Source organism: Protopterus annectens, chromosome 16.part0, assembly GCF_019279795.1.
Source record: "Protopterus annectens isolate FY-2018-M chromosome 16.part0, PAN1.0, whole genome shotgun sequence".
Lineage (NCBI taxonomy): Eukaryota > Metazoa > Chordata > Ceratodontiformes > Protopteridae > Protopterus > Protopterus annectens.
The window spans coordinates 214,398,991-214,543,169 of NC_056750.1; the positions used below are offsets into that span (position 1 = coordinate 214,398,991).

The following is a 144,179-nucleotide window of genomic DNA, read 5'->3' on the forward strand; positions in this document are numbered from 1 at the left end:
AGTATTTAGTTTGCAATCATCAGTAAACTTGGCCAACCACACTTCTGGGATATTAGCTTGGATGTCTTCAGATTAAATGCCAAATAGGAGTGGGTCCAGAAAGTATCCTTATGGTATCCCACAAGTTAGAAATTTACTTTCTGAAAGGGAATCAGCAACTTTCACAATTTGAGATCTGTTGGATAGCCAATTTGCAATCCAATGGACACTGTATGGGTTTACCTTAAGTTTGTCTAATTTTTCAATACCAGGATGACAGTTTCAAAAGCCTTAGCCAGGTCAAGATAAACAGTGTGCACACAATGACCACTGTCCACATCCCCCAGAACCTTTTTCAAAGATGCTTACTAGGGTCAGGAGACAGGACTTACCCTTCACAAAACCAAACTAATTGGAATTTAGATCAGTGAAGTTGTCTATGCCTGCATAAATGATTCCTGCTGTGACACATTTCATGGCTTTGTGTCTAAGGCTGGTGAGGCTAATGGATCTATAATTACCCAGGTTTGTAGAGAGGCCATCCTTGTGTAGGGGAGTTACAGTGGTTATTCTCAAGGCATCAGCATCAATCCTTATAGACAGTCTGAAGATGAACAATTTCTGTAGAGGCTCAGATAGTATATATTTGACACTGATGAGAATGCAGCTTGTTAGGTTGTCCATTCTCATGGAACTGGCTCACTAATAGAACACACTCAGTCAAAACAGGGGAAGACACCTCTAGTAGCAAGGGAAGTGGCATACCCCAAGGATTGGTCTTGGGGCCTCTACTGTTTGGGATATACTTTTCTGAGGTGAAAGCCAAAACCAGTGGTCTGTGGCTGACCAAGTTTGCAAACTGGGCACTGTCATACATTCCCCTAGTGATGTGAACATTCTCCAAGAGGGCCTTAACCAAACCTAATGACTGGTGCCAGAAGCATGGCCTCAAACTGAATACCAAGAAATACATCATTATCCCCTTTGGGGAAAATGGTGTTCTCACTATTTATCACATTAATAACAATGTACTATGCATACAATCAGTCATGAGGGACTTGGGCACCCAGGTTGATAGCAGCCCGACTTTTGACCACCATGTTGCCTCCATTGTACGGAAGGCTTTCTACATGGCTCACCTCATAAGTAAGGGTATTTCAACAAGGAGGTCATAACATCCTTATACTCCTCCCTTATCAGATCCATTATCAAGTACAATGCCCCCTTCGGCATGTACCTTGCCAAGCACATGCAGCAGTTGTTCAAACCACAGAGTTCCTGACCAGAACAATCCAGGATCTCAAACACCTATCCTATACAGATAGGCTATAAGCCCTGTCCCTCTACTCATTCTTGTACAGACTGCTCAGAGGTGACCTGTGTCTGGCATACGAGGCCTTCTCAGACTCAGCCTTGATGGAGTTGCTGCATATCCGTAAGTCAAACTCCACTCGAGCAACCCGCATGCAAGGTCTCAACTTGGTCTGTGACATTAATAGAATTTGTTGGCGGGATAGATTTGTGTCCCAACAACTCCGCCATATGTGGAATAGACTTCTGCTCCATGTCAAACAGAGTGCCTCACTAGCCCACTTTAAGAGGAACCTGGATGACTGGATGGAAAACAGAAAATATACCCCTGGGATCCCACCTGTGTCCCTGCTGGACAGGGAAAACAGGTGCTGATTTTGTGGGAAGATGGGTGAAATTCTTGGCTAGGCTTATAAGGGCCTCCAAGACAATAACCTAGTATCATCCTATGAACCTAAGTATTAATTTTAGCCTTCAGCAGAGATTCTAAGACTTGTTCCAATGTGATTTCAGGGGAAACTAAATTCTCCAGGATAGTGGGGCAAAATGTGGGGAGGAGGGGTAAAGTTAGCATTCAGTTTGTCTGCTAATATATTAGCTATAGCTTTGGTGTCAGAATGGGTGATATTATTATGGATGAGCTCAGAGCGTAGTCAGATATTATTTCTAAATTTTCTGACATAACTGAAGAAAGATTTGTAGTTTCCTTTGAAATCTATAGCAACCTTATGTTCATACTCTGCTTTACATTTTCTAATAATGTTTTTAAGTGTCTTGCTAGCAGGTCTCAATGTAGTCTTGAGGTAGGAGTTGAGGATTTCTTAAAACTGCTCATTGTTTTCCTTTTTTTGTTGTACAGTTTATTAATAGGGGAATTTCCCTACTGAGGTATGCAGCTTTTCAGGTGCTGGTAAAAATTGGGTGAATGTGGCAGTCCAATTGCAAGTGATTACCAGGAATTTAGCATGGGTATTATACAAGCTGGAGTAGGGTTCCCTTGGAGAGGTCTCTAAAGATGGTCCTGTTTGGCAGTAGGGTAGTACCACTAGGCCTGACAGAAAATATGACCGATCTGTGGCAATAACCAGGTATGAAGAGATGTGGGGTGGAATGAAGGCAGAAGCTAGGAAGATAAGGACAAGGACATTAGGACGTCTAGAAGGTGGTTTTACCATTTGCTCCAGTACACTGGTACGAACGAAACCTACGAAACTAAGAAATGCTGAGCATATTTGTTTAGATTTGTCTTACTGAAAGATTAATGTAATTTACGTAAGCCACTAAAAAATTACCGAGATTGTGCACATAGCTCTCAGCCTTCCATCGCCAAAATGAGGAACACTCGCCTTCATAATGTGGAACAAATGGGCAAAATGTGGAACACATACTAATGGCTTACTAACAACTTTAACTAGGAAGGTCATAGGATGGTTAAAATATGCTGGTTTTAGTTATAAAGAAGATCCTTTAATGAATTAACATGAATAATTTCAATTTACCTTGGATTTCACTTTAAAAAAATTCCTAACTGAATGTGTGACAGACTCTTTCAATGTGGAACTTTGAGGAATTTCGAGGAACATGAACTTTTTAAGACCCTAAATGAGGTACGTTCTTCGTAATGAGGTACACTTGAGAGGTATGCGTGTTGGTTATCGTGGTACTATGCTAAGTTCAACATTTTTTTTTCTTTTTTTTTCTGTAGGTAGTGGGAGTAAAAAAACATTTAAAAACAAAATAAAATAAATTATAAACGTTACAAAAAGTAGTTGGATCCGGAAACTAATAAGCTGTATCTTCAGCAATAGAATATTTACATCTCTTGCTCCCACCCCTCATAACCAACTCTACTAAATGCCCTTAAATATCATAATCTACCTTATTCACCTTCTATGTGTGTTCATTAATCTGCATTTATGTTTTTGTATTCTGTTCCTTCAATTGCTTGTACCAATGCTTTTACTGTCTAAATTATGATGTCATTATGTTTTGCTACTTCAATGTATATAGAAATTACTATCAACTGTTAATGTATATCTATTTTCTGTTTTGGAGCTTTTCTCCCCAGGACTCCATTGAAAACGGGTTCTTCAAGGCCCAATGGACTATCCTGGTAAACCAACTGCAATAAATAATAAATAAATAAATAAAATTTACTGTTAAGATGTATACCAGCGAGGTAAACCGCTTAACAGACTAAAATGTATGATGATACTTTTAAACAAATATAAACATTGTATAAAGGAATCTAGTTTGTATAAATGAATCTAGAATGTCTTTGCATTGTACCTATTTAAAATTTGAGGTACGTTATTATTATAGAATTAAAATGTAAACGTAACTATGAGACTCTTTAGTGTATAATTATGGTTGCCACCTTTTCAAATACCCAAAGTGGGACATTTTGGTCCAAACGTCAGATTTTCCCCAGGCAAAATATACCCACGGCCAGTTCAAAGGACGTAACTTCACTTTTTGCCTAAATAAAAGTTTATTCTTGTAGCATTTTAGTAGTTTATTCTGTTTCTTATAACATTTAGGTGTTTCAGATACAGAATAACTGTTTTATGCAACTATTACATAAAATATAGGAAATATGTTAGCCTCAAAATCTCAGAGGACATTTGCCATTTTTTCGATTTCTTTGCAGGACGCAACTGCCCAAAGATGGACTGTCCCTTGCAAAGTATACAGGTGGTAACCCTATGTATAATAGCTACTCTTTACGTACGGATTAATTTCCATAATGTCCTTAAATCCTAACTCGAGTTTTGAACCCAAGTCAGTGAATATTTTAAGAAACTCGGCCTAACCAATCAGGGAAAGGAACCTGTTGTAGACCCGCAGTCTACGGTGCATTTAAAGCGTCAGGGATAAAAAGTTCCGACACTGTTTTAGTTGTTGAGAGTGTTTTGTGGATCGTGTAGTTTTTTTGTTGCTGTGGAGGTTAGTAGATACTTTTGTTAATAACCCCCCCCCCCCCCTTTCACGGATTTTGTGTAAGGTAATAAATGTGTGCCTTCTGCTGAGGTAGTTGTGGTAGGTTAATATGGGGACTTGAAATATGCTTCTAATACCGACTTTCATAGGCTTTTGGTGGGTATTTTGGGTGGTTTAAACACTGAAGTTAGAATGACCCGGCCCTTTCCCACTCTGAGCTGTGGGCGAGGCTTTACTTTTTGTCGGGCACTTGGTTGCTTAATTTGTAGGACTGCAGAGGGATGATTGGTTCTTTATCAATGGCTATATTAATTTATACATTCCAGCTGTCTAGATCTTCAACTCATGTTTGTTCATAAAATTGTTTTCTGGCAAATTATTGGCAACTTGTTGAAGATTGAAGCTAGAAAACAAAAATTTGAATTTTAGACTTTATACCCTTCAGAAAATTCGCACAAATGCAAAACCTGTTCTCTCAACGTTTTAAGTTTGTAAGAGTAATATTTAAAATGTGCCCCTATTTTTGGTCTTTGTCTCCCCCTCCCGTCCCGTAATTATGGTATTAATGTAGGTAGAGGTAGAGGTCACGCTTTTTCTATCATTGTAGTAGGAAAGTTATTTTCTGGTTTAATTGCTTGTTGTAGTTTGATTTCTAGTGCTCTCTCGTTAGTGGTTTGGATAGGGTTTTAACATCAGCCTTGTTTGTAATAGCTGAGGGGAAATCGTTAACTTCAAAGAAGTTTACACTTGTGAGGGAATAAATACAATTAACGCTTTTAAAGTGGTGATGTTCCCCTTTGAAAGTTAAGTGGGGAATGTCGCTGTACTACAGGGTTCTAGGTTAAATATCGTAGGGTGAGGGGTTCCCTTATTGTAAGGGATATCATGCTTGATGTGCGGGGGTCTAGCAGTCTTCACGATACGAGTTACATGCTGGGTATGCCTTCCGTTTTTTTATCTTGGAAACAGTTTTGATGTTTTCTTTAGAATGTTGTTTTTTTTTTTTTAAACTTCTGATATAAATGTGTGAATTTTTTTCTGAGTAGGTTTAAAAAAGATTTCTTATGACTAGAGTAACCTTCTGTTTTTGACTAACCTCTTGTAAAAACTCCATCTCTGTTTAGGTAGATGTTTTACGCTAGTTAAATAACCGCACTGTAAGCACAATATTTTCACTATCCAGAGTGCGTATCTTCTGCTTCCGGAATAGTCAGTGTAGTTTTCCTCACTGTATACCTCGTTGGTGCTAGGGTTGCCACCTTTTCAAATGCCCAAAGTGGGACAATTGTGGTATAAACATCAGATTTTGCAGGCCAAAACATACCCACGACCAGTACAAAGGACAGAACTTCACTTTTTTTTGCCTAAATAAAAGCTTATTCTTGTAGAATTTTAGTTGCTTATTCTATTTCTGATAACATTTAGGTGTTTTAGATACAGAATAACTGTTTTATGCAACTATTGCATAAAATATAGGAAATAATTTTGCCCAAAATCTCAGGACATCAGCCATTTTTACAATATTTTTGCAGGACACAACTGCCCAAAGAGGGACTGTCCCTCGCAAAGTGGGACAGGTGGTAACCCTAGTTGGTGCTAAATGACATTTTAACTTAAATTGTCTTTTACTTGCATTTGTTTGCCAGTAACATCCGTTTTGCAATTGTTTTAACATGAAGCTTTGTGTATAATTTTACTTATATTGTTAATTTCCTACTGTTGGCTTGTGTTACCCTGTTAAAATTATTGTAGCCTCTCGTGTACTTTTTCATATGCCTCAAAGGAGCTTTTCTCCTGCAGCCTCCTTAGTGGTTATAGAAAGTAAAAGCAATAGGTCTTAAGTTACTGAGGTAGTAAATGTTAACTTTCAAGATTTATGAAACTGTCTATTAAATAAGATCAGTGGTTTGATGCTTAATGACTCTCCATGCAAAGACATGACTAAACAGTAAGTGTCTGTTTTCAGACTTTTACTGATTATGCATCTAGGGATGCTTGTAATTATGGGAAGTGGGGGCTGGAGGGGTGGATGATGTATTTTCTGATTTTACTTTTTAAAAAGCTGCAGGAAGTGGAAAATGGATCTGGTATAGTTATCTCTTGCCACAGTCTAGCTTCCTTGAGTGGTAAGGTGGGGTAGTAAAAAAGCTAACTTTTTGTGCTGTTCGCTTGTCACTTTAGCGAACACTAGGAATATGTAACATGTATGAAGGAAAGTCATAGCAAATCATTCATGGAACCTCAACAAAAGTCCAAACACTTGGTCTTAATTCTAAGTGAATGAAATTGTGATCTTAGGCTAAAGCATTGCAAGTTCCTCAACTTTGTTGTCGCAGTGCATTATCGGTAAATAGCTTTCCAAGAAAACAAGGTTGCGTCAGCATGTTTTCATCCATGAGAGCATGTTTGCAGTGTTCTGCTATTTTAGTCTTGCAGTTTAGTTGGCAGCCGCAGGACATTGTGATATTTGAAATGACCATACTTTAATCAAGATGCTCATCTCCCCTAGGGATGTTAAAATGCCTTGGTGTTAGCAAGACCTTACTTGTAGGATCATATGAGGTTACTAGGCTATTGGCCCTTAAGACCATGGTTCTGGCAATAGTAGTTTGTCTGAGGCCTTTTTGTAGGATATCTACGTCTGCTTGAGAATCAATAACTGCTCCCAGTTTGCAGTCCTCAGCGAACTTGGTCAACCAGAGTCCTTTGTTGGCCTGAACTTCAGAGTGAATACCAAACAGGAGTGGATCCAGGACAGATCCCTATGGGACTCCACTTGTAATTGCCTGGTAGTCTGATTTGGGAGTCCACTGCTTTCACTGTGTGGGTTCTGTCCCCGAGACAGTTGGCAAACCCATCTTATGATGTAGGGGTTAGTCTGTCAATGATCCCTGAGTGGAGGATGGCGTCAGAGGCTTTGGCCAGATTGAGGTAGGCTGTATGGACTACCTTGTCTTCATCGACTGCTCTGACCTATTTGAAGAAGTCTTAGGTTGAGCAGACATTATCTTCCCTTCACAAACCTAAACTGTGAGGGGACCAGGGTTTGAAGGTCTCCTATATCCTTATTTATGAGGTCCATAGAAATGTGCTCCATGGCCTTGCAAATCAGGCTGGTCGGGCTGATGGTGCAGTAGTTTCCTGGGTCAGTTGCCCCCCCCCCCCCATGTGTGGAGTGGAATGACTGTAGCGGTGTGCCATTTGGTGTGAATAAAGCCTGAAGTGAGGCTGTGGTTTAACAGGGCATTTGGGTGTGGTGCCAGTTCCCTTTGTAACTTGTGTAGAACACAGCCAGGTATATTATCCGGTCCCATGGAAGCTGTATTTTTGGCTTTGAATAGTGTGGCTTCTACCTGTGCAGCTGTGATATTGGGATTTGGCATTCCTCTGGTATTGGGATGGGCCCTTTAGGGGGGTGAAGTTTGTACTAAACCTGTCTGCCATGATATTGGCAGTATCTGTTGGTTCAGTATAATTGGTGCCATTGTGCAGTAGCTCAAAGCACCTCTGCATATTGTTATGCAGATTCTTGACATAACTAAAGGATGCCTTGTGGTTATCTTTAGCATCTGTTGCAATTTAGTGTTCATAGCTAGCTTTGGAGGATTTGATGAGGATCTCAGTTTTTTGCTGGGACTTGCAAGGGAATTTTTCCAGTCTTGGGACTTTGCCCTTTTCTGCAACAGTTTTTTTCCTCCTGTTGTGTTTAATGGCAGGGGACCACCACATTGGCTTTACTGTTTTGCAGGGCAGTATCTTGGTTTTGTTTGCTATGGCCTGATCATTGCACTTGTATAAATGCTCACAGTGCCTTGGTGTACAGTGGCCATACATCCTTTCCCCATTTGCATGGATGACTGAGTTTGACACTTCTGTCTTTGGAAACTCAGAATTGTCTTTCGAGGATTTTCACTGTGGTTTCCCTCATGGGGGTGAGGGTAGGAGTTGAATATCAACTGTGATTAATTTTGGAGTAGTTGATTACTGGTGTAGAGTAGCGGTCCCCATGTTTGTAATGACCAGGTCAAGAATGTTTCTACCTCTGGAAGGGATGAGAGTGAATTGGTCCAGGGTGTTGGAATTAATGAATTCCAGAAATCATTGGGCAAATGAGTTGGAAGAGGAGTAATTTTCCCAGCTAATGGGGATTAGCTGGTCTCCCGGTATAAGGGTATTGGGTTGAACCTTAATGCTTTCCAGGGTGTTCAGGAATGGAGGGTGGGAGTCTTGGGACACTGTGGGGGATCTATAGCAGGCTATAACTTAGATTGCAGTTTTATCCAGTGTTGTACCTGTAGTATCGCTGCATTATGTTGGGCAACCAGTCAAAGTATGTATATCCTTTATGAAGATGGGATATACCACCTTTGGGGCTTCGGTCCAGGTTTTAGGGGCCGAAAGATGTGATATGCACTGTAGCTTGGTAGTGCTGGGTTGCTCTGTGGAACCTTGAACCAGGTCTCTGTTACTACACAGAGGTCTATGTTCTCCAGTTTGAGTGACTCAAGTGCATTTTGAGGTTTAGGCTTGTAGTGTTGAGTAGCATAACACTAGGGTTACATTTGCTTGCAGTTGGCATGGTGGTAAATTTGTCTTCAGGGCATTGCTTAATAAAGGCACTATAGGGGTGGCAAGAGCCTTTGCCAGTATCTGGAATCTGAGGGGGTGACATGCAGGCAATCTATGGCAAAGCATTGAGGGCTGTCATCTCAGGCTTCCAGATAACTGGATCCCCTTTGAATGACACCAGAAAGTTAGCCAATTGTTGAAGTCAGTCATTTTCACCTTGTACTGTGGTATAATTCTAGATGACATTAGTATGCTACTCAGGGCTGGGGGTCATACCTGCCTGGGCTAAAAGATCTGAGAGCTCCTCCATGTCTCTTCACTTAGTTCAGGGAGGTGCATCTTGGGTCATTCACACCAACATGGACAATGACCGTCATATTTGTACTTGTGGAGTGACTAAGTGTGTGCATTGTATGGCGAATCCTGGTACTTGATATGCTGACTATAATTTTCTCCTTATGAGTGGGGATGTCAGTGTGCCTTGCTTTTGAGTCACCTATGATTAGTGCATTGGGTAGACTGTTTTGCCATAGCAGCTTAGGTGGAGTGGCACACATTTTGTGTTCCGTGTCTTGGGGGTTGTGTTTGGGTGAGATGGTTACTTGCATTTCTGCCTCTGAGGTCTTTGGGCTGATTTTTATTGAGCCTGTGCAAAAAGTGGGTGTTTTGTGTTACTATGCAAGAGATGTGGTGGTGTGATCTGTATTCTGAAGTGTGATGTGTGTGTTAACCACCTCCTCTTGGACTGGCTAGCCCAGTCTTGGTTTGAGGGAGCGTGACCTCTAGTTTGGCTATATACGTGCATCTCTCAAGTGGATGTGTTTGGAGGTAGGAGAGGGTTGTCTGTGTACATGTAGCGATTGCTACATTGCCTCGGGATGCCCAGGTTCACTAGGTTAATAGGAGAAAGCATAGAGAACTAACTTTTAGACATGCCTGGGTAGGTGCTTAGTTAAATGCTGGAGGAGTTTTGCTTCCTTAAGTACTGAAGCTGTTTTTTGTTAATGCTGCTAGCACTTGGTATGCTTACAGTGACAACTGCAAGAGGTTCTGAGCAAGTGCTGGGTTTCGAGGTCTGACTGAGTGCTCAGAGATGAAAGCTAGCAAGATCTAAGGGGAAAATTTTGAAGAGCAGACATTAAGGCACCAGTAATAGTTTACCCTAGCTTAGTGGCACTGCGCAACATGCAAACATGGGTTTTTAAGTCAAAGTTGAAAGGGATAGAAACAGCCCAAAATGGCCAATAAAATACAATTCCTGAGCTGGAAACCACTCATCTAGTGCTAGATAGGCTGCTCAGAGCTTGCCATTCCTACCAATGAGCAGAAAGACTTCATCTCTGCAAGGTCTGGACAACGTGGAACACAAATAGTCCTGAAATCAGCAAATCTGAGATCTGGACTATTCTAATTTGAGAAAAAGGTGCGAAATGAGCAAGTAGATAAGATTTTTTTTTTTGTTACAGAAACAAATACAGTAAATGCAGTAGTAAAATTCCCTTATAAGGCTCTAAAAGGCTAGTGTGTAGGCTGTAACAGTAAATACAGTTGAAAAAAAAGTATAGTAGGCAAAATCAGCAGAACAGTTAAATACCAAAGCTTGTAAAACTACTTAAGTGCAGCAAGCAAAAACGGGTACTTGTAATCAGTCTCTCTCCTTTTTTTGAGGGGAGGATTAAGTCTTTCTCCTTTCTGCTGCTATAGAATGTATGTCTATTCAAAACAGTTTGCTATAAGACCTACTGAGGACCAGATAAAATGCCTTTGTGGGTTAGATTGTGGTTCTACGGCCAGCTGTTGGGACACTCCTGCACTAAGGCAAGTTTCTGGCATGACTGTTAGCTGAATGCTGATTGGCCAGAGGGCATGTCCATTAAATGGAAGAGGCAGTAAGTGGTTTGTATGGAACTACATATGTTTTCTCTTCAATTCCAAGTTTATATTTGATGGACAACATGCCTGTTATTCCTGAGTTCTTTCCAGAACTAAGATTTCACTGTTGTCAAAGTTTGACACTTGGTTACCAGACAGATTGCTGAACATTTTACAGTGTTGCCAAACAAATCATCTAAAACATTGGATAGAAAAATAAACCAATGGTCACCCCCCCCCCCAGTTGACAAGAGCTAGTGATGTCTCCTCTAAGAATGTTTCATGGTTCTACTGCATGCATTTCCAGAATCAATGTTTCTGGATTTTACACTAGCTGGAAGTAGCTTTTTTTTTTTTTTTTTTTTTTTTTTTTTTTTTTGGGGGGGGGTGGAGCAATGACAGTTTACTTGGGAGCAATGACAGTTTACTTGGGCCTTTACCTTTGTAAAAGGAATAAATATTAAAAGTATCTATAAGGCTAATCTAGGGCTGCAGTAAGTATTCATTCCATTTAAATAAAACCTTTATAGCACTAAAGATCATACATGCTTGTCATTGGCAGCACCATGCATTTGGTTCCTTTTTACAGAGAAGGTCTGGATTAAGAGTAGGCTGGAGTCCAGAGCCATTTAATCATGGTGAGAATGTTAATCTTCCCCTCAAAAAAAAAAAAAAAAAAAGGCTACACACTGCGCAAGGATTTGCCCATTATTTGTAAATGGGGCTTGCTGTAACCTAGCCAGGGAACTAGGATTATGCAAGATAAAAATTACTTGTGGGCAAAAGAACTGCTGCCTCTTGGTGCTTAATGCACACAACCTTTGGCCAATCAGCTTTCAACTAGCACTTTAGATGAATAACTGTCAGGTCTTCAAACTGCCTATGATAGGAGCAGCCAAATTCCTTTAATAAATGGTCTTTCTGGGCTAGTGCAGCAGTTGATAATGGGGATGTATTCAAGTTGGTCGTGGGACAGTGAATGAAAACAAGTAACTAAGCTGTTAACTGCAAGTTAATGAGCTCTTCTACCATACCCCAAAACCCCACTTGCAGTTATCTTTGTTGATGGGTTATGAGGTAGAAGGAAATCCTCGCTTAGTTATAATATGCTGCACAGTTTGAGATGTGCACTCTTGGAAACAAATGTGAAAGAAACGTGCTGTTTGTGTTTCCTAGGGGAAAGCTTTTTTTCCAGCTCTAAGCTTTGAGGTGCCTTTGGGTCGTATGATTGTTCTCCCCCCCCCCCCCCCCCACAAGTGTCACTGGACTAGTGGCATAAGTAGAGCAAAACATGTCATTGGTCACAAAGTAGCCACTGTCAAATTTGTAACACTTATGAATGCTGAAAACCTTAATTTGAAGTATCCAAGCTGAATGATTAGGATTCATAGAATTACATATAATTGTTCAAGAGCCAACTACTTTTTGAAGTAAGCAAAGTTTCTGTAATGGCATTAATGAAGGTCCGCTTTAGTTTCATGGAGTAACTCTTGCTTAAGGTTCTTGGAAATGTGATAGCCAGAACATGCATAATGTTGCACACTATGAAAATTGCAGTTCTGAAGTGACCAACAACTCTCTTGGTTGGTGTTGGCTTCCTTCTAACAAAACTCTAAACATGTTGACCATGTGTTGGTGGAATAAAGCCCTGACTGCAGAATAGTTCTGGGGAAGGGAATGGGGGGGGTGGGTGGGTTGTGTAAACTGATCTTCTGGTGGAAAACTACTGCTAAGCCCATTGGGGATAAGGGCAGGGCCTGTTTGGGATGGATCAGGTGACCTACTGGGGAGTAAATTGGAAAAGTTGGAGTGACTTTCTTGGCTTATAGACTTGAACTAAGCTACCACCAGGGTTTTCTCAAGCTTTGCCATACAACCAAATCCAGTTTTGTTAGAGTTCCTTAGATGCCTATAGGGTAGGGTACATTAAGGAGGTAGCTGGGGCTTATGGTAGTGGGGGGGGGGAAGGGGGCAGACCATTGTATGAGAAATAAATTCATCCTTTATCAGTGTCATTTGAATAGGGTCAGGGATGAATACTGCTTTTGTAGATGGGAGAGCTTATTCCATAGTGTGGGGATCCCTTGAGAGACCTCAGTCTCTCCAGCATGATGTTCTTATCTCGCAGGCAGAGTTTAGGTCCTTGGATCTAGCATTTCTGGTGTTGGTTTGTGGATGTGCAAGAGAAGATCAAAGTTGGATCTGAGGATGCTTTGTCAGGCATACATTCCCTCTAACCTGCAGGAGACTACATAGAGGGCCTTAATGCAGTCTGTGTAGGACTGAGTATTCATACACTGGCTTCTCCTGGTGGAGAACCTTTGAGGGCATTCCAGCTGTTGCAAGTGCCCAAGTACATGCCAAAGGGGGTATTGTACTCTGGGTCTGATAAGGGTGAGTAGAGTGGTACTACAACTTGGACCTGGATGCCATCCTCTATGGGTTGGATGAGTGACTCTTACTATCTTGGCTAGCTTGGTCTAAGGCCATATTATGGTCTAGATATTCCCAGATTCCCAACTATCTGGTCAAGTGTTGTGGGGAGTGGGCATGTTATTGATGGAATTCTAGAAGTGGCTTGGGTGGATGACTTCCCAAAGGGCATAATAATTCATTTCATGTTGAGTTTTAGTTCATGGCTTTGGTATCAGTCGTGTTAAACCGTCTTGTATGATGTTGGTGTTGTGTGGGAGGAATCTAATGGCTCTCAATATCTGTAAACTTGGTGAGCCAGAGGCTTTTGACATTGGACTGTGTGGAGACCTAGCACTGCTCCAGCAATCGAGGAGCCTCAATACCCACCATTTCCACTAGTGGGGGAAGTACACTGGGAGGATAACTGGTACATGCACATTATTTCCAGATTCAGCTCTCTGAATCAAGTGCAGTTTCCATTAAGATTAGAAAATCTTCTCCATATCCCCAATAACACTCACCACTGGCATAGAGTTGAGATCTCAGCTGTGGCCAAGACCTCTGCACCCTCTGTCCAGCCAGTGCTTCATGTCCCTGCCCAAGTAGCTCTCTACCTCTGAAGCTTTATTTACACACGCGCACACGCACACTTGGTAAGTTCACAGGTTTACTAGCTATGCTCCATTTTGTCCAGACTATAAGGTAGTTATAACTGCCACCAGCCAACTCCTTATCAGCTACTTTAAGGCCCTTAAAGGGTGGTCCAGTCTTTCTGTATAAGACAAGTGGTAGTTGGACCAAGAGCAAGGCTATTGAGTGGATATCAGTGTCACTAAAATGTGTAAGTACTCAACTTGAATATCTCTAGACAGGTCAGTTGCAATGAGGCTTATTTAATAATAAAAGGACAGGAAAATATAAAGCTTATGTTCAGCGACAGAATTCAAAACCACAGGAAATATTTAAAGCCTTGCAGGACCATCTCAAAGAAGAGTATCTAGACTAAGCATTGCTGTATTCCTGACTATATCCAAGAGAATTGTACTGTTCCCTAGAAACTTTATCAGAGCAGGGCAGATGTGGTGAATGATTCTTGTCCGGTCAAGAGAATACAGAATGTCCTGTCTCTAAGACTTATATTTATATTACTGCTGGGGTAGCTTGCAGAATGAGACTTGTCATTTGACTCTCTCCCAGGTGAACCCCCAACTGGAATCTGGTAGTATTTAACATCTCCCTGTGAAAATACATAGACCTCAAAAATTCTGGCAGGTTCTGAAGTCCTAAAACTATTGCATTCCTCCATTTCAAGACTAGTAATTGTCACCCTAAGGATGGTGCAGAAAGCTCCCCCTAAGGATGGTGCAGAAAGCTCCCTAGTACAGACATTGTTTCCAGCCTAGTCTATAAAATTTAACGGGCTATTTTTCTGAAGTTAACCTGTATTCCAGTTTCCTTGTTTAAAAAAATATACATTTAAAACAGTTACAATAGTGCATGTACATTTCTGTCCTAGCATGGCACACTTGTTACATTTTAAGCACAAGCAATTTATAAAACTGTTTTAACACACTTCTGTACAGACCTGGTTTCTATACACAAGCATCTTGTATAGATCATGTTGGTCACAAATGACATATAATTTGCAAAATTCCAGATAGCTGTATCTTCTTTCATGAGTCCCACTACTGAGAAGTAGATGCCAAATGAGCACATAATGGAGCACTGGGGTAGTTGGTCCACTGGGGATCGGTCTACTGGTGGTCTTGCTGATCCTGATTTTGTCCTCTACAATCCAGCAGTTATGTAGGCATTTATTCTAGTTATGAGAGTGTCAACCATACCTGAGTGGGGTATTGAGTGCTTCTGCCAGGAAGTAATAAGCCGTAATTACTCCTTCACCATAGCTTAGTGACCTCTCGTCAGACTTTCTCTTAACCAAACAAAATTGGTTTTGGTCCAGTGTCTCTACTTTGCCAAGATCTTCATTTCCATTATTTGTTCATGGCATTGTGTAACCCACTTGTCAGACTGATGGGTTGTTTGGGTCACACTTATGAAGAGGGGATGAACATTGCTCCCTTTACCTGGCATGTAATCTGTTTTGAGACTGAAGTGCCTCAAGTTGCTGTGCTAGGTAATGCTTTAGGCTATTTTGGTGGCAACCTGGGATTTTCAGGGCTCATTGAAGTAATGTTTTTGACCTTGGTTGGTGCTGCTGGGACCCAATCCCTGTTGGGGTGTATATACTAGAAGGGATTTCACAGGGGGTAGTGGGGTGAAGTAACTAATCAGCCAGTAGGTTAGCAGTCACCCTGTTCGGTGAAGGCTTTACCATCTCGTCACCAGTTCTGCATATTGCTGAGTGAGCTTCCTGACATAACTGAAAGCCTTGTGATCATCCTTAGCCTGGGAGGCTTTGTAATTGGCATTATTGGACTTTTAGACCTTTAGTGTTTTTTTTAGTAAGTCTGAGCTCAGTTGCCTTTCTGATTTTTTAGTAATTTTCTTTTACTCTAAGGTAAGAATTCAGTCGGTGGGGTTTGCTTTTTGTGTTGGATCCGGGCTGGCTCCTGGTAGGTATGGCAACTTCACTGCAGCCATTTGTGTGAATTCAGACAGACTGAATAGGATGTAGTTTTCTTTAGAGTAGTTAATTTTTTCTGAGTTTAGTTGTGTGCTGGGTTAACTTTTTTTATTTTGAGAGGCTGCTTTGTGGACTCTCCTCACCCAGTAAGAAGTGTGCAATGCTTTCTCCTCTGAATGTTGGGTCCGATGAGTCCGATGAGTTTGATCCTGCTGGAGTGAGATCTGGTCCAGGGCAATTTTGTCCAAGAAATGAACCTGTGAGTTGAGGCAGTGTAGATTTTTCCAGTCTAGAGGTAGTTACTCTCCCATGAACAGGGTATTTTGAGTGGTGAGCACCTCTAGTAGGCCTAAGTTAAGAGCTAATGTCATGGATCAGAGGGTGACCTCTAGTTGGCCAGGACATGGTAATGAGACTAACTTGTACAAACACCAGGGCATCATCCTGTTTGACCAATGTGGTGTTTGTTGCTAATGTAGAGTAACAGCATGTAAATTGTAAGCTTTAGGCTTCTAGCATTGCGCAGCAACACTTAAGGGTTTTTTTGGTATGTTGGTAGCTTTCTTACTAACATCTTTCCTTTTTAAAGGAACACGCTCTAAGGGGGTAGATAAATTTTAGCCGATAACCAAAAGCCAGGTGTGATAGATGCACACCCACCTTGGGGAAAACAATGTGGTCTGTAAACAATGCCCTTTCATACGGAGATTTGATCCTTCTGGAGTGACGCCAAAACTTTTTTTGTATTGTGGCATCATCCTTGAAGGCAGAATGCTACTCTATGCAAGGCATGTACCTGTCTGAGATGCATTCAGAGCTCTATAATGTCTTCATATAGCTCATTGAGGTAAATCTCTGGTTATTTACACCCATATGGACCGATAGTCATTGGTATCTGTGGTGCAGTGACTGATGTGCAGCTTAGCACCAGATAGGCAACTATCATCTTGTCTAGCCTGGTGAGAAGGGCATTTCTATTTTATAACTATACCCAGTACACTTGTCTTGGGGGGGGGGGGGGGGAGTGTTTGCCTTGTGGGCTTTGTGTGGGAATCACTGGATGTAGGCCAGTGTGTGATGTTAGGTGCAGCTTTTGGGGAGTGTTGAAGTCTGAGTATAGGTTTTTGTCTGACTGCTTAGGAAGCCTTGAGTTTTGAAATGAAATGCATTTCCTTTAAATATCTTTCCATAAGGCCCATGTAGTGAGCTTGTTTTTAGCCTTGTTAGCAATATTTGTCTCGTATGTACATCTCTTAAATACTGTTTAAAAAGCTCAACAGGTTGTTGGGAGTACATGGGACAATAGCAACATTGACTCAGGATGCCCACATCTACTGTCATGAAATTACATATCCATGTGCTTGCCATGAAGGAAAAAACCTGCTAGAGAACAGGGCCGGATGCACTAGTCTCTCTCCAAATTACAGAAGTTCTCGGTATGGATAATTAGGCAGAGGCATGATTGACATCCTGCAATTTCATTCAGCCAATTTTCAACCCAGTGGTGTGCAAATTCCCCAGTGCTTAAAAGCAGTAAGTTAACATGGCTGGAATCGCTTGGAAGAGTAGCCTTAAGTAATTTCAGAATCTGCAGTGTCACACTTGTGGATGCCATATTGGACACTTGTAAGATGTTGCTGTGCCTGTGGGTCTGTACCTTTTTATTGCACTAGGTCCACAAAGATTGCTTGTAAAACAATAGATCTGGGAAGTAAAATAAAGCTGACATTCATTCTCTTCCTTTAACGTCACAACCAATGTCCATATGGGTATAAATAACCATTGGTCAACTTGGAGCACTCCTGCTCTACATTGCATGGGGGGGGATAAGTGTTAAGCATCCTACAGGAGTTCTCTTGTATTATGTCATGTATTTGTGAATGTTCAAAAACCTTTACTAATTGTAATTTTAAATGGATGATGCTCTGTTTTGAAGCAAAACCCTTGTCAGTTTGTCTTGGATAAATCTGGCTTAGTGTAATTTGTCAATGACCAGTAGGTGTGGAAAATAGTATTTAAGATTTTTTGTGGGGAGGGCAGACTCAAACCTATTGCTCTCATTGCATCTTTCACCCTATACACACACTTCTAATTTTTGTAATTCAAGTTTTAAATGGGTTTAATGTAAAAGCCTACTATGTGTAGCAGTATTCTGACCTTTAACAAAACTAAGCAGACTTAAGTTTTCATTGTAAGCAAAATGTGTTCTCAGAAGGGGGGGTGTATCATTCTGTGTTCTTATAAGGGGGGTGTATTATGTAGTAAATTGAAATAAAAAATCAATTTGATTGCAACCGTCCTTGCATGCCAAAGGTGGTAGCTCAAAAATAGTTTTGGCTATGGCATTATTCTAATCTCTGTTCATGTAGGGCCTTAATGAGGATAGTAAGAAATAAGTAACTTGTATCCCAGTGTAACACTAACACTGAAGGGTTTTATCCTACAGCTTTGTGGTTTCATTAAATGGTCACAGCATTGTGAAGTACTGCTTTTCTTTTTGTTGCAGTTGTCTTTTGCTTCACTTCACTGTTTTTCACTTGTTACTTTGTTTAGCGATGTCACAGACACCTTGTTGTATCATTTTGTAACTAACTTATTCACCTGATTGAGGAGTAAGATGTACCTGTCACTGTCCTGATTTCACAATGTTTTTTTTTTTTTAAAAAGTTTTAATTTGCTGGTAAGTCATTCTCTATTTTAGTATTCATTCAAATCTAGAAATCTTTCATGGTTTATTGTGCAAGCAGATTCAAAACTTGTTCCATTAACTGAGTAGTAAATGAAAAAGGTTTCCAACTTTGAGCCTTTATTTTTACTGTTTTAGCTTTGCCCAGGATTCTTGAGCAAAGAAGCTGAGTTGTATCTGTTGCCCTGGCAGCATTTATAAAACTCACTGAAAGTCATCCATGAAAATCAGAGGAATCTGCTATTAAAATCCAAAATATCTAGAGGTAGATCATTCTGAGCTTTTGAGCTCTAGTGCTTGCGTTTCTTGTTTTTGAAAGACTATCGCACCCTTATTTTGGATAAAACTTGTTTGAACCCCCCCCAATCAGCTTTTGCAGGGCACATACACGAAGATTGGGTAGGAGGGCCTGTAGCCATGGGTATTGCAGGTGCCTAAAGCTTGCAGAATTTATCAAAGTCCAGGGCATTGCCATTGGTAAAACATGCTGTGCCAGCAGAACCAGCTGGAAGTTTGCTAAAGAATTTTGTAATTTTAGTATAAACTGACTTGTAAAGACAATTGTTACAAATGATGCATCTTTAACACAAGCAGACTTAAATAAAACAGTGGGTCCAGTTGGACAGATACATTTGTATCACTGTACTGTTGGAACTGACCCCACTGAGAACAAACCTGCTAGCTGATGGGTTTGGTGAAAATGTCACTCTCTTATCCCCTCCTAACTTGACATCAAACCCTCCCCCAAACTTCCCCACATTGCATATCTGAAGAGCTGGTCCTCCAAGCCTTGTCAAAGGCAAAGAACACTACCTCTGTATGGGACAAGATGACATCCCAGGGTGTTTTCTAAACAAGCTAAAACACTTTAAAAACATGAACTAGCATCACCACTAAATACCCTTTTCAATCCTAGCCTAACCACAGCCTTTTCTCCTGTGAAAATGGAGAATTGCTGCAGTTATTCCCCTCCACAAAGGTGGCCTAGCAACAGACCTGGGGAATTGGACCCATAAGCCTGACCAGCCTCATCTGTAAGGCCATGGAAAGTATCATTATGGAAGTCATAAATAAAGGCATAGGTGAACCAATTCAGCTTCGTGAAGAGCAGATTCCACCTGTTAAATCTGGTGGATTTCTTTTGAAAGTGACCAAGGCAATTGAGGGCAAATCTATGCACACAAACATACCTTAACTTGGCACAAGCTTTTTGACACCGTCCCACACTTGGGCATTACTCATTAAACTTGGCAAACTGAATGTATACCCCTTTACAAGATGGGTTGCCAACTGCCTCAAACTGGATACAGTATCAGTGGGGGTCTGCACATCAATGAGCAGACCTGTTACCAACAGGGTGCCACATGCCACAGGGGTTGGTGCTGGGCCCCTTGCTGTTTGGTATATAATTCTCAGAGGTTTAGGGTTTGTGGCTGACCAAGTTTGCAGACTACTGCAAACTAGGTGCAATCATTGAATCCCCAAATGATGTCTATATACTCTAGGATGGTCTCTCACAGACAAAGGACTGGTGTATTATTCAGTCTCAAACTGAATTCAAAACAATGAATCCTTCCCTTCGGCACAATGTTCCATAACACTTGCATCTATAATAATGTCTACTGTTGTAAGGAAAGCTTTCCACATAGCCCACTTGATTAGTAAAGGCATTGCCCTAAGCAAAAGTTATAACCCCCTATACTCACTTATCCAGCCCATAATTGAGTTTAAATCCATTTGGTATGTACTGTACTAAGATCTACAGCAATTGGAGATGCTTCAGGTTTCTAACAAAGATAAAGGGCCTGCAGCATACTCCTTACATGAATAGACTAAAATCTTTCCCTGTACACCATCATATAGACTTGTGAGACTTGTGCCTGAGCAAACAAAGACCCAAACGTAATGAACTTGCTGCATATCTCTAAATCAAATGGGTCTAGGGCTGCCTGTTCCAGGAACTTGCATTTGCCCCTCCTGCATGTCCTATCCATTTCCCAGCAACTGCCATGCCTCTTGAACAGGCTAATAATTTATGTGAAATAACACCTCTGACTCTTGCAAGAGAAACCTGGATGAGTGGATGGGGCACTAAATTCTTACAAGGATAGTGCCCACAACCTTCATGGATATGGGCAGTTATTGTTAAATGTAATCTTGGGTGTTTACTAGTAACTTTATGGTATTACACTGGGTTGAATGGCTAGGCTTAAAATGACTGGGTTAATAGCTTAGTAATAGCATCCGATGTTAAAAGGATGCTGGAAGGGAATGTTTAGGCTTTTATAACCTTAAGAAAAATAGCCAGAAATTAAATGACTATGTTTAGGCCATATGTCTTAAGGCCTGAATGCAGCCAGAGATGCAATGTCTGGGAAAGGTCTGGGCTGTTGTCCTTGAGTTAATTGCTACCTTGGGGTGCCAGAGAATGGTTAGTCTCCTCAGGATGAAAGTATTGGAATTGTTTCAGTCTCCAGATGCCTTGGCAAAGTCCAAGGGGTGTATTGAAATATCTGTGCTAGATCTTGATTCAGCCTGTAGTCAGAGGGGGGTAGTGTGGGAAGTGCAGAATCAGGTGACCAGATGTGATGTCATTCTATAGCCAGCACTGAAATTGTATTTGGATATTGGTGAGAGGAGAGACCCTCGGCACTGTCTTGAATCTGACAACAAAAACACTCCCACTTCATCTTGTCTTGCTTTTGTAAGTAACTTAACTAGGGAAAAGTAATATTTTTCTGTATCTGTCTGAATCTTTCCAGCTGTCTCAATTTCCTGTGACTTGAAACTCAAATATTTAGTATTTTCAGGTTTTCTATTTTAAATATATTTCCAGTTTGGGGAAATCCACTGGGCCAAGGGAGAAAAGCTCCAACAATAAAATACAAGTAAAATAAAGAGAAAAATCTGCAGATGTGAGTACAAATGTATAAAAAGTAGAGTATTCTCAAAATTGTTTTGAGGCAGTTGTAAGATGTATCTAATCATTGTGGCTGGTCTTGGGAGCAATTTGAGTAACTGCATTTATTTGGTGGCACTGGCTTCATGCTCCTGAAAGTCTTGCCACTTAGTATTATTTGTACATGTCTTAATTTTGCTAGGAGTAATTGGGTACCCTGGTAAGACCCTGAAAGTGGAGGGCATGGCAGAGCTGGTAAAATCTGTGCTGGCCTTTCCCAGGTGTTTGTGGAAGTCAAATCGTAGTGTCAGCTATTTGGAGCAGGGACACGGTGACTGCACTGGTTTTGCAGAAAGAAATGTGGGCTTAGAGGAAGTCTAGCCTCCCAGGTCTGGAGTGTGCTGCCTGTGTGCTTTTAATGGAAGTTGTGCTTTTGTGCAGAGAGCTGCATCTGAAAATGGTGCACATCTTCTAAGCGAGTGTTCCCCTCTGGTGTCAATGGTGAGGATTGAGGCTTGTTGATTTACTAGTCCAGAGGAGGGATGTCATGCAATAAAATTATAAAGCCTGCTTGACAAACCATTGTTACTATACCCAGCAATCTTTGAATTGTGTTGCCAGTAAGATTCTTCATCCTGTGAGTTCCTAGTTTGTTACAAAATATCAATTATGGTCAGTGGGTGATCCAGGACCAGGGGGCCTATAGTGACCACAGGGTTAGTTGGTGCCTAAAGCTGGCTATGGGTTTTACTCAAGCCAACAGGTGCACTTCTGAATTGCTTGGTCTTGGTCTGAAGCATCAGATGGGTGAATGCTTGAGTACTTTCCTGATTAGCTTAGTTCATCAAGAGGAATAAATGGGGGAACCTGTTTGAAATGCATGGCAGCAAATAGTGAGCTGTAATAGTCAGCTGTCGTCAGAACTTTGACATGTGACTTTAAGGGTTTATTTGAGATTTAATGCAGTCAAGTTTCATAACACAAACATTTTAGGTTACAACTGCTTTTAAATTTCATGCTAAATATTTTGCATGAGATACTTTTTTTTTAGTTTGGTTTTATTTAGTTCCTACAGATGTGAAAATGGGTGCTTCTAGTTTTAAACTCTTTAAGGTTCTGAATACTGTTGAGGAATTTGAGGTTATAAAATTAGTTGCCCAATAAAGATTGGCTTTTTTTTTTTTTTAAATCCTTGAAGTCCCATTGCCTGAAGCAGGCTGGCAGTGGACAGTCACAAATATGGTGAAAGTTTATAGCTCAGTTTTGTTTAACCACTTGTTTAATATTAGTATTGGGTTTAGAACGTTTTTATAATTCTATAGGTTGGGAAAGCAGTTCTATAAAACTGCAGGTATGTCTATCCAAGCTGTAGTCTGCATTGGACGTGGCTGTATAACCAGGGTAGAGCCTTGATTAAATGGGCCCTTGTTCAGACTTTGCTGAGGAGTACTGTCCTGTCACGTGGATAATGAAGGCTTGGGGACTCCAATTCTAACACTTTAATCCTGTAGCCTAATTTCCTGACAAATGTAGGGATGTGATCTTTTGGAAGAGCTTGGCAAGTTTAACTTTTCAAAATTGTCCTTGATATAGAGAATGCAACCACTTAAGTCTGGGGTTGCCACATATTAGCATACTGAATTTGGATGTAGCCATAATACTGCTACTAAGCTTGTCCTGATTGCTGTTTTTATTTCAGACAGGAAAGATGCCCACCACTAATGAGGGAGATGACCGAATGAAGAAGTTCAAGAATAAAGGCAAAGATGCTACAGTAAGTATATACACTGGGCAGCAGGGAGGCTCTGATTAAAGTCCTAGCAAAGATCAGACCATTTTGTTGCCATCCAGGTACTGCTTCCATATCCTCCTCCCTCCCCTTGCAGTTCAGGGGAAGGGTTCTCCTGCAGAATTAATAAGCAGTGGCTGCTTTCCTTGGGGCTACTATGTACTGGTGCTTACCTTAATTTGCTGGGCAGGCCTTCATAAATATCCTGTGGCATCTGCAGTCTACAGATTTATGCCCCCCAGGGAGGGGCATGGGAAAATGAAGGGGTTGTCCCTTGGGAGTTTATAAGGCACTGAGAAGTGCTTCCATTCTTTCATGTTAAGGTTTTTAATCCAGTGATTGTTTGCTAGTAAGGTGCATTCCAAGTGGAGCATTGTATTTGGCCTGTTAATGCTAAATTATAAAGGGGCAATGACTAAAATCTGCTTAATTCTGTAATCACTTGCACACAGAAGAAACCCTTGAAATGGTCTTTAAGCAGTGTGGTATATCTTCAATTAGGGAATTAAATGACTGGATGGGTGTTCAAATTTCTCTGCCTTCGATCTTGCATGACTGTTTTTACCCATCCTTAAAGGAGATGGGGCTTAGGGTAGGAACAGACAAGGCATAAATGGCCACTAAGCTGTTTATTCTATGGTGATGCCCTGCTTCTGCAATGACTTGGAAGTCCCCATGTGTCTGGCTGGCTTTGCCCATTTCCATAACTTTTGGTCTTTACTGGCCATAAGGCAATAGTGTGCCTGTTGCACCATCTCCAGTGCTGCCCCCAGCCTAATAGATGTTTGTGCTTTCCCACATTAACTGTCTACACCATCTTTAATAAGCTGTTAATCCAAATTGAGTTGCTTGGGTTGTAAGCTAGGCAGAATCTCAATGTCGGTGGATATGGCTGCATCTTGCACAGTTCATGTAACATTTTGAAAGGGGCTAATTCTCTTATCTGTCTCCATTAAGATAATGCATCTCTCATGGATGTGACTGTAGACCCTTGCAGGGAGCCATCTCCCTTATGACTTTTGCAACTAGTGACTCTAATGCTCCCTTGCATTAGAGGGCTAGCTAAGGGATGGGATAAAATGCAAGGTTGTAGGATATGGTTTGATCAGTACTGCTTCTGATGCAGACTGGTGAGGCTTGACCCCAGTTTCCATCAAGTCTTAGCTGGCTTAGATGGTGCTATACTTGGCTGCAGTAGATGGGTCTCCCTTTTCTTGATCCTAATTGCGAGGAACTCCTTGTGTGTTGGTTTATGGGAGGTGCAGGAGGTTATGGGAGTTGGTGTGGGGAAAGTAAGTGGTATTATAGGATAGGATGTTAATGCCCAAGAAAAATAATTTGGAAAATGGGGCTTTTGCCACACAGTGATCTCTATATACAAAACTGGTGCAAAATAATTTGCTTTTTTGACCTTGCTGTTAATGCAAGATATTTAGCCCTGGTTTATCTAGTGTTTTTTTTTTAAGGTATATAACATTTGATTAAAGAGAAAATCCACTTCCTTAAAGGTCCTTTTCAGCAGAGGCATGGAGAGAAACACCACAGTAGCAGTGTTGAAAGATCTGTACATTCAAGCAGAAATATATGGGTACAATTCATACCTCTAGGGCACTAGTATGTACACCATGCAGCATACTGGAAAAATTCGAAGGCCTTTCCTTGTCAAAAAGGGGGAGATGTGAATCCTTTAAGCTGTTAATGCTACTAGTCTAGCCATGTAGACCAGTTTACTGTATACTAAATGGCTTCAAAATTGACTGGGACAGGGATATGGAAAACATGCAAAGGGAATATAAACTGGAAAAAGGCTCCAAAAATATTTAGTATGAAATGAGTAAATCATACCTGGAAATGGGTGCAGTGTTTGAATTTGAGTAAGAAATCTCAAGGATAAGCATCTCAGATATTTGACGCCGATGGTGACTTGGAAAAAGAAAACTGGCTTTGGACTTCAGCTCAAGTGAGTTATTTTGCTGTTTGAAGTAATTTGTCAAGTTATCTTTGAAGAGCCTTAGGTTTGTGTATTGCCACAGGGGAAGTTCCAGCACAGAATCGGGTTTTATGAGCCTGAGCTAGAAATTTGTCTAACCATCTTCCATCTGGATGGTGAATGAGCTCATTGAGTTGATTCCAACTTAGAGGTTGGAACTTCATCCATTTTAGCTGATAACTATGCTGTGACTTGGGCAGGTGGGGATGCAGGTTTTGCTATTGAAACGATAGTCATGATACTTTTGAAGGTGGGTGGGGAGGGTTGGCTACAGATGTGGTTGAAGAGTGTGTATATAGTCAGTTGTGTCATGTTTAGATTCGCCACAATACTATCAGTTATAAAAGGTGGAAAATTCCCAGTAAAGGGCCTTTGTTACATCAGAGTATTGATTGCCACTAATATTTAACGACACTGATGGATGGAGTCTGCTCTGTAGTGAGGCCATGCTAAATCCATTTGATCAAAATGGACCAAGAAGTCTCCTGGGATTAGGGTGTTATCACTTGGTATATTGCTGAGTTTGCTAGGCAGTTTCTTTCCCCATGGGTATTGCCAAACCGAGAGCTAGCAGATGTATACTTGCCAGACATATTTTAAGAGGAATGTATGAATAGACTTCAGCAAGTAATCCTTTCTTTATACACAACATTAAATCCTATTAAATAGGTTTAAATCTTATGAGTTATGTCAAGTGCACTGAGCAATTGAGAAACGGCATTACACTTTCTGAATGGGCAGTTTGTTCACTTCAATATCCTATTCAGTCTAGTAATGAATGCTTTAAATAGAAGCATCAGGGAGGTTTGGTCGATTCGGAACAAAGGACTGCCTGAATGCTGATGACCATGTGTGAGTTTAGCTTCAGGTGTGACCATGTAGTTGGGTGTGTACCTCTTGCCTTGAGATTTGTGGCCTGTTAATGGCATGATGTTAGACTATCTTCACAGATTGTGTAAAGCTGTGCCATATTGTTTGAAGTGCAAGTAGTATAGTCTTCTGCAACTGCTATGAAGAGAATGTTTTCCTATTGCACAATTTGTCATAGAATTTTTTCTTGTACATATTTATGTGGGAAGGCAGACTTCAGACTGTGGTCAGGGCTAGCTTTCTGTGCATGACTTTCCTGCTATATATACAGTGGTCTGTGCCAGTGCACTTTTACATTTTTGTGCATTACAGATTTATTTTAGTGGATTTAGGTAAACTGGATGACCAGAGGATGAAAGTGTAAGTAAATTACAACTGTGTGTTGTGAATATCAAAATTTTTGATGCCAAAAACAATCCAGTGCTGAGTTAATTGAGCATCTCTGCATTATCCTGTTTCTGCCACACTTGCTGTGCCTTATTCTGGGGACTCTTGTAGCAGAATCAAGACTGCTATCTGTATCCGATGTGTATTTGGGCCCATTGAACCACTACTGGCATTGATTAATGGTTACCTGTGTGGTAGGCTGCTGGGGAAAACATGGCTACAAAGAGCTGTTGCTAATAGCTTAGCAATGGCACCATAATTGCTGCAGTGGGCAAAAATGCCATGTACTAATGGCAGGTAAGGCAGATGCATGCTTCAGAGCAGTGCACAACATAATGAGCACTCTGCATTAGTGCTTTGTAATGAAACTGCCTGCAAATATGCACTGCAGACAGCTCTTGCTTCATTGAAGCAGCCAGCACCCCAGTGTTTAGTAGCCATATGATCAGGGCTGTACTGTGCATCGAACTTGCAAGTATTGGACTGCATCCCCACAGGGACAAGAGCAACATTCTGTAGTTTGTCCCCATTGAGAATCTTTGGAAGGTTATACTGCCACCCCCTGTTGACTACACTTGTGGATGCATGGCTGTCCCTTTATCCTCTGTGCCATGGTATGTACATGGTACTGTATTCCATAATGATTCCTTAGAAGCTGTGCATGGACCATACACAGCACAGTTTTTAAATTGAGATCTGCCTTTACCTATGTAAAGGAGCCTTTTACATTAAGGAACTTGTCAGGGAATGGGGGAATTTGGTACTCTGATTAAACTACATTGGACTTGTAGTACTATGCAAAGATGGTAGTTCATGGTGGGGAGCTCCTTTCTAGAATCCAGGGTGCATTTTTAGCACTACACTAGTGTAACAAGGTATTTATCGGTACTTGAGGCTGCTATCTAGATGTCTGTTTTAATGTACAACCCTTTTAGGGTGTTCTGCTATGGGCCATTTGCCTCCGAGCAGTTCATGTGATGCACTTGCCCCTTGAGAAGCATTCTCTATTCTGACTTTGATAGATGTGAGGAATCACTTTTCACTACATGCTCCCCCAGAAGATTAAGGCACAGCTACAGAATCAAACTCTGCAGTGGTGGAATATTGATAAGTCAGTTTGTCCCTTTACTTTGGGAAGGAATGAGTAAGTGCCTCAAACAATCCTATCTCGTCATTGGGAGTGTGCGAATAGGCACTCGCTAGCTTGTATGAAAGTATAAAAAGTCTGACTTTTAGTTGGCCATTATACTGATCAAGGTGCCTTTGCCAGCTGAGATGCTGTCTGTTCTAAGCCAGCTATTTTTGGATTGGCTATCAAAGTTGTGCTTTGGTTACAGCCAGACCATAAGTGATAAATTTAGTTTTGACAAAGGGTTGGCCATAAATTGTAATTGTAGGCACTCTGCACCTGCCAGTTGCAGAAGATGCATTGTTGCAAGCCAGGATCTGATCTAATGTACATAGAAGCATCTGAAGTTTAGGGAGGCGGCTTGGACAAATCCCATTCCACTCGGCTTCCTTTTTAGGAATTCCTCCGTGCACTTTAATTTTTAGCTTGGTAAAAAGCAGTTATGAATTTCTCAATCCCTATTGCCCTATATGAATAAGCATTCACTCCACTGTAGTAATTGCCTTAATAAGCAAGGGTAGAGGCACAACACTTGCCCAGCTGAAGCACTCCAGGGAAGGTCTTAACTTGATACCATGTGCTTTCAACAGAGTAAGAAAGCTTGAGATGTATCTTAAAAACATTGTTCAGTAATGCTTTCTAAAGATGCTGTCCTTGTCTGGTTATAGTTGGCATACTATGTGCTCCACTATCAGTCAACAGACTGATCCCTTGTAGGGGGGATTAAAGGCTTTTCTGCTGGATCAGTGTGGTTGCTAAAGACTTGTCTTGTTAATCCCTTGAGTCTTCAAATGGGATGGCTTAAGTCACACATGTATTGGGCCCTTCGTCAGATCTCCTGCTAATGGAGATTATTTTTTTAGTTGCATGTTCTTGCTCAAGGTGGGATGGAATAGCTAAACTTAAAACCACCCCTTAAGATGTTCCCATTATGCAAAGTATTTTCCTGCATATTGGGAACTGTGGATACAGATTCCCTCATCAACTTTGAGTGGGATTGTGTTGCTTGAATCTCTGGGTGGGGGGGGGGTTGACCTCCATCTGTAGGGCAAGTGGAATGCACAGATGGTGCCATGCAGTAATGTGACGTTCAGGGGGACACTTTCCCACAAATGTGGAAGCAAGCTTTTGGTTGGTGCTTTTTGGTTAGCTGCCATTCCAAACCACTTAAGCCTAGACCTTGGAATTTCTCGAATTAGCATGAGCTTTCACATCTCTCCTTGAGCCCATAAGGGAAGCAGTGGTGTATCTTTCAGACTACAATCTATTCCCAGCTTGTCTTGTTACCTCTTTTAAAATGTTCAAAAGGTGTGGTCTGCTCATAGCTGCCATATTTTGCTTTTAGGTTTTGAGGAACTTTTCATATGACCATATCATGCTCTCTGCTTGTGACTCAAGTTGGAAGGGAAGCTTGTATGCACGACCTGAACTTTTACGTTTTTGTTTTACAATGGACCTGCCTTGATCTTCCAGTTGGTGTGGCATGTGCAATCACCTCAGTTAAGTGTACAGATCTCCAGAACCATGACTAGTAAAGTGTAGGTAGCGCACTGATCTATCCAGGGGTTGCATGTGTTATAGGTCCTAAACTGGTTTTTATAAGCAAACCTTACTTAAATGTTTTTGTAAGCTGTTTACAATATTTGTAATGAGCAAGTCACTTTAGAAAAATATGCACACTACAGTATATAGTTGTCTTAGAGGTCAAATGGATACAGGAGCTTATGCAAACATGAAAATGAAAAACTACCTTGTTTGATTCCAAAATGCTGCATACACTAACAAGCAATATAGAAACTGAACTGTTTTAGTCTAATTTACCAAGTAAGATGGCTTTCAGAAATTGGATACTGTGGGTAATTGAACTTTTCTTTGTGATTTAACTTCACATTTCCATTTTTAGGAACTTAGACGAAGGAGAGTAGAAGCAAATGTGGAACTCCGGAAAGCAAAGAAAGATGAACAGATCCTGAAGAGGAGGCATGTCTCAACTTTTTCCGAAGATGCCATTTCTCCAGAGAGGGACACATCTGATAAACCTGAAAATGCTGTGGTAAGACTGAAAGTGGTTAAGTGAATTAGTTTGAGAGCACTAGTTCTGTTGACTATTTTCCATTTTAAGACCTTGAGGTGCAAACACTACATTAATGGAGCAAAAATCATAACTTGGTACTCATTGTAGAGTTGCTTTGCTTCTCCTACTACTTTGAGGGATAGCCGCCTGAGCAAGTCTCAAACTGAAACTGGTATTGGTATATTGGCAGTACATTACTGGTGCAATGTCCAAAACTTCTGCAAAATCTGCTTACAATGCAAGACTGACCCCAGGGACTGGAAAGCTGGGGGGGGGGGGGTGGAGTGGAGACGGTACCAGCTTTCTCCATTGGGAGGAGTGCTGCCACCAGGGCACCTAATAGATGCTTGTGGGCAGAGTTTTGTATGTGCACTAAAACAGGAGCACTGGGTAACCCTGCACATCCTTTTGAGTCTGGAAGTTCTGTGCCACAAGTTTGTCTTCTAGACAACCAATAAAAGCATTCTCTGTTTAGAATACAGAATGCTGCCATCAGTAATGGAAGGAAGGGCTGTGAGGGGTTGTAAGCTCTGCTAGAAAAGTTTCAGGCGGACGGTGAGTGTGGTAGGTGTGACCAGCTTTATCAAAATAAAGTTAATGGAAGGGTAAAAGGAAGTTTGGCAGCCTAAATTTGTAAATAAGCATCCTTGATAGAATAATGCAAAAGAGCTTTACCAAACTTGCAGTCTGGAGGGGGAGTAGGGCAAGATGATGAAAAGGCAGATGGGGGGGGGGGGGTGTTGGACATGGATCACAAGTTTTGGTACATTTCTGTTTCCAGATTAGCAGGGAAGGATGTGATCTTTGAGTTCATGAAGTTGCCAGAAGGCTGAATACTGAGGCCTTGAAAATGGGAGCCTGCCTAGTAAGAGCCTCTGGCTTGCTATTCTAAGGGGAGTTGGGTTGAGAGGGCTGGTGAAATGTTTAAAGGAATAGCAAGTGAGCTAGAGTAATGGCTTAACTTGTTCAGGCAAGGTCCAGTGTGAACTTGGCCTGGTGATAAAAGTATGACACAAGCAACTGGAGGGAACAAAATTATGAATTGCATTTCCTGTATGTTACACAGGGAGCAGTCTGCAGTGGTGCTGCAGTAGCGTTGTCGCCTCACAGTAAGATGCTGTCCTGTTAAATTCTCTGCTAAAGTGTCTTCTGTGTGGAGACGTGCGTGAATGGGTGTACCTTTGTTGAAGGTTGTGCATCAGAGCTGGCAATTCTGCATGTAAAAATCTACTGCCAATTCGCAGACTCTACTCGCTCTGCTGTGACGACCCCTAACTGGGAAAACCCGAAAGATACAACAGCAACGCAGGGAGCAGTCCAACTTGGCTTGTGACTTGCCCTCCCCCACAGCATCAGCCCAAAAGTTTCTTTACTGTGCCCAGTTGTCCATTCTAGCCACTTGGTAGCAATCTGGTCTGGAAGAAGAGTCTAAAGATACTGCAGATAGTACTTTCACCACCTGTATGGTAACTTGTGAGGAGTTTCACTGCTGTTGGGCAGAGCATACATGCAGCCTCCTGATCAAAGTATCACATGACATAGCAGGCATTCCAGGCTCTACTGTTCTGTACCTGCATTCTGGCAGGTATGACTGGGGTAGCAAGTGAAACTGCCTGTCCATGATGGACAAGCTGATAGCTTCCCTATTCTCTGCAGTTTCTCCCAGTGCCCATGCCACTAGTGTAATGGCTGGAATGAGTTTAGAAGTAGGAATTTATGGTGCTCACAGAACATGAGGGAGGTTGAGAATGCACTCTGGATCTAAACTTGGCCCTACACAGACTGTTACTTGGACAGTAAGACTTGTGGAGGAGTTTGTCAGCATGTTTGCCTTAAACTTCAGCTTGCAAACAAATATATAATTAAAAATGTAAATTACTGTGGTGTTGGATACCTGTACAGGAAATGTGGATGCATTTTCAATTCTTGGCAGGCATCCACAGCAGATGCTTAGCCATGAGTTAAGAGATCCAGACTTCCCTTAGCCAAATTTTTTGGAAGAGACTCTGACAGAATCTCCTTTGCACTGCTAATGTCAAAAGTACGTTAATGCTAGGGAGACATGAAAGCATTATGTTCTGACACTTCATTGACTGGTGTGAAATCACTACCTGGGACTATAGAAATATGCCCTTCCTCCATATCTATTAGCAGGTGGCTTTCACAGGCTGCATAGTGCATCAACTGTTGCAGACTAAATCTCTCCAATCTTGATATTCAGTAAAGAATAATTTTGGTGTAGCTTGTGAGCCATTGAATGTGAAAGGTTTAACATTTAGGTTCTATTTTGGAATAGCAGCCCATGTCTAATGATCCAAATCTTCTACCTTTAATAGATCTCCGAAATGGGCTCTAAGTGCCAGCACTCTGGCAGAAGGTTCAACTACAATCATTAAATTTTTAGATGCTTGAAAAGGGGTGACTGGGAACATGTGCTGAAGTGTAATGAGTTTACCAACTTTAAAAAAAAAAATCTGTGGGTCTATATTACAAGATCGTTTGAACACATCGAACAACATATGGTCTGTCTTCAAACATCGAACTTGTAAAAAGACAAAGTACCCTAACAGATTTAAGTGGGGGGGGTAAGCACCACCACACCCCATCTACTTAAATATACCAACTCCAAGACTGCACTACATTGCAGTAAACTGAAATCTCCCCTTATGGAGATTTCTGTTTACACACTCAAGATTGAGCATTTGATATTCTTGTGTCGACAATGTCAGATTCAACAGTCTGCTTTCGAATATAATATAGACCCAAATCGGTTGGGTGAGTGGTACAGTTGTACAAAAATACATGTGGTGTATAACCACTGAACATTTTAATATGGTCTGTCAAGTGCCTCTGAAGTTTAGTGGAAAAGATGTAGATGCTTGGATGTCCTGAGATGCAGGTAGGAGGGATGGGCATGTCTGTCTTTGGGGGGGGGGGGGGTAGGAGGGAGGGTAAGTCTGGGTAAAATGTTTAGTGGAGGTTTGGAGGAATGATGTATGAGTTGCTGTTCTCAATTCCAGTTTTTGGGATGCATTATCAATGTAGCCACATGCAGGAATGGCTGAAATGCTGTTACTAACTTCATTTTGAGTTTGGTTTGACTCTGGCACTAGTTATTGGTCATGCCAGGCCTTCCTGGGAGGGTATCTGTCTCAGAGATTCAGTGGCTTTTCCAGTTTGGTAAGTATGCAGACTTCCTTAGCCAGAGGCCTTTGACACTTCCCTTCTGAGAAGTAAATGCCACACAGGATCCCCAGCACAGAGTCCAGAGGCTCTGTACCTCTCATTCATAGACTCTGTCCTGATTTGTGTCCTCTGCCAGTTCACTATCCAGTGAGTGACCCAGATATTACTTTGTTTACAATGACAGAGTGGTATTGTTTCAAATGACCTGTCCAGGTAGGTAATGTATACCTATCTTGGCCTTGTCACTGCTTTTGTGCAATTATCAAAGGTCTGAGTACACATGACCTACCCTTGAAACCAAAGCTGAGTTGGGTGTGGTGTTTGTAGACAATGTTCCTTGGTGATGGCTGGGAAGTCTGGGTTTAGTGTTTCCTGGTAAGTGTTGGGGGGGGGGGGTGGTTAGTAAAACTAGAGCTAAATTTGTTAGCCAGTACACTTGTTACATCTTTGGCCCAGTATAGGTGGCCATTTTACAGTTCAGTATAACTCATTGCCTTTTTAGGTTGCAGAAATGGTTGGTGTCCTCAGCCTAGGAAGCTCTTGCCTCAAATGTTGCCTTTATACTCGGACTTCAGAGTTGCTTGCTTAAATTGAGCCTTAAGATGGGCAATTCCTAAGTAGTTATTGCCATGTATTTACAGGTTTATGGGTACATCCTAGGCCAGCTGCCCCCTGCATGCTATTTTAAACCTAGCCAGTTTGTCACTAACCTAGCTCACTTGGCATTTTTCCTTGCTCAACCCATGGTCTAATTGTTACTCCTGATGTGAATAACTGGGGTTATACCATGCCCATTAGCCCCTCATTACTTGTAGATCAAATTTATTTTAATATGGACAAGGATGAGCTGCTTTTTGTGGCTTGGAGGGGGGATGAGGCTATTCGGAGCAGCAATATCATGCAACACAACAGTTTGAAAGGTATGTGTACATCGTAGAGAAGATGTTTTAAAGTATTTCTTTAGCATTTGATTTTCAGCAAGTCCAGCAGTACTGGGTCTACGGATGCTTTTAATCTTTTGCAATGTATTTATCTTCAATGAAACAAGGAAAGTATGGCTAGCTCTGCCATAGTAGTTTCTACTTTATATCCAGTAAAGATTTTTGTGAATGAGCTAGACAAAGTATTTGTGGAAGGTCTAGTCTCCTGAATGGATATAGCACTCTGAATACCCTTGTCATTAGATGTAGAAATGTTGCAGAAAATGTTCAGATATGGATGGGATTGAAGTAGGTGTTGACTAAACTAAATTTGGGATTTGAAGCATGGTTTGCGAAGGGCCACAATTCAATTTCAAATGGGAATGCACCACCTAACCCTGAAACATCCTAAAATTACAATAGTAGCAGGCTAGTATACCTACAATCAATATTTTGTAACTTTAGCATGTTGCTGACTTTTGTATTAGTTGTATTTTTTCACCCCATAACATGTTTGGCTCTTGGCTACAGACTTCTAATTACTGAACTTGGCTGTAATCACTTGGTACATAACCCATAGAATTGCATGGAGAAGAGCTCTCCAAGGTTGACAGGCACACTTGGTGTATCACCCTGCCAAATATTAGTACTTGGATAATGTAATTGGCTGTATTCCAGAGCTGGTGTAAAGGACACTTTTGCATAATGAGGATAGTCTGTAAACCAGGGGTCTCAAAACTAATGATCAGTGGTGCACTGAGGCTAATTGCTTCTGAACTAAGAGCAGACTTGGCCTGGTATCTGACATGTCTGCCACACTAGCCTCCAGTGGCTTGCAAGCACGTTATCTTGGTTTAGGTCTTCGGTCTTCAAGAAGTGTGCTACAGTGTGGAATAGTGTGTTTTCAAGAAAATTGATATGAATTTCCATGTAATGTAGCTTTGGCATGAAACTTCTACCTTAAGGGAGGACTTTGCCTTAGGATTTGCTTTACTTGCTGTTGTCAGCAATAACCAGCTTCTGCCTTTGTTGCTGTAGTATTTAGCTTTTGGACCAGGCCACCAATCCATTATAAAACTGAATGGCATTGGCACCCTTGGCAGGGAGATGAATTAGTTGTATGAAACACAGGTGGAACTGTCACAGTGGTAACAAAGTTCATCTTTCTAGTGTTAAGCTTGTAGCTGCTGCTGATTATCGGTTCTCCTTGACAGGTGTAGTTCAGAAACTGCCCTTTGGCAACATTGTGAAAAGGTGACTCGAGTAACTTGCTAATGTAGTACTGCCAACCAGGCACTTGTCTTGTAAAAAGTGAGCAGCAGCACTGTTGCAAATGGATAAACAGGCACTTGTCTTGTAAAAAGTGAGCAAGCGGCACTGTTGCAGATGGATAAACTTTCCTTCAGCAGGCAAAAAGACAAACTGAAGGGAGACCTATTAAAGCTTGGTTGGGGGAATAGTTACTATTGTCATATGGACCTTTACATTTGCATACACAGTGTGGTCAACACACTTGGCACACCTTGGCAAGAACTAATTTGGATACTGCTATTCTCCTGATAATTGACACTTAAACTGGCAACTTCTGTCCCCCCCCCCCCCCCACACTATGGGTAGCTACCTTTCCTAGGACCTAATCTACTTTAACTGGTGAACTTAAAGGTTAAGATAAATTGGGGTATAAACAGCCATGAACTCTGTACCTGTTCAAGATCTTGGTACACTAGCAACACTGCTTCTGTGGCATTACCTGCTAGGCACCTGCTGCAGCCTGCAAAAAGTCAACTGGTGTTATCTGGGCAGCCATAAACCCACATTTAGGGGGAGTGATAAGATAGGTAGGAAGGATACTCACCTATTCAAGTAGCTATTAAAATGGGACAGCAGCCAAAGCAGAAGATGCAGGTTTCACTTCACTGACATGGTGCTGTGAAACCAAGGACTTTATACCAGGCTACTAAAATATGCCAGACACTGGGTCCGCTGTTAATATTTTTTATTTGATTCTTGTACTGGCCACTATTCCAGAAGTGGCAAGAAGCTTTAAATCAAGCTTGGCATTGCCCAGTTTCACACTGCTGGATATGTCTGAAGCATTAGAAACCTAGTGGTGGAAGTCCTTTGAGGCAGAAAGGTGTACAGCTGTACTTCTGAAAGTGCAGAATTGGTGTGCACCAAGTGTTAAACTTGGTTTAGACCCTTCAAGTTATTCACAGTTTAAACTAAGCAGGATGCTTTTCTATTCCCTTAATGGATTGAAAAAGCTAGAAAGTAGGGGAAAATCTGCCAAGTTTCTGACTTAAAACTTTCAGTATGTTTAGAGGTGCTACTAGTGGTCGTTTTTTTTTTTTATTAGCAGGGATCACTGGCAAGAGCTTTCAGTTCCTAACATGCAAGTTGTGGACTTTAACTTGGTAGTTTGTATCTTGGGTGTTCAGTGTGTTCACTCATGTATTAAGTAATCTAGGGGGCAAGTCTGCTTGTCTTCCTCATCCCAGTGTGTGCATATGGCAGTGGAAATGTAAGACCTTGTAAAATCCTATGCGTGATTACTACCTAGATATTCTGGTATGGGGTTGGGGGTGGTAAAGTTTCAAACTTCATGTTAAGCTTGAGAATTGGCTTGGGATCATTTGGCTACCTATTGTGGGTAGGTGATAGCCCAATCTCCAACCTTATCCTATACATCTCCAACCTTATCCTAAGAAGGTGCAAGTTTCCCGAATTTCCTCCTTGGGTCTAGCGGGAGAATCAGAATATTGGTTTCTAACTAAACTATATGGATAGTTGTGGGGAGTCCGTCCTTAAGGTGGGAGTCCGTCCTTAAGGTGGGAGTCCGTCCTTAAGGTGGGAGTCCGTCCTTAAGGTGGGAGTCCGTCCTTAAGGTGGGAGTCCGTCCTTAAGGTGGGAGTCCGTCCTTAAGGTGGGAGTCCGTCCTTAAGGTGGGAGTCCGTCCTTAAGGTGGGAGTCCGTCCTTAAGGTGGGAGTCCGTCCTTAAGGTGGGAGTCCGTCCTTAAGGTGGGAGTCCGTCCTTAAGGTGGGAGTCCGTCCTTGGAAAAACAGTTCAACATGAGAGATGGCAGATGGGCTTGTGCCTGGCCTGGAGAACCTTGACATGGTGTTGGGTATTTAGAACCTGGCTTTTTAAGGAGCAATCTATACACTTGATATGCAGTTTGGTGTTAGTTTCAGTAAAATCTAGATGGTGGGCAACTCCCATGTCTCCTTACAGGGGACTGACTTACCCTTTTCCTGAAAGGCCAGCCAGGCTTGTAGGATAGATTTACTGAAGATTAACCATACAACAAATTGTCAAAGGGCAAGACGGCAGGTTCTCTGCTTGGGACTGGCTGCACCATCACTTTAGATGGAATATTCTTGGATGTTTGCATGTGGCTGCAGGAATATTGTCATTGCCTTTCAGAACAATGGGTAAGGTGAGGGACACCTATAAATGGTACTCTTTAAGCTAAAAGAAAATCAAATGCTTAATGGGCTTGTTACAAGGACCAAAATTACATCCCCATTTTCAAGATGGCTCCACACTTGTCAGTCTTTCAAAACTGGGAGAGCTGAAGTTTTGACTAGGTATATCCGCTTGTATTACAACACTGGGAAAAGGGAAGCTTTCAAATAAGATGAACGAAACTTGGAGGTTGAAATGAAGAAAAGGTTGGCTGAGTGAGACTGCTAAAGAGGTTTCAAAAAATGGTAGAAGGAATGGACTAAGTTTTGATTGCACAAATAAGCAACTAATGGCATTCCACAGCAGGAACTAATTGAAAGGGCACACTGTTTTCTGGTCATGAGAAAGTGTCAAATACCTGCATCAAAGATGCAGACCTACCAGTAGAAAATTGATCCTGAGACCATTTGCAAAAGGGCAAATTAATCCTTCTGCAAGCAGTCTAGTTTTTTGGAATGATTATTCACTGTAGCCAGGCAATATGCAATTTATCCCAGCAAGTGAGGAATGTAGAGAGGCAGGTGAGATTCCAGCTGTCTTCAGAATATTTTCTGGAGGATCAAGCACTTTTAAATGCAGGACAGGTGAAGGGGCTTTTATTTTCTTAAATCACCAAGCAGAAGGGCTTAATCCAAGATTAGCAGAAACCAGTAAGAACAGTGTGTTCCTTTGTCAAAGGCTTCAGCATGTCTTTAGAAGCCTGCAGCTGAGGACTACTATCTCTTTCCATGGAGATGAGCTGATAAGGCAGAAGAATGCTGGCATCTTCAAGACTAAGTGCAGGATTTCATAAAAAGCAATGTTCACATCTGGGAGGGGATTAAAGATTAAAAACTTCAATTAGTGAAAGTAGGTGTGTCTGTCTGTGTGTCTGTCTGTGTGTCTGTCTGTGTGTCTGTCTGTGTGTCTGTCTGTGTGTCTGTCTGTGTGTCTGTCTGTGTGTCTGTCTGTGTGTCTGTCTGTGTGTCTGTCTGTGTGTCTGTCTGTGTGTCTGTCTGTGTGTCTGTCTGTGTGTCTGTCTGTGTGTCTGTCTGTGTGTCTGTCTGTGTGTCTGTCTGTGTGTCTGTCTGTGTGTCTGTCTGTGTGTCTGTCTGTGTGTCTGTCTGTGTGTCTGTCTGTGTGTCTGTCTGTGTGTCTGTCTGTGTGTCTGTCTGTGTGTCTGTCTGTGTGTCTGTCTGTGTGTCTGTCTGTGTGTCTGTCTGTGTGTCTGTCTGTGTGTCTGTCTGTGTGTCTGTCTGTGTGTCTGTCTGTGTGTCTGTCTGTGTGTCTGTCTGTGTGTCTGTCTGTGTGTCTGTCTGTGTGTCTGTCTGTGTGTCTGTCTGTGTGTCTGTCTGTGTGTCTGTCTGTGTGTCTGTCTGTGTGTCTGTCTGTGTGTCTGTCTGTGTGTCTGTCTGTGTGTCTGTCTGTGTGTCTGTCTGTGTGTCTGTCTGTGTGGACAGGATTTTGATTTGCAGCAATAAGGATTTATCTTTGGGGCGGAGCTAGAAGGGGAAAATATAACCAAGGTGCATTTCTGATGTGTAGTATGAAGGTGTGAATTACCTCTTCCTACTAAATTCACATTTCCCAAGGTACAATAACTGGCCTGGGCAAATTTCACTAACCTACTCCTTTAAGAACTGACCAATAACTTTTAGTTCCTGTGTGAACTGGAGACCATTTCAGGGTAATGAAGTGGTGACACTGGTACTTGCTTCCCTACCTGTTGGAGAAATTTAAGGAATGGGTAGTTCAGTTATTTGGGAGTTATGGGGGAGGGAGTACTCCAGAAGTCTTGGTTTAGTGAGCAAGATTAAATTAAGTTTGGAAAAGTATCAGCCCCTTTGATGTTTTGCTACTTGCACTTTTAACATATTATAGAAGGGGAATCCCGCAACAAGAGGCACAAAGTGCTAAAGAATATGTAGTGACTGGATAATGTGCACGAGTTTAGACTGTTGAGCTGTGCACGAAAGTTTGGCTCAACTACTTGGGCAACAAAGTAGAAAGGGTTGCTAAACCTAGGGAACCTATAAAAAAATTGAGCAGAGATCCATGGAAGACTAATCTGCAGGAAAGTCTCTAGGAAGAAGTGCTGGAAGTTTGAATGCTAGGGGAAGGAAGTGGGATCTGAAAGCTTTAACCATTTTAAAAGGCAAGAACTACACCCTTGAAAGCTGGGGTGGTGTCTAAAAACACCCATCAGATCAGCTTCATATAGACTTCAGCCATTAGACTATCCATTTTAAAATTGAAAATGGCAAATGTGTTGCCAGAATTGGATATGGATCAGTGTAGTTTTGTGGAAGGGTGGCATTAGACGAAGGATGTAGAGGGAAGCAGAATTTAAGAAAATGCCATTGGGTCATCTTTATGCAGTGAAAGCATTTCGGAGTAAGGTGGGATTTTGAGTAGAGTAATGGAAACATTTGCATTTCTTGATGCAGTAAGGTTAACTAGGAGGATATGAGGGGCTGGAGGTCAAATCTGTGTGAAGGCTCCTTTTGAGCTCTGTTTTGAGGAACCAGGTAGGTATGTCGTCCCCTTTTTTGCATTATATTTAGAAACCTTGGCAAAGAGGGACTTGTAAATCGGTACAGTAATATAGCAAACTCTTCTGATTTGCAGATTTTCTAGCTCCATGAGGTTCAAAAGGATTTCGGTGACATTGAAATGGTTCCCAGTTTTTAGGGTGTAAAACTGGTCAAGATGCTATAAAGGTGGTAGCTGTACACTATGAATTGGTTCAGCAATACCCATCAGGAGTGTAGATTACAAAAGGATTTTATGGCAGCTAAGGATATGCAAAGGTAAAGAATACAAAAGCTGAGAAACTGGGTGGTCTTAACCAATGGATAAAAATCTAAAAGCAGAAAATTGTTCCCTAGTTCTATATACAAGTTAGGCATTTTCTTCAACCAGTGGAGAAGTTGTGGTAAAAGATTTGAAGGAATTTTATTTGGGAGAGGAAGAGGTAAGAGCAGTGATGTCAAACCCAAGAAAGGTTTGCCATGTCAAAAGCTCCTGGTACAAAATTCAGTGCACTTCACATGAGCAGCTAATGCAAAAGCAGTGTCTTTGGTAATTTGGGGTGGTGGTTGCTAGTGTCACCTTTGCTGTGCATGTCATAGGTTTGCAATCACCAGGCAAGAGTCTAGTGGGAAGTATTTCTCCCAATAGAAGGTGAGTGAGGATAATACGGATTCTAAAGGCTATTTTAGAGCTGCAGAGTAAAGGCTGTTGTACACAAAGCTACAATTCAAAGTAGAAAGGGAAGACTAAATGGGGATAAAGGGTGGGATTTTGGATGCAGATACTAGTCTAATAGTGGCAGTATGCTTTCTGAATGTAATCTGACTAAACCACACAAGGAATGGGGAAGGGGAGATGCCAGTAGGAATGACTGCAATTAGGGGTACAGAGAGTTGGCAAGTGGGTGGAATTTGGTGAAGGAAACTGGCAGAGGAACAAAGGATGGAAGCGAGTAGAAGAAATGGAATTGGAAGAGGCCAAGGAGACCTTTTAGATTGCAGGCTCCTGATTTGCCTTTCCTGTTGGGGATCAATATCTGAATATAGGCACATAGAAATGAATAAGAGGAATTCTAAATTAAATGCCTACACTGGTTTGAAATCTAAAACGGAATTTGCTGTTAAGAGGCCTATAAAATATTGCATGATTATAGGAATTGGAGGAGGGAAAGATTTTATACCCTGAACACTCAATTTTTCCCGTTTTTAGATGCAAATGTCTGTGGTGTGATTGGGATAGAAGAGGTACTTGGGAGCTTATGTTCTGAGGAATGAGTTGGCAGACTTTACTATGAGCAATTGAGTAAAATTTTTTTTGAGTTGGGTTGCAGAATTTGAATTGGCTAGATGCAGAAAAGATTCTAATTCTGGTAACTGCCAAAGCAATTGATAGTTCTATTTTCCTATCTAGTGAAACATTAACTGACCTAAAAACGCAAGTGATCTTGACATTGGTAGGAGTAAATTACTTGGAAAATGGAAATTGTGGGAGCTATGCAGAAAAATGTTAGGACTGTGGCTTAAGAATTCAGGAAATGAACAATGTTGTATGGAGTATCGTATAGAGTATATGATTGTAAACTGGCATAATTGCATATAAACTTCATATCTCAAGTGAAAATTCAGTGAAGGTCTTTAGACGAGATTGACCTTCAATAATTGATTTTATTTCAGGTGCCCTTCCAAGGGGGACAGGATTTGTCAGCATGGAGGATAGTCTAAAAATGGGATGGTCTGCACCTAGGATTTTGAATACTGGCTAAAATATTGTCATTGCTGTAGTACTCTTATGGCAATGCCAAGGTGACAAACCTGATGGAGCAAAACCAATCCAAGGGAATAAAGGTTTTGCTGCCCAAGGCCAGGAATGTATTTTCAGCTCTCCTCTGTGCTCTCCTAACCCTGTTGAATATGGACATCTGTGTAGTTACTGATGCATGCTGCAGATCCCAATAGTGCAGGGCTACAATGCTTTGCAGACATTCAGGCCAGCTGCTGCACAGGCTAGGACCATGGGTGGAGGTCTCTAGTCTTTGACTAGTCCAATATGATTCTTCAGCTTTGTCCATATTTCTTTAGGTAGTGTCCCATATCATGGCCTACCCAAGAAACCCATAGCTCATCTGGACTTGAGGCCCTCAACACCATATTTGTGGCTGACTTCAACTACCCCATCTTAACTAGTTACTGAATCCCCATAAGTTTTTGGACTATCGGGTAAGATCAGACCAGTCTCCATAATAAATCATGACCCAGGCTAACCCCATAAAATTTCACTAGTAAGACCAACCTAATTGATAACGTCAATTGCAAGCCCTCCAAAACCTGAACACAGCTGCCTAAGCAGAAAATGCATAGATAGCTGGGTTTGCTTGTAGTACTTGCAGAATTAACTCAAACATTACACCCTGGTGAAATCCAAACTGCTTGTGTAACAAGTCGTAGCTAAGATTGGGAGGTGCTATGCCCTGCATAACTAATCACTAACATGGGTGACCATTCTTAGCTATATTTGAGGTAGAGCCTCAAAGGAAAAGGGCAACTGCAATTCTTTAAGCAGATGGAGTTGAATTAGTCTGATATCTGATTAGCTAAAAGTTTATCCCCTCCTTCCTCATCCGCCCACAAATGCCATCAAACAATCCCTCCCAAAACTCTCTGGAGAACAGGTTCTAGAAGCCCACTGTACTGTCAAACAGTACAATGGGCCCTTCTAACATCCCAGGTTGTCTCTCCTTCATAGCCTCCTTCATGACCTATCATGAACACTTGCAGCCATCAGACTGTGCCACATGAATGGAGAACTGCAACCACCCACCTTGTGCACAAGTGGCCGTCAGCAAACCCTGTGAACTAAAACCTATAGGTCTAGGTCGATTCTCCTATCCAGAGCCATAGAATCATCATGGATATGGAAAAGAACCTTGGTACTGGATCCAGCCCAGTTTATGGGGTAGATCACGTGTATTCCAGGTGAACTTTGAGGTCACTGAGGCAGTGTAGGAGGGCAAAGTGAATACTGCTTACCTGGATCTGGCTAAGACATTTCATACAATAACCTGCTTGCAAAGAAACTCGTGAATATAGACCTAAATCCTTGTCTAGCACTGACAGCAAGCTGGTTGGACACTTAAACACACAGATGGTCAATAGTGGAGTCCCTCTGGTCTCTGTACTGGGTCTGCTCTTTCTGGAATCTACCTCTTTGGAAGTAAAACATCAAGGCCTCCTAGCTGACCAAATTTGCTGATAGCAAAACTAAGTGGTCAGATTTGCCCCAAGAGTAGAACTGAAACTGACTTTACAGAAGTATTAACCTTGCTTTTGACTGTTAAAGGTAGTAAACATCTTATGTTGCTCAACTTGTAAAAAAGGGCATGGCATCTACATCCAAGGAAGTAATTGTTCTACTGTATTTGGCCCATTGAGCTCACTGCCTTTTGGTATGTAGCTAACTAGGCACATGTCCTAGCTAGGATCTCCAGAGGTTCTTCACAAAACGCTATAAACAGTATGTCCTGTGCAGATTGCCTCTCTACAGCACAGCAGAGATGGGGCTTTGAGGCAGTCTGGCATACATGACCTCCTTGGATTCCCATTCTTTACATTGTATGCATATCTACAAAATGAATAGCATCAGAATCAATCTCTGGGGATTTAAACTGTTTGCAACATAATTGGGACGCATTGGAAGAACGGCTATGTCTCAGAATTCCCCTTTCTGGAGCAGGCTTCCCATCTATGAAGCAGAGCTCCTCCCTAACACTGCATCTGACTAGTGTGAGAAGCTGTAAATACACCTTGGGTGTAGCACCTGACTTTAATGGACAACATAAGCCTATAAATCTTGCCCTAGTTTACATGCACCCTTTAAAATAACCTGAATGTGCATAAACTTGAAATACAACTAGGATGCTTGGCTAGTCTTATAAATGTTCCAGTGGTTGGCATGGTGTACACCTATGGATTCTTTGCTATATGATGTAATAGACCTAAATGCTTGTCTTTTAAGCCCATGATGCAGATTTTGCTTGGTGCACCAGCAAGTGGGCTAGAGCTCCACACACAGGACTGGTCATACACAAATAACTGCAAACAAAGGTGGTTCCAAAGTATGGACACTGTATTCCTGGAGTCACAATAAATAGAAGTTATGTACTTACCATAATGTTCCATGCGAGTCGTTTCTCGCCAATTTATTCTCACTGATGGTTAGCTTCCCTTGCACCATCAACCTTGGGTTGCTCATGGGAGTATTTTCTTCAGTACTGTAGAATCAAAGGAAGACCTGTCCCTAGAAGCCTTATCTACTTTGTAATGTGAGATAAAGGTATGAGGGTTAGACCAAGTGGCTGCAGCGCAAATATTGTCAAGGAGCAAAAGACTCTGAAAAGCAGAAGCGGTAGAGACATCTCTGGTAGAATGAGCTTTTGGTTTGGTTGTTAAAAGGCATGTTCACATTTTCATAAAGGATATACAGTCTGATAACCATTTTAGATAAGGTTGTTTTAGCCACTGGATTGCCTTTTCTTGCTTCTGAGAAATGCTACAAAAAATTGATCTGATTTCCTAATATCCTTTTTTCTGTCTATTAAAAATCTGAGTAGTCTGAACATAAAGTTCGTGCAGCATATATAATAAGTTGTAGAGTGGTTGGGAAGAACACTGGTAGTTCAATGACCTGATTGACTCAGAACAGACTTCAGGTAAAAACAAGGGGTTCGTTCTGAGACCTACTCTTATCAGCATGGAAGATCATGTAGAGTGGTCTGGATAATGCTTGAAGTTCTGACACTCTGCGGGCAGATGTAATGGCCACAAGGAAAATTGTTTTCCACGATAATTTTAAAGCACAAGAAAAAGCTGGTTCAAAGGGATGAAGAATAATTTGAGACAGCATAAGGTTTAAACTCCAGGGAGAAGTCAGAGGTTTCGTATGAATTCCTTTAAGGAAGGTTTTGGATAATTTATGGCTCATAATATTTAAGCCATCAAGACAAAGATGAAAATTTGAGAGCAGCTAACTGAACTCTTAACTGTAGCAGCTGCTGCCCCTTCCATAACTTTCTTCAAATTCCAAAATTGAAGATGGAAGATGGTGGAGTTCAAAGGGTCAATGTTCTGTGCATTGGCCCAAATTTAGAACCTTTTCCATTTGCTGCTGTACAATTTCCTGGTAGATGGCTTGAGAGGACAAGAGAATCTTGTCTTCAGTCTTCTGAAATTGAATGAAGCCTGGCAATTAGGGGAAGTGGATTAGCCAAGCAGTCAGTTTCCGGGACTGTAGAGAAGGATGAAGGTCCCCTGACAGGTGTCAGAAGGTCTGGAACTGGGTCCAGGATCTGTGGATCCCCAAACAGATGGTGGAGAAATGGAAACCAAATCTGTCGAGGCCCATAGGGGGCTATGAGTAGAACCTTCCTTCCCAGTGATTTTGCTTTCTGTAGAAATCTGGGTATTGATGGGAAGAGTGGAAATGCATAAAGGAGACCCGGGGGCCAATTGTGTAAAAGCAGATCTCTTGGGGGATGACCGGGAGGTGGTACTGGGGCAAATTAGCTTCTGCATTTTGAATTGATATGGCTGGCAAAAAGGTCGCAGTAAGACTGGTCCCATTTGTGGAAAATCAACTCCGCAACTTGATTGAGACTACTCATGAGTGAGTAATATTGCCCTGCTTAGCTTGTCCTCTGATGTTGGATTTCCCCAGGATGTGCATTGCTAACAGAAAACGCTGGGATGACACAGCCCATTGCCAAACCCTGAGGGATTCTCAACAAAGGGGGTAAGACTTGGTTCCGCTCTGCTTGTTAAAGTACCAGACTACTGACATGTTGTCTGTCTGAATTGCAATAGTCTGTAGAGGGAGAGAGTCCCGAATACTGCAGTGCCAGAAGTACCGCTCTTAGCTCTAGAACATTAATGTGCAGATGTGGTTCTTGATTGGTCATGTGCCTTGGGCAGTCTTTCCCTGAAGATGCCCCGCCCCCCACCCTATCAGGGAAGCATCTGTGGTCACATACATAGGCTCTCCCTACTGTAACATGAAGAGACGTCAACCACCACCGAAGGTCTCCTGCAAGAATCCGTGATAAGAATCATGTGGTGCATTGGTAGTTCCTGGTAAGACCACTGAGTGAAGAGAAGCCATTGAAGGATTCTCATATGCATCCTTGCGAGTGGTATAGCCAGGATTGCTGCCACCATCAAACCTAGTACTTTCAATACCTCCACTGCTGTAGCTTTTTTGTTTGACACCAGTGAGCTGATGTTTTGGCAAAGGAGATCCTCTTAATAGAGAGACGTAGAGTGGTGGTATCTAACTCTGCTCCTATAAAAACAGTATGCTGAAATGGCGATAAGGCAGACTTTGAGGATCATAATGCCTAATTGATGGCAGAGTGTCAGTGTATTGTGTTGCCTGACTGGTGGTAGCGGTGAGGAGCCAATTGTCCAAGTATGGAAACACCTGGAATCCTAGATGCGTCAGGTGAGCCGTGACCACTGTCATGCATTTGAACACTCTGGGGGCTGAAGTGAGACCAAAGGGCAGGGCTTGAAACTGGTAATGATTGGCTCCCAGCCGGAAGCGCAGATCTCCAGTGTCTGTCCTTTATGTGATGGTATGCATCCTTGAGATCTATGAAGCACATTCAATCGCCTTTCCTTAAAAGCAAGAATGGACAAGCATGACCATTTGGAACTTTCTTTATGAACTTGAGTCTTGAGGTCCAAGGCAGGTCTCCAGTCCCCTGTATTCTTTGGTACCAAAAAGAAGAGTAAGTTCCAAATCGGACTTGGTCTGCTGGGACTGGTTGCTAGAAAAAAAAGAGCAAGTCATCCAATCTGTGGACCACTACAATTGCTTGTTCCCTGAGATTGGGTGGAACATCTGGGATTTTTTTTGATGGGAATGGGAGGGGTAAAGAACAGTATGAAATTTCCTCCTGGAAATTATGCTTTGTACCAAAGTATCCTGGGTTATGTTTATCCAGGCTTCTGGGTACAAAGACAAGTGACCCCCAACTGCCTCCAGAGCTGAACAGTCAGGACCCTTTCAGGAGCACTGGTAGGATTGACTGGAGAACTGACCCCTGTCACCCTGTTGCTGCAGACCCCCTCTGCCACAGGGGCAGCGTCTTGTGTTATAACCCTCTCCTCTGCCTCTAGAGGGGGTTTCACCACGTGTTGTGAAAGGCTGCTTGAGTTTTTCAGAACCACACCCCCCAGAGCCCTTGGGGTAGGGATGATAAAGCAGACCCCAATGGCAGATGGTCTTGCCTTCCTGTTCACACCTGGTTAAAGTTTCTTTTACTTTGGGCCCAAGCAGTGATGAGCCATCAAATGGGGTATTAAGACCTGAAGGGTTCCGCAAAGGAACAGACTCATCCAGGCTGGTCTGCGAAGAGCAATGCCCAAACTAGCGGCTCTACTCAAACCATCAGCTGCATAGGATACGAGACTTGTGGATGAGTTCACTACTGAGTTAAGGGTAGCGAGCTGGACTTTGACTTTTGACTTTGTTGGCCACACCTGCAGCTACTGTACCCTGGAGAGCATCTCCTAGCTCTTTCAGGATATCTCTCTGTAGTCTTGTAAAATGGGTCAAGTAGTTCAGTGATCTGAGAGTCGCTGAACTAAACATGCGTTTCCCATATCTATCCATAACCCTAGAATCTCTGTTAGGGGGATGGATAGAAGAGGATATCTCGGATACTTCCTTTTTGGTGGCTGTAGCCACCACCATGGCATCCCACAGGCACTCCTTTGTCAAAGGTTTATCTACTGGGGCAGATATGAATTTATTGGGTCCACAAGGGACAGGTTCCATGGCCTGGCCTCTGACTCCCACACCTTACGAGAGATCAGATCCATGAGCTCATAAGGCAGACACCCAAGAAGTGGAAGGTTGAGACCCAAAAGCCTTCAAGAGCACACTCATCCGCAGTAGGGGTCTTGGACTGCCAGTCATCCCTCTGACTAAGGATCTCTAGTATCTCTGCAAAAGAGATCCTCTGGGGGGACTGAGGGGACCCTTCTGACTCCTCTAAGTCAGCGTCCGACTCCTGTGGGGACTTAAGTGTCTTCTCTTGCCCAGTCTTTCTGGGCACCTCAGTGGGGGGGTCTGGGGAAGTCTTGGAAGAGCAGGGACACCCTGTGGGGGGTACTTGAGGCTCGGGGTCTCTACACTTAGAGGGGTTGGTAGATACAGAAGTAGACACAGGAGCTTGAGGGGAGAGGGAATGCTGAACCGATGCTGATGTTGTCTTTGGAGACAACTCTCCTCATAGCATCGAAGGAACCATGGCTCAGACGAGGAGTGGATGGACCAGAGTACCATCTGATCCTCCTGCACCGAAACCCTGGGCTCTGAGCCGCAGGTAGGAGCAGAGCTCATCCGAGCCAAAGCCCCGAGTGGGAGAGTCTGCACCGACAAGTCAGTGCAACTATCCTCCCGGGACCTGGCTGGAGAGGGTCTGCTCCAAGGGTCCAACCACCATCTGTTTGACTTCCCTCAGCTCCAAGTCCAGTATGGCTCAGAAGTAGACCAGTTTGGTTCCATGGTCTTCAGCACAGACTAGCTGGTAGGGGCCAACAACAATTTGGCAAGTCCTGGTGCCTGTAAAATCTTCTGCACTATCCGATCCATGTCCAAATTTGAAAGGCTGACTGAAGACTTGGCTGAATGCACCGAAGGTGCTGACTGGAGCAGAGGTGAAGGAACTTTGGAGACTGGCTCCAATACTGAGAGCTGGCTCTGAATCAAAGGTACACTTTGCTCCAATGACCCCCCTCCTGAAATTTTAGCCTTTTTTGATGCCTTATCTGAAGACTTGGCTTTTGAAGATTTGGAAGACTTACTAGCACCTTCATGGCTATTCAAAACCTCTGAAAGATTGCTGTAGCAATCCTCTAAGTTTCCTCCTTTCCAAGAGGACTCCTGAAGAGTGACCAATGTTACAGGTGTCTTGTGATAAGGGGCTGGTCTCAAGCTACTGGCAAACCTTTAGCTTGCTATTGGCCATGTCAGAGCCACAGATTGGCTCCAACCCATCAGTGAGAATAATCTGAGATTAACAACTTTACATGGTGGTTTTAATATTGAAATGTTTTAGAAACAAAAGATGAGCACTTTCATCTTTAACTTCAGACCTATCTTATCAGCATTTCAATATTAAAGCAACATTTTTGTGAATTGCAGCTGCAGGTGTACTGTTCATACTTTTGAACTACCTTGGACTTTGCAATATGTTCATAGGTACTAGGCTATCATCCCAAGGGCCCAAGTAAGGCTAGCCAACCAGGTTCACTGGCTTACTCCATCTAAAAGTTAACTTCCTATGCTCCTGTCGAGCAGAGCCACAGAAGTGATCCCTGGGGTGTATTTCCCATCCACTCATTTTTTCTTGAGTGCTAATGAACTTTGCTTGACATAGATGGGTTGCATCAGAGTATAGGAAGCATCTGGGACAGGACTCTATCCCTCCAGCATGTCCTGTTTATTGTGGTGATTAGGTTTGGGAACCTAGAGTGTATAGCTCAGAGGGAATGGGATTTCTTGGTGTAGCATGTCCAACAGCTTTGGGTTTAACATGGCTTTATATGTTGCATAGATATCTCCTCAGAGTAGGTGATGTGCTACAGAGTAAAGCTGAAGTTTTTTGATAGTGTAGGGCATCTGAGGCCAGTAATCCCTCTGAGGTACTTCTGTGGCATTTCAAGCTGCTGCAGAGATCTTGAGGTACATTCCAAAAGGGGTGTTGTACTCTAATGGGTCTGAGTGCAGAGTAGAGGGGAACAATTATTTCTTTCTGGATGAGAACCCTTTTGTGATTAGGTGTGCCACACAAGGATTCCTGACTACTGTGGCAATATGATTATCAGACTACTCTCCACTTGGGTCTCAAGGTCGTCTTATACATTTGGCATTAAGTAGACTGCTGTTTGTGGTAGTTCATGGGTACAGATGTTTTTACCAAAGGGGATGACTATGCATTTTATGGCATTGAGCTTGAGGCCATGCCTCTGACACGAGGCATCTGTCTCAGTGAGGCCCTTCTGTAGGATGTCCACATTTGAGGACTTGTGAACTTGGTTAGCCAGAGGCCTTCTGTGTTCTCTTTTACTTCAGAGAAGTGGGTACCAAACAGGAGAGGTCCCAGGACTTAACCCTGTGGTACTCCACTTGTCACTGGTTTGTAGTCAGATTTTGGAGTCTGAAACTTAGTGTGGGTTCTCAGTGAGTCAGTAGGCAACCCATCTTGTGATGTAGGGATTTATACCTAGTTTAGTAAATTTAGCTATAATTCCAGAATGGGGGATGGTGTCAAAACACTTGCAGAGGTAAAGATAGGCTGTCTGAACCACCTTACCTTCTACGGGTTTGGTGACTGCCTCGAAGTCTCTGGTTCAGAAGGCATGATCTGCCTTTCCCAAACCCGAACTGGGTGGGGTCCAGAGTTTCGAGGTTACCAATGTCTGAGTTCCATGATGCAGTCCATGGCCATTTAGATCATGCTAGTCAGGCTAATAGGATGATGGGTGGCTCCCCCTTTGTGAAGTGGGATAACTGTTGTTGTGTGCCAATTCAGTGGACACAAAGCCTGATGTGAGACTAAACATGGTGCTTGGGTGAGGAAGCTAGTTTGTTCTGAAGTTCATGTAAAACACCACCTGGGATGTTGTCCGGTTGCATGGATGCTGTGTTTTGTGGTTTTAGAGTGCAGCTTTTACCTGCATAGATGTGATTACAGGGACTGCATTCTTTCTGTAGGGATATGGGCCTTTTAGGGGGTGAGGGGGGGGTAAAGTATCTGCCAGGATTTTGGCAATAGTTGGTTCTGTAATTTTTGTGCTGTTATGCAACTCTGAGCAGATCTGTGTTGCCATAGAGATTCTTGTCATAGCTATAGAATGCTTTGTGGTTGCCCTTAGAATCAGTGGCAATTTTGTTTTCGTAGCTAGCTTTGGAGGATATTATAAGGGATCTCAGGTTCTTACTGAGCCTGACCAGGGAGCTCTTCCACTCATGGGATTTTGCTCTTGCAACAGTTTCTTCTGTTTATGGCAGGGGGCCACCAGATTAGCTTCCTTTTTTGGAGGATAGCATCTTGGTTCTGTTTGGGATAGCATGAGCCATGCAAGTGCTTTAGTGTGTCTGTGTAGGATTTGGCAGTCGTAACTGTCCATCTGCATGGGTGTCATGAAGTTTTGCCACTTCTTTCTTATGCACGAAGTTGGCTTTGGAGAAATTTTTTACTGTGATGTCCTTAATGGTAAGTGGTGCTGGGATGCAGATATCTAGTGTGATTAGCTTATGGGTCTGATCTGACCAACTAGGAGTTCACGTCAGGTGTAAACACTGGTCACTCATGTTGGTAATTACTAGATCTAGGATATTGTTGCCCCTGGTGGGGGGTGTGAATAAGCTGATCCAGGGCATTGGAATTTGATTTCCAGAAGGCATTGAGCAAAGGAGTTGGTACAAGTAGTTTTCCCAGTTAATGTTAAGCCATGAATTGGCAGGCATGCTAAACCTAGTATGTCTTGCCCACAATTTGCATAGGTACACAGACCTACATGGTAGGATATGTAGGACCTCATTGTGTATAATCAGAGAAAAATGTTTCTTGGCAATGAAACTTGAGGGCCCATCTTATAAACTCCAGAAAGAACCTGGCAATGCTCTTAAATGCTCATTTGCAGTATGCTAAATGTAGAAATACCAGCCTTGCATATACAGCAAGGTGTATATCTTCTAGATTAGACCTTGGTTAATGCCTGGAAAAGACTTCATGTAAACCCAGTATGCACTTGATCCTTTATTCATCCTTCTATTGTAGTGACATTGTGCTTGGTACTGCCATAGAATGGCTCTTACCACAGCAATAAGACTTTCTGGCCCATTCCAGCAGATTCCCAGTTCAGAAGCGCCATTTTTTTGCTTCATAACCTTGACAGCTCTACCCAGTAAAAACATTGACTGCTCTAACAATCTGACTTTCATAGGACAGTCTGCCAAAGTATCCCTGTCCAATGTGTGATCTGATTAAATGTTGAAGTGCATATGTCCAATGCTGGCTCTCTGTGATGTTTACTAGAGTGAATCTTGTTCCATCTGCTTGAGATGAAGTGATTCTTCTGTATTTGGATCAGGTGACACTCCACCTTCCAAGACCAGATTTGGAAAAACTAGACAGCCTGTGCAAATGTACAATCTGGTGGCCTTATTTGGCCTCTGATTTTGTTTCTAGAATGGGTCAGTGATATCTGGCAGTTTGAATTTACAAAAACCATGTACAGCATGGTGATTGGGTAGGTTGCTAGCATTTTGGGTGGCTGATTACCCTGGAACAGTAGCTAAACTATCAGTGAGGTCTTTGGCATTGTTGGTATGAAGAATGCTAAATGCAGCCAGTAGCTTGTTGGACTTGTAAAATGTTGCTTTGAATGTGTGGATGCAATGAGTAAAACTTAATGCCACTTCACACTTCTCTTCAGGCTTTCAATGTGTATCTATTTTGAATTTGGGAATAGTAAGCCTAACTAGCATAAAGATTTCATTAAGCATGTGTAGACTTGTCAGGGTTTGCTTCTAACACAAAAGCAACCTTATGACAAATGAGACATTGCACCAGAAGCACAAAAAGGGCTTACTTGTTTGGCAACAAACCACCTTAGTCGTGGGTCTCTTGCTCTCCTGCCTGATGGGCAGCAATAGTAATTGTTTTCCAATACCTGCACCTGAAATGAGTTCAGTGGTGAAGTCTGCTGTCAATTTCTTCAGTATGGAAGTTGTATGCACATATCCTGTGAATATACTTGGAATTGTCCAAAAGATTGCAAACCCCCCCCCCCCCCCAAGTCTGTTCATTTTGCAGATGGCTAAAATTATCATGATCTGAAACTCCATATCTGCAAAACAAAACTGCAGCAGGATTACTCATTCTAAAGACTTTCTTGCCTGTGATATAAATGGGACCTGCTGGAGAGACTGTATCCCAGAGAATACCCAGTCTCTGAAACAGGCTCCACAGCCATGTGAGGTAGAGCTCCTCCCTTACCCAATTAAAGATTAACTTGGGCAATTGGAATAGGGAACAGAAAATTCATATTTGTTTTTGCATCTATGTGTAATGGACAGCCTGTAACTGCCTGTAAATGGTTAATCTCCAAGGCGCCCCCCCTTAAACTTGACAAGGGTACCAGAATTTGTCACTTTAGATGCATGGCTAGGCTTAAAGGCCCTTGTGGTTGTCTGATTAGTAAACCCCTATGAACCTGTGAGTAAAACTGGGAGTCCACTTCTTGATTTGAGATTGAGGTGCAAGCAGGCACCAGAGTCCATACTATTCCAGACTAGTAATCTGTGCTCCAGAAGTGATGAGTAAATGGGGACTTGTGCAAAGTACTGCATAACCTCCAGCAGTTTCATGTCAAATATTGCTGAGGGTGCCAAAAACCATAAACAGCTCGCCATGTTCAAACCTAAAAAGTGACACTTGTCTGGCTTTATTTCTTAACCCTTGCTCATGCTCACTGTACTGAGTTATATTTTACCATACTTGATAAACACCAGATGTATGCAACATAGTGTAGTACAGCTATAATATGAATCACCTTGCAACATCTCTGACTTGCTGCAGTCGCGCTTAAAATGAGCTCCCAGCTAAGCAGGTTTTCTTTGGAAAAGCAACTCCAGGAACATGTTATGTACTGTACTGTGAACTAGATGCTCCTCATCCAGTTTCTCTGTATAGATGGTAAGTATCTCAACCAAAGGGTACGCTCACCCCAGTTCTCCCACTTGGTATCTGGCCTATTGGTTTCTACATGGAACATTTAGTTTGTAAGCTTGCTAAACTCCTTTTCAAATTAAGGAAACTGACAAAAGTACTAGTGGCTTCTAGAGCTAAATGTTCAGCAGTCTGCCGGCCTGTATTCCATGGGCAATAAAATTTCCTTTCTCTTAAAATGGAGTTCGTCCCACAGTAGGACAATGGTGGCTTGTGGCAAGGATATTGCAAAAAAACTTGGATTAATGTATGCAACAGGTGTTTTCAGTGCAGTTCAAAGGGGGAAATTCTCCAAGTGGGTGTCCCTCCTAGCTATGAGGATTGTAGCAGTCTTCGCCTGTCCTCATAGGAGCCCAGTTATTATACTTTTGTATTTGTCTGAAAGCTATCTTTCACATTGGCTGAAAAGCTTGCCATGTAATTAAAGGGCCCTGTAGTTTCTGCACTGGGAAGTATTTCCATCCAATGTCTTTAATGGCAAGAGCTTAGTCAGTAAATGTATATCTATACTACTCAAATGTAGTATAGATCTATGTAGTAGCTGCTACTTGCTGATGGTAATGTATGGTGCAGTGCCAATTTATAGCTAAAGTGTCAACTGAATTGGTTCATGGTGCAGAGCTCAACTTTAAGAATCTCTTGGAGCAGTTATCATATAACTGGGTTCTAGAACTTCTGTAGCTGAGATGGGCTGGCTTTATCCCAATGTACCTTTCCAGGTAAGTTAAAAGCCACAAGTTCCTAGACGGATGCCTGCTTGCACTGTAGGTTCTTGTAATAAGTAATGTTGGATAATAGGATGGCGGCACACTGTCCAAAAGATTTCCTTTGGAACTTCACTTTTGGAATAGTCTCTCTAATTCAAAGATTCTCGTACTGTGGATTAAGGGATTAAATTAGGATTTAAATTTTGTTAAACTTAAAGTGACTGCTGGTCCATGTTTTCTCAACACTTGTTGAATTGAGTCAGTGACTTGTTTAGCCATAAGGCTTCCTGTGCTGAAGACCACCTGTGTGAGGACTGGGGTATAAAATGTGTGGTAGGCTTGTTGATCCATATCCACCCTGATATGCAGAGAATATGGACTGATTGTGACTTGGTTATGGTTTGCTTTTAGTTTTAACTTTCCCAGCAACATAATATTGCATTTTTATGCTACTGTACCAAATGGTAAGCAGATGCGTTATATAGTCCTTTGTTGTAGATCTGTTAAGTAGCTTAGCAGTAATGGCAAAATATTACTCTAGTTCATGGCATGTTGCAAACCCTTGTACTGTTAAATGCATGCCCAGTGTTTAACTGGGGTGGCATTGCTTGGTGTGACTTTAGAAGGGAGCTCTGGGAGAAGTCTTCAGGCAATCCTTACCAGTTCAAAGCCTTAACTGCAAAGGAACCAACTAAGAGCTGAGCTGGAATAATGGTACAGGGATTTCCATGTGATCCCATGAGTTATTCCTGTGGTATAGCTAAGCATATGTAGTGAGAATTGCTTTCACTTTTTTGTTTTTTTTTTTTTTTGGGGGGGGGGGTGTTTTGGTAACAGCATCCTGTTTTTTCCACTACAGAAAACTTTAACTTCTGGCAAGAATTGTGGAACTGTTTTCTGATCTGTGTTCTGTTCCACAGATTCCTGTTTTGGATCTTGATGAAATATTGCAGCTAATTAATAAGCCAGAAAATCAGCTACAGGCTGCCCAAGCAACAAGGTAGGCTTGCCTAAGGTTTTTGGTTCTGTATGTTTTGGGACCTTTTGTAACAGCACATGTAACTTCTTGTACCAGCATGTGATTCAAATCATTGTCTTTAGTCTTGCCAAATTTGTCGGGTAGTTCAAATGTGCATGCTTTTCAGTTCAGAGAACTAAATGGAGGCATCTCTTCTCCAGGAAGGCAGAAAAGCCATACAACTTTAATGTGAAAGGCTGCCACTTTAAAATATTTTAACCATTCATATTTTTTGTTTGGAGGGTGTGTCTGAGCTGTTCAAGCAAAACTGATTCTGGTTTCCCTTTATGCAAAGCAAACATCTGATCTTTGACCTTAAGCAAAATCAAATCACACCACCTTGACCTTGCCACTCAATTTAAACACCTAGTAGGGGGATGCAGGTAAATTGGTAGAGTAAATGTAGGAATCAGTTTGCTGTATTTCAAACTGACCCAGTCTCCCAAGCAGAGAATTGGAGCTGCAGGTAGTATTAAACTTGGAATAGCTATTCCACTTCTGTGTAATTTACAAAAAGTTACAGCTCTTTAATATAACCAGTACAATATCAGGATCTGGGACAGCCCACTCCAGAAGAATTCACCACTAATGTTTATGCATAACTAATGCAGTGGAAGCAACACTTGGGATATGTCAAAATGGATAAGTTGTCTTGAAATGGAATAGCCAAATGCATTCCATTTGACTAGTAAGAGTTGAGGCAAATTTAATCAAAAGGACCGTCCTAGAAATGGGTTGGCAGGAATAGCTTTAAAATCTCTGAGCAAAAGCTTGTTTGGCAAAAATTAATAGCCGTATTTAAATATTTAACAGAGCTTTAATGTCCCATATTTTAGATCACCCATTCTAATTGAATATAAATTCCATACAATGACTGAACTGGAAACAGTGTAGTGTCTACTCCCTTTTAAAATTGGGGGAGTAAAAAGTAAACTTTGGATTTGAGTCCAAAAAGCAGTGGGGGCATGTGCAGACAATAGCTTTTAAATTTTACTAGTTGCATTAAAATCCACATTGGTCACCAGTACTATTGAAATTTTAGATGGCTCGTACCACTTGCAAACTCTTGGCAACCATTAAAGAGCATATGCAGAATCTATAAATTAGGACTGTGCCTGAATTTGATTCTAGCTTCAACTCCAAATTGATTTGAACACCTGGAATAGAGCTAAACTCCTGAATCTGGCAACTTAAACAATGGTTTCCTTTGAAGTACAAGAGGTTCAATTGACTTGCATTAAAAACATATAAAATGTCACTGGAACTAAGGAGCATCTCCATTTAGTGTCTTGGGGATATTCAACCATGAATAACATTGGAGGAAAAACTTTGTAAAACCTTTCCCAACAAAAATGCTGACAAGTTGAGCTGTGAGCCTAATTGCCTGCAACTGTTTCCTAACCCTTTTAGATGTTGAGGCATTTTGAATAGCTGTAAGAAGGGGGTATCTAATTTTCTGCAAAAGCCATCTTCCAGAGAATATCTGGTTAATTCTATAGCAGAACTTTAAATGGTTGTTGAAAGCAACCTGGCTTTTAATGGGCCAGCTATGTATTGTCTACTTTCAAATCCTGCTTCTGATTAAAGGTTGAAATGGCTTGATTCAGTTATGTGCTCTTAAACTCAAGTGCTGAACTTCCTTGTTTTTAATATTTAGGCCAAAAACTGTTTTGCGGTATGGTTTTAAATGTTTCCTTTAGCCTTTTAAATTTTAAGCGACTTAAACTGACTCACTTAGGATGCTTCTGCCTAGTTAACCTCAAAGGAGTGCTTGTTTGGCTTGCTTGCTGTAGTCTGCTTTAAATATTGCTGATCTGTCTGCATTTTATTTTTATCCACCCAGCTGTTCAACTGTTGTATTCTTGAAGTGGCTTTGAGTTGTCTGTCTTTACTATAAACCTGATTTTTGTACACTCTCCAGTCCTGTCACATTAGCTCCTTCTACAAGGTTGAGGAGATCACTTGGGAAGTCCCACCCCCCTTAGTTTCTTATCTTTCCCTCCCCATTTAAAAAAGTGCTTTCCTCAGCTGCTTTTACTGTATTTGTTCCTACTTTATTGATTTTGATGTGCAAGTATTCAGTTGAATTTATTATTGCTTGTTAGTAGCCTGATTAAATTGTAACATTCTAAGCCTCTTGGTTTTGATTTAAGCACTTGGGCTTCAGGCCAGTTTTTTATATAAGGATTTGTGGTATACACTCTCGTGGGAGAAGAGGGTAGCTTCTGCCTTTCTGAGCTGGGTTTCACTGGATGAAGTAGTGTAGCTGGTTTGCATATTCACTGCAAAATTTCCTTTAGTACTCTGGTGCGTCATTGGTGAGTTCTTGATTGTCCTTCACTGACCGTTGGTATGTTCAGTGAAGCTACTGAGGTAGCAAGTGGATCCTACCCACTAGCCCTTTTTGTCCACTTCTGTTATCTACCTGGTCCTGTTACCTGACCACATCAACTTGACTAGCATTATGGATGGACAGTTTCCTGCAGTTTCTCCAGACAGCCTGGTTGATATGGGTGTCCTGAGGCAATGTAGCAATTGCCTCATGTCTACTGACAACCCACTTGGAGTTCTCTGATTCAATATGCATGCTGCATCTGTATCAAGAACCTAGAATCCAAACTCTTGCTCACCAGTATGTCCGATACTAAGCAGGCTGTCTGCATGCATAAATCACCTGCACCTACCAAACCAACAGACCTACATATGCAGATATCCATACCAGAAGCTTACTTAATCAGGGACCTCCTAAAGAAGTGCAATTTGCATAATACATCTGCAGAACATGGTACACATCACCAGTGTCTCACCAGTCAAGCCCCTAAGGTACAACTGGTATCATTCTCCTAGGAGACTGAATTGAGACATGTCCCCTTCACCAGGTTGGATAAGGAGTGCATGTGTGGCAGATCCTGCCACCTGACTATCTGTCTCAACAGGCACATATGACTGTCCTAGTCCATGTTGGTGTGAACAACTTGAGACCTACCCATCCTGACAGCTATGTCCATAGCCTTAAGCAGCATTTTACTTGTAGCTAGGATGATACCTCAGTACAAATAGAAAAAATGACCAATTGGCTTAGTTTCTGGTGTCATCCTAGGCTGACAGATGCTGGATCTTTGGTTGTCGGACCTCTATTTTGCCAGAGATGGTACTTGTGTCATTCCTGGGATTGGCTAAGGCTGTTGCCACCCCCATAGTGGCGCTTTAGGCAATGTCACAAGAACAAAATTCCAAACCTAAAACATCCTCTAAAAACAACCTGAAGGTTATGCCAAGTCTAAACCAGAAACTGCACTCACTGGAAATGTCTCCACTTTGGAAGATGCTGACAGTGCAATTATGACATGGTTTAAGGCTGCAGAGCACCCAGCTTTACCAAGTTGCACTTGGAAAGACCCCTATTCAGGTCATAGCCAGCTATAGGGCCCCCTCCATGAAGGACAGCCACTCTGCCTATTTGGATCTACTTTGGTTTCTTGACTCAACACCTTGATTTTGGTTGACTAAATGTTCCAACTCTTATAACCAAAGGTTCCTGGACTAGCTGGTTGACAAGGGGCTCAAAGGTCCTGGATCTGCTGCTCACCAACATGGGGGGCTAATGCATTCCAATTGGCCATCCCTGGTGAGATCAGACCACAAATCAGTCTTGTGCTAGAACTAACAAGACCCCCCCCCCCACATTGGCATCTAAATCTCAAAGGCCAATTATAACCTTGAGTGCAAGTAGCTTCATAGCCCCTTCCCCCCACCAATCTTATGGACGCCTGTGCTAAGTTGTACGCCAATGCTTTATGCAAGCACCTATATAGTTGTATTGACTGCTGTATGTGATGGAACCAAAGCAAGATCTTAAAGGAAAAGCTAACTTTCCTGGAGGAAAACAGCCAATGGGCTACACAATGGAGAAATTGCTCCAAGAGTAGGAAGGAACAGTCTCAACTGGAACACTACCTCCACTTAAGCATAAGACTCCTTCCGAAGTCTACTACAAATTCTAAATTGGTTTCCCTAGCTAAGGATAACCAGAAAGAGTTTGGTTAACATCCATTACTTAAGGCCCAGATTTGTGTAACTTGGTTAATGGTACTACATGTACAGAACCTGTGGATACAGTGAGCCTGCTTGGCTGACAGATTCAGTGAAAACTTCACTCCCTGTCCCCTGCCACATATACCCCAAAGCATCCCTAACCTCTTTTCCCCACCTATGATCTCCAAGGAGCAGGTCTTAAATGCTGTTTCAAAGGCCATAAATCTGTCTATGGGATCCGAACATACCAGGCTGTTCTAAATGGGTTTAAACAGGCAATGGCATCACCACTGGGCACAGTTACCAATTGCAGCATAAGCAGTGGCTTTGTCCCAATGGAATGGAAAACTGCTATAGTTATCCCTTTGCACAAAGGGAGTGCATCCATGGATTCTGAAACTATATAGATAATTAGCCTGACCAGCCTTGTCTGCAAGGCCATGGAATGAATCCTCATGGACTTTATTAAAGATATGAGATCTCCAAATGCTAAACCTCACCCAGTTTGGCTTTGTCAAGGGGAGATCATGCCTGTTAAACTTCTTGGACTTCCAAGACTGACACCAAAGCCCTAGAAAAGGGCGCATCTATGCATGCAGCCTACCTAAACTTGGCCAAGGCATTTGACACAATCCCCCACTCTGGCATCATTGATACTTGCCTAGATGGGTATCCACCCATATTGTCAGATGGGTTGCAAACTGGCTCATTGGAACTCCTACGGTCAAAATAGGACTCCACCTTCTCAGACTCAAGTGGTCCACAGGGATCAGTTCTGAGACCCCTTACTTTAGAGAAGCTACTATGAAGTACAGGTTAATTTAAAGGACTAGCTGAGAGTTTGACTGCAAACTGAGCAACCATTGAAGCCCCTAGCAAGGTCTTGTGCAGACTGGGCATGCAGGTAGTCAGCAACCTTGACCTCTACATATTCGCTTTTTGTATTGCTCATTTCATAAGGCATTCACCTCCCAGAAAGAGGTGATTATTGGCCTGATAAGGGAATAGTACTAGGGGAGGGGGTTAAAGTACAGTGCTGCCTCTGGTATGTTCCTTTCTGCAGCAATTTTGAGACCACAGATTCCTTACGAAGAAAATTCAGGGTGCATCTCTTGTGCAGACTGAAATTTGACTTTACTCTGTCAGACTGCTCAGGGGCGACCTGTGCCTTGCATATAGAACAATCTCTGACCCACCTTTTAATGGAAATGTGTGCTGCAGGTCAGTTGCTCAAAGGATCATAACCTGGTATGTGACAGCAGCAGAACTTGCTGGAGAGATTATCTGAGGTTGTCCTAGCTTTGGAATAAGCTTCCTATTCAATGTTAAAGCCCTTTGGCCCTAAAGTGTAATTTGAATAATTGGATGGGTAACTGGAAATTCACCCATGGGGGTTCCCTTGTTGCCTCCTTGGATGGGAAAATAGGTGCAGATTTAAGAATCTGCTTGAACCAGACACTGGAACATGGATTGAACTTGGCTAGGCTTGTAAGGGGCCTGGGGTAGTTGGCCTGAACCTCCTATGATCCTAAATGTCCCCTGTGTGTGGCTAACCCTGGGAAGTAATAGTATACAAATGCTTAAGAGCTGGGCAGAACTGTCCAATCTACTCTGGTTGTGGACGGTCTCTAAATGCTTTCAGGGGAATATTCCAAAATGGAGTCTTGGTTTGAAGATTTGAGTGCCTCAAGTATATGGAGTCAGTCATCTATCTTAAATTACTGATTCAATTGCATTCCTGATTACTGAATTTTCCTGGATTTCCCTAAAACAATTTTGTAGTCTAGGTTTTTGAATTTATGTAAAAGTTCTTCACTGCATAGTGAAGGGCAGCAATAAAATTCAGTCTTTCACTACCTTGGCAACTGCATAATTTAGGAGTAAAATAGAGCAGAAAAAAGCCACTGCAATTTGCCATTGACACTTGCATGACATTATGGCATTCCAGACAGGTTGATCTCAAATGGCGTGACTTTTTTTACCAGTGTCTCACTAGTTACTTTGTCGCTCATCTGAAACTATCCTTTACTTGGTTTGTCAAAGCACAGAGAGACTAGTCCTAGGAAAATAGAGGCCATCTAAAGGTGCCTTTTTGTATTGGATCATGACCAGGTTTAACTCCATTTTTAGGACTGCTACAACTGAACCCAACTTCCTAGTGCAACTTTCATGGCATGTACTTGTGCTGGGTGAGTTTCCTCCTACATTGCGGAAATGTGAACTGGTGACTAAGTGGGATGTTTTCAACTGAGCTAGCATGATTGCAGTAAGTAAACGCTCTTCAGTGAAGTCTGGAGATGAGTTCCCTTTTTCAAAGGGTAACTGAGGAAAGTCCCTTAAATGTAACACATCAGTCACACAGCAAACAATTGGAGGCTGCAGGAACCGAACTTTGGATTGCAGGAAAGGGATTGGCAAAATGTAACTAATGTGCTTTTCTAATGACTGCCAAATCAGTGGCAATATGCACACTAGTTTAGAAAGTGGTGCATTTTTATTGCCACTTGTACAATGATCATGCAGTCTGAGCATGTTCCACAGCTGTGTACTGTCCTGCATTAAGTGCTGTATAACTCAACTGATCAACCCAGGAGATGCCAGGCTTTTCTACTAAATCTGCTATAATTTAAAAATGTATTACTCCTTTTAGACTAATACTAGACTGTACTGTAATCCTTTGTTTCTATACATTAACTTTGTCACCGTTCATAATTGGAGCTTTTCTCCCCAGGCCTCTACTGAAAATGGACATCCAGCTAGACTAGCCCAGTTAACAAATGTAAAATAAAATGCTTTTGAGCTACAGCTCTGGTCAGAGATGGTACATGGCCCATAGAAGTGTTTAGTGGTTTTGACTTCTGGCTGGTTTTTGTGCCTCACTGGTCACTGCTTTCATGTTTCTACTCACTTTGTAGTGGGTGACCGTTAAGGGGGAGGGTATCTCCATCCTGTGAAGTGTATGGTGAGGAATGGACCTTTTCTTGGGTGAAGTTAGTCTGCTTCAAATTTTCTATTTTATATAGAGCATGCCTAGTTTCAAATCTGTACTCTAGAGATGCATTCATTTGCAATATCTCAAACTTTTTTGAGAAGCCTGATCACATAGCTTTTTTGAAACTTTGCCTCTGCTAGTTTTTCCACTCCTGATGGTATTTGAGTTCAGTGGACCTCAAATGGGAAATTAACAGGATTTGTGCTTTATAATCTCAGTGGTACCACAGATACTTAACTTTGTATTGATAAAGCCATTGGTACTAATGTCTAAAGATCATGGGCAAATGTCTTTTAAAGATTGTATGCAGATAACCAAGACATGGGAGGGGTATGTTAGTTTGACAATTTTAGTACTTGGAAGGTGACGGTCTAGACTGTAGAAGTAAAAAGCAGTTATGGGAATTTGGGAGGTGATATTTTATTACTTATTTTACATTTGTTGACTGGGCTAGTCTAGCTGGATATATGTCCATTTTCAGTAGAGGCCCGGGGAGAAAAGCTCCAAGCAAAAAAAAAAAAATGGGAAATTTAACAATGAATATAACTGAGAAGTACAATACAGAGTTAGCACTCTGATAGAGAACAGTTATAAAATAAATTTGTAAAACCAACACTTAGTGGAAATTAAAAAATTCAACTCAGTAGAAGGTATAAGCAAGTCTTAGAAAAGGGAAAAGAATATATATATATATATATTAATCTAAAATTCCTGAGTAAGAGTCAGTAGTAGTAAGTCAATTTGGAGGTAAAGGTTATAGGAGTAGTGTATAGGGTTATGGATAGAAGTGAGATGTCAATCTGGGTTAGTGCATGGACAGAGCCAATGAGCTTTGAGGTTTTTTAAAAAGAGAAGTAGAAGCAAGGGAAGTTGGCAGGAAGCTGATTCCAGAATTTTCCTGCAGTGTTTGAGGAGTGAATCCCCAGCTTTGTTAGCTTTATTAGAGGAGACTAGAAGTTTGTTAGAGCGTAGCGTAGGCAGATTCGTATAAGGTGTAATAAGATAGATTAGTGAGGATAGGGGTATTAGGGTGGTATAGGATCTTTTGAGTAATAAGTTTAGAGTATGTGGCTATGAAGTTCTAGCCAGCCAAGCTGTTTGAGGTTAAGGCAGTGGTGAGTTTTAAAGGGTGAGCTTGTGATGAATCTAGTTATGCTATTATAACAGGTAAAGAGTTTAGAGAGGTTGTTTTTGGATAGGTTGGTGTATATAACAGAGGCATAGAAAAGGGTGGAAATGAGGAGAGTCTGGGCAATTGTTTTTCTGGCAGGAGGAGTAAGAAAGGGTTTTATTCTATAGAGGGTGCCAAGTTTTTTGTTGACAGACTTAATAGTTGAGTTAATGTGTACGTCATAGTTGAGTATCAATAGTTACACCTAGTAGGTGGGTTGTAGTCTCTGGGGTAATGTTGGTACCATTGTTAGAGGTTATAGAGAAGGAAGGAACAGGTGATTTATGAGTAGGAGTAAAGAGTAGTAGTTTTGTTTTTTGGGATTTAGGAGGCAGTATTGCATAAACCAGTCTTCAACCTTCTTAAAACAGTTTGGGTGAGAGTGGAGAGAGGTTATACTCTTGGCTGTACAGATTAAGGTGGAGTCATCTGCATACTGAATACAGGTGGCTTGGGGTATGTTAGTATGCAAGTTAATAAATAAGGAGAAGAGTAGGGACCTAAGATAGAGCCCTGGGGTACTCCTATATTTACTGGTAGTAGTGAATACAGGATGTTATGCCAAAGTACTGCTTGCGGTCTATTTTCCAGATAAGATCTAAACCATTGTATGGCTTGAGGATCTAGAGAGTGAGCCTTTAGTTTGTCTAGCAGGTTGTGGTTAACCATGTCAAAGGCTTTTGACAGGTCAATAAATGCAGAGGAATATAAGTTATTGTTACGATTTTTATTTATGGAGTCAGTAAAGGATAGTAGGGCAGTTGATTTACTGTGGAATGGCCTAAAACCATGTTGGCAGTTTAGTAGGTTTTGTAATAAGTGGTTGAGTAGCTGTTTGTGAATACATTTTTCCATTATCTTGGCTAATGGGGACAGTAGGGCAATAGGGCGATAGTTAGAAAGCTCAGTAGATTGTCCTCTGTAGAGGGATGATGTGGGATACATCTTCCATAGAGCAGGGATTTTGCCCTCAGATGGATCTGTTAAGGATAGAGATGGGATAGTCCACTGCTTTAGCGGCCATTAGGTATTCAGATGGGAGTTGGTCAGCAGAAGGGGTGCAAGGCTTCAATTTTTGAAGTAGCTGAGTAGAAGGGGTGCAAGGCTTCAATTTTTAAGGGGTGCAAGGCTTAAATTTTTGAAGTAGCTTACAGATGAAAGATGTAGATACAGGTTGTATTTGAAAGGTAGGTAAAGAAGTATTGCAGATATTTGGTTGTGAAGCAGTGAGAGGAGGTAGAGAATTGGCCAGGGTTTGAATGGCTTCTGTAAAGTAGTTATTAAAGGCATCTGGGATCAAGTTGGAGTTACTATTGAAACCGGTTGGGTTTGGAGTGGTGGTGTGGCCTGGTTGAAGTTTGTTTATCCCACTCTAGAATTTTTGTGGGGGTTTGTTGGAGGCCGAGTTAGTAATCTTTTTTGTCTCTAAGGATATCTCTCTTGGTGGAATTAGTTTAAATTGGAGGTGGGTTGTTGGACATTTGGTAGATCTCCAATTAGCTCATATTTTATTTCTGAAGTGTATCTTTTGCCTGGTTTTTGAGCCAGGGGGTATATTTGGTTTTTATTCTAGTGGAGCGATAAGGGGCATGGGAGTCTAGGATATTAAGAAATTTAGTGTTGAAGTAGGTAACTGCTTCTATCTAGTTCTAGATAGGTTAGTGGTGACCAGTCACAAGCTTGCAATTCAGTTAAGCTGTCTGGGTTAAAACTTTTTGACTGGGAGGTTTTGAGATAGTGTGGAGGGAATGTGGGTTTTTTGTTTAATAATGTAGGTAAGTGTGTGGTCACTGATCATCTGGGAGGGTTCCTGGAGTATAAGATTCAGGGTGGCTGTTAATAAGGATCCACTCCAGAGTACTTTCCTTGTTAGTGGGTTTATGGATTCTTGTAGGAGTTGTAATTAGTTGAGAGAATCCAAAGAGGTTTATATGGTTGGTTGGGGTTGAGAACTAAAAGACCAGTTTATATTAATGTCACCAAGTACAATGGTCTCCTGGGGTAGATGGGTAGATAAATGACTAAGCAAGTTTTCTAGAGAATTTGTATTGTTACCTGGAGGTAGATGCATGCAAATTATATAGATTGATTTAGAGTTATTGATTTGGAGTTTGATAGTTAGGGTTTCAGATTTGGTATCTATTGATGGGAGCACATTACAAATCAAAGCTTCAAATTTCCCTCATTAAAGAATGGTTATACCCCCACCTTGTTTTCATTTTACAGTAATTTCTGAGGATGTTATAGCCAGGAGGGCTAATTTCTTGGTCGAGAGTAGATGGTTTTAGCCAAGTTTCTGTAAGACATAGAATGTCTAATGAGTGTACATCAAGGAGTGCATTCAGGTGGGAAAGTTTATTGTTTATACTTTTGTTTAGGTGAGCTATCGGAAGGGAGTTGGTTTAATTGTAGAAGTTATAGGTACTGTTACATTGGTAGGGTTAGTTATGGCGTTAGTATGGGGGCCAGGGTTTGGATGAATGTCACCATCTAGGAGGGGGTGTTGCTGGGGGTATTGTAGAGATTGATTGAGTTTATGAAGGCTATTGGGAGTCTTCTTGGTAGAGAAGTGAATAATGTGAGTTTTGTGGAATTTAGGTAGAGTAATTAGAAACATAAGTTATATTACTATGGTTAAGGGAGAAGGTGAATGAGGATGGTAAAGTTTGTTTGCTATGATGGCTTCGTTCAGATGGAGAAAGATATTCATAGGAGGTGAGTATGGTAAGAATTGCTAGTGTGGTAGTTAAGAGTAGTAATTTGGTTAAATTAGTTTTATTTGTAGAAGCCATGGTAAGAGGATTCAAGTAGGGAAGAATAGTTGGTGTTAGTATGTATTGTAGTAAGGAGACAGTGTTTTAAGATGTTGAGCAGGTTATAAGTTAAGTTGGTAAGTAGTTAACTGGGTAAGATAGGAGGTAGAATAGTTCATAGGTTCATACTAGGCTGTCTGCCCGAGGGCATTTACAAGCCTAGCCCATAGTTTTGTGGCTTACGCCACCCCTTTAGTATGGGGAACTATGCCCATTATTTTGCTGTGCCTCTGTCGAGCAGTGACACTGAGGTAATCCCTGGGGTATATCTGCAATCTCCCATCCATTGGTCAAGATTTCTCTTGAACAAGGCCAGCGAGGTGCTCTGCCTCACATATACCGGGATTTTATTCCACAGCATAGGGAGTCTTTGGGTGATGAATCTGTCCCTCCAGCACGTCCTATTAATAGCCGTGTCGAGGTTTAAGTGTCCCGCCCTTGTGGCTCTGATGGATCTAGATTTTTTGAGGTGAAGCATATTCATCAAATCTGGGTTTGACATGGCCTTGTATGTTAGGCAAAGGTCACCTCTGAGCAAGCGGTAAGTGACTGAATAGAGCTGGAGTTCTTTCAGTCGGGCAGCATAGGACAGATGTTTGAGACCCTTTATCCTTTTGGTGAATAACTTTTGTGGCCTCTCCAGCTGCTGCAAGTGTCGGGTCAGATACATTCCGAATGGGGCATTGTACTCTTATCATTGGTCTGATGAGTGATGAGTATAGGGAGACTATGACCTCCCTTTATCTAGATGAGAATCCCTTCATGATAAGGTGGGCAATGTAGGTCTTCCTAACTACTTTAGCTACATGGGTGTCGAATGAGACTACTATCAACCTGGGTCCCCAGGTCCCTGATAACTTCTGTGCTCAGTGGATTGCCACCTATTTGGTAGCTAGGGGTAACCTTGTTTTTCCCGAAGGGTATGACTATGCATTTTTTGGCATTTAACTTTAGGCCATGGCTCTGGCACCAGTTATCCGTTTCTGTGAGACCCTTCTGAAGGATATCTGTGTCAGATGTGTGTTCTACTATGGCGCCCAGTTTGCAGTCATCTGCAAACTTTGTCCGCCATAACCCTCCTGTGTTTGCTTGTACTTCGGAAAAGTAGATGCCAAACAAGAGTGGGCCCAGGACTGAGCCCTGTGGTACACCACTTGTGACAGGCTTTGAGTCTGACATGGCACCAGCAACTCTGACCCTGTGGGTTCTGTCACTCAGCCAGTTTGCAACCCATCTTGTGATGTATGGGTTAACATTTAAGCTGAGTTTTTCAATGATACCAGAGTGGGGTATTGTATCGAAGGCCTTCGCCAGATCGAGGTAGGCTGTATGGACTGCCTTTCCCTCATCAATGGCTTTGGTGACTGTTTCGAAAAAGTCAACCAAGTTTAGAAGGCATGATCTGCCTTTGACAAAGCCAAACCGGGATGGATCCAAAGTCTGCAAATTCCCTATGTCTTTATTCATGAGGTCCATTATGATCCTCTCCATGGCTTTGCAGATAAGGCTTGTCAAGCTAATGGGCCGGTAATTTCCAGGGTCGGTGGAGGCACCACCTTTGTGAAGTGGGACCACAGTTGCAGTGCGCCACTCCCTGGGTACATATCCAGAGGTAAGACTATGATTAAACAGCTGTCCTAGCTGTGGGTTTAATTCCTCGTTGAATTCGTGGAGCACACAGCCGGGGACACCATCAGGTCCCATGGATGCTGTGTTTTTGCTTTGGAGAGAGCAGTTCTCACTTGGGCGTTGGAGGTTTGGGGGGCTGCAATCGCTTGGTATAGATCTCTCCTTTTGGGGGGGAGGGGGGGGGAGTTTGCACTGAACCTGTCAGCCAGTATGTTGGCAATGTCTGTAGGATCAGTAATCTTCACATCATTTTGAACTAGTTCTGAGCATATCTGGGAGTTTCCTCCCAGGTTTCTAACATAGCTAAAGAAGGCCTTATGATTGTCTTTTGAGTCTTTAGCTATTTTTCTCAATTTGCTTTGGATGATTTTATGAGAGCTCTTAGTTTTTTACTTATAGTGATCAAGGGTGTCTTACCTTTTAAGGATTTTGCTCTATCTTGTAGTAGCTTCCTCCTTTTGTTGTAGAGTTTGTTTATGGCTGGGGTCCACCAGACTGGACGCTTGCCTTTGGCACAAAGTCTTTGTTTTGCTTGGGATTGCCTTATCCATGCAGTCCTGCAGGTGCTGGTAGAAGGCATTTGTAAGTGATTCAGCGGCTTGAGTACTGTTTTCCACTAAGTAGGGGTCCTTAAAGGAGACCACACTAGTCTTTAGAAGTGTGAAGTCAGCTTTCGAGAAGTTCTTTACTGTGGTCTTTTTTATTTCAGGTGGGGATGGGATGAGGACCTCCAGCAAGATTAGTTTGTGATCTGATCTCACCAGTGAGGGGTATACTTCCGGTGTTGAACATTGTGCTCTCATGTTCGTGATGATATCAAGTATGTTTTCTCCTCTTGTGGGGATGGTGACTAGTTGTTCCATGGCATTTGAGTTGTAGTTAAGATTAGAAGACTGAGTGGTAAAGACTGATTAGTGGACTGAGTGGTAAAGACTGATTAGTGGTCTCAGGTGAGAGAGTTATGGGAGTGGCTTGGTGATGTAGTGGTATGGGATGGGTGGAGATAGGAAGGGGGAGTGGCAGTGAAGTATAATAGGGTAGGGGAGTGGAGTTTGCCCATAGGGCGAACGGAGGGGGTAGAAGCAGACAATGGAGCAGCTGGAGGAGAAACTAAGTAAAGTCTAAGGAGAGGAGCAGAGAAAAGTTAGAGGTCTGTTAGAGACACAGGAGTGTATAGTGAGTTAAGATGGAGGGTATATTGTAATTTCGGAGTAGTTTAAGGTCAAAAGTTTAAAATGGATAAAGCAGAGGAACAAAGGAAAAGCAGAATAAATCTTGGACGGGGGTGCCACCTACAGGGCAAAGCTAGAAGTACAAGCAGCTACAAAAGGAAGGTAGGCTATGGCAGATTACAAAAGGGGGAAGGTAGTAAGAGATACTAATAGGTGATGTAGTAGTAAGGTCAACAAGGTAGCTAGTTTGGGGGAGGGAGGCTACTGGCTGACTGTCCTCAGAGCTTACTTTAGAACCCTTAAAGCTACAGTGATCAGTACTATGCTTTACAGGTAGGCCATGGAAACGTACTTAATTCCTTAACAGAGTGCAGGGAGTAGAGGCAACAAGACGAAACCATGGGTCCTTTGTCAGCTGGTAGGTAGATTCTCAGAAGAATTATAGGCTGGAACAGCACAGTGAAGATCAGGGTACTTGAGGGAGAGAGACAACAGTGGTATTGAATATTGAAATCTAGGAAGCCTTGAAACTGGTTAGAATTTGAGATGGGTTCAGCTCGTCACTATCTGGTTTCATCAGTCAAGGAAATCTATAGGTGACGGTTAAGTGGCTTTAACAAATGTTTCTAAAATGTTAATTTTATTTTGGCATTTGTTTGAAAATGGATCCTGTTGCCTCAGGTTTAGTCACTTCACAAAGTAGTTTGACACTGAAGGAAGGCTTTAAGGAACAGACTCCTGGCCTTGGAGCAGAGAACTTTAATGTGGACTGGGTTATGGTATTCAAAATCTGAATGTCGTGGGGCATACGTTTCTAAATATGGGAAAGCATTGAAGAGATGGCCACTGACAAGTTGGCCGCCTGTACAATCTGTTATGTTGACACCATTCCTTATAGAATGACAAGCAAGTCTCTGCTGCCTCAGGCTGTACTGGAGATTTAAATAGACTTTGTAATAAGGCCAACCCTTGATGCGAGTAGATTCCACTGAATTTCACTTGTGAAAGGCTGTGAACTCCACTTGACATAGTGGCCAATGTCAAACCCTCTTGGACTCCTTTCTGCCCAGAAGGGGTGTGTTCAGTTACCTTGAGCCTTTGGAAAGTTGAAACTGCCCTACCCTTTACCAAGAGGTCACAGTATTGTTTGTAACCACTATGATGTAAATGGTCCAATTGTTATGGCCATACACACAGATGGGAAATGGGCTGGAAATCTAATACTGCTTTCATTGCCCATAGAATACAGGCTCCTCACTTGATATCCTGCAATCCATACCAGGTAAGGGACTTTGTGCATTTTCTGCTTTGATATTGGACAACTGTCTATAAAGTTATGTACACAAGGAGAAATGTTCTGATTTGTGTGATTTACATAGGCTAATACAAAGATGTAAAATAACCATTTCCATGTTGGCGTGCTATTCTACATTGTTGGCCAAGGAAATCCATTGGGGGGGGGTATTCTACCCAGAGGTTTAAGGATTTTGGAAGGGATCCTGTCCCTTGAGTTGGGTGGAGGAATAGGTCAGGCCTTTCCCTCTGCCTTTTGGAGACTTCAAGCTTTTGTGTTAACAGTGTACGCTTTCCCCTTGCTGGAGAGGAGATCCTTGAAGGACTTGCACCTTGGGTAGAGCAATCCAGCTGTCTTGAGTGCTCAATGGACTTTGAATGGTAAATCTCAAATTTGCAGAGCTTTCTGCACTGAATTCTAGGGCTCCAACCTTCAGGTGTTGGAACCCATTAAGAGTGATCTACCTTTTCAAAACACTTTCAATGGGGCTTAGTGGAGGCTTCCAGGAGATGCTCTACCTCTTTGTTTACCTAATTGCAGGTTTGTTTTCCAAATGTCTATACTGCATACTTCAGTGTGGCAGTACAGATTGACACAGCTTCTAGTTGTCAAAATGAGTACTGTTCACTTGTTTGGGTTTGTATATTCAATCCCTGCAGTATTGAGTTCCTTTGCTTTCTTTGGGTGGGAGTTGTACATTGGTGCAGAATTTGCTCATACTGCCTTCAGCCTTTCCAAAATGGCATTATTGTCTTAAATACAGGATGTAATGGTTGGGACAGCCTCTCCCTGGCATTGTGGGCAACTTAACATTTTACCCAGTTGTCATAATGCAAAAGATATGCATCTGCCTACATGAAGTTCATGTGACAGAGTACATGATGGTCTAGTATTTCTTTCTAGAGAAATGCTAACCACCTCATATTGGTGAGATAAATTACTGCTGTTCTGGTTGCTTTTGGTCTCTATCTTGCCTTTTACAGGTGTCCCTAACTCTAAGATTCTGAAGTATCCCATTGTGGCTGTAGCAGGGCTTTTATACAAAACTATGCTGAATGTTTAACTTCTGTAAGGATGAAGGCAGTTTGGCCATTAATGGTACAGCCCAGAAACTTATGCTCACTACTCTTCTCGTGTGGAAAAACTGGGTTTTGCTTCTGCCACTTTGTGATCAGAAGCAACATGGGCGCACTGGTGTGAATACTTGGCCCTCTTACCTCCACCACTAGTTTTTGTACTGCCCCCTCAGCTGAAGTGTTGACAATTGGTACAATGAGTGGCCTGTGAGTGGTACATTTAAGCTAGGTTAAATGCTTCCTTTGTCATATATAGGTGAAGTGCAGCCAATCCAACACCAAGAATTGAGCACTATTGTTTACATGGCTGTGACAGTGTCCACAGTAGTGATGGAGGGAAAGCCTTCTAGCTGGCTTGTCTAATTTTTTTTTCAATAGTGTTCTACTCTAGACCAGATGTCCATTCTACCTTAGACTTGTCCTTTCAGCTTGATCACTGACTTGACTAAAGATCAGTCCCACAACAGACCGGTATCAGCCTCCACTTTTGGGGATGCTGATATTTGCAGTAGGCTGAAACTGAATCTACTAAGAATGGAAGGATACAAACTTTCCTTTGCATACGAGTGCAAAGTAGCCATGAAGCTCTACTAGACTAAAGCTGACTTGGCCAGTTTCATGCAAGAAAAGTCTTCATGCCAACCCCCATGACATGGACTGGTCTTTGAAATTTCATTGCAGAAGTTTCAGAATTCTCACTGTAGATGTATGGGTGGTCCTCTTATCTTTTAGAACCTTAAATTAACCAACATTCAAGAAGGGCTGTAATCTCACCAGTCCCTCAAAGCCTTTAATGGGGATCTCTTCTATTGGGAAGTTCTGAATTCTAAAGCTGAAGGTACTTAAATGCTATGTGCTGTGCTGTTGCATAATGTTGGCTCCATAAGTGGCACAAGACATGATGCCTTATCAGTTGAATTCCTACTAAACCTTGTCCATTTCAGTGTTTAGGGACCATCCTGAATTCTCCAAAATGACTATCCCAGCATTAATATGTTTAACTTCTAAGTAGTCCATTGTAGTCTACAGTGGGCACCATTACAAGTGGATTATAGCCCTTTAACTGGTTTGCATTGTACATGCAGAAATATTTAGCATAACCATAGGAAAGTGATTTTTTTGGACTGAAATGGAAGGTAGATGTAGGGAAAAGTTGAAATGAGATGTTATCCTAAAATTCTGGATTAAACTGTACATAGTTAACTAATGTGCAACTCTTACACACAATGGGGCTTGGATAACTGTTCCATAAGCTATACAAAACACTTCCCTGATGGTGCATTTCAAATAGCTAGTGGTTAGCTTGCCATCGTAGTGACTAAGCTAGTTTTAAGTCAAAGTAATCGTGTAGCAAAGTGCAGTGGAGCATTACTCCTTCACTTGTTCTGATGAAGTGAGAGTTGGCCTTTGCTCGTTCAGGCAAGCGATTGGTTCTAATCGACCCCTGCTGTGGTGGATAAGCTAATATGAGGTGGCCTATTAACCTTTCAGTGGGTTTGCATGTTGTGCAGATGCTCATGAAGCATACATGAGAGAATGACCTTGCCTCCTTGGAACCAATTGGGTACCTTTTATACTGTAAGGTGAGGTATCCCAGGCAATACTCCACCCACTCAGGCAGCAATTTGCACTGCTCTCCAAGAAGGATTGAAGACTTCCCAATGAGTGGGTTTACAGGGATGGTAATCTGGCAACTACATGTCCCAAAACACTAATCTTGGGACACAGGGGCTCCATAGCAGTCTTGCCATCCTTGTATGTCTTGAAGGTAGACTACAGCAGTTTAAAAACATGTATTTTGTAGTGCCACTGCATTTTTATCCCGGAGGGTCACTTGGTTCATTTAAATGTTGGGCTTTGGCATTTGTGGACTTGAATATACACAGAGCTCCATTCCTACAAAACCACTAGGTTCCAAGTCTGCATTTGTTCCACTACCCCTTCAGAACTTTAATGTGGTGACCTGCTTGGAGGGGTTGTGACACCTCTGCTTTTCACTATCGCTCTTGGATGTTCATGCACTGTACATACTGCTTGAGCAGGAAAGGTTTTCCATGGTTCTTGTCTGACTGGTTTTCTTCAGTAGGACTTTAGCCAATTTTCAGCAGAAGCCCATGATGAGCATTTTATAATTCCAGGGTAAAAAAAATCTACACTAGCTTGATTAAATTTCTTACATGAACCAAGCATTAATACACAAAGTTGACTGGCTAATTATTGAATAGAAGAAATACAGCAACTGGTGTATTTATAACATGGCTGCAGGGAAAAGATCAAACTGGTGTCTGAGATTAAAAACTTACACAAGTAGTAATGGAGCTTAAAGGAGGAATGACCGAAATGAGCAGGAAGATGAACTGACAGAGAAGGAACTGTAGTTGGTTGTGCGGTGAGAGGTGGTATAGTTTAGGAAACGAGCAGTATGAGGAGTCACCAGGCCCAAAAGATTGGGAAGCAAAATGGCTGTAACATTTGGGAGAAAATGAAGGAGTAAAGCTAACCAGGTGAGTAGAAAGAACAGCATCTTGTGTAGGTGTTTATGGCAAAGTTTTGGGACAATTTTTTTTATCCGTAACTGTGGTGATTAACATTGTGTAGAAATTCTGGAATAAGTCTCCTGGAGTGAATCTTGCTTTTTTTTTGTTTGTTTTATTGCTAGAGTGAAGGTCTCTAGTGGGTGAATTAGTACAGTCCAGATTTGTAATGCTCGGCATTACTCTAGAGTACAGCAGATGGGGTTCCAACCCTTAACTTGAACAAGTTTAAGGCTGGTTAAACCACTTCATGAAAAACGAAACATTTGAAATATGATCACCCACAGCAGGCCAATGAAATCCAAGCCAAAATGTCTTAAAAACTAAGAAAATAGTCTCTAGTGCCTAGACTGTTGTATACTTTACCTCTCCCTTGTATACCCATTTCATAATATAACTATACTCTCTTGTATACCCATTTCATAATATAACTATACTCTCTTGTATACCCATTTCATAATATAACTATACAATAAAACAAACTATCAAGGTACTTCTAGCTCAAAGCAAGGATTTCCAAGTACATTTCTGATTCAAGCCCCTAGGGCCCATAGTATCAAAACAGTTTCTTAATAAATATTCACCTGATTAGTCATAAAGCTATTCATTTCCACTAGTACTGTAGCTTGCATCCCTTCTGGGTTCCCATTATGACACTCATTAAAATGAATTGCTGTAGGACTAACTTGCCTGTTTTGTATATCTCATGTTCGACCTGCTTGAGAAATGCCTTTCCCCTACATAATTTACCACATGAACATTTCAAGCCATGTATTACTCCCTCTGTATTGCAATTAAATATTCCACTAGATTGAAATTTTTTTCCACTAATACGTGTAAAATCCTTCTCTATATATATTTACAAACACATTTACCACAAGCTGATGTCCCTTTAATATTTACTTATTATTTTACATTACAGGCATCCTGAATTTGCCATGGACCAAAGTCTTTTTTTTATGCTCCTATCTTTTAATTCTGAAAAATCTAGATCCCTTTAACATTTCAAAATTCCTTTTTCAGAAAATAGGATGCAAGTAGATGCGAAGTATATACATTTGTGTTCATTCTCTCCTGCAATTTATTTTTCCAATACTATTGGCTTTTTCCATTCCCTTCCTTGCATCTTCCTCATTATATAACCCCCAATTCAACTGGGTCATTACAGAACCTTCTCACCCTTAAAAATTCCCCATATGGGATAGATTTTAGTGTGTGGAGGGTGACAACTTTCTCCATGTAAAACCTAATTTGCTTCTTTAAACGTTGTGTATGCTGGTTCTTAAATGACTTGCTTTATACCCCTTATGGTTGTATCTAGGCAATGCTCCTCAACCATTTGCAATCCATTAAAACTAATTCCTTAATCATTCTAATCTAGTTTTTTTACTTTGTCCATCTTTGCAAATATCAACTAATCAATGAACCAAAAATACTTCACATTTTTAGAAGAAAATCACTGGTATAAATATATTTGCTTTCAAAGTTAGCATATGTGAGGACTAATGCTGCCCCATTGCCATCCTCTGTATTTGTCTATATAGGCTACCATTAAATTCAAATGTATATTTAAATGCTTCAAAATTGTCAAACATTGAGTTACTAGAGTATCCCCAAGTAACATTTTATAGCCTTAATCCTATCTTGATGTTTTATTTGTATATAAGCTAACTACGTCTGTAACAATAAAATACATATCCTCTAGCCACTGTCCCTAACTTTACCCAAAAAGTCACATCCTTAATGTAGGATGGCAACTTTTCAACTGAAGGTAACAAATATTGATGTAAAAAACTGGCTAAATTATGTAAAGTCTCTAAGGCTGAGACTATAGGTTGCCCTGGGGGGTTAGACAAATCTTTGAATCTTGGAGAAAAATTGAGCATTGTAGAATTTTTGATCTTTAACTTGTACATCCTCAAGAATAATGAAGCCCAAGTCCTTTATTAAATTAACACATTCCCCCTCTGCTTTCTTCATCCATGCCCACTTTTTCAGAAACCGGTTCACTATTCAAATGTGTGTAGCACATAGTTAAATATTGAGTATAGTCTTGCCACCTTTATCTACTGGTTTAAAGATTTATTTTTTCTGACTTAAATCGACATCGCCATTCACTTTTTTACTTCAATTATATTTAGCCATTTTAATCTCTAAGAAAAGAACAAAATTCCCTTTCAATGTAATTGTGACATGCCAAGATGTCTTACTTTCATTTCTTTGAGGGGCCATAAAATCACTTCAACATTCTCTTTATTCAATTTACAATATGCATTGACCATCTAACTAGACTTTCATCATTGCAATCTGACTACACTTAAATCATTGTCCTAACATAGTTGCAATTTCTTTACCCTTAAAATCCATTAAATGCAATTTACGATTAAAGTAAGAAAGTACCCCCTTTAACTCATGTGATCTTGCAAAACAGTTTGTACAAATTTTAGGCCTTTGTTTAAAACTTCCAGTTTACATTCTGACAAAATATGCCCAGATAAATTAACTTGGTCAAGTTTAGACTTTAGTCACATTTAAAGCCATCCCATTTACCTCATTTAACTGTCCACTGATAGTTGCTTTATGTTGCCAATTTTTGCTTTAACATGTCCCTTTCCACTAAAATATGAACCCATTCAAGGCTGCACTTATGAAACATGTTTCATAAAACAATTTGTCTTCCTCAAAAGTAGTCCAAAGGGAGTGGATGGATTTTTCATTGCTTGAAGTCCCTGAGGAGTTGCGCTTTGGAGATTAAGAAACACACCAGTCAGCTTTTCAGGCTGTATACATTTCTTGTACCTCTGGTGTTGACACTTGTTCTTTTACCAATGAATGAGAGGATTTTGCTGCCGATGTCTCGTCTCCTGTTTCCATTTGTTAAATGCCACTGATGTAGCTTCCAATGAACTGGTACCTTCGTCACAATTATGGGGCTTCATAGCTTCTGACCCACCAGCTCCTCCACTCGTAGATGCCTGAAAATTATCTGGGTTTCTGTTAGGTCTGTTGCAATTTCTCTAAACACTCTTGGCAATGATGCAAAGGAATCACTGGCCATAAAACAAGTTAAACCACTTCACAAAAAAGTCTAAATATAACCACGCACAGCAGGCCAATGAAATCCAAGCCAGAATTACTTGGTACACATTCTAATACTTTACCCCTCCCTTATATACCCATTTCATAATAAGTATACAATAAAACAAAATAAAACCAACCATCAAGGTACTCATTCTAGCTCAAAGCAAGCATTTCCAAGTACATTCCTGATTCAAGCCTGTAGGGCTTATACTATCTAACTTTAAGCAGTTTCTTGAATATTTGGGGATATTTAGCACTTTTACAAGCAGGTAAGTATGCTTTAAATGTATATGCTGAATTGCCATGCTTGGTGCTGCTTCAGGCTTGGCTCAGACTAGCTTGCAAAGCATAAACTAGCTGGAAATGGCTCCTTCCATCTGAGGAGTTTGCTTGCTATGCAGGTTAGCTGTCCAGAGTACCCCAAAGGCTCTGGATATTATGAATTACTGTTTTCTTTTACGTATTTGGGTTACTCTGCCTTTGAAATCTTCTGGCCATCTGTCTAGGTCATGAGGCAAAAGTGGGCTATTCCTGCTTCTAGCCACATGGTAAATGGGCTGCTGTTGCAGCTTTTAAGAGGGCAGTAGTGTGGGTCAGCATTGGCTTAAAGAACGTTGCATTCAAATAGCAAGGAACATTAAAGGAAATGAGTATCTTTTCTTATTGGGACTTCACATTTGTCATCACCCATTTATTTTAATGGCCTGGTGGATAGGGTTTTATTTATCCAGTTTGAATCACCAAACTAATGTTTTAAGATAACTAGGTAATGGCAACTTCAGCATCTGGGACACTATCACTAGGTGTTGAATGGCTTTCTTTAATTTTTCAGAAAACTACTGTCCCGTGACAAAAATCCACCTACAAATGAGATCATTCAAGCTGGTCTCATTCCCAAACTTGTCGAGTTTTTGGGGCATCAGGACTGCAGTGCCCTGCAATTTGAAGCAGCATGGGCGTTGACTAATATTGCATCAGGAACATCTGAACAGACTAGGGCGGTTGTGGAAGGAGGAGCAGTTCCAGCCTTCATAAGCCTTCTGTCCTCTCCACACATGCACATCAGTGAGCAAGCAGTGTGGGCTCTTGGCAACATAGCAGGTGAGTACCACCAGTGCTAATCTTGTGTAGTCTTGCATTTTTAGGGTGTAGTTGGCTTCGTACAGCAGCTTTTATTTGGGTAAATGGGTCTTCAAATTCTTAAGCCTTCAGTTTATGTACATTAACTGCATAGTGTCTGGGTTGAAAAACATTTTCAGCAGAGACCCAGGGAGAAGGCTCTACATTGAGGTACAAGCAGTAAACTTTTAGTACATTCATTACAATATGTAAATGAGCTTAAAAATATAACGGTACAATATAAACCTGCATGTTATAGGAATAAAATTTATGCAAGTCATGTAGCTTTACAAGGCAAGTCACTTTTGAAAGACAAAAAATTGTCACCTAGTTTTACAAGGTAGGTCATCCTGAAGGAACAAAGATAAGAGCTGGTGGGATAGCCTTGTGATGTTAGTAGCATGCTTTTTGTAAGTTGGGCAAAACCTGCATTTTACACAGCACATGCAGACCATTGCTGAGCATGGTTCTTGTAGCCATGAACATATACTGCCTTCAGGCGTTCTGGAGGCTTTGCCATTTGGTTATAGACTTTGGACCCATGAAATTGTGTAGAGACCTCTGCCTTTCCTGGCATCCCTTAGTGGCCACTATGCAGCTTAATTGTAGTGTGGTTAAGCTTTTCAGTGTGATGGGATAAGTGCCATTGTTTCTATATTTGTCTGTAGACAAACATGTAATGTTTAAGGTGGTATAAACAGCTCTGTTGCAGAATAAGTAGCTGTTCACCAGTTTTCACTCATGCGCTTATTTCAGACCCTTTCCAGTAGCAACAGTGAAGAGTGCTAATAAATTTCCAAACCTTGGAGTGAATTTGAAGATTGAGAACATTGTTGCTAACATGGCATGTCTCATGATAAAGTTCCTATTCCTTATGTGGATGGCATCCTGTGCCATGCTTTTTTCAGAAAGCTAGTCTGTTCTGGCCTTTAGTTGTACACCAGAAGAATACAGTAGCTTGCATGGCAGGATGTTAAAGCAATACTGATCCAGTTAACATATGAACTGACCAGAACCCTCACCTTGACTCCATCCTGTACTGACATTTGTGGATTTTTCAAAATGTGTTAAGGTGTCTCGTACACAGCCAAAATTCAGGAATACTGCCATATGGCAAAACACTAGAATAAACAGGAAAGTTTCCAGTAAAAATAGACTGAACATCCCATTTGGTATCTTGACCAAGACCAAAAATACTCTAGCAGTAATGATCAAAGTATAGATTGAGCATCCCTACCTTTAAGGGCAACCACAGCCTTCAATGATGGGGGGGACCTTGGAGTAATATTTGTCCATGGAGTACATGGCTTATTCGGCTCCAACTTTACTCCCCATTTCCAAGGACAAACACTCCATACATCCTCATGTTCTAGGTTTCGTCAATTGCAGACGCTGAAAACTCCCTGCTAATCTTATTCAGCTTAACCCTTTCCACTGGCTTTGTACCAGAGGACTGGAACTGCAGCACTTATGCCCCATAAAGGGATCCATTGCTGATCCAGGGAACTAGATGTATAAACCTCCAGGCAATGGACAGTCTACATGCTGTGGACCCAAGCAAGGTTTAGTTTAAGTCCACATCTAGAACTTGGTTGGATTGAACAGGTCACTGATTTATTGCTGTCAAATCTTGCTTGACCAAGCTGGAGAAAGACCTTTAACATCTCATTCTGGCTTTATTGAGCTAATCTGATTTGAATGTAACCTAAAGTGGTAGAACCTGATATGTTAGTGGGAAGCCTGAGCTCTTCAAACAGGAGCATACTTCCCAATTGTCCAGTTCTTTATGTTCAGATCTCTGCCTCATTTTCTTTGGTCTGTTGCTCATAGGCCTGCTTTCTGGCACATCAATAATTTGAAGCTAATAAAGGAATAAATTTGAATTTCAGACTTGTGCAAGTTTCTAAGTTACTCACTTTTTAGGCCTTGTCCAGATATCTTGCACAGAGGTTGAGAGAAATTAATAGGAGTCTGCCAGGGACTTGTCATAGGACCACTTTGATATTCTGCCAAGGTTTACACCAAGGGCCTGTGGCAAATGTGGAGGGGTCTCAAACTCCCCAGCCAACTTCCAGATTCTTCAGGAGTGATTTAACTCCAATGTGCCTAGATCCTGGTCAAAAACTAAATGCTACATTGTTCTTGGCCAAAATTGGACACCGTGCACCTACTGCATAGGTGAGGCCCTTTTTGAAAGTTTTTCCAAAGACACCCACTCTGGGTTTTCATGTTCCAGGCTACTTTGTCAACTCCAACCTGGAAGGTGTGGTAATTTAGTTAAACTATCCTTTGGTTACCATGTATCCGCTATGGGGACATCTTCTCACCTGCCTAAAACAGGGACATTCAGATGTTCTCCCAGCTCCACTTTGTCATCCCCTTGAGTATAATGGCCCCTTTGGTATGTACCTGACTAAGCATGACAACTTCAAATTCCATTTGATAAAGGCATGACCTTAAGCTACCCAGACTTCTTTAAAGCACTTTGTTTCCTACAAACTTTGAGGAGCTCCCACTTCTAGGCTACGAGGTCTCAAAGGATCCAGTGTTATGCAGCCTTCTGCATGCATCTGAAACAGACTGCTCAAGAGATTTTTGTTTCCAACATAACCTACATAGGAAGAGATTGAGATGAAATGTGTATTCCAAATTCCACTGGAGTAATCCTTGCTTTGAATGCAAGCTCCCTGAACCCCTTTGTCACTTCATTCATCCAAGTTATGAATAATTTTGACCCCAGGTCTGGCCCTTTAAGCCTTCATGGAAAGGGCTTGAAACTAATGTACAAATTCATGTTAATGGGTACCTTCTGGATATTGTGGCTAGGCTACTAATGGTCCTCAATATCAAGGTCAGTATTGACCTAACTGGCACATATGCCTTTAATCACTCTGAGGTAAAGTGCTGCATGTCTGTTAGCCACCCATAGTATGCAGACTGTTTCTGGAACCTCCTGGTTAATGTTACTTAGCTTAATACGTAGTATCCCTTTTGAGTGGATACTCTGGCCAGTTTGTTGCTTAGCTAAATTTCATAATGGCTTAATTGGATGGTGAATGTGACTTGCTTTCAGCTAGGATGAAACACTTGGGCTCTTGTACAAATCCAGGATGCAAAGGCTGTAACAGCCCTTGTATTTATTTTGATTTGATTAATTCAGGTGTTGGTCTACTCTAGTCTGACTGCAGAGTTACTACTGGCCATTGTGTTGTATGGATCTTCTGCAATGGCTACTTTTATACCATGTTTGTGGATATGATTTCTGTGGGAGGTTGTCATGATTAAGGTGCCTACCTCAGTGCAGGTTTTGATTCTCACATGGGGTACTTGGCTAGGCTTAAAATGGCCCACAAGGGCAGTTGGCCTTGTACTAATTTATGAACCTAAGGGAGTGGGAGGCTGGCATAATGGTTGGGGTGTTTACCTTACAGATACAAGGTGCATGGTTACTGACTTGAGCTGTGGCACTTGCATTGACTACTGATGTCAACTGGGTGTGAGAGCTGTTGCTTGACATACCCTAGGCACACAGGTTGACAGCAATCTCAACTTCGGTCACAATGTCTCCATGGTGGCAAGGGCATTATATTGCTCATTTCATAAGTAAGAGCTTTGCCTCCAAAAAAGGTTATAACCCCCTATACTCTTCCCTCATCAGGCCAATGGAGTATAAAACTTGCTTTGGTGTGTTCCTTTCCAAGCACATGCAGCAACTGGAGACCACAGAGGTCCCTTATGAAGAATTTGTGGACTTTCAAGATCTGGTGTTCAGACTGAAGTCATTCTGGTCATCCAGACTGCTGAGGCAACCTGCTCCTTGTACATGGAGCAATCTCTGACCCAGCTTTAATGGAAATGCTGCATCTTTGCAAGTCAAATGGCACAGGTCACTCTAACCTTAGCTTGATATGTGACTGAAATATTCTGGTGTGACATATATTTGAGGTTGCTCCACCTTTGAAACTAGCTTTCTATTCATGTTAAAGCCCCTCATTATGCTTTATTTTTAAACCTAATTTGGATGACTGGGTAACCAGAAATTCACCTCTGGGTTCACCTCCCCTTTTTGGACAGGGGAAGTAGGTGCTGATTTTAGTGTCTGCTTAAACCAGACACCCTTGAACACTAAACTTGGCTAGGCTTGCAAGGCCCTGAGGCCATTGGCCTAGTAACCTCCTATGATCCTTTTTTCAGTGGTCTCTAAGGTGCGTTTTTTTTATAATGGGTTTGCCTCCATCTCATTAAAATTTTATCTTTGTTTCCAAGATTAATATAAGCTATCGGATATGTCACTATTAAACTTCCTTACTGGGAAATTGTACAGATGGATGCTGCATGACTTGGCTGTACAGATGGATGTTGCTGACTAGTGAAGCATTTAATGCTTTTTCTGCACTGGCTCATTTTGTAAAACTTGGTCTTCTGCTTCCTGTAGCAGAAGACTGGGTTAAACTAGCTTCATAAATTGATGGAAGGCTGGGCCTAGTAATTCTTTACCTCCTAATACTAGGTATAACCATTTGATTAGTACCACTATGGTCTTGGATACCCCTGGTACTGAAATCCTGTGGAGGTCTAGTTTGATTACTCTCTCCAATACCCCACATTAAAGATCAGTCCATTAAAGCTTTTTATGAATATTGACTGAACAATCTCTGCTGCTGGCCCAGTTGCAAGGTCTTTGTATTTTCTTAACTTTTAGTGTTTCCTTAAAATTGGATTCTATAAACTGACCTTGGCATTTGACTAAATGTAATATGCCTTTAGTTCTCATATGCTTGCCCTGATGAAGGGCTGCTAAGCTGAGCAGTGTACACCAGACCTTCTGTGCCCAGATGTTCCTTTGCCTGTTATGCCTATTGTATCCTAGAAGGGATATCCACCTGTGGATTTTATCCAAGGCAGAGATGTGCTGTTGGACTGGGTGCCTAGCATGCTCATAAGAATGAGCTCTGCTGTCATAAGGGAATCTCTCTGGCATACTGTCCAGACCTCATGACTGGGGAAACCCACTTAACTTCACAAGGGAACCTGTTTGCATCCAAACTCATCCTCAAGGTAACTGGTCCAACTGCATCACAGTAGGTAAAGATGGAACTAACGCGTAAACAAGTCTATTTCAGTTCTGCTCATCACCAGTCAGGTGTACTAGATTTAACCACCTCAAATCCATCAAATGGCTAGTATCCCAAGCTCACTTTTTCACTTAAAAGGGATAAAATGAGAATCTGTTGTCTTATCTAGCCAATATCCTGCAGGTTATTTTTATTCCTTCATGAAAATGCCTGCTTTAAAGATGCCAACTTTCACCTTAACTGCTTTACACTGCAGCAAAAGTTTTTACTGCACCCTGGAAATAGTTACTTCTATTTACAAGTAATGTTTCTCCCTAAAACCATAGCCTTGTGAACAAAACTGAAGGGCCCAAAAGCTGTCCACTTTGTTTGACACTAAATGCTAGGGACAAACTGAGCACTGACCATATACTGCCCCTGCATATACAGGTTAGTCTCCCTCAGGTGTGCACAATGCATGTAGATACTGGTGAATTTAAGTCCTACATGTGTGCAAAGATGCTGATAACTGGTTAGGATGGATCTGAGGTAATCTATTGGCAAGCATACTTTGAGCAAACTGGCATTGGGGTGCTTAAACTTTGGACCTGTTGGCCAGTCTGGAGGTATTTGTATTTCTGTGTTGCATAAAGGCAGAGAAGTCCTGCTTCATAACTTTCATTTTTACCACTTCACTCTGTTCCACACATGCCAATTCAACTAGTTCAGAATCTGATATGCTCAAGTTCTGCAACCAGGATCCAGAGTTTTCTATAGGTTTGTGAACACAACAGCTTGTCTGCTAAAGCACTAAAATCTGAGCCAGGGGAAAATCAACTGTCAAAGGTGCAGCAGGGACCACTTGACAATTCACTGTGGCCCTGTACAGCATAGGTAATCAGAATATCCAAGAAATTTTGATTTCCTTTGCAGAGCAGACATCACTTGCAAGTAGATCTCTGCCACAGGAGTCTTGTTCTCTAGTCTCCATTTGCAAAATGGCATTATTTCAAAAGCCTTGGACATTTTTGAATAAATATTTGCCAGCTTCGAGTCCTAGGTGATGGCTAGAAATTGTGTAGCTAGGCAGTAGTCTATAAACTACTTGTGTTGCCATTAGAAATACCTTAATTTGAGATTACACGAGACCATGGCCAAGTAGATAAAATGCAAAACCTTTTTTCATTATAACAAATGTACATAAATGGGTAGGAAGATGGGTGCTTTCACATTAAATGCTTAATCAGATCCATAAAGTAGTCATGGGCAGCCATTTAAGCAACCAATCTTATACCAAGGCGCACATACCCTAGTTTCTATTCATAAATTACTTCCAGTGGAAGTCCTAATAGGACCAACTTTGCTATTAAACTATCACTGAACCAGTCAAGATCACTAATGCCAATAAAATGTATCTGAATAAGTATCCATTAAACACCATTGTACACACAACTGATTGCTCAAACAATTCAACCCAAAAATGCATTTCCCTAAAAAGGCTCTACATAAGTTCTCAATGGAGAAACTCTACCAAAAATATTCTCTACTTAGCACGCCAGTACAGACAATTTATGAATGTCAAGATCCATTCTTGCAGAGTCATAAATGTGTACACTTGTAATCTATCCCATTAGTATACAACCGACAAATCCATGGTGGCATTACTTTTCTCATGAAGTTCATTAGATAATCAGAACCATCCCCTTTTGTAAAACCTGTATCAAATATTCCATAAACTGGATTGCTATTTAATTCTCCATTAAGCAAGTTAAGTAAAACAACCAGTCGGCATATTCCACTGGAAAGGGTTGGCCAATAGAATCCATTAGATATCACCCCAATGGAATAGCTACTCAATGCTCAATAGGCAGTTACATCAGGGAACAATCAGCTAAATGATGCAAATCCTCAATCTCGTAAAAATTCTCTAAATGCACATAAGATTAAAACCATAAAAGCTAGAGTATTCTCTGCTTTATTGTATAAACCTTGTAAGGTGAGCTATTTGGAAATCTGAGTAATTCATTGCGGAGCTCTGGTCTGCAATAAGCCAAACAACTTTTTTGCAATAGAGCTAATCGACATATTCCATTGAAAATACCAAGGAAAACTACATAGCTAATAATATCCATAAAATCTCCATTTGAAAAGCTGTCATTCTGACATGAATCCTCTAAACTCAAACAACTTTCAGCTTTGTAATTTAAAAAAATATATATTTCCATGGTAATATTTCAAAAATGACTAGGTGGCAAACACTTCCTAGGTATTTTTCTTGCTTCCAAAATGGTTTGTGGGACATTAACATTTAACCCAGTCAGCTTGTAATAGCATAATCCAGCAAGCTTCATCTAGCTCTGTTTATTGACAAGATCACCACTCCAGTCTTCAACTGCCAATACCAAACATTAAAATCCATGTCCTCCATAAGTTGAAATGTGCTTGGCCAAAGCATTCCTTGAGTTCTTGGAGGATTCATGTCAGTTTAGCTTGGTGCAGGTTTCTTTTGCACATTTTTAGTTCTTTGGTGTGGTAGCCCTCTTTGAGTGCTATGAGCAGATATTAAGTGCTGTTTAATGTAATTGGACAATCATTGATGCTTCAATGGAGCATATTGATTTGGCTGCAACAATATCAGTAATGTGAACTTTTACAATGGGAGATTTAATTTGATAAACATTATTGGCTATGTAGCTCATTTAATTCCATTGAAAAATTCACATCTGCTCTATTGCTTGAACAGTTTGGCTTGTTGCAGAGCAGATCTCTGCGGTGAAAGATTCCCAAATAGCGATAAGTTTCCTTATGATCAAGCTGAGCTTATTCACTAGCTTTTATGACTTTAATTTCATTGTGTATTTAGCTCAATGTTTTTGAGGTTTCAGAGGAGATTGGTGCAGATTTTTTCCTACATGTTTCCCTGATGTACCAGCGCCATCAGTATTCCATTGGAGTGGCATCGAATGGCTTTTATTGGACTAACCTTTCCAATGGAATATGGTGTTTTTACTTGGTCATTTTATGATTAGACATGGGTTCTAGCTTAATAGTGAATTGGAGATCCAGTTTATGTAATTTCAAATGGGTCTCTTCCCTTTTGTTAAAAAAAAAAAATGTTCTGCTTCATTAACTTAATGAGCAAAGTATTGATTGCACAATAGATTCATTGATTGTATGTATATTCGTGGGATGGATAAGTGTACATGTGAATCTGAATGATATGCAAGAATGGATAATTACGATTTTTCTTTGTATTGGTGCAGAGTAGAGAAATCTTTGGTCTAGTTTCTCCATGGAATACATTGATTTAACTTGCAGGTATTCCTTTTTAGTGAATGTATTAATGGGTTGAATTGTATGAGCAATGGGATTGAGTTTTTGGTGTGTACACTTTTTTTATGGCTTTGTGCCAGTTTTGATTAGCTGAAGCTTTCTGGTTTTTATTGGATCCTTATTCTGAAATTTTATTGGCCAAGCTAATGCATTCAAGGACTGACTATTGGTTTTAGCATTATTGATCTATTGGAAGTAATTTGTGAATAACTGGGGGAGGGTGTATGCCTCTGTGTATTTGGTTGCTTTTTCTTTAAATCATTGCACATGACTATTTTTTATGGATCTGAAACATTAGTTAATAAAACAAGCACTCCTCTCCCTAATATGCATTTTGTTTTCTATTAAATTTCTTGTATTTTGTTTTCTTGTGTGGTACAGTTTTGGAAATTGACTGTTTAGTGGTAGCTGTGTCCCTTTGATTCATTTGGGATTACTTGTAGCTATCATAAGAGAAGTGATGCAAAAATTGCAAAATCTGCTGTTCTGCATCTTTGCACAAGTTTGCGTTGCTAGTACTTCGGTCTTTCAGTAGTGACGCCCAGTAACCTCCCTTTGTCTTACTGATAGTCCAGGTATGCTGTGACATAAGCACCTAATGGGATTCCCTTCCTGTATGGGACTATTTGTGAGCAGTGTTTGCTAGACTCTTCCTGGCCTAAGTATTAAGTCAGTGGTGGGAATATCCCTTTTAGGAGTACATTCCAGCACCCTCAACTCTGCAAGTTTGACATTTGAAAACTCAACACTGCTTTCAGCCATACCGAGTTGGCTGAGGCTGACTCCAGGGCTAACAGTTAGTCTCCCATGGAGATGAGTTGCATCTCAACCCTGATGGCCTATTACTGTGGCTTTTCTGTATTCATGAAAAAGGTGAGCCTTCATCTACTAGTTGAATAACAAGTCATCTACTAGTTGAATAACAAGTCCAGAACGTGTTAATTTGCACCTCTAATCTAGGCTGAAAATATAAATCACCCACAGACCTTGTTTAAACTGAAATTGTAAGTTCACCAAAGTCAAACCTACTAGATTTTAAATTGGGATTGGTTTACAATATCAACAGTTTATTCCTTTTGTCTACAAAATGCTGTATGTGGCACCCAAACTGAATTCTGAGGATAAACTTGTAAAGGTTACAATCAGATCTCCCATAAATTTCTACTTCACCCTGTTTTGATGCCTCCTCAAGCCTTTTAAATTATGGAAAAAACCTTTGTTTACTCTGGTTAATTCTGTTTGGGCCTTAAACAGAACCGCCATATTCAATTTGTCTATTGTCTTAAACTGGGGTGAGCTACAAATAGTTAAACTTGGTGTCTGAATGTAATTGAATATGCTGCTTTTGCACACTACTAGACTATGCATTTATGTAGAACTGCAGGCAAGAGCTGGACACAAATGCAATAGTTTCTGTACCAGACATGTCACATGACCAGTCTTTTGCCAGAGTGCAAATGGCAAAAGTTAATCAGGTGAATTCAACTTTTTTTTGCCTACACTAATTGTATAACTTGGTCCCTGTGCCATCAAATGGCAGTTGACCTGGTCCAGTACCAAGTATATTGAAATAACTGTACATCAAGCCCCAACCCCATTACTCCCCCCCCCCCCTTTTATACATACTAAAGTAGCTGCAAACACTTTCACACTTTAATAGAACACACCCCCTGCACCAGAGGTAAATCACAGATTTTTGATAAACTTTGTGTTTTCACTTACCTGAAATAGGATTTTCCCCCTATTCTCTTGCTTAAGGGTGTGGTTCATTCACTGCTTATGGTGTGACAAAGCATTTAAGCTGCCCACAACAGAAGTAATGTGACTTTTGGGGGTGGGGTAGAGTTGCATAAGATGTGGTATGCAAAATAAACTTTGGTAAAAGGTATGATTGCCCTACTTGAGTAATTGAAGGTTTTCTGCAGTTCCCACCAGTTAGACAATGTGCTTTTGCATTTTTTGTAGGTGATGGGCCCTTGTATCGTGACTCCCTAATAAACTGTGGTGCTGTACCTCCTTTGCTGGCTTTGGTGACACCAGCTACACCAGTAAGTATTGGATTCCCCTCATGAATTTCAGGACATAATCAAGAGTGAAATTTCATTGCTGCAGATGCATTTGTACATGTCCGTGTCCGTTGATTACTATTTTGTAGTTGCTGCAGATGCATTTGTACATGTCCGTGTCCGTTGATTACTATTTTGTAGTTGCTGCAGATGCATTTGTACATGTCCGTGTCCGTTGATTACAAAATACTATTTTGTAGTTGGTGCAGATGCATTTGTACATGTCTGTGTCCGTTGATTACTATTTTGTAGTTGGTGCAGATGCATTTGTACACGTCCATCTATTACTATTTTGTAGTTGGTGCAGATGCATTTGTACATGTCCGTGTCCGTCTATTACTATTTTGTAGTTGGTGCAGATGCATTTGTACATGTCCGTGTCCGTTGATTACTATTTTGTAGTTGGGGTCCCGTTCCATAGACAAGTGGGGAAGGAGGGTACATGCATCTCTGTGCAGGAAATGGAGAAACCTGGAGAAATGCCAATTTACTTAAAAGATTTTGGGAAGAGACCTACCTTTCAGACTTGAGCGTAGTGGATGGGCAGCAGGCAAACCTTGATGTCTGGGTTAGACCCAGTGTAAAATCCCTGTGAAGAGGGACTTTTGGGCATGCAGGCTGAATCTGCAGAATAGTCCACTGACTTGATTCTCCTGTTTTTGGAGATGAAAAACTTGTACAGGCTGGTAGCTTAGTTTACCAACCTTGTACATGGTTACTAGATCATTTTTGTGCTTTGCAAATACCAGGTCTATGTCCTCTGCTTGTGGATTAAACAGCCCTTTTTTTAAAAAGGGAATCTCATGAGTACCCTAGTCATGAAATGCCTTTTATTCCGCACAAGATGAATGTTAAAGTAGAGATCTGAAAAGCCAGAAAGAAAGATGGTACCTATTCCTTTTCATGAGTTAATGGATGCAGAAAAATGTTTTTCTAACCTTTCAGTGCCTTTATTGGGGAGTCGGAGCCATTGAGAATGTTGCAGCCAGATGAGAATGGAGGAGTGAGGATGCAAGTAGTAATCGATGGTGTGAAAGAGCTACAAAAGATGGTCAAACTCCTAGGAAGGGTAACTAGAATGATGTAGTAGATAAAGGATGTTACATGGCTCTCTTGCTATGTTCACATCCAAGCATGGACACCTTTTTTTTTTTTTGCCCAACCCATCTGGCTAATTTAATTTGGCTTTCAAACTTTTGTAAATTTTCCTGTAAGGGTCTTGATGTGCTATTGTCAGTAGACCAGTTTACAAATGCTAAAGGGACTGGAAAGTGTAACCAGGCCTGTAGCATTGGGGCAAATTACTTCATCAGCTTTTTATGGGGCTGATTGAAGTATCTGATAGGAATGATAAAGGAGACTGAGGAGGTGTGGTGTAGCTGAAGACTGATGGTACTGACCAGTTTTGGGATTGGAGAACCACCCATCTCTGCAGAAATGAGCAAATGCTGCCCCCCCCCCCCATATGTTTGGTTCTAAAAGTTGCTCTTTCCCACCTGGAGCTTGATGCTGCCTGTTAAGGGAAAGGGATAGCTATAGTTGCTCTTCTGCAGAAGATGCAAATCACTCTAGTGATTCATGACTTCCGGGAACTAACTATTCTAAAACATGAATTGTGAGCAGAGGATTGCCTCAGGGGTCTTAACAGGGGCAACAGAAAATGTATGGAAATATGCTCATAGTACCTCACAGGGACAGGATATAAGGAGACTTGTAAATGGTGGTGGAAATTGCATAGCATGACTTGGCAGTTGGTTTGTAGATGTGATGAGCTTGTTTAACATCTCCACTTGACAGGAGTCTAAATCCATTTAAACATCAGTACAGGGCTTCCCATTTTTGCATGTAAGGAAAGTGTCCCACTTCTGATTTAAGCTGAGAAGGGGGGGGGTCCATGACTGCTCTCTAGAGAGTAGATTGAATTGGAAGGATGAGCTTTATCAGGCTCTGACTATATACAACTCTAGCAAAGTTTAGAGCACAGAGGTAATTTTATAGGGTGTGCAGTTGCTGCATTTAAGGTTAGCGTCTAATTGTGCTGGCTAAAAGTGGTTTATTTTAATGTACATAACAGGAAGTTTGGCCTCCTAATAGAGCTCTAAAATGAGGGTAATGAGCATATCATGCTCTTGATATAGATTGTAATGTATCTTTGTAACTAAATATTTTCTTTGCCATTGCCCATGCCCTTAAGGTCCACAGTTCCACCTGAAATGTGGAAATAGCTTGTGTCTGAATGCTTACAGGCAGCAGAGGGGACTCCTGCATAAGTAATGAAATGACGTTTAAAGGGAACTGAGTAAAGATGACAATTCTTCATGGAGAGCAGAAGGAAATGTGGAGCTTATTGATCAAATCTGAATTTGCCTCTTGGTTCATTGCTTCTGTACATTCTTTTTAGATAGGCTTCCTGCGTAACATCACTTGGACACTGTCCAACCTATGCCGAAACAAGAATCCTTCACCTCCTTTGCCAGCTATTCAGCAGATTTTGCCAGTTCTGGTCCAGCTTCTGCATCATGATGACAAGGACATTCTGTCTGATAGCTGCTGGGCCTTTTCGTACTTGACTGATGGTAGCAATGACCGCATTGAGGTAGTTGTGAAGACTGGAATTGTTCCTAGGATTGTGCAGCTCCTGGTCCATCCACAGCTGTCTGTTCTGGTAAGATATTTCTTAAGCTTGTTGCAGAATACTAAACAGTTTCTAGGTAACCATGTTCTAGCTATGAGTTGACAAGCTGCCAGATATTCCTGGTGTAGTTAAGGTTGAAACAGTAAGTTCAGCATCCTTTCGGGACCTGTTTAAACTGCTGTAGACTACATTAGTATTGGCTGAGGTGGTAGTCGCTAATCGTAAGATGGCAGTGTCAGCTGGTGTAATATTTAATTGCATATTAAACTATACAAACAGGAGTACCTGGTCAACTTGGTACATTTGGTAGTACTAATAGGTACAGCAGTCCAGTACAGGTCATATGGGTATTGCTTTACAAACTGCCCCCCCCACAGTCCTTCTCTGTACATGTTTGGGGAAAAAGGGAGTACGATTACAGTGTAAGATTGCTGGCCTGTCTGAAACAGATGCACTTGTCATTGGAGCTGGATTTAAATTATGCAGGTTACAGGTGAATTTTACATTGCCTGCACACTTGGATTTTTTTTTTCCCTGGTGTTTAGTGTGAATAATGGCACGAGCAATTTCTGTACAACTCCTGGTGGGTGGGGGGTTAATCTTTATGTAAAATGCAAAAATGAGCAACACTGAAGCTTTGGTTAACTGTTGTGTAGTGCAGTGGCCTTGTGCTAGCTACCTTCCTAATTACATGCATTAGGAGGTTAAGCCTAGGATACAGTACACTGGCAGTTATGGCATGCCTTACTTTAACAGGGAGAATTTTTGTGTACTTCACTTGTGATTTCTGTATGCATGTAGAAAATGGGCTCTAGCAAGCAAATCCCATTTTGTAGTCAAGCTTTGGGCTACCCTACCTCTCCCATTTTGTAGTCAAGCTTTGGGCTACCCTACCTCTCCCTGTAGACCTATCACTTAAAAATGAGCACATCTCTAAAAATGCTATCCCAGCACTAAAATTTTTAAGCAACATTTTCAGCACCCCCCCCCCCCCAAAGTACATTGCACCTGTTAAAGACACTAGCCATGTTTATATGGTGCTCAGAAAAAATCTACTCGTGTGCCTGGCTGGATACATCCTTGGTGGGAAAGATTTAATCTAGTGTACAGCTTAGTTTTTGTGGTCTTGGGTAGAGAAGATCATGATGGGTCAGTACTTTGGGATGTCCCCTACCCCTAAAAATGCAAGCCGCGTTACTGATTTAAATGCCATATTGCTTCCAAGTAAAGTGGATTGGTGCTCACTAGATCCCAGGGAAGCCCAGTAATGGTTATTAAACTTGCAACTACCTTTATGGTATCCCTGAATTCTTTAATGTATGCTTTGTAGGCTATACTGCTCCAAATTCTGTTGGGTGGCTTTCAAACCTTTTAATGGCATCTCTAATGCATTGATTTATTTTAAAATGTCCTTTGTAATGCACACGTATCTCCAATGATCTTCCCTTTTTCAGGGATTTGTGTAACAAAAAAAAAACACAGATTTTCTTGGAAAAGTTTCAATTTTATGTACGAGAGACTGCTTGCATATTGGGACTTGTTTCTGTACTTTATCTTTTGGCTTGGAAGTCACTTGCAGGCCTAGGGTTCAAATTGAGCCCCTTTTTAATTTTAAAGTGATATGCTACCATTATATCGAAAGACATTTTTGCTATTTTGGCTTTGCTTTGTTTGGGTTATTCAGTTTGCTTACACAATATACTCCTTGCATTGTAAATTAAACTGCTGTTTTTAGTGCATAGCCCATTTCTGGAATGGGATGTTACCTTTTGACAATTTTGTGTAATTCTCAGACTCCTGCCCTGAGAGCTATTGGAAACATTGTCACAGGAACAGATGAGCAAACTCAGCTGGCCATTGACTCTGGTGCTTTAGATGCCTTGCCGCAGCTTTTGAGACACTCCAAACCAAGCATCCAGAAGGAAGCAGCATGGGCAGTGAGCAATATAGCAGCTGGACCTTCCCGCCAGATCCAACAACTAATAACATGTGGTGTTATCCCTCCACTGATTGAAGTACTTAAAAAGGTAAGTGAGGCAAAGCTTTAGTTTTTCCATACTGCTGACCACAGTTGCAGTTAAATCACCTCTTACATTTGTGGTGAAGGGATAGGGAGTTGGTGTGAAGTTTTTGCTGCTCTATATTCAGCAGTTGGATTCTGTGCACAATGGTGTAGCAGAAATGCTTTGAGTAGCACACCTTGCTAACCTGTAGCAGAGTGGTGCCCCTTTAAAGCTATATGAAGGTACAGTGCTCTGTCAAAGCAGCTTTTCACATCCAATATGCACTGTGGTTATTAAAAGTATATTAGCCACATCAGAAATGCCAATGGCAAACTAAACTTCTATGCACTAGCTGCCACATTGGCATAAGATCAAACATTAAGACTGAATAGCAATCTGGTTTGCAGGTTAATCTTGGCATCTGTTTCCCTGTGGAGAAATTGAACAGGTGCTCAAATGATGCAGGTATGTTTGCCATAAAGCGCTGAACATTTTAGGGTAGGTCTAGTTCCTATATTTCAGGTGTTATGGATCCCTCTCCATACAGAATTCCTGTAAATCTCTGGATACAGTACAGACAGGGTGCAAGAGATTCCACAACAATGGGTTTCAGACAGTATTGGATTAAATGAATCACTTCTAGCATTTAAAGATACAGGATAATTGCGAAGTGATCTGAATGTTCAGAATCAAGTTGGATGCTTTTAAATTGGGTACTTGAAAATGTTTGCAAGTGTTTGATTGCTGTTCACTGGACATTAAGCACAAAGGTTCTAATGAGTTTGGAATTTCCTTACTTTTTTTCCTTATGTACTCTAAGCCATCTTTGTTCTGGTCAATTGCTAATGCTAGTGGCAAACTTTACCACATACAGTGGATATAGTGTACACACCCCTGTTAAAATGCCAGTATTTTGTGATCTAAAAAAGACCGCATCATTTCAAAACATTTTCCACCTTTAATGTGACCTATAACCTGTACAGTTCAATTGAACCTTTTGGGGGAAATATAAACACAATAAGCTGGTTGTACAAGTGTGCACACCCTTAACTAATACTTTGAAGCACCTTTTGCTTTAATTACAGCATTCAGTCTTGGGTACACACCTGCCATCAATTAGAGACTGATTAACCACAAAGTTCAGCTATCCTACTAGGACTTTCTGACATTTACTCAGTTGCCTGCTACAGCAAAAGCCATGGTTTGCAGAGAGCTTACAAAGCATCAAAGGGATCCCCTTGTTGAAGGGTATGTCAGGAGAAGGGTACAAAATTTCTACAGCATTTAGGTATACTGTGGAGAACTAAAGGCGGTTATTAAAAAGGGAGTAAATATGGAGCAACAGGGATGTGTCAAAACTGAATCTCCCTCCAAAACTGAGACCAGATGAAAACTCTGGCAAATACCAGTTGTGTACTACATGTGACCATCTCCCATAGTCTCCATATTTCTGGCCTATGGGGTAGGGTTGCAAGAGTTATTTTTCTTACACAAATGGCAAGGCCAGGCTAAAACTTGCAAAACCATACAAGTCTCCCAAAAGCATGTGGAAAAATGTTATGGTCTGAGAGCAAGGTTGAACTTTTTGGCCACAATTCCAAAGGGTACATTTGGTGTAAAAACACTTTCCATCACCAAAAGAACACAATCACCACAGTGAAGGATGGTGGCAGTATCATGCTTTGGGGTTGCTTTTCAGCTGGAATAGTTAAGGTGGAAGGAATTATGAGCAGTTCCAAACACCAGTCACTTTGGCTTAACCTTCCAACATTTGCTAGAAAGATGTTGGAATTTCACCTTTCAACACAACAATGACCCCAAGCATACATCCAATCAACAAGAGTGGCTTCAGCATAAAATCCAAGATTTTTTGGAATGGCCCAGACCTAAATCCAATAGAAAATCTTCAGGATTACCTGAAGAGGGCTGTGCATGAGATGCCCTCACAATCTGACAGATTTGGAGTGCTTTTGCAAGGAAGAGTGGGCAAGTATTGCCAAGTCAAGATGTGCTATGTTCATAGACTCCTACCCAAAAACACAATGCTGTAATAAAAGCAAAAGGTGTTTCAGAGTATTGGCTTAAGGATGTGTGGACTTGTGCGACCAGCTTTATTGTATGCTTTTTTTATTTTATATTTTCCCCCTAACATTTGTTATTTTTCAATTGAATTGTATAGGTTATAGGTCGCATTAAAGATGGTAAAAGTTTTGAAAGGATTTATTGCGGTCTCACTTGGGGTGTGTACACTTTATCCACTGACTGCGTTACAAAATTATGTAAAGAAAAACTGCTGTTGGCAGTTTGCAGCTGACCACTTCTGCATCAAAAATGAGTAGCCCTGGTCTGGTTTTTATAGCATCTAGGGGGTGTCCCAGTAGTAAAATGGCCTCTAGTCAGTGTAAACAGTTTATATACGGCAGAAGTTAAGAAGGCAGTGAATTTCTATGTTGGAGAGATGTGTAACTTTACTGTACCTTAAGGGGTAGGGTTCATTACTAGAGTAGACTTACCATGTAGTTCTCTCCTTAGAGGTACCAGCCAATCTTACACCCCCTTTAGAATCCATAGCCAGTTTTGAGGTCGGCTTTGTCCCTTTTTAGCTTTTAAATGTGTGGATTCTGAAATGTGTGGATTCTGATGGCCTGTAGGCTAATTTGATCACTGAAGGTAAATGTTCTCATGGTAAGTTCTTGTATGCGGTGTAAAGGCATTGCCTGTGCATCCCACCAAGGGCAGGAACTTGCTCATCATTGACTGAGTAAAGACAAAATAGAGATGCTATGTAAACTGCCACAAAGTCTTTAGGCTGTAGTGTACCTGGGCCGGCCAGTACATTTTAAAACACTACTGGACTAAAGACTGATCTAAATATATCCACATCACCAAAGACTTCAAACTAGGGCACTTTAATTCTGATCACTTGTGCCTTTCCTGCAAAGATGTAAAGTAAACTGTTCTTTGAGTATGAACTGCAGACAACCAAATCTAGCTACATTTGAATATGCTGCCACTAAAACCAGTGACAAGGCTGCCAAAAGTCTAGGACCGAAGTTTTTTTGTAGTGTAGAAATACTATACTGGAGAAAATGTATCGAATGAATTTGCTCCATTGGTTTGCAAACCTCCTTTGTGGCACTTGTGGGAAAGACTGCCCCTGCAGTTGAGAGCCTTGATGCAAAAATTCCAGTTCTCAGACTGCTAGACAGCTGTAACTCTTGGTCTGTTTTGCAATACCTTGCAAAACATCTGGCTTCACTGCATGTCACTGCTCCATTAAAGCTGTGTTCACCCTACACCTGGGTTCCATGGCTTTGTCCCCCTGCATGGCTGTTCAGACATGCTAATTAACAAATCCAGCTTTGTGGCAGCTGTTCTCTGCCACCTCTTTCAAACACTTCTCTGCTCACTAGAGGTAACATGAATAGACTACCTAGGACTTTCTCCTTTGCCGCCTTTTAGTCCTTGTCCCCTTTAACATCAAGGTTCTGTCCCCATTGTACTTGGATTGTTTACTAGCTTAGTGTTTGAATTGGGAATTCGTGGGCATTTATTTAAGCACCAATTTAGATTCTTGCTTCAAACAAGCTGGTGGAATAAAACTTCTGTGTGTACTGTAGTATAGATGAATGCATATAATACCTTTTGCAAAGCTTAACCACTGTCCCCATTCATCCAGTGTCCCCAACCAGCTGGCTATTACAAAGTCCAAAAATGACTGCTTTAAGTGGTTCAAGTGACACTGCCTGCCCTTAATTCCTCCTCTGACCACAGCCTCATCTTAGACATGCATATCTACCTTCTGAGCACACTCCTGTCTTTAGACAATTTTGCGGAGTCTTCTCAAAGGCTGGGAGCTTTTAACATGGGCTGTCTCCATCACCAGTTTGGAGTACCAGATAAATATTTAAAACTCCTCTGACTCCATCATATAGGACTGTATTTAGGGTTCATGAGGACCCATTAGCATCTAATGTTGGATTCGCATTTTCTTTATCAAAGGGGTAATTGCATGTGTGGAAACTGCAGTCTTAATTTTTCCTCATCCCAAGAATCTACAAAAATGTTTCAAATTTTGCTTGAAGCAATTTTACGGAGCATAGTATGGGGCATGTTACAGGCTAAAGCAAATTGAAGTCAAAAAGGGTACTAGCTAGAATCCATAGTATCTTATTTCTTAAGATACTTGGCACATTAAAGATCATGCCACAGTGATGTCCATCTGGCAGGGGCACACCAGGCTTTTCCCTTTGTGCCAAGTAACTTGGGAGGCAGCTCTTCAGCACTTGATCCTCCAAGTATGTAGTGGCAGACAGGCTGAACAGCATCAGGATAGACCCTCACTACCCACCAATCTCTACCAATTGCAACAGACTGCCTGGATGGTTCAGTTTATAACTGCTGGCCACATATGAGGGGACATGGCAGGTACTAAAGGATATGGAGATTTCCTAGTGGAAGTTTAGCTGGTGCTTAGCCAGTAACCATACCCCTAACGAGATTTTGGCGACTTGAGTAGGAGTCGCTAATCTCACTTTAACAAGATTAATCTTGTGGCCGTTTCAGCATGTTTGCCCATGACTCCAGTCTAGTCCCAAGTTCTTGGAAGGGGTCTTGCATATGGAGCCCTCAATGAAGGTGGCCTCTTCTTGGTACTTGTACCTATGTCTTAATTTGAACCCACTTAACCCACCATAACAGCTTGCTACAAGATACTTAACACTTGTCAGGTGTGTTCCATGAGGATAAAGGTTACTTGAATACAACCCTCATTTTATGCCTGAAGTAGTCTTGAGTTTACTTTGGATTTAGCCATCAGTCTTCCAGTGTTGTATCCAGTACCCTAAAGTTGTGAATGAACATAGCCCAGTTCAGTCCTTGGAAACCCTTGTCAGCTGTTTCTTATGGGACTTGAAAAATGTCTTAACATTCTAGATGGCTGTCCTCTGCTTTTTTTCTCCTACAAAGACTCCTTCAAAACTTTTGTTTTCTATGAAAGTTGAACTAGATAACTTGCAGTGGAGGCATAGCTCTATTCTAAGCAGCTTATTCCTATCAAGGCACAAAACCTTCTGCACTAGATGTCTCTAGAGGCAATGGCTTGGTTCTCTCTCTTTTGGCTTTTCCCGGTTAGGGGTCACCTCAGCGGAACTCCAGTCCGCTAATGATTGGCAGATTTTTACGTGCAGTTGCCAGCTCTGGCGCACAACCTTCAACGAAGGTACACCCATTCACAAGTCTCCACACAAGACACTTTAGCTGAGAATCTAACAGGACAACTTCTTACTGTGAGGCGACACTACCGCAGCACCACCACACATTTGTATTATAAACTTCAGACCCCTGTACTGTTGCAGAGCATTACAAACTGTATTCCTTTCCAGACCCAGAGCTATCTTTTTGAGGGTTGCCTGTTTAGTTTAAAGAAGGCTGTTTATAGGCAAGTCTAAACTGGTGAACTAAATCTGGTCCCTTTGTGGGGTGACAAGACATGGATAACTAGTTCATTGTATTATGATTCAATGGGGGGGCTGTCAAAGGTCGATCAGTTGCTGCTTCAGCTGCACTGCTTTGCCTTCAGTAAGCTTTAAGCTAGGCGTATTGTGCCTATTTCAGGTGCAGAGATTTATGAAATGCTGAGATGGAATTTTGTGGATGTTTGTGTTGCTGAACTGTTGGTCTGCGGTGACTGGAGGTTGTCATGTCAATACTCCTTGCAGTATGCCTATTCAAACAAGATGAAAACATGTTTTATATTGACTATTTCATACTAGAATTATGGAATTGAGATGGCTTTAGAGCTCACTAGCTAATGTGAATGAACCTTTAATGACATTAACTGCAGGCTAGCCAACCACTTCAGGAATTGAGGCTTTAACCTCCTTGAATGTTCTACTAGATTAGGGCTTCATAATTCCACCACCTGTTTGGTCTCGCATCCAGCACCCCCACACTTGAGACCAACTAATCCAAATGCTGTGGTAATTCATTCTTGTGTTTATCATGGTTAGCTTACCTCCTTTTGCCTTCATAGGCCACCCAATATCTGTAACCTATTGCAAGTGTAAGCATTATCTAATCTACAGCTTTTTTTTTATTCCAGGGCGACTTTAAATCTAAGAAGGAGGCAGTGTGGGCAGTAACTAACTACACAAGTGGTGGCAGTGTGGATCAGGTGGTTCATCTTGTACAGTGTGGAATCCTGGAACCCCTTTTGGACTTGCTAACTATAAAAGATGGCAGAACTATTCTTGTAGTTCTGGATGCAATTTCTAATCTCTTCCTGGTAAGTATCTTTAATTCAGAGTTGTGCTAAATCTGCTCATTGCAGAACTAAAGGTTGGAATGGCATTATCCTAGTATTGAAATGGCCGCTATAAAAGTGGCACTTGGTATACCCTCCCAGTTATGTGTGCTAGTTTTCTGTAGCAGTTTCCTGGCAGTCATGTCCTAAGCTATCCTTTGTGCAGTAAATTGCATCTACAATTCTGGTGTATTTTGGCATGCCAGAACACCATTGGGTAGTAAACTAGGGGAAGTTAAGTTGATACTATTGCAAGGAATTTTAGTTAAACCCTGATTTTGTTTTTTATAAGCTTCTAGTCCAGAGGCTTCTCACGTGTAACATTGCTTTACTTGCAGGAGCCCTTCACTTCATGCAGGATGAGGAATTCTTGGTAAGCAGGGCTCCTATTAAATGCAGGCCTTTTCTCACTTTATGCCTTTCTGCAACAGGCAATAGAAGGTAGTTTTATTCCCTGTGTTTTGTACAACCCATGAAATTTTGACTTGCTGGTACCACAGAAAAGTAGAAGTTAGAATCCACATTGCTTTTTGAAAGTAACTTGTATGACTTTACTCCAATTTAGAGAAGCTCCAATTTTCTGAAGGAGAACCCAAGAGAAGCTTCGAAGTCTCAGGAGACCACTTTTCTGAACGTTCTATCTAAATGAGGCTTAAGGAAATGGCTTGTTACTGGACATTTCCAGGGGAATATTTAGCCCAAATTCTTTAAGGAGTTGAGTTTCCATGGCTTACTGCACCACCAGATAAAGAACAGAGTATAGATTGGGTATGATTTTGAGTAGTGCTCTGGTTTTAGTTGAGCTGCACCTGATAAGAGGTGGAGATGAACCAGGTACAGCTGCCTAGAAGCAGGAATCTAAAGTGCATGATTTGGTGGATCCTGTTACTTCAGGTGGAACAGCGAGGATTCCTTGGATGCTTCTGAACTTATAGTAATACTGAGGCCAAGTATTGGATGCCATGTGCTATTTGTGTCTTGAAATGCCTTTCAAGACTGAGGCTTTGTTTAGTTTTCCATGTTTTAGCATTTGCTTCTGAATAAAACTGTTTACTTAGAACATTCTAGCAATGTGTAAGGTGATGTAGTCTTGTGCTGCTGTTCACAAATGCATGAAATTCTTTCTAGCCTAAGCTTTTGACAATGTAGCCACATCTGTACTGACAGAGGTATGAAAGTTGACCTATAAATCTGAAAAGCAAGAGGAGAGCCTGACTGAAGTTAAGCCAACGTGGCCTTTTGCTTTGTAACAGCTGTTACAAAGACTTTTACTACAGGCACATGTGTGCTTCTAGCAGTAAGTAGAGCCCTACTGCATAATACATTGATAGCTCGTTGCTACAAACAACTTGAGCAAATCTGGATAACTGATATGAGGGGGGATGCCATTTAAAATTGGTTGATATTGCCAGTGGAATACAAAGTTAAATAGTGGGGGTGAGCTCTGCAGGTGTGTTCTGAGGTGCAACTGAGTACAAAAACAGTGGTGGGGGAGAGGAAATAGCCTGTTGTAACAGTTGAAGCTGAAGCTGTGAACAGTTCCAACAGTGAGCTGGCAAGTTGGGAGATGGACATATGGGTACTGAAGTTGGCCTAAGCTCAACTAAGTGGTATTGCCACTCATAGGAACCAGATGTCCATTGACCAGTTGTCCAGCACCTCAGTGGTCATCTAATCCACTGATCTTTTAACAACTGGAAACATGAATTCGGAGGTTGCCCTAACCAGTGTTAAAATATTTTTCCATAATGTGCATAAAGCACCTCATTCATTCTTCAGTTGTAATTTGACAGAAAATCACAGTATGATCAAATGCCAGTTAAATGTTGCAGTATTTCTCAAATTGACCCCCTACCTAGATGCCTCCTGAATACTGTTTGCAATTGGTACAAGATCATCCATCTATTGCTATTACAGCTTTTATGCTGTAAAGATTCCATTTTAAATGTACCCTATGCATCACCACAACCTTTGCATAGGTGTATAGCTGCCAAATTGGTTCAAATATGGCTGAACCTTTACAGTGGTGACCTTTTGAGCAGATTGTTTCAGATCTATTTTAGCCACAGCCTCAAGTTTTGGTAAGCTTGCATAATGTCAAAAGCATAGTTTAGAATAAGTTGAAGCAACATTTCGGTTGCAGAAGAGTAAAATGTCCCATAAGAGTTCTGCAGATCTGTAGTAGTAAAATGTCTCTCGCCCAGTGGAGGGTTTCAAAAGTACTTGTGGCCATTTAAGTGGGCCACAGTAGTGAATGTTACTGCTGCTCCACAGTTGTCTGCAGCGGTCTGTTCACATTCAGTCCGTCTTGTGCTGAAAGTTAGCATTTGAACTGTTCAGTCGGGAATGGAAAACTGCTTCCAGGCATTGTCTGAATCTGTTACTTCAGACAGAACCCTACTTGACCAAATAAAACTGGCAGTTCTCCCTGGGTCAGGTTCAATCATTGGCTCTTCTACCACTGTAGAGAATACATCTTGGCACTCCAACTCCATCTTTGCTAAACCTAGCACAGCATGCCCTAGACAAACCTTCCTACCACCTTATCTCCTAGCTTTGTCTGTATACAAAAATTCAAGAATTTCTCAATCTCCCATCTCAGCAACAGTGCTTATGAGTTGGTCAAAGCATTAACTTTATGGACCAATACTGAAATATGTCTAGCTGTGGAAGGTATTTTAATAGGTCCATGTTTAATATTACTATAACAGTTGGTCTGGTAGATCACACAGCATATTTGGAGTTTCTGCCATGGTTCTAAAGCTACCTTTCAGCTGTCAAACTGCATTCCTTCACCCAGTTGCCCACTTCTGAAAGGGTTCTGTTGGCTGATCAGGCTTTGCTATTATAACTTTACCCTTTGGGTCAAGGCTCTGTTACATAAGCAGATGTGCATACAGCTGGTGGATTGTTCTCCATGAATTGAACCAGCTTTGCCTCTTGATGTGAGTAGCAGTCTGCCACTGGGGCCATCACTCTGCAGAGTGCATGCTCCAGTAGAAGTGTCCTTGTTAACACCAATCACATGTACATAATGGCCATAGGACCTTGGGACAATCTCTTCAGCTGCACAGCAGTAATCTGCCAACTGATAAAAAGTCATTTAATTTTGGGAATGAGGTAGTTGCTCTTAACACCATCCCATGCACATGAGTTGCTAATCCTAATTTGGCAAGGCTGTATAATGCCTGACAGTTTTGCACAGTCAGAACTGGGCTGGTTAACATGCAAGTATTGGGTCAGCATTTATAAAGGTAAAGGTTTTTGCATGACATGTCCTAAAGTCCTAATTCCAGTCACATGGGACTGCTGTTAAATCTTAGAATGAGCACATTAGTCTGCCTGAATGTGGGTTAACTTAGAAAAATGGATATCTGGCATTGCTGTTAATGTTTTAGATCGTTGGTATAAAGCTGCAGTAGTGGTTGTGGGTTGGGCTGTTTGCTGGTGTGTAAACATGAATACCTATCAGTCCAGTCATGGACTGGACAGACTGCTACAAAATCAAACTGGATGAAAGTTTGAGTAATTCGGTGGGAACTCAGTTGGGGAGCTCTACTGGGGAATTTGAGGTAATGGATATTTCTCTGGAATTGTTACAGAAGTAGCATGATCATAGCTATGATCGTGTGTCGTCTGTGCACGTTTTAAGTCGAGGTATCTGTATTGTCGCAAATGCTTGTTTGCATAATCTAAGGAAATGGAACTTTTCCTAGTGGAATGAAATTAGTTAAGGATGTATGTAAATTATGCTGCATTTTAGTCTGTCACCCTAATATGGAAAGAGCCCTGACACCATCTTTGTGTTAATCCATAGCGGTTTGCAGTTTAGTTTATTGCAAAAATGTTAGTAATAAGCCTGGGTTCCTTTAACTTGGCCACATTCTTTGCTTAAAATGTAATTAAGCCAGAAAGCAAAGTATGTTAACTGGGTAGCTGCCAATATATTGGGAAGCTTGGCAGATGACTCTAGTGAAGACTCTTTTTAAATCACTCAACACAGTGAGGGAAATGGTGGTGTAGGTGGGTAAAAGGATGTTGGGCCTTTTAACTGATTTGTTTTGCAAGGCGTGCAGGTGCTTGCTCATTAGTTATTCATGAAGTATTGCTTTTTTGTACATGGCAGTGTCACATGCATGCATAATGAATCTCATTGAACAGTGCAGCATAGTAGTTATCTTGGGCTAACCTATTGGATCACTAATCTACATGTACTGGCAGGCAGTTATGTGGAAATGTCATTTAAATTATACTGGTTTTATGAAGTCACTGAGCATTTGGTGTTTACACACTATTTGGCAGTAATAAGAAATGGAATCTGGTACATAACTTGGTGCGAATACTGTCTTCAAGCCGTGTTTGCTTAGTGTGTTGGTGTATAGGCCAGTCTTGGAGAAGAGTAGACTGCCAACCTTCTGAGGCTATGGCTCAGTTCTCCAGAGCAGCGATTTCCTAAATATATAATTTGCTTTAACAAAACTACAAGCCTTGCTAGTTGAGTGGCTACATATAGATTGCATAGTGGACACTCTAGATTTGGGGGAAGAGAGCTCAGTAGGCTGGATAGTTGCATGGTAACTAGAAAGTTTAGTAACTTTCTAGACTGCATCAGGGTGGGTTTAGAAACTTTTTGGAAGTGTACTTTAAAATGTTTAAGCTTTTATTCCAGTGAATAGTGCTTTAAGGTATTGCATGACTTCTCAATCTGTCATAACTAATTTTCAGAGTACCTACTCATGTACAAACACTTACTACTTGTCTCGTGTAGTTTCCGAACATTAATTTCAGAAAACTTGGCAATAGGATTCTTAAAGTAGTAGGATCCCCACTTACAAGTGGGGCTTGTAAACTGTAATGTCATTTTGTGATAGCATTTGAACTGCTTCTGAAGTTTACTTTTCTGTACATCTAGGCAGCAGAAAAACTAGGAGAAACTGATAAGTTATGCCTTCTGGTGGAGGAGCTTGGTGGACTGGAAAAAATCGAGGCACTACAAAGCCATGACAATGACATGGTGTACAGAGCAGCACTTAATCTTATTGACAAATACTTCTCAGAAGAGGTAAGTGAATAAATTCTACATAAGCACTTGTCGAGTAAAGGTACTAAAGGGGCCAGTTGTATTTTGTAACTGTTTCCATTCATCCGTACCTTATAAATGCTGAGGTCTTGGCATTTCTCTGCACTACCACTTAATGGAATTGGACATTTTTCCTGCAGCGGTTTGCTTTGTGAAAGACATTGTACTGATGCGTGCTCCGAGCTGTGAGTAATGTGAATACTGAAGATGTGCTTTAAGTATGTAAACCTAGTGCTTACTGAAGGCAGCTCTAGCTTTACCCTTCATGTTGAATTAGTTCCTGTGCTGCTTCATCTGGAAATGCATATTACTTGTGCTGGACAAATGTATTGCTAGAAGGTCTTTTGTAAATGGGGAATGGTACAGCTACTAGCAGTGGGTAGAGTAGTGGAGGATACAGCTCTAGCTTCATTATAGCTTGCGTGCATTGGCTCCATAGCTTGGGCTGTGCAGAAGGATACATTTTAGGAGCGGTTTGCTTACATGTATGGTATAACTTAGTTTTACTACCTGGCAGCTGGAAAAATTCCACTTCAGCTTAATGTGTTTGGGCAGCAGTGGTGGTGCACTGGTTAGTGTTGCCACCTCTCAGCAAGAGGTTCTCTGGTTTGATCCTCTGCTGTGGTGCCTTCTGTGCCGTGTCTGCATGACCTCCCAGTGGTCGTGTGGGTTTCCTCCCATATTCACAAGACTGAATTGGATAGTCTAAATTGGCCCTAGGCGTGAGTGCGTTTGCCTTCTGTGGAGTGTTGGGTGCTGGGATGGCAACTCTACACTATAAAACTCCACTGCCAAATGTGAGCAGACAGGTGATCTGTGGCAACCCTTAACTGGGGGAAAAGCCAAAATAAGCTTAGTGTTTTCTCTGCAAGTCTGGAGATAAACATCTACAGGACTATGCAGAGAACAGATGGTGAGGAGAGGCCTGACCTCAAGGTTACTAAAGCCAATCTCTTTAATGCTTCAAATCACAGGGTGGCTTACTTACTGATTTTTTTTTTTTTTTTTTTTTTTTTTTGGGTAAAATCTGGGGTAGAGTATCACTGCAAAAATTCCTGGATGGGTGAGCATTTAGCTTGGAGGAAGGCGAAGGGGATAAATGCAAGTTCTGCATATAGTGTTGCACGTTAAATGGTCTTGAGCCCAAGCACTAGTAATACCAAGCATTTTGCTTGCACTGCATAGTATGGCGCTTGCTACAATCATAACTAGAAACTTCAAATGAGATTCTTAGAGAACTACTGATGGGAGTAAAAATCTTTCCCAGCAGTTTTTACTTTTAGGATAACTTAATCACTATGGACTAACTAGTATGTTACTTAAAAGGTGGTCATCCACTTGTAGGCTCATGGATACTTGGCTATTGATCTGGGTGTGTCTTAAGAATCCTAGCCTTGCATTCTCCTGGTAGTTTTTAGCAATTTATGAAAAATGTGGGCAGAATAAGGATGTTGAAAATTGTCCCTGTCCCTGAGGGACATGGGTGCTAAAGTGGGGGAGAAATTGCCATGAACTCATTCAAATTCCACTCGTCTGGTAATTGGTCTTGCTTTGGGTGTAAGACTGTACATACAAATGGGTAGCTTTCTGTTGTGCATACCTTTCTCCAGTGTCCATGTTGGAAGATTGAGGTCCTTTGAACAGCTGTTCACTGTACCACTGCACTTGTAAATGTGCAATATGTCCAAACAGGATGGGGGCAGACTCTTTACACATTATGTAAGTTAATGTCTGATGCCAAAAAAGGCTTTTGAAACTGTTTAGGCAGGTAAGCAAAAAAGGGCATTGCATTTCAATCGGGCTGAGAACATATCTGGACTTGGATGCCATAACTTTAGATATTCTGCTATGAAAAGCCTTGGCAGTGGATATGTGGTGATCATTTGTCAGATCCCTGACTAACACTGCCCTGAAAATTTATACCATAATGACATGGTTACAAGGAAGTCATGGATACCATAATGACATGGTTACAAGGAAGTCATGGATACCATAATGACATGGTTACAAGGAAGTCATGGCTGCTAAAGGATAGTTGGGCATTTTGTGGCTTGGTATGGCTGGTATGTGGACTTCCCATGTTTTCAGTGACTTGGATTGCCTTGCTCAGAAGTCTTTAACAGTTGTAGAGTAGACTTGTTAAATTCATCTACCCAATATTTCCCAGAAAACCAAGTTGCCTAAAATACATTCCCTCAAGTTGCAACGGCCTGAGGGACCTGGAAGTAATGTCCACTTTGCATGCAAGTTGAGACTCCTCTTAATACATGGCTAACAGTCTGAGCCACCAGCATTGCAGTATTCATTTGCACCTAATTGATGGCAGCATTAGTAGACTTATGGGTATAACACTTCTGAACTTGTTACCAGATGCCCTTTTCTACATTGCAAAGGGGAGTTTGATTACCCCTTGGAATCTTTTTACCGGTTTCCTGTGACTTGTGTAGAGGGCACTTCCAAAGCACAAGTTTTGCAGAGTTAACTGTACTTGTAGCATCAGACCTAGGTTCTCAAATCTGTAGCATTTTAATATGGTAATAACAGGCACTCCATCTGTCAAATTGCACCATGCTTGCTTGAAGCTTTCCTATAGGAATATTGAGGCCTTGGATCTTAGTTGGGAAGGTTTTGCTGACAAATTGCAAAGTACTCTGAGGAATGGCCTTGAGGGAAGGACTAAGATAGAATGTGTGAATGAGAGGGAGGACAGAGGAATGGTGAGGATGCAGGGAGTAGAGGTGGTGAAGGAGTTTACTTGGTATCAACAGTTCAGAGTAATGGTGAGTGTGGAAGAGGTGAGTACAAGCAGGATGGAGTGGGTGGTAGTGTCAGGAGTGATTGTGACAGACTAGTACCAGTAAGAGTGAAAGGGGAAGGTGTACAAAGAGGGTAGTGAGACCAGCTATGTTATATGGGTTGGAGACAGTGGCACTCACAAAGGCAGGAGTCTGAGCTGGACATGGCTGAGTTAAAGATGCAAAGATTTGCACTGGGTGTGACTAGGGTGGACAGGATTAGGAATAAGTATATTAGAGGGGTCAATCCAGGTTGTAAGGTTTGGAGAAAGCCAGAGGGGCAAGATTAAGTTGGTTTGGACATGTGCTGAGGAGGGATGCAGAGTATATTGGGGGGGGGGGGGGGGATGCAAGGATGAAGCTTCCAGGTAACAGGAAAAGAGGAAGGCCTATGATTATGGATGTGATAAGAGAACATGCAGGTAGCAGTGACTGAGCAAGATGCAGAGGACAGGAAGGAATGGAAACGTATGATCCGCTGTGGCGACCTTTAACAGGAGCAGCTGAAAGAAAATACTCTTGAGGAATGACCTTTGAGGCAACAAATAAGGTACAGGGCTACCAGTCCTTTGCCTTTAGGCTTGTGGCCCAGTACTATGGACTACTCTGTGACTGCCATTTATAGTACATAGTAGGGCAAACCTTATTTTAAACTGGAGCAGGTGTATGCTGTGCATCTACAGAAGGGGCTTGTCATAAGCAAAAGTAGTAATTGCCCCCTGTATCAGCTGTACAGTGGTCCAGCAGTAGCATTGCCTCACAGCAAGAGTTTCTCCTGTTCAATTCTCTGCTTGGGCTGGGAGTGCCTTCTGTGTGGTCTGTCCTGCCCAAGTGGGTGTTCGAAAGACTTGCATTGAATGGGTGTGCCTTCATTGAAGGTTGGGCATCGGGCTGGCAACTCAATACCATAACAGTCAACCATTAGCGAACTGGAGTTCCACTGTGGGGAGCCCTAACCGGGAAAAGCCAAAAGACGAATGGCATCAAACTGGATTACAACAGTTTGAGCAGCAGTAATATCCACTAGTATCCTTTCTAAGTTTATTCATTGTGTAACTTGGGACAGATTATACAGGACTTCCAGTTACTGTTGGTCCTTTCATATGGCCTTTCATCTTTGTAATAAGAGATGACCAATTTGCATCTACAGCCATCTGTATGACTTGGCAAGGCAGTAACTATGGGGTGGGAAATGTGCTTTGATCTGGTTTGACTGGATTACAGTGTCTGACTACTTTTTTTAGCTCAACTATTGACCCTTGTTTATATCGGTAAGTATGTCAACAGTAATGTGACCTTATTTTTTTAGTATGCAAAGTCTGAGCATAAGCGATCTTGACTATGCATATGGAAAGGTGGCTCTGCATATCGGCAGAATCTGACAATTTTAAGTTTTTAAAATAGAATGGAGATGTGCAGATTGAGCAAGATGACCCTCTGAGCATGTGTAGAACTGAATCGAAACTCCTTGCTGGCTAATCAGCATAGCTTAAAACTTAGCTCTGAAGCTGTAAAATGTCTTCATGGACACTACCCCAACCAAAAATGCTGCTCCGCTATCTACTTCATACTAAAGTAGAAGAGGTGAAGAATGCAGGAGTGGGCATCTCTCCCCCACTGTAAGCTGTAGTGAAAGTACCCAAATGCAGAAATGAGAGGCTTACTTCTTGACTAGTATGGAGAAGGCCTTTGCAGAACCAAATGCATAAGGTGGGTGAAGTATCAAGTTACATGGAAGCATCTGGTCTCAACTGTTTTGCTGTTTTGAATGTCTCCTTGCAGTTAACTGACACCTAGTCTCCAAATTTATTTTTTTGCTCTTCAGACCAAGCTGCAAAATAGTTCATGGTGGCATTTCATCATGTAGTCTAACATTCTCTAATTTTGCTAAAATGTTTCAATTTGCAATGTTCTGGATAATGGTACTGTAGGTGTCACATGATGTACTTGCATCTCATTACTTTGAAATGTTGAAACTATCACTTTCCAACTGACCCTCCAACATGGAGGTTAGAGGTCTTCATCTATGGAAATTAAACCATATTTAAACTGCTGCAGGTATTAATCTTGTAGATTTTTGCTGAGCATCATACAGCGATGGCTTAATTTTCCTTCACATTTGATTTACAAATTAAAAAATTTGTAGCTTTTATTACTTGGTGGGTACATCCATCCCAATACAAGGCAATAGTCTCCATAGTACTGCATGCATCTGTCTCCAGCCCAATGTTCATGAAATTTCATGATTTTTCCTAGCAAAGCTGCTCTATGTAAAAGAACCCCTGCTTGGTATCCCTGTTCAACATGGGTTTGTTTGAGGAATCTTCCCACCTTAATTCTTTGCTTTTGATTCCCTCTCTGGTAATACTCTGCTTATAAAGTCACATGACTCTATCCTATGCCTTCTCTGAATCGGGACCTACCAACTATAGCTGTATTACCTTGGTCTGCTTCCCTCTGGATTATAATTCAGTGTCAAGCTTGCCTCCCCTCAGAGCCATATCAAACATTTTGGTAATACCTTGGCCATTCGTTTAGCTAGTTCACTATAGCCATGGTTTAAAATTGAAAATGGTCTATATAAAGCTTGGTCTGAGGGTCTTTACCACATGGGCTTCATGATGCTGGTATTGCCCTTTAGTCTTTCATAGCTTTCAATTCCTAACTTCCACATTATTGGAGACTCCCTAGTCATAAATTTTGTATTTAAATGTTTACATTTGGTCTAAATGAATTTCCCAGTTTCTCTGCTTTATACAGTTTTATTTTGGATATATTTAATATGGAGACAATGACAGGAAAACTAAACGGATTCTAGGAGAAAATGCTCTGGGATCATAAATACTTGCTTAGTGGCCACTTTTGACCTGTGCACATTAGAGTGCTCACCATTTTCCCTTTGGTACTTGGCAATCTTGTCCTACTCTAGATGTCTTGAATGTCTTCCCTAATTCTAAAATGATTTCCACTACCAGTTATTCAAAATGGAACGCTTCAGTGTCTTTACTTCCTTGCTCTGCATCTTTGTTTTCATTGCATGGTCTGAAATACCAGATGTTTCAAAGCTTAAATACCCATGCTTGCTCCTATGAAAAGCATTAAACTAGAAAAGTCTCTTGTAAACTGTTAGTAAATCCATATCTTCCATTCTAAATGTTTCTAGGTTTCTCTGGATATAGCCTCAATATTGCAAATCGGACTCAATTGCCACCTATAAATAGCTGCTGAAGGCTGATTCTCCCACACTCCATAGTAGTTGAATAAGAATTATTCAGTCTCCTTCCCTGATTGACTAGAACCTCTTATCAGACCTACACTACTCAGACCTACACTACTCTTCCTCTGCTTTCTTGTCTACCTTCTGTCACTTTCCATAATAAAATTTGAGGTAGTCCATTCTAAGAATCCATTTGAAGACTTTCAAGAGAACCAACTTGCACATGCACACTAACAGGCTATAGTTTGAATCAATGTCTTTAACTAAAAAGTTTCCAAAACTGAAAGTACCCCTCCATAATAGTGGTTCCATATAGACCACTATGCACCTAGTCTTAACTATTCTAAAGTTGGGTTTAATCATTCCGAAAATGTTGGAGCCTGTGGTTTCCTTTGTATAGATGCAGTGTATCCATTAGCCTTCCCAGATGTCAAAATGTCTTGCATGCTTAACTATTTAGCCTTAAATAGTGCACTCCCTAACCTTTGCACTTTGAGTAGTCCACAGATTTTGAGCATTAAACTTTCATCTAATTGCTTGCCAGTTCCCTATAAGCGTTTCTTGTACAAATAAGATGGCCAACTGTCCAGACTTTTTCTGGAAAGTCTAGAATTAAGAGACAGTGACTATGAACACTGTACAGTAATGGTACAACGTTCCCCTCAAGGGGAGGTTAAATTCACACTTCTATTCTGCATGCATTTTGCTTGTACATGTCAAGAATTGACCTAAAAGATAGCAGCCCTATGTGCAAATGTAACTGCCCACACCTGCAAACATTCCATCTGCAACTGCTGCCATTTTCTGAAAAGTCTAAATTATGACCAGCCCCTTTTAGCTTGTTGGCCCACCCTTTGCTTCTTAGGCTGTTCACTTGGGTGCAAAGATCTTTCCCACAGGTAAATATTCTAAACTGCTGGATATAGCAATTTGAATATTGTGCCTGCATCTTGACAATCTGATTTGTAGGGATAAACTTGTGTGGTGTACAGTAAACTTTCTTCCAACACTTGTCCCCACTTAAATTTTCCCTTCTGCCACAGTTGTCAGGAGCAACTTTCTGTTGGTATGACTGCATCTTCATTGCCATAGGGCTTGGCTTTTCTCATGGCAATATTTGGAGCATGAACACATGTCCTGTCAGTCAACAAATCCTGCAGTAGAATACCAGGCAACTTTGTACATGCATCTCCACATTTTAAAACTTTAGCCTCTGAATTTTGCAGTTTGTTTTGGCTCATTGGACTAGCTACTTCTCAGCCTTAACACCAACTTCCAATAACTGAGGAAATGCATTCTCCCCTATACCAAAGCTGAAGCCTTAACTGCTTTTTGATGAACACCTGCACTATTTGGAGTTGTGTCCACGTCAGCAGTGTGATGGTCTACCTGTTTGTCAGTGTAGACAAATCTCCCCCAGCTTTCTCTTGAAGGTGAGGACCAGTGGAGGTATGCTGTCTGCTCCCAACCTGGAGGGGAATTCCATTTGTGTTGTACTGCTAGCCCCTGGTTAAGTTTGAGTCTGAAGTTATCCAGCTTGATCCTTCAGTATTTCTAAGCAAAAGTACTTGGACATCCAGGTTTTTAAAGGAAAAGTGTTTTTACATTCTGGAGTTGCAGCATTTCACCTTTCAAGGCATTGAGATTGATGTTGGTTGTGCTTAAACATCTGCAAACTGGTCTATTTTTTAGTGGAAGAATGCATCTTTAGTGTGGTGTTGAACTGGTTTTGACTGGAATACGCGAGTCCACCATTAGTTTGCTCCAGATCAGCCCTCATTTGACTCTTCCTTGAGTCTCTAGTGTTCTGACACCTTGCAGTTCTGGGAAGGTGGAGCAGTTTGGCAGTGCGTCTCGGTAGGGTGGCTGCACCATGACTTCAGTTGTCCCACTAAACTACCATAGATCAATTAGAACATGCTAATGCTAAATCCATTGTCTTGGTTCAGCATAAATGATGCAAGCAGTTGCCACCTGGTAACAGGCTGAAACTCTAGGTGTGGCAAAGGCCATAACCTGCTGTTAAATTATAACTTTGCTATTTACCCAGCTATTTCAGGAATTTTGTATTGAAGGCTGCAGAAGTGCCAGTAGACTTTCCATTTGGCTGCATAAGACTGGCTTGGACTGCAAATTGTACCTGGCATGACTTAAGTGGGGGTAACATTTTGAATAGCTCATATTGGTGGAAATGCTCTAGGTGGCCTGTTTTGTGACCAGGTTGATCCACAGAGGAAGTAAACGTGAGGTTTTATAGCCCTCTTTACCAAAGGAGTTAGTCCTGCCAGTTGTACCTGCCCCCTAGTAACAGTACTGTCTACAATGCAGACCATCCTGATTTTGGTCTGAAGTGCCATGGATGGCTTCCAGGTCTCTGCATGGAGAGCCATTAGGGATCGGTACATTTTGGATAAGCATTCTGAAACGCTGCTTGTAGGTCATACCACTAGTTCAGTAAATCTCTGTACTTGGAATAGGCTGAGGCTGCAAAATCACCTTTAAAAGGAAAATTGGGGTTGTCTTTCCTGTCTGATCAAAAGGGTGGTTTAGTTCCTTTTTGGATCTAGCTTCAACTGGCAAGCATTAGCTTAAAATGCAGTGTTGCAAGCATTCATACCCTGCTTTCACAAGTTGCCTGAATAATGGATGTGGGAAATTATCCCATGTAGTACCATGGCCGGTTTGCTTTGGGGAAGGTATTGCTTCCACTATGTTCTCCAGTTTTCTAAAAAGCTGAACCACCTAGATTCTTCTTGTGGACTGCTGGCTAATGGTATTTAAGAAATGCCCCTGCAGTGAGCACTCTATTTGCATCCAGGAAACAATGGCTTTAGCTAGACTAGGTGAGGATGCAGTGGAATCTGCTGATTTGGGCTTAGAAGTCTTGGTGTTAGTCAAAGGCTTCATTGTGTTAGCCTGAACTTGGTGTTGCCATATGTACAAATGCAGCCACCTTGCAGTTTCTTCCGTTTCCTGTCAAATCTACTGGTATCTTGCTACATTGAATACTAATTGCAGAAAAACTTGTCCAGGGTAGCTAGTAAGCATTAAACTTGATATGCACGCATTTCGTATGCTGAAAGTTATTAGACCTAGTCTTTAATTGTGAAGCAGGTGGGTGAAGTAAATAAGTGAATTACTTCTGTATGAATACTTGTGTAATTTTAGGATTTCACCAATCCAATGGCCAATTCAGCTGTTTAGGCTCTGCCTGTGCAGGACCATTGCCTCTTTCATGAGAAGCTCCATTTGGACATTGGCACTTTTTTGGTATCCTCTCCTAAACTGTTACACTCTGAAGATGTCAATTTAGGCTAGTACTTTCCCAACTTGCTAGGACAAAAATACTGCGGCCACAGGGATTACTTGGTGCAGGCAGTGTTGTCTCAGATGTGTTCGAAGCCATTCTGATGTCCATGTCCATATTGGCATTTCAGTTTCTCACCAGCTTGAGAAAATGGCCTCACAGGCAAGGAGGCTTCATGAATTTTCCATGGAAGAGGGGTACAATCGTAGCGCCATGGAGTTTCCATGTAAATCCTGACTCCCGGTCCTCTTCATTGGGGCCAGAGCTGTAGTGGCCCTTTCACTTATCAAAGAAAGGGATGTTTGTCTAATGGATGTTAGGTGATTGGATGTTAGGTGTTTGGCAGTTGAATGTATTCATGGTAACTAACTCTTGTGACATTTGAGCAGAAGTTTTCTACCTTTAAGCACCTCCAAAATAGTAGGCTGGTAAGCCAGCAGTGACATTTTGTGACCTGGAACCACAAACCACCTTGCTGTACTGTTCAGTTCTGTAACTGCTTGATGTCAAGTTTCACAGGGCCTATGGGAGCAAGATTCACTTAACTCTGGAGCTCCTCTAGTTCAGTGTGGATTGCATTCACTGAGGTCTTGTGGTGGTCACTGGGTCTGGGAGGTATCAAAGTTTAAACTGCAAGTTAATCAATCCTAATAGATGCAAGAGGCTGAAGCTTTACTACACAAAGATGCTTTTTTGGATTGTAGGTGACTGCAGAGTTTCATTACTTTGGAATTTGGATTGTAGCTGACTGGGGAGTAGACAATTTCCACAATCTGAGTTGAGTGGTGGTGTCTGCCTTCAAACCCACTGCAGGTAATTACCCATGTTTCTGGTGGGGCCAGGTAATTTACATTGTAAGGGAGGTGAAATATCCAGGAACGTGCTTCCTTGAGTTGAGAACAGTACTTTACTTAGTTCTGAAGGGCAGCTTGAATATTAGATGGTGTGGTCCGATATAAGCAAGCAGATGGCTGCACACAGATGCAAGGAGACTGTTCAGCTGCAGCATATTTAAAAGGAGATGTTGAATGTGAAAGTTTCTGTTTGGATTGAAGGCTCCCTAGTGCAAAGGTAAAGGACACTCCTGTGGTGGTGAAGCCACAGGAGGCTTCTTGGAAGGGAAGAGCTGTGCTTGATCCCTGCTAACTAGCAGTACCTGACGAGACAGTTTCATATCAATTAGGTCTGCTAGCACCAGGAATCTCGCTAGACCTAGCAAAAACCAAAGGACTTTTTGCATACCATGAGCAGTCTGACCATGTTCATGGAAAGTCTGGAAACCACTGTAAATTTGAATGGCTTTACCATTTTTGCTATCTGAATATGAACTGCATAACGTTCAGATTTACTTGCACTAGGGTAGTTTTAGAAATGTCCATAGGACTTGATGGTTGGGTTTTTACCCTTTGAGCTAGCCGAGCCGAAGTCTGGAAAAGGCTTTCCACGTTCTTCCTCAGCCTCACCCAGTCTTGAACTGGTGGCAGGATATACTTTATCTTGATAGTGGTTGAGCTTTTAACTGGTGCTAGAAAGTTTTCATTCGGGATGATTAGGTGACTTTGACTGCACAATTTAAGGAAGGAGGATGGGCATTTGTGTAGCACTTGTCCTTTGGCTGAAGGAGGGCTGGATTAACATTTTGCAGGTTACATCTGTGCTACAAAATTCTGCTTACCTTTGTTCCCAACTAAGGAGAAAGTTGGATGTACTGCTTGAGGCTGTTCACTTTTAAGTACCCTTTGATATTGGGCACTCCATAATTTGAGTGGGCATTGCTGATCCAGGCTCCACTATCCACTACTTTGGAAGTTCTGACTTTAGTTTCACATTTAAGCTTGTGGTCCATATAAGCATAATGTCAAGTGCCTTGACTCAACATCATGTATCTGGTTGCACTTGTGTAGAGCTTAGAACCTGGACATCTTGCCCCATGTGGGATTCCTTGAAGATGTCACCGGTGTTAAAAGTACCTAGTTTCTTTTGTATTCTAATATATTAGTTAAAACAGAATACCAGGATTTTGTCCTTAAAGGGTACTAAACTAGTATTACTAGGTAATACCCTGCCATAAGCATGTAAAATATTGATTATGTTCAAAGGACATCAAGGGATTTTCATTAAGCGTGCTTCTAAGTTGGTACCTTTTTTCATTTGCAAGAACCTAACAATAGCAGTCTAATTCTGATTAAACTGGTTCACCCACAAAGTTCAGTTGTCAGGCTGTGTGAAAGCCTTCTCATACAGAATTGTACAGAACTACTTCCTAAGGGAAGATGCAGGAAGTCCTAGCCCTAACTGCAGCTGGTGAAACTGAATTTTAGCTGTGAGAGCTGAAGTACCTGAGCTGCATGCACCCGTTTAAAAGTTGACACCTGTGCTTTAACCACCTAAAACTCCAGAATGGGTTATTTCATATTGAAATGAAGCCAAAACTTTATACCCCAGCTTTAACTATCCATCACTTGTCATTTTTTGGTTATCGATAGGTCACTTGTATGTGAGTTTCAGCCGTTTTGTGAATGTGTGCAGTGGGTCCTGGGTCATGCTGAAGCTATCTGGGATACAGAAGAGTTGGTAGAACCTGAGGCATGCAATACCGGTTTAACCAACTCCCTGTCCATAACCATAACTCAGCGTTTGTGTAAGAAATCTGGGCAGAAAATCTAGCAGAGGAGTTATGACTGCCCTTATTTAAGATGGGAGAGCATATTGTCCCCAGAGTTCCTCCCCTTTGAGGAGACTGGGAGAAAACTCTGGACAAGCAGCTGAATAGTTTGTCCAGCTTCCCACTCTACTGCATGTCTGAAATGAAATGCAAATGTTAGCTATTCAGCTCTTCCTACAAATCTTGTAGGTGCAGGTGTCAAGTTGTAACATGTAATCAATTCAAAGCAAATATGGAAGTTTGCTGCATCTAAGTTCTAGTTAACCTCCAATAAACAGTTGCAGTGCATTCCCTCTCCTAGTCTTGCAGTGCATTCCAAGAGCACTCTAGTTTGAAATGCTTCCTTCCACATTTTATAGGTGTCAGTACTTTGTCTCCTTTTTGGCAAGCTTTCTGCTAAAAATGAGAACTTGCTGGCCAATACTAAAGTTCTCAAGTGCACCAAAACTAGTTAATGGACTAGCAAATGTACCAGGTACTTGGCTGTAGCTGGCTTTGCTAGCAACTGCTGCTCTTATCTGATCTGGCAGTGCTCTACTGTGGCAGAAAGTCCATTCCACCAATCTGGCCCTTCTCACCTAGACTAAGGTCGGTAAATTGTGTGCCCCATTTTTTAAGCAAGAGTTCTACAGGAAACTTGGTGTAACCCACTTCTGTGCCTTCATCACAAAATCAGTGTCAATATACAGTACTATCGTTTGGAATCTTCCCCATCTTGTCACAAGCACATTGCATCTGGGGCAGCTACCCTTTTGCCCCATCATAACTGTGCTTCTGCCTTGGTGTACCCCAAATTCAGGAATGCATGTAGCTTTTATATTGCCCTTGACGCAACCACTCTGATTCATTGACTCAACCTTTTCTAAAACTGGTTTACACCATTAAAGCTATTCATTTGAACAGTGGGATTTTTTAGAAAATTCCTCTAAACAGTTGGTGTTTGAGTCGCATGTCCTGTAGTGTATAGCCTTTCTGCAGTTTAGAATTGAGTGGTGGACCGAAGTTTACTGGTACTAATAGTGCAACCAATTAAGGACAAACTGGAGGTGGACTTTGAAAGTTGCTGTCATGTACGCACAGAGGCTTTTACACTGGCCATCTTCACCATGGCTTAACATCCAGAAACTACATCCTTGGCTCAGTCCTGAGTATAATACTGCACTGCTTTGAGTCTGCCTTAGTGGCTAAACCTTTTTGGTATAAAATTTAAGATTGACTGGCCAGTTTGAGCTGCACTGGAAGTGTCCATTTATTCTGTGTACAAATTTTTGGTTAAGTGAAGGGAGATGTCTGGGTCAAAATGCAACACTAAGCAAGTTGTCTTGTCTTCCAGTAACTTTCGGTGGGGACAGCACACTTGCATCAGGATTGTCTCAAAAGGTGCAGTTGAATTGTAGGAATGTTGCATGTCTAAGCTGGTATCTTGTAGAATCAAAAGCTGTTGTCTGAGGTTGTGCTGACCGTATTGGATACGTAAACTATTAGTAATGTGGCTAATGTTCTTTTCTCCTAGGAACGGGAGATTGCAGACCTACAGCCTGAAACAAATGAAGATACTTTTGCTTTCCAAACTCCCAGCACTGAGAATTCCTTCAATTTTTAACTAAATTTCTTAAAGCACTAAGCCTAATTAATTAACTTAATGACAATGTACATGGCTTGAAATAAAATGTTTTGCAAAAAGTGTTTTTTCAATACTAGATGCAGAAAGTGTAAAATGTTTGACAAATGTATGCTGTTCCTACATGAAAAGGATTAGAAGTAGGAACCACTGGAAGTGTCCCTTTTTGGTCTCGATACTTTGTACTAGGCATAATATGAACTGTTAAGTTGTCTCAAAAGGTGTTTAGGATTTTAGTTTCATATAAACTATCTTTGAGCATGCAGGAAGGTTAAAAGGGCTAGAGGTGAACTTCAGCATGGAATGCAATATTGTAGAAGGTTTAAAATGGCTCATCCTAGAAGTTACCAGCAGTAAATCGAAACAGATCACAAGCTGGGGAAACTGCATAGTTTTCATAGTGAGGTTCATAGGTTCATACTAAGCTATCTGCCCTAGGGCATTTATAAGCCTAGCCAGAATGTGTTTGGCTTTCGCCACCCATTTTAAATTTTGCTACGCCCTTTTTCAAGGTTAGTATACTGTGCCTCTGTCTAACAGTGACACAAGTGATACCAGGGGTAAACCTACGATCTCCCATCCACTCATCAAGATCTCTTTTGTAGAAAGTCCATGAGGGACTCTGCCTAACCTGGACTGGGATTTTATTCCAGAGTGAAGGCAGCCTCTGGGTTATGAATCTGTCCCTCCAGCATGTCCTATTTATTTCAGTGCTGAGGTTCAAGTCTCTAGCGTGTAGCTTGATGGGATTTGGATTTTCTGAGGTGCAGCATGTCAATTAATTCCGGGTTGGACATGGCTTTATACATCAGGCACAGATCTCCTCTGAACAGGTGGTATGCCACTGAGTAGAGCTGGAGTTTCTTTAACCAGGCAGCATATGGCATCTGTTTGAGCCCTTTGATCCTCTTGGTGAGGTAATTTTGGTGTCTTTCCAGTTGCTGCAGGTGTCTGGCAAGGTACATCCAAAAAGGGGCATTGTACTCCATTATGGGCCTGATGAGGGATAAGTAAAGTGGCACGATGACCTCCCCTGATCTAGATGTGAATCCCTTCATGATTAGGTGGGCTATACAAAATGTTTTTCTAACCACTTTGGCCACGTGGTTGTCAAATGAGAGATTGCTATCAACTTGGGTCCCCAATTACTACTTCTGTACTTAATGATTACCACCTATGTGGTAATTTGTGGGCACTTTGTTTTTGCCAAAGGGGATGACCATACAATTTAGCTTGAGGCCATGGCTCTGGCACCAGTTGTCTGTTTCTGAGGCCCTTTTGGACTATGCTTGTGTCGGCTGGAGAGTCTATATTATGGCGCCCAGTTTGCAGTCATCTGCAAACTTGGTCAGCCACAGTCCTTCTGTGTTGGTCTGTACCTCTGAGAAATATATACTGAACGAGAGGTCCCAGGACGAGCCTTGTGGGACACCACTTGTAACTGGTTTGGAGTCTGACATGGCTCCAGCAATTCTAACCATGTGGGTTCTGTCCTTGAGCCAGTTTGCAATCCATCTAGTGACATAGGGGTTTATATTTAGGCTGGTGAGCTTATCTATAATGCCCGAGTGGGGAATTGTATCGAAGGCTTTTGCGAGGTCCAGGTAGGCTGTGTGGACCACCTTCCCCTCGTCAATGGCCTTGGTGACTGTTACAAAGAAATAAACCAGGTTTAAGAGGCAGGATCTTCCCTTAAAGCCGAACTGGGTAGGATCCAGTGTCTGTAGGTCCCCAATATCTGAGGTCCATGATTATCCTTTCCATAGCTTTGCAGACCAAGCTAGTCAGGCTTATGGGGCGATAGTTTTCAGGATCCGTTGAGGGACCACCTTTATGGAGAGGGACCACTGTTGCTGTACGCCACTCTTTGATGGTTTTGAGTGGTCCATATAGATTTCTGAGATGACAGCTGCTGAATTACTCTTGCAATGAATTGTATCTGGCTAAATGTCCATTTTAAATCCTCTGCATAGTCAGCTTGACCCCCTAACTATCTCGCAAACTACGGGAGATAGACTAATTGCTCATGCAAGACTGTGGAAAAGACTGGTTCCCATTCCCTTCAAGAGGGAGTGATTTCTGTCCATGAAGGGGTCTACCTGTAATTATTGAAAACCCGCTTCACAGAAGTTCCCAATAACATTGGTAAAATCTTAATTTTCCGAACTTGCACATCACTGGAGTAAGGTACTTGGCCACCATGGGAAACTTTGCCCTTCCCCCACTATAGTGTGATCTTGCAGTTGGTATATTTAGCTGGGGGGGTGGGGGGCAAATCCCCACCACTTGGGTGGGTTTGATATGCGGAGTTTTTTTACCTGATGGCAGTGTTGAGTAAAGCTCTAGTGATGTGCACATGTGGGAAAAATAGTTTTCAGTAATGTCTTCTCATTGTGAACTTTGGTAAAGTGGGTTTTTGATTACAGGTAGAGACCCCCCCCATCACTCCCTTGGTGGTGGGATATGCCAACCATTGCTGGATGGATTCCCAGTAAAACCACTTTGGTGGTGGGTGTGATGCCATTAGCTCTGCCCATTTGTATTCCAAACCCTCCCTGCTGTGCAAGATCATATCTGATGCTGTGGGCAGCCCTACTCCTGCCATTTAAATGAATTTAAAGCCCCTTGGAGCAGAGACTGCATCAGTGTCATTTGAAAGTGACTTGTCACTGTCAATCACAGTATTCTGTGTAAATACTTACATTTCTTTTTTTTGCTATCTTGCCTATCTGGTAGAAGGGCTAACAAAAGCACGGTCTTGGAAGCTGAAGCAGCAGGCTTAAAAGGAGACTGAATTGACTTCTCCAAAGATCACAGGGAGGAGGAACAGGCTTCGTATGAGGCTTAATATTAAGGAAACCTTTAAGAAATTTGCTTCTAGATTTGAGGCTACTAAGAGTTGAAGGCAGACCAGCAGTGATTGCTAATAAGTGGGCCTTACTAGAATAGTTCAAACAAGCACTGAGCAGCTCGTACAAATAAAAGAACCAAAGGAACATCCACACTAAGTGGGTCCAGGTTACAAGAGACACCAAACAATCTCCATTTTGGATAAGTAGGATTTCCTAGTAGGCTTCCTGGGCCCTTTAGCACATGCTCAGAAAGGTGTCTGAGGAATCCATCCTATCATCCAGTGTCATTTGAAGCATGGACAGGTGGGGATGGGATGTGATCCCTTGTCTTGAGTACCTCCACCCTGTGAGGTAATTATGGTGACTGCCCTTTGCTAGATGCAGAAGTAGAAGGAACCAGTGCTGTCCTGGCCAAAAGGAGTTTTTTTAAGCATCCTGTTTAATTGTGAACAAGACTTTTGGAATGAAAAGGGGAGGGAATGCATAAACATCCCTTTCCAAGAAAATGAGAAGGTGTACACATTCCACACCAGAGGACCTGCGACTCTAGCAAAACAGAGGAAGTGATCTGTTACTTCAAAAGATCCTGTACCAGAAGTGCCAACTGGAAAATAAGATGTTCTTCCCTGTAATACCACATGACTGGTATTGTCTGAATATCTTGAGGCACCAGAGTGGGTAAAAAGCCTGAAGAGCCAGGATGAGCTTTCATCTCTTCACTGCTCCTTGTGATGAGGTGAGCACAGACCCTGTGCCTTTTAGGGAGCCAAATTTTGCTCCCTGTCCCACATCTGAAATGTCTGAATAGTTCCCGAGAGGGAAGAGGTGGCTTCAGGCAACTGCTGAATCCCAAGTGAGTCATGTTTGAGCCAAGGAAGAGGAACTAGAGGATGTGCATGTTGAAGCCACACTGACAAACTACAAGCTTTCTCAAGTGAAGTTTGGCCAGAGGGAGCATCGGAATGATGGATTCCATGAAACCTGGAGCTCTTAAACTCTCTGGCTGCAATGGAGGCCAGATCACTTGAAAGTAAATGGCCTTTGGAGGAGGCAGGGATGCTAGCATTGGCACTGCCTGAATCCTGCAACCCAGGAAGATGTGATCCTGATGAGTCAAATAGTTTGAACCCCAGGTTCTGAAGGAGGTAAATGGCAAAATGAATATTTTTGCAAAAGACACTAGAAAAAGCCTTAATTGTGCCGTCCAAGTAAGGAAATTTGGATCCATTGAAGCCTGCAAAAAGCAATTGCAGGAAAGGAATTTGAACACCCTTTGGGTAGTAGAAAGACCAAAGGACAAAGCAGGGAACTGAATACCTGGAAGCAACAAATGCAAAAACTTGGGTGATCAGAATATGGAGAAGCATCAGAGACCCAGACCTCGTGTGGGCCTGAGGGAGCAAGAGGAAATTATCTGAAGGGGCCATATCTGAAAGAGGCACCTCCATAAAGTGCCCTTTTTTTTTCTGGGCACTAAACATTTAGTAAAATCCTTGTCCCTTTTGGGACATGGGCACTTAAGTACCCCTTGATGAATGATGGACCCCAAGAATCATGAGTGATCTGAAAGCCGAACAGCAAGAGAAAGGAATAGTTATACCTGGTTTGTCAAAGTAAGACTTCTGAATCCCTGGAGTCTAGTCTTGGCAGGAGGAGTCATTTTGCCACACTTTACCTTTGGAAGGATGAGATTGCCCATGAACAAAGGCTAGCTTATTGGGGTAGTTTCTCTGAAATTTAGGCATATGAGAAACTAATATGGTAAGTTCCTGTAAGGCCTTTCCCTTATCCTGAAGGGGCTTAAACCAGCAGCTGCTTCCCCAAACAAAAATTTATTATCCTGAGGAGCATCCTCCAAATGGGCTTCAAACTTTACCGGATATTAAGGCTACACCAAGAATACTTAATTACTGAACCAAAATCAGAATCCCTAGAAGAGGCATCTGCATCATCTCTACATTTGAGAGAATGATGAGCCACTTGAGCAAGTCCCTAGCAAAGAGCCGAAGTTTTGATCTCTGGAAGACCAGAAGCTGACTGGCATGAGAAGAGCCAACACATACCTAGACATATGGGTCTGATACACTAGCCCTAAAAGCTATGGTAGAAATTGATACAATTTTACCCAACCTTTCCATGGTTCTGTCCTTGGGCAGGAGTGAAGGAAGCACTAGATAGACTACAGACACCAGAAGGATCAACAGCAGGGCATTTGTAGAAAAATTTAACATCCTCTGGTACCCAGGGAATTGGGAGCTTTAGAGGCATTGGCAAACATTCAGCAAAGCAGCTAAAACGGGAGGAATAGCAGGTTTTGAGACTATCTACAGTAACTCCTAGCATCTCTTATGAATGTTTAGAGATCTGAGCACAATCCCACTTGACTCCATCCTAGAGTTTGTCCCCCCAAAGGGATTTTTTCACAAGGAGTATCAAGACTATTGGGTTCCTCTCGAATAAACAGTTTATTGTGCTGTGGTCACTGGCTGTGGTATTGATTGCTGAACTTTTTTCCTGCGTGGTGTGTGTGTGCCATTGGATTCCCCCTCTGACCCATACTAAGGAGAAAATCTGAGTAGTATAACACTATCAGAATTGTATTCTTCCTCAGAATCCTGTTCCCTGGGCTTTTTAAGGAGTATGTCTTGGAGAGCAGGCAGAGAACCCCCCTGATGAAGCTTTAATAACTTTATCCAAGGATTATTTAAAGCTTTATAGCTTGCCACTCTGAGGATCCCTAGCAGCAGATGAAGCAAGTTTTTTTTCTTTAAGAGAATGTCTGCCCTATAAAACTGAAGGTTCTGACCCAGGATGGCATTTGATAATTGTAGGAATTTCCTTAACTAGAATCTGAGGAACCCCCTAGGTTCTTAGGAAATCAGCTGTGGTCCCCCCTGAGCATCTGAAATGGATGTCTGCAAAGCCATGTCTCATTTTGTCAGCTGGATCCTGGCAGGCCTCCAACTCAGGTGTGGCAGAAATCTGACTGCTGCGCAAACCTCTGGGTTCATAATTTTCTCTGGAGAAACTCGAGGCTGGACAGAAAATTCCAGTCTAACTTTTTTCATCTTTCCTAACTGCTGAACTTTTGAGCAGGAAGTTCCTTCCTTTTGCATTTTATTTGTTTACTGGGAAAGTCCAACTGCACAGGTGTCTATTCAGTGGAGGCCTGGGAAGAAGAGCTCCACATAAGCATGTGTAATACAAAAATGTTAATTATACAAATGTTTGACAGATGCCATATCGGACATGTTTATCATGGTTTGCAGTCAGATGCACTAACATTTTCCATGGCTGACAATTTCAAATTTAAAAAGGAAATTACATTCTTGTATATTGAGGCTTTAGTGCATAGAAAATGTAGGAAATATTGGGTTAACAGTGAAGTATTGGTAGCAATAAGGAAGGTAGGGCAACTTTCTGTAAGGTAGATACAGTGGACAGTTGACACCAAATTCTTTGTACTGGGTAGAAGGATGTTAAGTGCCAGAAGTTATCCTGGGCTATTACTTCAGCAGAGCCATGTATTGGATGTTTTTAGTAAAAGTGAGCAGTGCTGTAGATCTAATAGACTAAGGGAGCGTGTTCCAGATTTTGGCTACATGACCGGAATAAACAGCCTTCTGCAATATTGATAGATTTGGTTCTTTTTAATGGTGATTTAGAGGAGTGCAAGACTTTTTGTAGGCTGGTAAAGTAGTTTCAGCCATTGACAACTAAGATTTAGTTCTAACCAGGTGTGTTTTGAGGCTAGAGTGGTGTGATCTTTACATGTACAGTCTGGGAAATGTTATTTGTTATAACACATTTCAAGTTTTCTTAAATCTGTATTAAGGTTAGTGAGTATGGATGAGGCATAGGAGTGTAGAGATGTGTTCTGATGGCCATAATAGTAATATTGGTTGGGAATAGTTTTTCTATTTAGTTCCTAGTTTTTTGTATACCTTCTTTGTGTAGGTCAAAGCTCATGTTGGTATCCAACACCTAGGAGTTTTGTATGGGTTAACAATGTGTGGTTGTATTGCCTGTAGCAGTGATGGACGAGGGATCAGTGGTTCTAGTGGGTTGGAAGATCATAAGCTTGATTTTACTTTGGTTAAGTATGAGTTGTGGTAGAAACATAATTCAGTTGTTGAGGGACTTGCTTTTAAGTTTATGGTAGGGGCAGCACATAATGGAATCATCTGCATACTGGAGCAGGGAATCTAGAGTGGTATAAATGTTACGATTAGTGAAAATGCTGAAGGGGACCAAGAATGGATCCCTGTGGGACCCCTAATGTGAGAGTAGGGGTGAGAGATCTTGTAGCCATTTTACTGCTTGCTGATTACTTGTTGGTTCCTCTGTTCTCACCTGGTTCCACAACTGTTTTTAGAAAGTAAGGATACAAGTTTGTGGTGAGACTAGGGCTTTAGACATCAAGAAACACAAATTAAACTTGCCTTCATTCCTATATTGATGGTACTGGTAACTCTTGACAGTTATGGTGTTGCGGTTGGGTCACAATCCATGCTGAGAATTGGCCAGTAGGCTATTGAGAGGTAGTGCAGAAGTCGTGTATACAACTTTCTAGAATTTTATAAAGTGGAGGTAGAATGGCAATGGGTCTAATTTGTGAATTTAGTTGAGTTGCCTTGTTTGTGAGGGGAGATTAGGATTTTCCAGATCAGTGGGACATTGTCTGAGTTTTGAAGCAGGGTAGGAAATTGCATCAGCTTTTATCTTGAGATATTCTGCTGGTAAGTAATCTGTCGCAACTGGTTTGAGTTGAAGTACTTTCTGTATAGTATTTGTAGTGATGGGGTGGAAGTTCTTTGCTAGCTGAAGGTATAATTAGTGAATAGGGACAGTTTATTTTTGGTGAATGCTTTTTGTGACGTATGAAGTTGATGCTTGTCCAGGATGTAGTATTTTGATTGCTGACTTAGTTTTTTGTTGTGTACTAGTGTCATTTTTGTCTTTAATTTGTTTGCTTTGTTCCAGAGTTGATGTGCTAAATGATTTGGTTAAGATTTATTGGCATACCAGTTTCCAGGCCTGGTCTTAGTTTGAGTGGTTTCCTTGGTTAGCCATGGGGTGTAATTTGCCTTTGCTCTGTCCTAGGCCATGCTAATTTAAGAATGTTGAATGTCATTGAAATATTCAATGGCAGCATATAGGAGTAAAATTAGGAGTCTGATTGCATTGTTTGAGGGTGGATATCGGTGTAGGGGAGTTGACTTTTTTCGGATTTTACTGTAAATGATATGTTTGAGGGTTGGTACTTTGCCTAGGTAGGTTGGTTATGTGATCAAGGAGTCTGAGGCCATAGTGTTGATAGTGAGTAGGTTTAATTAGGATCCAGTTGAGGAAAGACTTTTTTTTTTTTTCTTCTAGTAGAGCTTTGGATAATTTGTGTAAAGCCATGGAGGTTAACATGGTGGGATTCTGTGACTTACAAGTGAACCAGTCTGTATTGAAATCTCCCATAGTTTCATAGGAAATATTTTAGGGTATGCTCAATGGTGGCAAGGTTATTTCCAGGTGGAATAAAAGTTCCTATTATGATTAAATGTTGATTTTAAGTTTGGTAAACAGTCTTAAGCATTATTAAATGCTGGTGTTTTGATTTGGAGGTTGCAGTATGCTTTTTAAATGCTATGGCTACTCCACCTTTTTCCTTTTCTGTCTACTCTAAGAATATTTTAACCCGGGGGAATCTAGTCAGTGTAGCCTCAGCCAGCAGTCTGGTAAAAGGGCTATATCTGGTGAATACAGAGTGGAGCATGGAGTTCTTAACTGTTCTGATGCTTATATCTACAAATAGATCTAATCCTTTGAGGTAAGTGTAATTTACTCGGGCTGAGGATGTTACTGAGTAGTAGTGGGGTAGTTTTGGGGCCTGGGTTTGAGTGGATGTCACAACTTGTAAGTTGGTGTACTATGTTTACCAGCATGTAAAGGAATTTAGAGATTTTTGATATCCAAGGGAGATGTGAGGACATGTAATGGGGATACTTTATGGGTGGTAGTGCAGTATTGAAGATTGCTGGAGATATTTTTTGAAGTAGGTAAGAGGTAATTTTGTGGCAGGGTAGAGGTATGGTTGGGTGGGAATAAGTGGTTAAGCAGCTAAGGAGAGAATAGAGTATTTAAGCATGTAGGGTCCTAACATTTTTTTGTCATGGTGAAATATTTAGTGAGATGAATATTCAGAATTAAGTTTAGTAAATTGAAAGTGAAAGATTTCTCTGAGCTATAACGCAGATGGAAAATTTATATAAGGTAAGTAAAAGGGTATGGATGTTGAGTAGTGAGTGAGGGGCTGGATTAGAGGGGACATGGCAGTAGGGGCAATCACTGAGTTTAATAACTCCTTGTTAGGTTGAGTGAAGTGAGTGGTTTGAAGATAAATGTAGTTGCAGGGGAGCAGAGAGCCTGAGCATAGCTAATGCACCCTGATCGTAGTGTGCGAGTTCAAAAATCAGTAGCAATAGTATAAGGCAAGTCTCCTCATACTAAATCCAGAGTCTTACTATTTCAGTCACCATTTTATTCAGTGTTTGGTTAAAGGCAGATATTTAGTTTTATACTGCAGACTTCTCTTGACCACAGAATCCGTGTGAAGTCTAACATTGGTAGATTTGATTACATTGATGGGAGGAATTCCTAGTGCTTGTAGGGTTGTCGTCTCTTAATCTGGCCAAAGTGGGACATGGGGGTGTGGCCATTGACACTGGCCACACCCTCTACCTTGAAATCACCATAGGTGTGGTGATGCAGTTGTGGGTACAACAGCTGGCTGTTGGGATGGATGGCTGGATGGATGAATGGCTGGCTGGATGGACGTTTGGATGAATGACTGGCTAGTTGGACGAATGACGATGAATGGCTGCCTGGAGTGGCTAGCTGGATGGGAGATGGATGAATGGCTGGTTACTGCAGTGGTTGGCTGGATGGCCTCACTGATGCATGATTGGTTGGCTGGATGTACACCTCTCAACTGTACAGAGTTTTACAGAATATCCAGACTTTTGCCTCATATTTTTGTTCCATTTGTAATAGAATTGGCTCTGTAGCTGGATAGCTTGCTTAGCTGTTTGCTGGCTAGCTCGGCTGTTTAAAAAAAGTCACCACTAATTTTCGTAGTGGCTGCAGAAGTGGTAAACCGCTCTACAGCTATGATCTTTGTAGGGCTCTTCAGTGCATTTTCAAGTAATTTTCAGCTTCAAGATAAGTTTACTACTGCCCATGTTAAGCCTGTTTTGAATGTGCAACTTAGTTTAGAAAATCAAGTTGTGTTGGTACAACAGGTAGCATATTTGATTTTGATGCAGAAGGCTGTAGGTTCTATTTCACACCATGTAGATGGCTTGTTCATACTTTGTACTTGTGGATGTGCTGCAGTCCTTGTGTCCTCCTTTGAATGAGATGTCTAGTAACTATGAATGTTGTCTGCCATCCATTCCCTGTTGCAGTATTACCAGTTTACCATTTTTAGTTTTAAATGTAAGTGCCAATTCAAGAGTAGCGGGCACTGAATTTTTAGGTGAAACACTGAAATACAAAATTGTTTGCCAACAGAAACCTCTTGGTTGCAGATCTTTTTAACTTTGAATTCAGATTACTTCTGCAGAGTTTGCGCATACTGACTGATATTGGAGTGCAATGACTGAAGTCTGAGTGGCCTTTCATGGTTGAAATGTTCTAAAATGGGCAGTTTGTCATTTATTGGTTCATACGTTTTGTTTCATTGCTTATTTGAAATATGTTCAAAACTACAAATTTAAAACCCATGAACAAATGGTGCTGTATTATACAAGGATTATAATTTAATACAATCAGGAAGGTGAATCAAATCATGTGCATGTATGCATTGTCCGAAAAATGTGTGCAACGGTCTGTGGTTTGAAAACAGTCAAAAGGTAAACTTAGTCCACATTTTTTTGAATGAGAGTTTCAATGGCAGAGAAGATTACTGTTAATGCTAAGTCTGTTTTCATTGTGAGACTATTATTTAGCAAATGTCTTGTTTCTGCTATAAAATTTGAAAAGTTTTACATTAAATCCAAATATCTGTAATCACTGTAGAAGTAAAGAAAATAGTTTGCACACTGACTTAGAACAGTTTATGGTACTTGTGTAGAAATAGCCAAGTAATGGGACACTGAGATGGGGGGGGGCGCTGCTGTGTGTGCATGCCCTATCCATTACCCTGCCTAGGGGCTGATTTAACCATGATTTGGCCCTGGTTACTGGAATGTAAATTATTTGGCCCTGGTTACTGGACTATGTTGCAAGGTGGCTTTGTGTATCTGTACACTGATATGGACAGGTTGGTATGAGATTCCTGTTTTACTGATTAACAATTGACACTAATTTGTAATTGTGCGTTCAGCAATGCAGGAGAACTGTTTTCTGAGCTGTTAAAGCTAAAGACCTGTTTTTGTGGTGCTGATGCAAATCTTGTTAATGTATGCCCCCCAAAATTTTATAGCAGTTAGTAAGGATGGAGCCATGTTAGCAAAGACTAAAAAGCAGGAACTGTTGGGTAGAAGGACACTTATACTAAGTACTGCAGATGGATTCTGTTGAATCCCCCTGGATTGTCTGGATAAGTATTTTCCACTGAGTAAGTTAGCACTCAGTTTTGATTGTGCCTATGGTTTTTGGTCCTGCTGCTCCTTTAGCCATTACCCTTAAATGTCAAGGATTCTGCTGTGGGTAGCCTTTTCAACATGTTTGACAGGTTAGAGGAGGATGGGTGTGAAGCTGAAGGGGGAGGACTTTTCTGGAGAGTTTGAAAGGATTGCATGTCATCAAGCATTATATTACAAGCCTAAATCGAAATCTAGGAAAAAGACCATGTGGTCTCTAAATGTGTTCCAAATTCTAGAAGCACGAAGGTTGCCCATCAGCATTTGGCTATTTTGGATGGTCAAAGTAGCAGTGACAAGTTACTTTAAAAGACTGCAGACTGATTCAGCAACATGATGGATAGTTTTGGCTATTGTGTGGGCCTGTTATCAATTTTGTGCCAAACTCTTCCTCTGGTTCATGTATTTTCTTTCAGAAAAATTGGCATATTAATTTGACCATCATAGTTTAACTTGGTAGAACTAATTGTCTGTCACATTCAGTAGGCAATATTGTCACCCTTACACTTCAGAGTAGGATATCCTTCTCAGTCTTTCTTTTCCTCTTATTCAAGCTTGCATTCTGATTGGAAATGTTTATTTTTTTTTTTAATTCAAAGTCTGTTAAAAAGGGATATCATGGCTATTTAATTCACAGGTGTGGATTACGTAGGGGTGCCGAGTTGGAAAAGTCTTAAAAGCTTCCCTTCTCCATTAGTGATGGCTGATTTATGCAGCATACAGGAACCATTGTGACTTTTTTCTGTGATCACAGGACAGTGAGGGTTGTTTTGCCTTCGGATTTGATTAACATAAATTGCTAGATGACGTGCGTTTTTTTTTCTGAGGTGGGCATGGTGTTTGGCTTCATTTGTGAGGCTATATTTCTCTGAGGTCATTTTATCCCTTTTTGGAACTCTTGGTTAAAATTCAAGATAAAATTGCTGGTGGGAAGAATAGCTAGTTTTATTAAAGGTTAAGACTGACACTTAGAATGGACAGAAAAATTAAGAGTAGATGGCATTGGTATTTATAAAATAAACTAAGAAATAATTCCAAACAATCTAAATATCCCGTAATTTGATAATGCTGAGCTTCTGATTTACATACCTCAAAATCAACCAAAAGAAATCTATGTATCTCAGCAGTATACATCCCTCCAGACAGCAACAACATTGCAGTCAAAAGTATCCTACACTCTATTTCTGACAACCCCTCCCAGGAAACAATCTTAGGTGATCTAAATATAGACTGGCAATTCTTTAAACAGCAGCAACCCCAAGGACTCTATTCACCTTCATGGCTTCACCCAACTAATTAACTCCACTAGGATCAAAAGCACCAACAGGCAGTCCACACGACTGGGAATTGACAAACTCCATAATATAAAATCTTCTGGTTGCTTACCAAATACAGTAACCATTTCCCAGCCTATGTAATAAGAACATGGTTCACCTAAACATATATAAAAAAGTATGCAATTTGACATACATTTATTACAGCCCTGTCCCACAACTGAAATGTTAGAGTAATGTCCTTTTATGAAGCAATTGCTCACTTCAGTTGCACCTTCCTGAAAATGCAAAGTGATTTAACACCAGTTAGGACATGAAAGGTAAAATCTAACCGAGCCATGACTGATAAGAGACCACATAGCTCATGCTGTAAAGAGAACGCATGGAAAGGATGGTACAATAATGCAAGATGCCTGCAAAAATTTAGACATCTGAGAAACAATACCAAAATCTTTGTTAAATCTGACAAATCATACTACAGTAATCTCAAAAAAAAAAAAAAACATGCTTTATACCACACCCTGTCCTACTTGAGTCCATTGTCACTCATTTCAGTACTTTATCCAGTCAGTTCTGTCACTAACCAAAGACCACCTTACTTCACCTCTCTAACTTCCATTTATTTTTGAAAGCAGCCCATCCCAACATAAACCATAAAAAATTTACTAGCCAAGTTAAAAGCAACAACCTCTGCTGTTAATCTTCCCAGTGAGTTTCTCAAAATAGGTACAGAAGCACAAGCCTTCCTGGTCTCCATTCTGATCAACCAGTCAACTGAAAACTGTTTCATCCATCTGGAAAAATCCATTATACCCTTTTGCAAAGGACGTACTTCAACAGAGTTAAACTATAGACCTATTGCTATCCTGTCAAAAATCCTTAATGTACTCTCTTAGCTTATGAAACCTATAACCAAACACAACCTCCTCTCAATTACCTGGCACAGATTCAGGCCCAAACACAGTAGTACTACTGCCCTCCTTAACCTCAACAACATAGTAAACCAATACAGAACTGAGGGCAACCTCATTTTTCCTTTACCTTTCCAAAGCATTTGACAGTTTCCCACCAAAAGCTCGTTTCTGAACTTGCAACTTTGTTACCCTTCCCTCTCCTGGTTTCATGCAATCAAGTCAACTAACTGGTAAACTTTCAGCATTTCATCCCATGTCTGTTGGTGTGAAGGTTAATACTTGGCACCCTTCTATTTAATATTTTCATAAACTTCATACCACTACAACACGACACTCTCGTACAATATACAGATCTGACCAGTTTGCTCTGCTCCATCCATAACAAAATTATAGTAAGACATTCAACTCTGCTGGTGACTACTCCAGCTGTGTCAAAACTCTGGAATAAAATCCCCACACAGTTAAAACAGAAAATGTAAATAGTTTCAAAACTTTGTTTAAACAGCACCGATGCCAAAGATGGCTCTGTTCTTCCTGCTCAGCTGGCTAGTTTTACTCGGACTACTTTTCTGCAGCTCATATAGCCACTTTGCTTCCCAATCTTTTGCACCTTATCACTCCTCATACTGCACTAATTTCCTAAACTCTTAATCTCTTGCTCCCAGTTTGCAATCTTCAGTGAACTTTGTCAACAACTGGCTGTCTAAGTTTGCCTTTACTTCTGAGAACGAAATTCTGAACACTAAGGGGCCCAACACTGGTACTCCACTAGTTATTTGGTCTTTTGCTAGAGGTGAAGTCACCCACTCTGACAGTGTGTTCTGTCGGTGAGCCAGTTGGCTACCCATCTGGTAATGTAGGGTTAATTCCTAATTGGGGGAGTTTCTCTAATAGTGGAGGATTGTGCAAAATGCATTGGCTAGGTCAAGATAGGCAGCAGTCACTGTTTTTCCCTTATCCATTGCCTTGGTGACTTTCATGAAGTCAACCATGTTTAACAGGCATGATGAACCTTTAACATATCTTAACTGGGTTGGGTCCAGAGTTTGGAGATCATGTCCTTGTTAATAAGGTCCATAATGATTCTTTCCATGGCTTTGCAGATGAGGCTAGTCAAGCTTATGGGTCTTGAATTCCAAGGGTCAGTTGATGGTGCCCTCTTGTGCAGCAGGATTACTGTTGCTGTCCCCCATTCCACCAGAACATGACCAGTTCTCAGCCTGTGGTTAAACGGGGATCCAAGTGGGTCTGGTAGGTAATTTTTTAAGTTGTTTAAAAGGCAATGTGGGATGTTGTCTGGTCCCATTGATGCGGTGTTTTTAGCCTTGGAGAGCACAGAGATGACCTGCTCTCTTATGATAGAGGATTGGTGGCAGGTATACTTTGGGGGATGACTGGAGAGAATGGAGGGAGGTGAAGATTTCTCCAAATCTATCCGCTAGCAGGTTGGTTATTTCTGGTTGAGTGAGTGGTGCCATCCACAAACAGTTCAGTGCATAGCTGGGTATTCCCTTTTAGATTAAAGAATGCCTTGTGATTAGCTTTAGCCAGGGAGGTTATTTTTGCTTCATAATTAGCTTTGGAGGACTTGATAAAATCGCGGTTTTGTTTAAGCTAGAGAGAGATTTCTTCCTCTACTGAGCAGCTTCCTCTTGTTCTTGGACATTAGTTTATTTTTCTTGTATAGTCTGTTTATACTAGGGGCCACAATGGTGGCTTGTATTTTGGGAAGACCTGGTTTTAATCTGGTCCGGTACAGCCAATACTATACAACTGCTTAAGTGGTGATATAGGACGTCAGTGTATACCTATGCGTAGGAGTCTGTTATCTGCATTTGAAGAGGCTTTGAAACTTCTTGTACCATCACTTAGGATGTAATTTGCCTTAAACATTTTTAAGCTTGATGGGGTATCTGGTCTTATTAGATTGAATGACTGATTTTATGGTCTGATCTTACCAAGGAGGACAATGCTCTCCCATGTGAGTACTATATCCAGGTCATTTTGAGCCTCTTGTGGGTATGCTGACTAGCTCTTCCAGAGAATTTTCATTGAGAGTCCCAACAACCTCTGAGCCAGCATGTTTGTGGTCTTGTTTCCTAGTCGATGGCAGGATAATTAAAATCACCCATGAGTAAGGTGTAGGACTGGGGTCTGTATCACACAATCAAAACGTGATATACACAAGTGCTATAACATCAACACATAAAGTGAATGGCAGGAAAACTGAAACACTTAAATGACTAAATTCATCATATCAAATCACCATGGTTGGTCAACACAAACGGAATTACATTTCCTAATGATCTCAAATGATTAGGAAATGTAGTTCCATTTATGTGCTGGCCAACCATGGTAAGTCTATATTAAGAATTTCATCATTTAGGTGTTTCAGCTCTCCTAGCAGTCACATGTATTTATGTTCTAGCACTCTGGTATATCATGTTTGATTGCATGATATAGACCCATTGGACTGTATGGCAAGTGACTTCAGTAGGTCCAGGTATGCTTTTCTTGTTACATAGTGGGGGACCTATAGCTATGATCTGGTAGGGGGCTTTGCCTGTATTTAATTGGACATGGAGTAGCTCAAAGAAGTCATACTGTTTGATCAGTTTTGAGGTGTGCTTATCCTTGAAGATGAATTCACCTCCTCTCTTTTTCATGCTTAGTTTGTGGTCTGAACATACGGAAGGAATTGTATCCCTGCACAGCCAGGGTGCTTTCTGTGCCTTCAAAGTCTTGGTGACTGCACAGAAGTCGGCGTCTTCCAAAATGAAGAGTGCTTCCAGAGTGCAGTTTCTTGTTTAGACTCCTACCATTAAGCAGCAGTACCTTCAGTTTATCTAGAGAGGATTTTATGTTGGAAGGTTTGTTATTTTTGACACTGCCCAAAAAGGCACAATAGGGGGTGGCTTGCATCTTTGCCAGTAAACAAAAAAAAAGCGTAGTGGAGACAGGTGCAGAACATCTCTGGCAAAGCAGTGTGGCCTGCTGACCTGGTCTTCCCAGGCTGACCTATTGAACCCCCTTGGAATGATGCCAGAAGCTAAGCCAATTAGTCAATCATCTTTTGTTTGTACTGTGGAATCATCCTTGGAGAAGGTAGAATGGAGTTTAAGGCTAGGCTTATACTTGACTGTGACACAATGAGAGCTCAGTCGTATCTTTCTTTATATATAGTCCAGTGAGGACGTCTCAAGTCATTCACCCCAGCATATGGATTATGACAGAGTAATACCGGTACTTGTGGTTGAGTGGCTTGATGGATCCTGGCACCTGATGGACAGCTATCCGTAATCTGCTCCTTATCCCACTTGGTGAGGGGAACAGCTGTGTCTCACAATGGCGTCACCTATGACCAATACATTAGATTTTTGTGGTATACCTCATGGGCTTATTTGAGATGTGTGTCTGTCGGTTTTTGCATTGTGTGCCCAAGTGGTTTCCATTTGGGAGGCCTCTGGCAAGTTACAAATGAGTACCTCTGCATATGTGGGTTTGTGTAATGTCATTATTTAGTGTAGGAAGTGCGTGTCTTCTGACAACCTGTTTGGCATTGAGTTTGCCCTAATGTGAAAGTCTTGCCTCCAATTTCATGGTGTAACCACATCTCTCAAAGTATTTGCTTGTTTCAGGAGTGTTGTCAGTATACATGAGAATTGCTGCATTGCCTCCAGATGCCCATATCTATCATGCTGACCAGAGAGATGATGGGAAATTGCCCATCCATGATAGCGGGCTCCTACTGTATGTTTTATTAGGGAAGGGAATGGGTTAATTTGAAAGGACTGTGCTGGTAGCACCAAGACTACAAATGGGACTTGTACTTTATGTAGACTAAGGTTGATCAATAAGGTAACCCTGCTCAGTGTGCAACTGAGGTGCTCCTAGAGCAGCAGAAAAGCTTGGAAGGGTTTCACCGACAGCTGTTCAAGATAAAACTGAGCTTCTAGGCTTTTGCACCTATACAAGGACACTGCTAACTGCCACTGGGCATAGAGCAACACCACACAAATTCGGCTTTAATACAAGCAAAGAGAAACAAGTTTTAAGCCAACTAACAATCGGTACACAGTAAGCCTTCCACTAGCAATACCCAACTCTGGTTAGATCAGCATACTTCTGCCACAAGGATGCAGAAAAAGACCATGTAGAATAGCTGGTCTGGAGCCAAAGTGTAACAAGACCACACAAACTACCTACAACTAACGGATACAATGTAATACAGAACAATTAATGACCTAAAGCAGTAGCAGATAAGACAGGGTTTTTATTTTTGAAACTGCGGAAGTACAGTCACAGTATACAAGAGAAATGTAAAACGATTTGGGTACTTAATGACAGTGGCTTTCTCTGGTCAATAACAGGAAGCTCTTTTTATATTGAAGGGCATGATAGCCCTGGATGCAGCTATTTCTAAGGAGAAACACGACTGCTCTTCAAGAAATTAATTTGGATAGTTACCTAGAAAGTGATAGAATTCCTTTGATTTTATAAGGTATTAAATGTTCTGTTGGCAACCTTATTACAAATGTTTAACCAGTGATCTGTCTATTCTAGCTTCTGAGAATTCACCATCAGACAGGTCCATCCTATCAGTTACAGCTAAATTGAAATGCTCTGGCTCCTTTCCTGCTCTTATGATACAGCTCTCACCCACAGAAGCTCTTGGATCTTATTTGCTGCTCACAACTTCAGATGTGCTGTCCAGAACTTACAGCTATGTAGAATATTTTTCTCAAGTAGTAATCAAAAGATTCTGACAGTTTCTTCACTTTCTTACCTTACTGTTATCATATATAAAACAATCTTTACCATTCCTTCCCTAACTCTAGGTATTTTGGGTCTAGTCAATGATTTGTCTATTTTTGACAGTAAAATTTTTTTTTTTCATGATTAACTTAGTTAAAGCATTTTCTATCCGTCATAGTGGTGTTCTGTTGGTATCACTATGGATAAATAGGCTTCATGAGGTGTGCCTGCTGTGGCCACAAAATCCAATCCCAGGATTTTATTTAACATTTGTTGACTGGGAAAGTCCAACTAGGACAGAGCCTGCTTTCAGCTGAGGCCTGGGGGGAAATGCTCCAGACACATCTTTGGAATGTGGTAGGAAACCAGAGTACCCAGAGTAAACCCACATGAATGCAGGGAGGAAATGCAGACTGCAGATGCCCATGAATGTGTGTGGTATGCCTGGGGGCCAGACCAATGAGATACTTCCTGTGACATTTGTTAGGCCTTTAGCCCAGGGTCTTAAGAGCTCAAAAATATAATTCTAAAAACACTTTTGCTCTGTATATCGCAGCATGAGGAAGACATAAGGGAAGAGAAGCAAGCTAAAGAGAAGAGGATCAGATTAGATGGCACCCCACCAGTTCTCTCCTTTGATCAAGATCTGCAGAACTGGCACTGCTCCAGAGACACCAGCTCAACTCTGCTGGTGCAAGGAATTCTCATTTTGAGACATCATGATACCTGACTTCCCCTAGAAGGACTACAAGCAGTTCTTTGGAGGGGGGAGCTTTTGAAATATCTTGGTTTCCTTCCAGCTACGCTCTTAGGTCTACCAGAACTGTCTGAAGTTCTTCAGATATAGGTTGGGCTTGCATGATGAAAGTCACTGTCAAAGCAATGGTTAAAATGGGTGTCTTCCCATCTTCAGTTTCCAGGGTAGACTGGGCTGGAATTAGGGCTCTCATGCAAAATCCTCCTTCCCTGGCCCATGTTCTGGTTCCTGATGTGTCTGAACTGTCAACTATCCTGGTGCGTAATCATTAGGTGCCAGCCAGACTGGTTCATCCACCAGCATTTGACACCATCAACTCTGATTCCATTGCAGTTAGGTATGCCTCATTGCTGACCCCACATCTGACACCTGTAAGCAGATAAACTCAAGTGGCTACTGTGCTGAAGAACTCTAACCTTTCCATGAGGCTGTTGCATAATGCTGTTGACAGTTAGGCAAACAGGCACAGGTATAGCAATGGGGTGCTACACCTGGCTCCATTTATGTGACTTCAAAGACAACTTTAAAGTGTCCATTAATATTTCTTATGGGAGATCTTCCCTTTAATGACCTAAAGTTAAAGGAAAACTTTTGAAAAGTGAGCAGAATTGGAAGATGCTTTTTGCCTTAGGAGTGTCATTGAAAACCCTTCAATGCTCCTTTTCTAGGAGCAGGAAAGGTTCCAAAGCCCTCTGGTTTAAAAATATAGAACATATTTTTATTGCTTTTCAGATGGGGAAACATTACTGGAGGCTTCTTTAACAGATGCTGCCCCAGGGGGCAGAAGGGGTTCTTTAAAATCAACAATTCTGAAGCCCTTCCTTCAGGAAGCAACCTCAGCATACATGAAGACTAGCTTGACTGCTTCCTTCTGGAGGCAGGCAAGGGTCAACTGTCTATTCAACTGGACCTGTGGATGGGCCATCACATTGGACAGCTGAGTAAGGATTATAAAATCCAGTGGCAGCAGATCCAGATTTTCATCCCTTTCCCTTCCAGAAGTACCATCCCAGCACTAGATGGCAGCGATAAAGGAGATTGCTTAGCTTCTTTAATGATATTCAACAGGTCCATCCCATCTAGAGATTGTCTGGAGTCAACTTCAGATTCTTTTTAGTTTCAAGAAATCAAAGAAACACAGGCCCAAGCTGCCTAAACAACTATGTAAAGAAGTTCTGGAGAGTCATGGTGCAAGCTATGCTTCCATGTTTACAGGAAGTGGACTGGGTGTACTCTATCAACCTTCAGAATGCTTATTTCCTCATAAAAATTGCTAAAGGTTGGAGAATGTTTTCAGTTAGGAACCAATTGCTACCAATTTCAGGTACTGCCATTTGGTTTCACCACAGTCCCCATGTGTTCACAAAGTGCATGTCAGTCATAGCAGCCCACTTGAGGTTGAGGAATTTTCATCTTCCCATACTCTGACTCCTGGCTGCCACAACAAGTGAGTTCCTAATATCGGCTAGGGATTATTTGCCTTTTTTCTATCATTAGGTATATTACAAAGCCACAGGTGGAGCCATCACAGAGCCTAATATTCACAGGGTGCCATTTGGTTGCAAGACTTGGGATTATTAAACTTGCAGAAGATTGCCTCCTAATACTAAGAGCAATTATCTTGCAACCTTTCCACACACCCACTCCTGCTGGCATTTCTAATTAAGGGTTCTGGCTTTAATAGATTCATATGTGCTTAATAAACTAATGACCACAAGGGCCTTTTTAAGCCTAACCATGCATCCCAAATCCCAGGCAAGTTCTGATACCCTTGAGTGTAAGCAGGATCATGCGATATGAACCATTTGCAGGTTGTCTGTCAGACATGGGTGCCAACCCAGGGATGAATTTCCTGTTCCCCATCCAGTTGTCCAAGTTGCACTTGAATTGGGTTAGGAAGGAACTCTGCATCACATTGGAGAAGTCTGTTCCATAGATGGGTAGTCCCTGGGATGGGTCTACTCTTCCTTGTTGAAAGCTCATTCTTTCAAAAAGGAAAACTACGACCCTGTTTACTAGAAAGTGCACTTAAATGAAAGTGCACTTTTGCGAATGCAGGTTCACCGAGCCAGTAACAAAAAAAAAAAAAAAAACCCACTACAAAGGCATTTGGCAAGTCCTCCCACAACGCCGCTACTTTATATATACTAATTCAGAGATCGCACTACAGTAGGGAAACTGGCATATTTCCTTATCCCCACTGTGGCATGTTTCGGTGCTGCTGTGTTTTTTTTTAATATTAACGGTTTGGTGAACCAGTATTTGCGAAACTGCACTTTTGCGTAAATGGGGACATACTTTTCCTTTTCCTTTTTGAAAGAATGAGCTTTTGATAAGGAAGAGTAGACCCCCTGGGATACATACCTGTGTCTCCAGCAGGTCCTATATCACAGGCAAGGTTTAAATCTTTAGAATGGGTAATTCTTGTGCTGTTTTTGTGGATATGCAGGAGATCCATCAGAGCGGGGTCTGACAATGCTCTGTATGCCTGGCATAGATCTCCCCTCAAAAGCCTGTAGGAGACAGAATACAGGGATAGGGCCTTGCGGCAGTCTACATAGGACATTTTACTTATGCCCTGTATTCTTTTAGTGAGGAACCTCTGTGAACATTCCAGTTGTTGGATATGCCTGGTTAGGTACATAAAGGGGACATTGTACTTAATGAGTCTGATGAATGCCGAATACAGTAAAACAATGACTTCCTTGGACTTAGATGCCATTACCTTTGTTTATAAGTTGTGCAACATAGAATGATTTCTTCACTACTGTAGACAAACGATGGTCAAAAGCTAGATTGCTATCTGTGTGCACAAAGTCCCCGACTACTGGGTCAACATGATAGTTACCAGGGATGGATGACTTCCCAAAGAATACTATTATGCATTTCTTGGCATTTAGTTTTAGTCTATGGCTTTGACACTGAGTTTGTCTTGTCGGGCCCTCCTGGAGAACATTTGTCAATGTGGAATTCAATGACTGCTCCTAATTTGCAATCATTTGCAAATTTAGTCAGCCAGAGACCACTGACATTGACCTTGACTTCTGAGAAGTAAATGCCAAAAAGGAGTGCTCCAAGGATTGATCGCTGAGGGACTCAACTTGTGACTGACCTCTTTGTAGAGGTGGACTCCCCAATTCTAACTTTCTGGGTCCTGTCTGTGAGCCATTTGGCTATCCACCAGGTGACAAGCAAAGTTTGTACCTAACCTCTTGAGTTTGTCAACCATGCCTGAGTGGGTTATTGTCAGATGCCTTGGTCAGCTCAAGGTAGGCAGTATGAACAATTTTTTTCCCTCATCCATTGCTTTGGTTACATTCTCATAGATGTCCACTAGGTTGAGTAGGCATGATCTGCCCTTGACGAAACCAAAGTGGTTTGGGTCCAGTGTCTGGAGGTTTACTATTCTGTTGATCATTTCCATAATTCTTTCCATGGCTTTACATATTTTGGGTCTGTCGTTGGCCCACATTTGTGCAGAGGGATGATTGTTGCTGTTCTCCATTCATGAGGCATGAAGCCTGTTTGGAGTCTACAGTTAAATAGTAATTCCAGAGGCCCTGATAGGTCATGTTTCATGCTATTTAGAAGGCACCCTGGGATATTGTCTGGACCATTGATGCAGTGTTCTTGGTCTTAGAGCATTAATAACCTGTTCCGGTCTTAGAGCATTAATAACCTGTTCCCTAGTGATAGTGGGGGAGTTATATGGAGATATCCACCCTAACCCTGGTCCAACTTTCCACTCTCCCCTAATGACCATACCCAAACTCAATAACACCTTCCTAATAGGACATCTTAATACCCAAAGCATAAACAACAAAATACCTTACATGCATTCCCTCCTACAGATACATTCATTTGACATTCTTTGCATCTCTGAGACATGGCTAAAGTCCTCCACTAAAGACACTGAGATTACTCCCCAAGGTTATAATATCATAAGACTTGACCGTCCCAACCGTAAAGGTGGTGGAGTTGCAATTCTTCATAAAAATCATCTAAATATTACTACCCTTCCTGCCTCTCCAACACAAGATAGCAAAATAGAAGCTATCATTTCAAAACTACAATTAAACTCCAAAAAATCCATCTATATTATATGCATGTACCTACCACCTGGTAATAACATACCAATCCTCGAAAATTACCTTAGCTGGATATCTATCACATATCCCCAAGAAACCATCATACTAGGTGACCTGAATATAGCCTGGAATAGCATTACTGCTGATAATCCTTCTCATATCAACCTCCATGGTTTTATCCAAACTATTACCTCAACTACAAGGCTCAACAAACACAGTAATAGAGAAAGCATTCTAGACTGGATTCTTATAAATAAAGTCAAAGATAACTACAAAGTAGGAATTTTACCTGATGATGTAAGTGATCACTCCTTAACATTCATAACAAGGGATAAGGCTGATTGCACAAACCCCTGCATCATAAGACATGTACGCACCATCAAACACTTCAATCCAGAATTGTTCCAGTCTGAACTTACTGCATGTAATTGGAACCCATTAAAAACACTCCCTCTTGAAAATGCAGTAATGTACTTTAACTCTACTTTTTTATCTATCCTTGACTTGCATGCTCCTGAACGTAGCATTAGAACTAAATCCAATGCTGCCCCCTGGCTCTCCCATGAAACCAAAAAACTTATTCTCACTAGAAATAAAGTCTGGGCCACATGGAGATCACACAGAAAAAAACCCTGATCTTCTTCACTTCTGCCAGCTTAGAAATCTAACCAAAAAAGCAATAATAGCTGATAAAAAGAAATTCTACTTCAATCTGCAAGAAACCCATCTTAATAATTCAAAACTTTTCTGGTCTTCAGTTAATAGACATCTTTCCCCAGGACGTTCTAAAACACCTTCCCCACTTAATTCTGATCCTGATACCCCCCAACAAACTGCAGATGCTTTCAATTGTTTCTTCACTGAAACTATACAAGCTCTTGCTAATCAATTAAACACTAATAACTCACACCCAACATGTAACCTCATTAACTCCTCCTCTAAATTCTCTCTACATCTTGCATATACAGACTCCTTCTTAAGCTAAAACCTTGTACCCCCTCTGCGGACAAGTTACCTTCACTCTTTCTACAAAAAGCTGCCAAGGCTATCACATATCCTATTTCTATTCTCATTAATAGGACAATCAAAGAAGGTATCATCCCTGATATATGGAAGGTCTCCCACATTATCCCACTCCATAAAGGTGGTAACTCCATTGACTACTCTAACTTTAGACCTATTGCTCTCCTCTCTCCCTTGGCCAAAATAATGGAGAAATGTATACACCATCAGCTTGTACAACACCTCTCTCTCCACAACATCATAGCAAACAGTCAACATGGATTCAGACCTAATCACAGTACTACTACTGCCCTTCTTTCCTTTGTTGACACTATTAACCTGAACCGTAACAACAACCTACTCTCTTCTGCCATCTTCATAGACCTCTCCAAAGCATTCGATATGGTTAACCACTCTTTATTAATCAAAACTCTAGAATCACTATCTTTTGACATCCCTGCCATTAGATTGTTTTCTTCTTATCTCACTAATAGGAAACAGGCTGTTCTCTGGAATAACCACATCTCTTCTCTTCTGCCAGTTTCTATTGGAGTTCCACAAGGCTCTATTCTTGGCCCACTTCTTTTTTCCCCTCTTCATAAATGATCTCCAAAACATAATCCCCCAAGCTACTTGCATTCAATATGCAGATGATTCTACCCTCATCTGCTCTGCATCCTCTACCTCAGAACTTAGATCTCTTACTCAAAATGTCTTTAACACCGTCGAGACATGGTTTTCTAGTCGATTTCTCCTACTAAATGCTAAGAAAACTAAACTCCTCCTCTTTACTCCTACCTCCAGAACCACCCCTTTAAACTTCACTATCTCTTCTAACAATGCAACTATCATCTCTCCCGACTCTACTACTAAACTGTTAGGTATTACAATTGATAATAATCTCTCTTTCAACCAACATAGGATCTCTATATCGGATTAGACCATTCCTAACTCCCTCCTCTAGGACTAAGATCGCTCACTCCCATCTTCTTTCCTCTCTTCTCTATGCTTGTCCCATTTTCACCAACCTCAATAAAAACAACCTTACCAAACTTTCTACCAGCTATAATAACATTGCTCGCTTCGCTACAGGAAACCCCTACAGAACACACCACTGTCTCAACCTGAAACTACTAGGCTGGCCAGAATTCCAAAACTATCTTGCAACCCAACAACTCACTATTGCCCAAAAAATTCTGTACCATCCAACAAACACCCCTATACTCTCTCAACTCATTATCCCCTACAATAATCTTAGCTCTCTCCGCTCCTCCAGTAAACTATTGGCTAATTCCACAAAATCAAATAACACCGCTGGCAACTCCCTTTCACAAATTCAGTAGGTAGAAAATGGAACCAACTTCCTAGTAACATAACAACCATTGCATCATTACCTCTTTTCAAACTAAACATCAAACTTCACTTCCAAAACCACTGGCTGTGCACATGTAGTAAACCTGATTAATCCTTCACTACTCAGACTCTACTTCATTACTATCTCCTACGTTAAACTTTTCTACTATCCAACTGGCTTTCCTCCTCTTCTGCCACTTGTTTTCCTATTATTCCTTGCTTATAGACTGGCTTCTAGCTCTCTTTGCTTGCTAACTATCTTACTTGCTGTCCTTCCTTCAACCTACCTCTTCTTATTACTCATATTCTTAGCTCTTTCTCACACTTACTATCTTATTATTATCTCTCAAAGTATTTTATAACTTAATATGATGTCTTTGAGTTTAACTGTGTGTAGTAGTATTTATTTATTTTTTTAGTTATCTTTATCAGTCTTAGTATAGTATAATTTA

General features: G+C 41.4%; 1 protein-coding gene across 2 annotated transcripts; it reads left to right on the plus strand.

Annotated features, from left to right (window-relative positions):
- Positions 1-4,139: 4,139 nt before the first annotated feature.
- On the plus strand, positions 4,140-118,158 carry LOC122790881 (importin subunit alpha-5-like). Of its 2 annotated transcripts, none has more exons than XM_044058549.1 (11): positions 4,140-4,236; positions 22,958-23,032; positions 29,327-29,476; positions 55,003-55,082; positions 77,730-77,998; positions 88,369-88,451; positions 90,871-91,134; positions 92,898-93,131; positions 99,211-99,393; positions 104,324-104,473; positions 117,989-118,158. In XM_044058549.1, exons 2-11 carry the CDS (start codon positions 22,967-22,969, stop codon positions 118,076-118,078), a joined length of 1,569 nt encoding a protein of 522 aa, XP_043914484.1. In that variant the 5' UTR covers positions 4,140-4,236; positions 22,958-22,966; the 3' UTR covers positions 118,079-118,158. The 2 variants fall into 2 exon arrangements, with proteins under 2 accessions (XP_043914484.1, XP_043914482.1); XM_044058547.1 differs by lacking the exon at positions 4,140-4,236 and adding an exon at positions 5,072-5,167.
- Positions 118,159-144,179: the final 26,021 nt, after the last annotated feature.

Bases quoted from the DNA above. Each gene is read 5' to 3' on its own strand.
- LOC122790881 (XM_044058547.1), top strand. From the start codon at position 5,123: ATGTGCGGGGGTCTAGCAGTCTTCACGATACGAGTTACATGCTGG. The intron at 93,132-99,210 runs GTAAGTGAGGCA...TTTTTATTCCAG, and splicing joins TGATTGAAGTACTTAAAAAG to GGCGACTTTAAATCTAAGAA. The intron at 104,474-117,988 runs GTAAGTGAATAA...CTTTTCTCCTAG, and splicing joins ACAAATACTTCTCAGAAGAG to GAACGGGAGATTGCAGACCT.